This window comes from Leptinotarsa decemlineata, unplaced genomic scaffold (genome assembly GCF_025532065.1).
Source record: "Leptinotarsa decemlineata unplaced genomic scaffold, Ldec_3_MD MMD2_tig00004307_RagTag_RagTag, whole genome shotgun sequence".
Lineage (NCBI taxonomy): Eukaryota > Metazoa > Arthropoda > Insecta > Coleoptera > Chrysomelidae > Leptinotarsa > Leptinotarsa decemlineata.
The window spans coordinates 19,198,512-19,319,655 of NW_027412606.1; the positions used below are offsets into that span (position 1 = coordinate 19,198,512).

At 36.0% G+C, this 121,144-nt stretch overlaps 1 protein-coding gene and 1 long non-coding RNA gene across 3 annotated transcripts; both read left to right on the forward strand.

The window, feature by feature from the left end:
• The first annotated feature begins 13,094 nt into the window (after positions 1 to 13,094).
• Positions 13,095 to 14,375, forward strand: LOC141484012 (uncharacterized). The gene is made up of 2 exons (XM_074179152.1): positions 13,095 to 13,176; positions 14,005 to 14,375. Exons 1-2 carry the CDS (start codon positions 13,095 to 13,097, stop codon positions 14,373 to 14,375), a joined length of 453 nt encoding a protein of 150 aa, XP_074035253.1.
• A 10,576-nt stretch (positions 14,376 to 24,951) lies between these two features.
• LOC111515600 (uncharacterized) lies at positions 24,952 to 102,063 on the forward strand. 2 transcript variants are annotated; one of them, XR_012466395.1, is made up of 5 exons: positions 24,952 to 25,064; positions 96,531 to 96,568; positions 99,236 to 99,301; positions 99,356 to 99,412; positions 99,611 to 102,063. It is a non-coding gene; the product is annotated as an uncharacterized lncRNA (long non-coding RNA). The 2 variants fall into 2 exon arrangements; XR_012466394.1 differs by lacking the exon at positions 24,952 to 25,064 and adding an exon at positions 29,454 to 29,545.
• The last annotated feature ends 19,081 nt before the right edge of the window (positions 102,064 to 121,144 follow it).

Sequence of the window (121,144 nt, forward strand, 5' to 3'; positions counted from 1 at the left end):
GCTATTTGGATATTTACGATTTATTTGAAGGAGATTTCTGCAGGAGAATTGGATATATTCTACTGGGACATTTTAAATGAATTCGTTTGAATGAATTCGGATTTTTCTTGGATGTTGAAATCTCTGGTTCTTTTCAGGACCCGTTAGAGATTTTCAGGAGCATAGAGAATAAGTTTATGGATTTATTTTGGATTGCTCAACCATACCTTAATTTGTGCAGGTTCCTGCTTGGCCAAAATCCTACCAAGGAGAAGTAGGTCCCTTCTAAAGTTGCCCAGTCTCAGGTATCCGCCTAACCTTGCGGTGTTAACTTGCCGAGGTGTACCGAGATTATATTTGGGAGGGTTAAGACATCATTAGATCAGTCAACGAGCTATCGACTCAACGTTACCGTTGGAACCTTTCCAGGACATCGAAACCTTTTATCCATATCCTGCGGACGGCCCTCATCCTAGGGTGCGGTTCACCAGTTAGGTTCCGTGTTCCTAAAATTATTAGCTCAGTTCACTCTGTAGGTCTTGGTTAGGAAATCAATTTCGCGATCCAAGAGTGAACTTAAAGTCTTAGCTCTCCGTGAATCCTCCCCTTTGCCTATCTCCAAGTTAGAGTCATTGTAGGGATTTAAAAAAAATCGAGAATGCAGACTAGGGCAAGACAAGCGCGAGAAAACCTTACAGTTGATACGACAGTGCAAAATCGCGTGGTCAAACGTTTCGACCAACTCAATTCTAAGTCAGACAATTTTAGTCGCCCTTGTGCGTCTTCTACAAAACGACGAGGAATCCCAGTGGAATCTATGTTTCCCGGACACAGTATTTCAAGAACTCCAGCTGAGACATCTAGTTTGAGGATGTCTCATGCTAATCGTATTCTTTTCGACGACGAGGACACTAGTGCCTCTTCCGTGGTCGCAGAGCGACAAAACCCTGGCACTTTCGGCTCAACTGTAAGTCGTTTCATTAATGAAACCGAAATGTCACAAAGGACTTCGTCCTCAAATCGCGTGAAACTTTCGGGTAGTCAGATTGTTCCAAACCGAATTAGGGCATTGAATATTTCTAACACATTGAAGATGGACGACGAAACTTCCGCCAGGGAACATCAGGAGATCTTACCCGATAAGCTTCTCAACAACGGAGCAAACAGCGGAACTCAGAGCGCGCCCCCATTAGGGCCAGCTGGCCTGCCAGACCTGAGCCCAAGGGATTTTAGGACTCAGTTCCTGTCTAGGTACGACGGGAGGTTGGTTTGTAGAGGTTGGCAGATAGCCCTCCTGGGAATTGATATTCATTATGGAGATACTGACCTAGCCATGAGGCCACCCCCAAGCCTCTCTCGGCTTCAGGGTGACCCCCTAGCATTCCACCACCCCCTAGCACTTCCGCTAGGTCGTCAGTAACCGGCTCGAACTGGATGCGAGGCGCTCCTGTGCGCAACGCACCCGTTTCCTCCCAGGGATCACTGAGTGTTCCCCCCTGGGGGCGTCACGACGCCTGGCGTTGGACGACCTTTGCTACATCACTTCCTTGTTGACATTCGCCAGCATCTCCAAAGCCTTCTTTGCTTTAAAAACGCTGTCCTTCACCAAACCTCTCGGAACTTTCCTTGTTCCGAAAGTTCTGTCCGGTTGTTGTTCTTTCGAAACATTCGCTGTTCAGGTAAAATTAATGGTTTCGAAGGGAACATCCTTCCGGTTGTCGCCGTTGGAAAAAATCCTAGATTTTTGCGTTTTGTTCCGATTGGTAAAAAAATGCGAATTTCTTGATTTCTGGGCCGATCTCAGCATAGGAGATTCGTTGACCACGTTTTGCGTCGCGCGGAGCCCTAATTGGGGCGCGCTATGGGTATGATCCCTTTTCGTGACCGCTCTCGGTGTAGTCAATACTGCTCTCATCTCGAGCAGATTGGTCTGGGACTCGCTCCCTGTCCTGGACATTACCTCTTCCGGAAGACGACGTCCATTTTCTAGTAATAACATCTCCTAACGTTCTCTTGCAAATGTTTCTTGATCCATTCGCAACGTATTCGGTGTATTCAAATTCCTAAAGCGGTTCAATAAAATTTCACTATTTGGCGGAGTTTTTTCGCGATTTAAGGACTCTGTCCTTTGTGTCATGTCGAGTTCTCTAGCTACTCGACTTGTTGAAAAACCACCAATGCCCCGGGTTTGTCGCTCTTCGACCACGGGAGAGGTACTGGTGTCCTAATGCGCAAAAGTTCTACGTTGAGTAGGGTGTACCTTCAGACTGGCCGACTCTACCGGAGTTCTCGGAATACTGTTTCCTGTGGAAACAGAGTCCTGGGAGGTTCCGCGTCTGCTTGTAAAAGTCGCACTCAGGCGGCTAAGTGTGTCTGACAAGGAACTTGATTGAACGAAGCTTGTGGTCTCGCGATTTGGCACTGGTGTATTTTCTGCAAGCTGCGCTCGCGCTTGTCTTAACCTAGTCTGCATTTCGATTTCAAAGTTTCCCTAAAATGACTCTGACAAGGAAATAGTCAGAGGGAAGGATTCACGGAAATCTAATATTTTTGAGTTCACCCTTGGATCGCGAAAGCTACTTTCCTATCCAAGACCTACAGGGTGAACTGAGCTAGTGATTTAGGAACAAGGAGCCTAACGGTTGAACAGCACCCTAGGATGAGGGCCGCTCGCAGGATAAGGTAGAAAGGTATCGTAATCATGGAAGGTACCAACGGTTAGGTTGAGTCGTTCGCCCGAAGGACGTAACTAATGATGTGTTGACTCTCCCGAGTTTGATCTCGAAACACCTCGATTGTTTAACACCGCAAGGTGATCGGGTGCAGTGAGACCGGGCAACTTTAGTAGGGACCTGCTCTTCCTTTGCAGGATTTGGGCTGCTATCCTCTGGCGGAGTGCCAAATGGAACCTGAACAAACGTAAGGTATGATTAAACACTTCAGATTTTTGAACAGATTTGAACAGAATAAGTTATCCAACCAGTAATCTGCTCCAGTATAAGCTCTGTTAAATCCCAGAGTTTCCACAATCCTAGGATTCCTCGAATAATTGTCCAGCCACTGATTTGCTCCGATTTAATCTCAATTGGTCTTAGAGATTCCTAATTCCAGTAAAAATTCCTCCAATTCCACTAATTGATGATAACCGCAGATCCCTAAAGACTCCTGTGCTGTGCTTTGTCTCTATTAAGTTCTGAAAAGAACCAGAGACTCGAATTCATTTAATAAATCCCTACCACAGCTTCAAACTTTCGAAAAATCTTCGGATTTTTAAGATGACTGCTACTCACTCGATGTTCAGACTTCGACTAACTATCGTGGCTTGGAAATCCGTATATTTATGCTAAATAAACGGGCTCGCTTCCGCGCCATTTTCAGCCAATCGGCGATCGCAAAAGCCGTGCGATCCTGCCTGACCTAGATTCAATGTGTACACAAAGAAAAAAACTCATTTCGTATGGATTTGCCAGCGTTTACGAACTTTTTTTCTGCAGGCGCTGGACTTTGAAGTAGGAATACCGCTCTGCTACTTTCCATTGACGTCTATATGCCACTGTTTCTGTCTCATTCCTTGCGTGTATCGTTTCGCTTCCTCAATTTGCGTTCTTCGATAAATCAAATCTAACAGTCTTCGGCCTTACTCGGAAATCTTCGGAAAATCGCGAAAATTGTAAATTTTTGTTTTTCTTCGATTTCATATAGAACTCAGCATCGTAAGACAGAAAGTCTTATGCCGCGTCTCGATATTCCCATTCCTTCTTGCAAAAAAATGCATTTGAAAAATGTTATATTTTTCAAAACTCGAATGCCAATAAAAATTGAACCACGAGCACTAGAAATGTGATCGAGGTGTCAAACAAAACCTACTAAGAATCTCTATCGATACTTCTTTGAAGAAAGCACGAGTTCCCTATCAAGATAGCTGAAAAAGCCATTTTCCATGAAAACAGCTCTTTCCCTATTTAAAAATTTGGCGAAAGCTACTAATCTTGCAAAAGATTTTTTTATCGCTTAGGAAATGACATTTCACATCTTAATTTTCAAAAGTAAGCTGAAATATTTTGGGAAAACCGATTTTTTTCCACGTTTTCTCAATGTTCATTCTGATTGGGCGGTCCTTGTACTGGAGCTCGTGAAATTCAAAACTAGTTTTGTTTCCCGACATTATGCGGGAAGAACGGCCAAATTCAACGATTTTAACCGGCGGATAGAACCGGCGGGTCGATTCCCTCTTGACATGACAATTCCACCTAATAGGAATAATTTCCAAGCTGAGGAGATGGCATCCACTGTTGTGGAGACACCTGAGGTTATGATGTACAGGGTGTACAGTCATCCTGTGCCATTGACCAATTTTGACACATCAAAAACATTGTCAATCCCGGAAAAGAGTGCATGCAGAATGGAACATGGACAGAACTTTTGAAACACTGAGTGTTTCGAAAGCAACGAGGGATACATCTTCAGATTGCCGGCGGGCGTTAAACGTAGCTTCTACGTTTAACGCCTGTTCTCAGCGGGCACCTACTCTCAAGCTGGGGTCGCCGGCGGGCGTAAAACGTGGAAACGAAGTAGTAGGAGGCTACTCTGGACAGGACGTCCGACGCCAGGCGTCGCGATGCCCCCCAAGGAGAACCCTTAGCGGTTTTGGGGAGGTGTGGGCCGAGGTGCGCGCCGAAGCGTCTCTCGTCTCGTTCGAGACCGAAACTGGCGTCCTAACGGAAGAGTTAGGGGGTGGTGAAATGCCAAGGGGTTACCTCGAAGTCGATGGAGACTTGAGGGTAGCTCCATGGTGGGGCCAGTGTACCAAAAGAACTCCCGACGTCGCACCTCGACACGAGCTTGTCCTCAGAATCCCTGAGGTTCAGGTCGGGAAGGCCAGGAGGCCGCTGCGACGAACTCGGTATTGTGAGAGCGAGTGCGATGTGCGGAAACACGCACCCCAGAACACCTTACGACGTTGTTCGAAACAGGACTTTAGGAAGTCATCACATTGAAATTCAGTGATGATAGAAATCGTTTGGAGGAAGTGATGAAATATATGAATATAATCAAACTGGTAAGTGAAATGTTTACCGTGATCAGGGTGATTTAGTAATTTTTATTTTCATATATTTCATTTCGTCCTCCAAGTATTTTCTATTATCACTGAATTCCAATGTGATGATTACATAAAATCCTATTCTTTTATAGGAAGCCCAGACTGAATTTTTCTCAATGATATTGATACTTTAAGTTGGTACAACATAAAATGTTATCATTCACAAATCTGATAAGACAACATTGAGATGTTTTGCTGTAACCAATTGAAATATGTAGGATATAAAAGATACAGTTGTGAAGCGTCATCAGTTTGTAACGCTTTATATGAATCCGTTTATATCTCAGTTGTTGAAACTGCAATATTTTCTTTGAGATGCACTTTTTGGAACCTTTGGTGTAGTAATGAATGTTACTGGAACTTTTTCCCAACACTTAACCGTTATTTTAACACCTCGACACGTGTTTCGATCACCAAGTGATCATCTCCAAGAGGAAGATCAAACTAATCATACTCACAGAGCTATCCTTATTTATACCATAGATACCTGTTCTAAGTACTTGGGTCATGAGTGTCTTAAATTAATTTCACAATTTGCTTTATCTAGTTGTCTTAAATCAATTTTACAATGTATCCTAAATAGTCAGGTAAATCTAATAGTTGAAATATTATATGCTATATAAAATTCATTTCACAAATTGCCTCATCTACTAGTCAAAAGGAGAAAAACGAAAGAGACAATACTACAAAAGATAGACTGTCGAATCGTTGAGTTGTGACGATGTGCTGAGACGAAATTACCTCTGTTACATTATTTTCTCACGTATTCAAAAAATACACTTCAATGTGAGATTTCCACTTGGGAGTTCACGAAACCGTCATACGTGTTTTGTTATACCGTAGCATTTTCGGGCGTCACAATATTGCGACGCTTCAAGATACTTGTATATTGTATACTTGTACATGTGTCTGTGAACTTTCGAATATAATTGAAGTATGTTTCTAAATGCGTTATAATGGATTTTCTTTGGAAGATATTTCTTGCTGTTTGTTTTGAATAGGCTGAACAAGAAGGAAAAACCCCTTTCTTGTAAGACAGGTTGAAAAGCAAAATACAGAAAATCGAATGTATAGTGAAACGCAAATTGTTTAGCTCATAGATTTGTTTTTTCTATGAATTCCGGTCATAATTTAGGTTTTAAACAGATTTTAAACAGATCTGAATTATAAAAAAATCGATATATCAGGGATCGAATTGATTCATGACGATAGCAACTTTACCAACTCACAGAAATAACTTCGGGATAACTGAATTGTGAGAAAAAACACAAAACAATATATTGTACTGATCATCCCAAATTATTGGATGAGACAGGCAACCCTGTACAGCGTCTCACATCATTGTTATATTCATATGATAGAAGTTTTATTGGTACACTTTTCTGTATCTGTAATATTTCAAATGGGATTGTTTTGCAGTGACAGTTTGGACGATAGAGTTTAATTATTAGTACAGAGTGGTACATTTCTGACATTGACGAGGCCGTATTGCATGCAATCACTGATCATTGTTTAGGATAAATAAAATTTCTAACCAAAATGTGTGATAAATAAACCATTTCACATGACAATGTTTCAATAAACGAAATAGAACATATTCGGTTCATTTCTGAAAAATTGATTTCATTCGAAAAATTATTCCGAAAAGGATATACTCAAATACTATGAAACAGTACGAAAGTATATTTCTCATATTTAGGATAATATGATTTTTTCAACACTACCTGTAACTTGAAATTACGGAGACCCGTATAGTGACCATATGAAAAACATCAACTTTTGTAAGTAATAACCTACAAAAGAAGGTTCAATAGAACCTTCGTGGATTTCATCCAAACTTGAACTTTGAATTCATCGTTCTCTCTACAAAATGCATTTTCAGTAAACCCGAAGTCAAGATCTGAATAGTTTGAATTCTATTGAAAGAGAAACCGTACACATATCTTGTGATAGTGCTATCTGAGCAACATAATGGTTGACTTCACTAACGAAATCGTTTCGAGGAACACAATACACAAGAGACTGGGTATATATAGGAAATTCGCCAAGAATTACGAAACTACACCCCATAAACTGAATTGGATGCTTATTGAATTACAAGACTCACTCGAAATTGCTCACAGCTTAGCACCATTTTCGCGAAATACTTGGGAGACTTGCGTGAAAAATCTTCAACGATATGACTATGTGATTAGAGGATGATTTCGAAGTGTGTGGAGAGGATTCCCAAAGCAAATATAGGTGGGGAATATGTGAATGAAAGTTCATTGTAACATTTACGACTGGAGAAATTTGTATATCCACTTAAATAAAAATTCATGTTATGAAAATAATAGGGGAGGGGAGGGATATTATTTCACGAATCTAATCAAACGACAAAAAGTTGAAGTTATGTGTTCGCACTATTTGTCACTTGATGATTTTTTTCATCATCATCATCTGCAATTATTGTTTATATACATCTTGAGTCTATATTGACTAATTGATTGTTTTTCCAAAGTCTACTTGTTTCGCCTAAATTAATTATTTATCTAATTGAGTTTTGACATGAAATGTCTCCATTTCACTTGTTTTTCCGGAAAGTTATATTCTATTGCAATTTTCGAAAATCTACCTGTTTTACCAGATCCAATCACTCACCGTGTAGCGAAACGCGTCTTGAAATTGTGAAATTTTTAAAGTGTCATTAATTTACATCAAGTAACGGATCAAAGTAGTCATTATTGATCATGCTCATGAATGATGTGAATGCATATTTCAAATAAATAATTAGTCAAATCATCGCATTGCTGATCACAAGAGCATAATGAAGCAATGAATTAGTCAATGCGAATGCTCACCCCTAATTGCTCCACAATTTCAGTTGTTATGTTTGGTCCACGTTATTGATGTGACATACCTGTTGACAACGTGGACCAATCAGAATCATCCAGCAAATGCTGCCTTTGCTATTTCTGTAATTTGCCAGTTTGACTTGTTAGGTGTTAAACTGATTAGATTCTACTGAAGTAATTGTGTACTTTGATACTATTGTGAGGTTCCCTCAAGTTAACCTTGTAAGAAAGAACTGATCATCCTTATATTGAATTCCACTTAGTAACTATATTACCATAAACCAACTTATAAAGTTTTTTTAATTTGCATTGACAGTTAGAGCTAGACTTTCTGAATTAAAAAGAGTGCTATCGTCAGCAAAGCAATATATTGAATATCGGTTTTTTCCATCAGGTTGTTGGGTATTTATGAAGAGATGAGATATTATGGATCAGTGGGGAATGTCAGCATTGTTGTTGATAGTTTTGGGTACGTTTCCCATTGATTACTACTTGCGAGAATCTGTATTTGAGGAAACTGTAAAACCATGAAAATGAAAGTAATTGTGTGTTATAACATCAAACATTACCCAATGGATTCTCACTCCAGACACTGTCACCGTGGAAATATCAATCGCAACAATTCGATGCAATCATTTTTCTTAATCAACTGCATGTGGGTCCAAGATGCTGAAGCATTCCAAGTATGTGTGAAAGATTTGAATGACTTATTTTTTCATGATAATTGATGTGACTGATTTAGAGTTATTTGAAATATTCTTTCAGATTTTTGAGTATGGGCTGAACCCTGACGGTCATCACAAATGTACGTAGATTATGCCTCTAGTGTTGCCCTGAGATTATAGAAAACTATTGCTCATTGATTTTTGCTGTCAACTTGACAATACTGTTGAAATATCTTGTTGTTTGGATCAGTTCTCATTTCTTTTGTTATTCCGGGTACTATTGTTGTTCCTGTTGTTTCCGCTGTGTTTTTGTACTATTATTTTCTTGTTCCTGTATTTCAGTTTTTCACTGTTCATGAGTTCTTGTTCATATTCCAATAGTTTGAAGTTCCTATTTCAACTGACAAAAGCTCATTTCGATCAACAACCTTCAATATGACACGTCGATCACTTCAGGAAAACGTTGAAATTGTTTAAATTGTTGGTGAGGGCTTCAGGACTTATCTTGAATCGGTCTTCAATAGAAGACAACAGCTACAGGTACACCAAATATATAATCTTTTTGTGAGTATCAGCCAAGTAACTGAAGAGAAAAATTGTAAGAAATATTGTAGGAATTATACCATATTGCCTGCTCATTAAGCTGATACGGGAATCTGTTTGACAAAAAAAAATATCTCGCTTCAACCAAAGTAAAATATGGATATGTTTGGAAGCTCATGTATGCATGCTCTCAAGCCCAAATTTTTAAATACTTTGCACGAAGGAGATGATATCAGCCATATGAAGTATTGTTTATGAATGCATGGAAACTATCTCAATGAAGGACGTTTCCAATGAATATCTAATACAGAACATGAGATTTTGGGCTGAACAAAATCCAAATTTGGTGTTGAATTGTAGAGACGAAATATCACGAAAAGTCAATATGTGGTGTGGTATCAGACCTTCTTTTTTTGAAGGTGATTGACAATGTTTCATGATGAATTTCATCAGTTCGGGCTCCCATTGCCTGATATTATATGAAATGATTTGAAATCCCTGAAGGAACTAATAAAAAGAAAAATTAATAAGAATTGCTGAAAATAACAATTATATCAAGCATCACTTGACCCTTTGATGATGAGGAACACAGTGAAAGATGATAATACATATATTTGCACAGTACCGATCGATAAATGATTCATTGATGAGCAGATATTTGATTTACCGGTTTGGTTTTTCGATGTAAATGTAGGACTATCAGTTTTGCCGATCTTTCCAACGCTGTCAGCTATAGTGCAGACTCCTCTATTAATGATCAATTCTTGTCATTTTGTCTGTGAAATTTTGTGTTTTATTAATCTACGATTTTATTAATTAGATATCGTTTGCGGTGCTGAATTCTGTCTTTCCAATTTTACACAATTTTGGATGATACTCATTCCTTTTCAGATATTTATGAACTTTAATGTCGAAGTACATCTTATAATACCATGCGGTTCATTTTTCTTTACCAGTAAAAAGTGAATGTTCAAAAAATTTCTACTTCATTTTATTATGAAGTTGTTATTGACCAATGTCTCTTGAAAAATATACTTTTTTCAATTTTGTGGGATACAATTTTTCACTAGTACAGAAAAAGGTACCTCATCGTATTTCTGTAATTTTTTTTGGTTATCTCCATATAGAAGTCTGAAAAATACCACTTCCAGTTGGGATTTTCGAAATATATAGGTGAAATGGCAAAAATAATGAAAAGTATTACATCAAAATTAAACATATTGGCCTATCACTGAAGATATATTTCAATGAATAGAAATAACTCTCATCTTCAATTTTGATTGAAAATGAATATTATTTTTTACTTCTCATTTGAAATGATATATCAAAATAATATTATTGATTCATTCATAAGTGTGATTAATATACAATCTGAATACATAGAAAATATTTACAGTTTTCAGTTCAAACTCATTGATTTTGAAATATTCACATTTTTTTTATTCAACAAGATAAACGTGTTGAAATAACAATTAGTAAGTTATAATCAACTCATCGTAAAAATTTTTGATATATACTGGGGAATATATTGATACGAAATCTTTTATTTACAAGTCAGCATCGGAGCTTTCAAAACATTTTATTTTCTTCAATTCAAAATCATATATAAAATTCATTGAGTCAGTCTACTTATGGAAAATTTCGGTAGTTCCATATAATTTTGAGTGCTCGATAGGAATCGTATAAATATATGTTAACGTGTTCCACGATGTTTTTGTTTTGGAAACTGAATATAACTTGATAGATTCACCAACCTACATAATCATCAATTTCATGATTAAAAAGAATTTCGAGAAGTATTCCAGCAGATTCTGTATTTATTTAGCATTGTTCATTTTCAGATTATAGATTATACACCCAAGAGAGTGAAAATTATTTCATATTCTTTTCTAATGGGATGAAACCTATATTCACCTATCTATAAAAAATGTACTAAACACGTAATTCATGAGAGACGATTCTACAATTGGGGTACGCAGCATGCAAAAAAAATACTCCTAGGACATTGATACTAATATTTTGACATTTTTCATTGTCATCATCAGGGAAACTACAAGAGAAAAAATAAGGTATTCACATATTGCTTAAGTTTTGATAAAACTACTCAAATTGTTCACGTGATTTCAAGCAAATGGTGGAAACATTTTCAAATATATGTAAAACAAAACAACATTTTGGTAAAGTGTACAATACAGTCTTTGTAACAGATTGAAATAATATTACTATGAAACACTCTTGAAACTATCAGTCAATATTTAAAATAAGTTAATAATGTTGGAATTTAATACGACGTAGTAGCAGAATAACGAGAATATTCGAATATTTAAGTTCATCTCATAAAAGTGATTGTAGCTTAAGACCAGAAAAATATGTTCTGAGTAATCACGTAAATAAAGAAGGTTATTTTATGAACTTCAATTCTTCAAAACTACAAGCAATCGGACATTACAATGACAAAAGACTCTTTTTAGAGATGGCTCTCACCCCACAATCACCTTTATGCTATAATAAAAAAACTGATATCAATCATTTGAGTGAAACATATGGCTATCTGTGGCACTTGGATCAAGGAAATTTCCAAAATCTATCCAATGATCCTTCAAAATTTTCAACATATATTTGAACGTAAGCGTCAATATTATTCAAATTTCAACTATTTCATATTGTGAAAGTCACCATTTGCATACAACCTTGTGGATAATGTAAGTATTTCATCAAAACATAAGCAATATATGAATACACATATTTTAACTCTTGTAATTTTCCTGATGATGACAGTAAAAAGAGTCGAAATATTGAAATCAATATCCTAAGAGTACATATATTTCATGAGCGATTTTCTGCTACGTTGTCCTCGTACAAACTCTCCCTAACGATTGGGGTGAAAGAGGAAGAGAGAGCGAAGGTAATGAATTTCATCGAATAGACAAATTTCTTGCAGACGGTCGCCTTCGTTGGACCCTTGTTAGCCCACCCATTCGGGATATCCTGAAATTGATGTGCTCTAAATTACTTGTAAAAAGTAATCCTGCTGAGTATTGTCATCGTGAGATGTTACCCTATCTCTGGAGAGTTTCACGGAAAGATAGTTTTCGCTCCACATCAATCGTATAAATTTGGTTGATGGTATTTTGAGTGATATGAATATCAATTGATCAAGTAGTTTCAATATATTTTAGCATATCAAAAATTTGTTATCAATACGAAATAAAAAATTTAAATCTGTGAAACTTGAGTGAAAAAATGTATCAAACTGTTGGAATTGTTTATTATAATATTTCGATGTTAATATTTTCTCTCCCTATATGAATAATTTTGTTTTATGATTTTTTTGGTAACTATTGTATCCAGTTGAGTTCAGTTGTTGAAATAATAATAAAAAGTCATCACGAGAAAAGTCACAACCTATTTTTAAAACGATTAAATAATAAGAATCCATCCCATTTACATTTTGCGACCATGACAGGACACAAAAGATGGATAGTTCAAAGAAAAATAGGCAGCAGTTGAGGAGACTTCAAAAAAATCTGTCGAAACGCTTGATGGAGCTTTGAAGCTGAAATATTCGACTAAAGAGGATTTACTATTTTTACTAAGACAACTGGAGGATGAGAGTTGCAGATTATTCGAGGCAGATGAAGAAGTTAAAGAAAAATTGTCGAATTCCCAATCGAAGTTTACGTAAGGAAACTATTACAACTTGTACTGTAACAAACTTCAAAAGCTAAAACAGGTATGTCTCTTTCCAATCTGTATAATAAACTTGAAACCCAGTTAAGAGCTTTGGAATCCCTAGGAGTTACCAGCGAAAAATATGCGGCTATGCTTTTCCCTCTTGTAGAATCGGCTTTGCCTGCAGAAGTTTCAAGAACTTGGGGAAGACATCGTAATTTTGATCAAAGAAATAAGAAGGTTGATAATGAAAATTATAAAGGTACTAATTATTTGAATATGTTATTAGGTTTTTTGAAAATGGAGGTTGAGTCAGAAGAACGGATAAATTTGGCACAAAAAGGATTTGGAAAAGGACACGAGTACAACAGATATCATGCCAGTAATAATAAATATTTTCCAAAACAGATATGAATTATACACAACAGCTGCTTTGTACACAGCTTATCCCAAAGACTATCCAAAAGATAAGGGAAATAATTGTTTATTCTGCGATTTGAATTCACATGCAAGTAAGGATTGTTTGAAAGCTCAACGTATGTAAAAACGTGGATGTTTTTCTTGTTTATGTCCTGATTTGCATGTGAAGAAAGGAATCACTGATCAAGATGATAAAAATCCAAACAATAAGGTTGGAAATACTTCAACTAACAATTTTTCGAACGAAACTTTATTGCAAACGGTTGTTTTCAAAATTGTCAATACTGACAAACTGAAATTGATTAGAACGTTACTTGATTCAGGATCGCAAATATCATATATTTCACGTCAATATGCAGCTAAATTACGATTGGATAGTGTTCGTCAGGAAAATATTGTACAAGGTGTTTTTGGAGGGTTTCAGTCAGAACCAAAAATACATGATGTGTATAATATTATTATTCAAAATTCAAATAATACGTTTGAAACAGGGGTGAATGTGATGGAACAAGTGAAAATATATAACAACCTACCTCGTTTGACTGATTTATCCGTTATAGATTATTTGAAAAATAAAAATATAATTTTGAGTGATACTAGAAACTTCGATGTTTTAAATGAAATACAATTATTATTAGGAGCCGATGTTTTCGGTCAGCTTTTGACAATTGAAAAATTGATGAATGGCTACGTTGCTCTCGGAACTTATTTAGGTTGGACAATAATGAGTCAGAGAGAGAGAGTACATATTCTACTACATTTGCCGGTTTTACTAAGTTTTCCATTGCAGATCTATGGAATTTGGATGTGATAGGAATAAAAGATGTTGCTCATATCAAAACCAAAGATGAACATGAAGAAAAAGTTTTAAAGAAGTTTATTCAAACGATAGCTTGGAAGGAGAACAGATATGAAGTTCATCTACCATGGATTGAAGGTCATCCGGAAATAATGAGAAATGAAGAAATGCCCAATTCTTGGTTGATGTCTACTACAAAGAAGTTAAGGAATACAGATAAATTACAAGAATACGAAAAAGTGCTTCATGACTGGGAAACACTGGCAATTATTGAGGAAGTAAAACAAGCTGAAAAGAAAAAAGTACACTATTCAACACATCACGCTGGTCAGTATGACCACAAAGGTGAGGCTGGTTTTTGATGCTTCGGCAACTGTTAAGGGAGGTGTATCTTTGAATGGATGCCTAGAAAAAGGTCCAATGGATCGGGATTTTCCAAGATTTCTTTGGTGGCAAGATGATTCATATGAAACAATAAAATATTTTAGGTATCGTCGAGTCGTTTTTGGTTTGAAATGAAGTCCATTTCTTTTAGCTGCAACTATCAACTTCCATTCATCCAGATCACCTCCAGAATTCCAAGACAGTTAATTTGTTGAAGAAATCGTTTTATGTAGATAACTGAGTATGTAGTTTCTATTCTGGAAAAGGAACGAATAAATTTATCATTGAATCCAAAAAATTGATGTCTTTGTGAGGTTTCAATCTTAGAGATTGGACTTTTAATTCCAATTCAGGCATGAAAGATGATGTACCTCAAAATGAAAATGTTTTTTTTTGGTTTTATTTGGAATGTTCATAATGATGAACTTTCGTGTGATTTAAACGCACTCATTCAATTAGAAAACACTTCAAGAACAAAAAGGGGAATACTATCAGCAGCACATAGAGTATTTGATCCGATAGGTTTCACATGTCCAGTAACACTTATTCCAAAAGTATTACTAAAAGAGACTTGGAATCTAAAAGTTGGTTGGGATGAAGTTTTGCCAAGTGATATTGTAAAACCTTTCGATATGTGGTTGAAACAAATACATTTTCTCAGTCTGTGTAAAACTCCAAGATCACTCAGTAGTGGCCAAAGAGTTGATTATGACCATGCAACGATTCATGTGTTTTCGGATGCTAGTAAATCTGCTTATGCTTGCTGCGTATTTCTACTAAGGAACGTTGTGGAAGGAAGAGTGTTTGTTGAACTTGTTGAGGCAAAATCAAGAGTAGCTCCTAAAAATATACCTACCTAGGTTGGAATTGTTAGCCACTGTTATAGGGGTCAGACTTTGGAAAAACGTAAAAAGTGTGAATGAACTGAGTGTTCTGAGAACGTACTTCTGGAGTGATTCAATGGTTGCTCTCACATGGATTAAAACACAAGGTCACTGGAATACTTTCGTAGGTAACAGATTGAAAGAAATAACTTCAGTGAGCAATGTTAATGATTGGCGACATGTACCTGGTCACTTAAATACGGCAGACGTTGCTTCAAGAGGTTGCTCGAGTAAGACGTTGGTTGAGAAACAATGGTGGAAGGGATCAGAGTGGTTGAAGAATGATCCAAAACACTGACCAAATGCAGAGATTTACTGTACGAATGATGAAGTTATAAAGAAAGAAAAAAGAATGTAACTTCTTGTGTCGGTAATCAGAACCAGTGTTTTACACGAATATTCAAATATTTTTCTGTGTTCACGAAAATTACAAGGATGATTGCTTGACTATTCAGATTTTGTTATAATGCGAATAAAGAGAATCATAGAAAATCAGGTCCATTAACTTTCGATTGAATAGAACACGCTGAAATTTGTTTATTCAGAGCAATACAAAATGAAAGTTTTTCTGACAATATGGACGTTCTCCAAAATATCAATTTGTTTCGTTCAGAAGATGGTCTGTTGAGGGTAAAAACTAAAATAATCTCAAGTGATGATTCATTTGATTTCAAATATCCTATTATATTGCCGTATATAGGAGTCCAAACTCTTCTTGGATTATTGAGAGAAAAATTTTGGATACTGAAAGGAAGGTTTATTGAGGATGTTGTGGCAAAATGTTTGATTTGTATGAAACATAAGAAAAACCCAGCAAATACACCGTATGCACCGTTACCTTTGAATAGAATCAAACAGTCTCCACCATTCCAAGTAACAGGTGTGGATTTGGCAGAACCGCTTCTTCTTAAAGGAGGCGAGAAATCTTGGATTGTTATCTTCACGTGTTATCGCACTCAGACGATTTGTGGCGATAACGGTGGGAATTTTGTAGGTACTTGGAATTTGTTGCAGAAAATTTCGTGGGAAGATATCGAAGAATATTCGACAACTATCGATAGCCGTCTTCATTTCTAACAGGCTGAAGCCTTGCTCCCTTACCCTTCGGACTGTTTTTCGTCAGAGGGACGAATGGGTCATGACTGATCTGTGATGGTGGCATGAAAGTCCTCAGACATCATACCGCCCTTCGCGATGTACCCCTACCTGGCTGTGGTGGGATGGATGAAGATATTATTCATCTGTTAACGGAGGACATAGGGGCCTCATTCGACAGAGTGTCGGGGCCTTCTATATCGAAAGTGGTTGTCTACAGCGTAATCTATAGCTTCCCTGACTAACGGAATTCGACAACTAGGAAAATTAAATAGATTTTCTATGCTCCAACCACTCCTTGGTGGGAAGGATGGTGGGAGCGAATAGTCAGAATTATAAAGGAACTGTTGCGTCGTAATTTGGGAAAATCATCGTTAAATAATGAAGAACTTATGACTGTTCCGTGTGACTGTGAAGCAAATATTCATGCTCGACCTCTCACATATATCTCAAGTAGCGAAGACGATCTGATTCCATTAACTCCTTTGCTGTTTATTAGTTCAAACTCAAGCACCGATACTTCCGAGTTGGTTAAGGTTGACAGAGGTCATCTACTGAAAAGGTACAAGTATCTGCAAAAGCTTCGAGAGGGCCTTCGTAGTCGATTTAGGAAGGAATATCTGGCAGAATTAGTCCATACTGGTCAAAAAAGGGTAACTTCACTCAAAATTGGAGATATTGTACTCATTGGAAGTGACAACAAAAAAAAAGTAAACTGACCATTGGGAAAAATTCTACATTTGTTTCCAGGAAGAGATGGAATAAAAAGAGTAGCACGAGTTAGAACAGAACGAGGGGAACTAATTCGTCCTCTGCCGCGATTGTTTCCATTAAAAATTGAGGCAGACTCAGCGAACCAATGAGAAAAGACTAGAGAAGTGGATACTAACGAAATACCAGAAAATCGAGACGAAGAACACAATAGCATTCACAATGAAAATGTAACACAGCGAGGAGGAGATGAAGAAGGAGAAAATAAATATGAAAGAAGACACCAAGATGCGACGGCTTCATCACAAGTAATAACAAGATCTGGAAGATCTGGAAAGGAAAAAAAGATACCGAAGCGTTTTGGGTTGGAATGATTTTGCAATTAGATTACAAAATGGGGAGAGAATGTTGGAATTGTTTTTTATAATATTTCGATGTTAATATTTTCTCTCCCTATATGAATAATTTTGTTTTATGATTTGTTTGGTAACTATTGTATCCAGTTGAGTTTATTTGTTGGAATATTAATGAAAAGTCATCACGAGAAAAGTCAAAACCTATTTTTAAAACGATTAAATAATAAGAATCCATCCCATTTACAACATCAAACAAGTTTAATTTTTTTTTCTGTGGAATTCATGGGAAATTCAAAACATATGTTTGTTCAACAACGATAACATCCAATCGAAGTCACTGAACATATGCGATGTCACTGACATCGCATATGTTCGCATATGACATGTAATGTGTGTCAGAAAAAACCAAGTTCCAATTATTCTCATAGGTACTTCGGCTTGATAGTATTGCTTTTCCGTAATATTTGCTGTACTCGTTTTGTGTTTCGACCTATGTTTTATTATTATCAACAATATCTGCAACGAATTTTCAAAATATATTAAAATTTCTCACCATGTTCTCACACAAACTTCTGAACGGAGTAGCGATGCTTCTATTGTAATAGTTTCAATTAGATCTGGGGTAATTTCATTCAAAGGAGAATACAAAACAAAAATTATAATCAAGATATCAGAGGTATTTTACATATAAAATAATTTCGTATGATTTTCTCATTTGAGTAAACTTTGGAAGTGTGATAACGTGAAAGTAAAACTTTGCAGGATTATCTAATACAAACAATTCTCGACTCGCGTTGTACCTACCAAGTTGTCGTTATGAGAATATGAACTATGTATCATTCAACCGACTTCAGCAACGAGGTAAAGTGAGACTATGGTCAACAGTATATACGACATACTCCATGTAGAATCTAAACCAGGAGTTGAACCGGCTGGAGTCTCTGGAAATAAATAAGAATAAACGTTCTGCTGAACGAATAACAGGAGATTACAGCTCATCACTGTTCAGCAAATAAGTTTAAATTGAAAGAGTTATACTTTTAGGAGTGATTGTGTGTGTAGGAATCCTGTGAGTGATATCTTATTCATTTCCACAACGAGTGTTTGGAATACAAACTGAGTACAGAATTCAGTGTTCTTATAAAAGTAGTTTGCTTTCGTGTAGTTCGATATTTATATGAGAGAAGCTGTTTCTTCCAGTTTGTATCTGGGAGTTACTTATTCTTGTTTTAACTGAGAGTGTAATTATTTTACAAACTCGACCTGGTATTGCTTTCACTATTAACCAATTTAATTAAGTACCTACCATTTCTGAATATCAGAATTATGACTCAGTGTGTAATATTCATTCCTACCGAGGAAGCTACGATATCAGAAAAAATGTTTCTGTTTAAATCTGTTTAAAATCTGTTTTTACGTTAATCAATTTGTTAAAATTGTTCAATCATTATTATGGATAGTCAAACGATGCCATTGAAAACCTTTCAATCTCATATATATCATCAATAGCAAAGGTATGAAACCACAGGAAGGTATTCGGTTCCTTATTGAAATGTTTGATTTTATTCTTCCTGACACCCTGTTCTTTGATCTGTATAAATGAAGACAAACGGTAGAAGTCAAAAATCAAATAAATGTATCACATCCTATGGTACATTTATATGTCCTGACTTGAAACTCATACTGAGTCTTTAGGAGTCGAATTCAGTTAGAGAGCCACCGGTAGAGAGCTGTTTCAGCATATTGAACATCATCTGTACCGGGCAGGCGGTCCTCGATTGAATACAAAATGTGAATAACCAAGAAGAGTACTCGATAAAAATAATAATACTACAAACAAAAAATGCAATGAAAACTGCTCTGAGGGTTAATACAACAAGATCTTTCAACAATATTATCAAGTTGACAGTGAATATCAATGAGCAACTGTTTTCCATGGTGATCTCAGGGCACCACATGATCTTCATTTGTTGAAACTGGTGTAATTCAATGCCTTCAAATGATTTCAGACAACATTCAGCAAGTAGTTGAAATAATCCAAATTCTACCTGTTTACCGGGTGCGATTTTTTCTTTAAAAATTAACGGTTGTTTCGGTATTGCAATGAGTATGAAGATTAATTTTGTTTCAGTTTGCAGAATGTTTTCTCATTGACATTCACAGTGACATTTCCTATAAAAATGTCACCGTGAATTTTGTCGAAATTTTGATATATTGTAGTTATTGGTATGTTGATTGGAAGTGTTTAGCCAAAACTCAGGAATGTAAAGTTTTCGAGATGTGTACCTTTTGAAAATTTTGTTTTCCATTTTTTGCAGTAGAGCTCCCAGAAGTGGGAGCAGAGCTCCCACTTCTAATTGGGATATAATTTGTATGCTCGGCACCACGAATTAGTTTCACAAAAGGTATCCCTCAGTTATATTAGATCCCGCCATCGATAATTTTTCATACACTGCTCCACACTATCTCGATAATCTGAGAAGGTGGTGCTGTGACATTTTCCTCAGAGGGACTCAAAATGAATGATAAAATCTCACAGCCAAACGAATACGTCAAAACATCTGCATTTTTGGTGCCTGATAGTACTCTCCAGATAGAATAGAGGGGTTCTGGTATTGAAAGCGAACCATTTTGCCCCTTAGCATGTTTTACCGTAAAAATGGGTTGTTCCATCGCGAGTGACGGGCAGTGTAGATCTTGGCCAACCCCATTCACAGTAGGTGCATTTTGAGCATTTTCATCAGTCCTCAGAGTTTTATCATTCTACCTCAAGTATTACAGAAGATACGGGGGTGTTTCCATGAGAAGTGAGACAAATTCGGATTTTTCAGGACTGAAATTTTTTCAGAAAAATTTTTATTTGTAGTGAGTTGGTAGTCCTTATATCAATCAGAAGGAATTTTAGCCTATTTTGACCTATAGTATGTTATACCTTAAAAATGGATTGTTCCTTTGCGATTGGCAGGCAGTGTATATCACATTCAGGTGGTAAATTCATTTTGGGTATTTTCATCAGTCCTGGGAGTTTTAGTATTATTCTATCTCGATTACTACGGGGCTATCGCGATGTGCAGTTTATTTAGCTCAGGTTGAAAGCTTCGAACTGCGCTAGGACTGGAGTGTCGAAGATGAGTGGCTGCGGGTGGAGGCTCTTGGAATAAGCCAGAAGGTTTCCCGCGGAACCTAAGTTTTTCCGCGATACTTCAAGCTCACAGTGACTTCTTAGCAGCCACAATCATTCGTATCCTATCAAGGCAGTGTTGTTTGGTGGTCAGCAACACGTCTTGATTCAAAGTGTGATGGATATCTCATAGTTTGGCGGCTATTCGTCACACTGCAGGCGTGAAAGGAATGTTGATCGCAATGTAATCCATCACACATTAGACACGAGACGCGTTTCGTCTCGCCGACGTAATTTTTGTCTCCATCTTGATCAACCGTTCAATCTTCCGGATCGCAAGGCTGGGATTTTGTCCTTTCGATTTGAAAAGCGATTGAACAACGCGGTGAACAGCATGGCGGTGTTTATTTGCCAGTTTTGCCTTTTCTAGAACACTAAGAATCTCCGCATCTAAACAGGGGTCTGATTCTGTAGACCGGCGTGCGAGAGTAGGAATTACGTCGGTTCAGGCAGACAGTGATGTCATCACACCCGTCAGGTTGCCTTTCAGCTCGCCCAGGCAACCAGATTGCACCAAATTGTCAGGTGGTGTTGTGTCACCCAGTTAGCTGGGCGATGAACCAATCAGAGTGTACCAAATTGTCACGTAGCGTCCTTAAACTGTCACCCAGCTCGCCAGCTAATGAGAGTGCACGCTTCTGCATCCCAGAACATCGTGGCGGGAGATTTGAAATAAATAATTCGAACAGAACACCAGTCAACGAGACAGACCACCCAGTCACGTGGGTGGTCTGTCTGTTCTAGATTGAAAAACATGATCGCCATGAATTTAAAAGATAGTATGTTGCAAAATGAAAGAAATTTGAGAAGTGTTGTGGAAAGTAATTATGAGAGTCATTGGATGGGGAATGGTGTAGGTTTTTTTCAGTTGCAGACCCAGAACAGAAATATCAACTGTATTTTAGGTGTGAATTCACGCTATGGAATGGTGTGCGGAGAGATTGGAAAAATCCTACCTCATACATAATTCAATAAAAAATTTATCGGACATTCAAGCGGTGTTTTTGAAATACAATGAATGAGGATAGTGATGATTCAGATGATGACATACATTCGAGTGAAATAGCAGAACGTACTGAGGCGGATGTTGCCGGATTTTTTTAGAATTCAATCGAATGAAGATAGTCATGATTCAGACGACCTCCCTCTGAGTGAGAAACCAAAACGTATTGAATCAGAAAGTCAGAAATCTACGAAATCTCAAAAAAGTGTTATTCCAGAATGGAAAAGAATGAATATACCTACCTACTCAGATTCTCCCCAATACCATTCTATTGATAATTTGAATAACATAAGAGCAGAACATGGCGGCAAGACGCCTTACGAAATTTCTTCACTATTTTTGGATAACGAGGTGACAGAAAAAAATTTGAATTTTTCAAATACCTATGCAACCCAAAAAAACCGACACGATTCTCATATCAACAAATCAGATTTGAAAAAATGTATTGGGATACTGATACTGATGGGAATCCAGAGGACTGGCCTTTGTTCTACAGTCAGTTCGAACGTTCCACCAAACTTTTTGATATATGTGAAGATGAAAATATAATCCGTCTACAAAGATGTTTGAAAGGAAGGGCTAGAGATGCAATACAACCTCTTCTTGTTTCACCAAATAATGTAATGAACATAATAGAAACTTTGGAAGTTACATTTGGACGACCTGAATTTATAATTTCAAATCTAATAAAGTTCGTCGAGCCTTTCCTCCGAGAGAGGGGCGGTTTGAAACATAGCTATACCATTTTCTAATGTTATCGAAAACTCAGTAACTACTATGGAACTGTTTGAAAATACAGGACATATGAAAAATCCATCACTCTTGACTGAAATAGTTACTAAATTACCCCCATTCCTGAGACTCAAATGGGCCCAGGAATCTTCTTTACAAAATGAAATTACTTCGAAAACCTTTTCTGTATGGATGAAAAAAATCGCAATAGCTGCATCAAGTTGTGCTGACTTCAGTAGTTACCACTTCTCCGAAAGAAAAATGAACGAAAATGAGAAATTTCATGCTAATATATGTATATGGTCGAAAATATATAATATATGTATAATATATTTTCGACCAAAAAATATGAGAAAATGTCAAAAAATCAAAATTTCAAAGAACTAAATATCGACGAAAAATGGAAAATTGTGACTTTGAAGAAACTCTGTTTTTACTGTTTGAAACCAGGTCATAATATCTACTCATGTAGATTGAAACAAAAGTGTGGAATTGAAAATTGCCCAAAATTCCATAATAACATGCTACATAATTTTGATTTTTCATAAAAAGAAAACGAAGCCTCAAGTTCTTGTTCAAACCCAAATGAATATGTCAGACCGGAAAGTCAAGTTGAAAAAATACATTTTTTCCAACAAGATAACCCCACAATCCTTCTTCGAATAATTCCGGTGAAACTTCGAGGATCTAACTGTAAGTGGACTCTCACTTCCAAGACAAATCATTGATGTCGAATACCTGAGTAGAATCTATCCATACATCAAAGAAGCACCTGTACTTTATTTTTATGATGCACAACCAACAATTCTTATTGGTCAGGGTCAATGTGCTTTGACTATTGCAAGGAAAATATATCAAAGTTACTGGAATGCACCGTTTGTATCAAAAACTTCACTGGGATGGGTAGTACATGGCAGATATCCTCAGGGAAAAGTTGCTGATGAATCGTCTTTAATATTTCACGTTTGTTGTAATTCTCAAGAACAAATTGATGAAGATATTCACAATCTAGTGAGAGACTCGTTCAAAATTGACAATTTTGGCATAAGAAGCCCGGAAAAAAATGGAAGATCTAAAGAAGATGATAGGGCGTTGAAAAAAAATGGAAAATACCATTATGCTCAAATACATTCCAAGAAAGTTGAAGTTTTAACTTGTTCTATAAAGCACATTTGCAAATTTTCAGGAGAGGAATCCTATTATTTCCCAAAATATGGCTAACCGTCATCGCTCTGTACCATGTACAGGTTAATTTTTCTTGGTAACATGATATAAATTTCCTGTTTTCTGTGAGGATCAAGGGCTCGCGAACGGAAGATAAACAGTGTGTTGAATGTTGAAAGGATTTTTCTTTGTACGGAGTGGGCGACGTCTAGTTTTATAATCCCAAAGACAGAATTAGGGAAACATTGACAATTACCACTAAGAACCGTAGTCACGAACATTCAATAATATTTGTTGCTACAAATTGAAAAGTTAATATTTTTTAGAAGAGATTAGTTTTTTAAAAAAGGGTTCATAGTTGTCAAAAAATTTCTTTCCTGAATACGTTGTTACATCTATTTTTTGGGAAAAAAAGTTTTTGGCTTTCTACTACTCCATCCTGATACAAAAAAAGGATGAGGGAATCTTCCAAAGAAAGGAAGAAAGTAATCAATTTGAAAATAAGAAACTCTATACATGGATGTGTAGATCATGCAAAGAAGTACCTTTCAGACACAAACTGAAAGAAATTCCACCTGAAACAGCTACTTTCATATAAACATTGAATTACACGAAAGAAAAAAAGTCTTTCGAAACAAATACTTCTGTATGAACACTGAATTATACAGAAGAAGTGCGCATTGTGAGAGAAACCATGAGTCGAAATAGATTCAGATCAATAAAACAAAACATCCATTTGTCAGATACCACTTTGTTTTTCATTCGATTATTTCAACCATTTTTGGCTCAAGGTGCGCTTATGCACCCACTTATTTTGAGTATTCCAAACATGTATATATATATACGGAAAATAATACAGAATTGACACGAAAAAACGTTTCAATGAACATAAAAAATATGGCATGATGAACCGTTGATTTTTGCCATGAAAAACGCATGAAAAATTTCACAAAATTTCAATGAGTTCAAACGGCCATAGCATCGAAAAAAACGGTTTTTATCGTTATATATTTTTCAAGCATATACGAAGTGACTCATTGTTTCAAAATACGTTTCAAAAATAGTAATAACGTGTGTAACAGAAAGGAGGTATGCCATATATGATAAGAACCAGAAACGGAATTTCCTTAGGTCAAGGATAAAAATATAAGAAAATTTAAAGTGTAATTGGGTAACGTAAACAATTATGCCGAAAAGCATCAAAGGGCCCTTAGAATAAATAATTTGTGCGACGTGGAGTTAAAGAGCTGTAGGTAAACGTTTGTAGTTTCATACATGTTATGTGGTTCAATTTTTCTAATATAACATACATTATCCTGATGCCTGACCATATATTTATATTTACACCTAAATATTTTCCTAAACCGTATCTGCAATATTTATTACTTTCATTCAATTTGATGAAAATTCCGTAGACTGTCGCGTTATCTCAAGTAACTTCCTATTGCTGAGTGTGAGAATATTGAAATGCAATTTGTTCGCGGTTTTCTTCCGAATGTGTAGTTGTTTGTTCAAAGTGAAAGTATGAAGGATAATTTGAGGTGAGTGAGTTTTTTTTTATTATATATTGTAATTATCTTACCAATATTCATGAGCTGGAAAATATATGGAAATATTTCAGAAAATGTGTTTTTTGACAATTCAAATCGCTTTTAACGTTAGCCAACATGGGAACCAAAACATTTTGAACACAACAAAAAAAAAATTAAATTGATAAACTCTAAAGAGTGATATCATGAATATTCTTTTGTATTTCAGGTGTGGATAGTAGTTAAAAAGTTGTTGAAAAATAACAGAAAATGCGAACAATAATTTCAGTACAAATATTATACAAAGTGGTGTAAAAATTAAGAAGATTTGTAAAAAAGTTATTCAAAATTTCACTAGAAAATAGGAAGTTGAGGAATGTATTTTTCAAAAATATATTTATTTATAGGTGGTTCTTGTGTTACGATAATTTTTTTTTGAATAATGAGGTTATGACTAGCTTTTTGATTTCTCTAGTATGAAATTATATAGAGTGGCGTAGACATCAACTAGACTTGTGAAAAGTTTTTCAAAATTTCACTATAATATGTTTAAAAAATCTATTAAAAAAACACCATTAGATATTAGTTATACATTCTATTGAAAGATGTATGTTATGAGAGGATTTCGAAACGTATTGAAATATTATATTTGAGTAATCAGAAAAAGTGTGGATATATATGTGTGTTTGTTTGTCAATTAAAAATTGTTACCAGTGTATGCCTCAAGAAAAAACATAATTGTGTTTGTATTGACATCACGAACACTAAATTCAGACGTTTCATTTAGTGACACACATATGAGTCTATTCAAATTATTGTTGATTCCAAGGGAAGGTGTGTTTGAAAAAAAGACTGTTCTTGCTCGTTAATTGAAATGTTTTATTTTTTTATAGCCATAGGGTACAGAATCGAAATTTTCAACACGTTTTCGTTCAGTAAAGTTAGTTCGGAAAAACTTTGTTACATCTTTGGTAATTGAAGTGATTAGGATTCCTTAAAATATTTTGTCTTGTTATATATTCGTCGAGGGGTTTCTTCATTAGGAACCATGTCTCTGAGTTTTTCAAAATTCGCTTGCTTATATGTGTTATAATTCAAGGTAATCCCTTTGACTTTGATTATATCAAGGGTATCATTTCGCATCGTGGAGAATGCACGGTATGTGTATAATTTTGGACTACCAGAGCAAAGTCTATAACGTAGCTACCCTCTCCATATTCAGACAATTCATCAGTCATTTCGCCTAAAAAACTACCTATAGTTACTTCATATAGTCCAGGAAGTGAAATACAATCACACTACACTTACAATAGGAAGAGGTTTATAAACTTCATATTTGAAAGTCCAATTAACAATTAGAGTGTTTTCATTCACTGGAAAAATGCTGTTAACTTCAGGAATAGTTTGGATAACATGTCAAAAAATTCAGCAGTCTCAGTCACTATGGAAGTTTTTTGTTGGTTTTCCCTCTGTTCTAATTTTTCCCAGAAACTTATTGTAATGCTTTTGCCAATTTGTCGAGTAAATAGGCTGCAAGAGTTCTGGCTCATTCCTTATGGAGATTAACATGGAAAATGGATAAGATCCATTCTGGCGTTTTTGGTTCCTTTCAAGGTCACGCGTACGGCAGAGAATCGAGCAGCGTTATCGCGGTATGGAAGATAACGATTCGAGCGCGTTTGGAATGAGAACAAATACAGAGTATTGAAGAAAAAAAAACATGGTTGCCAGCGTTAAAGAAAAAAACATGGCGGCAATGTAACAGGCGTTGAGTGGAGTATACAGGGGTGCGTCAATATATATAATTCAAGGAACATGACAGTTTAACGGGACTGTTATACTTCAAAGCACGATCCCTCGATGTGTGTACAGGGTGTCTCAAAATACATCATTCAAGAAAAAAAAACATGGTGGCGGACATTGAGCGGAATATACAGGGTGCGACAAAATACATCATTTAAGAAACATGGCAGTTTAACGGGGCTCTATCGTTTTAACGTATGATTCTTCAATGTATACAGGGTGTCTCATTCGAAAAGTAAACATGCCAGGGGAGCGATCCCAATGAGAAACGTTGGAAAATGGGACAATGGGGGGTATTCTGCAATGACATTTCAAAATACGTCACAAGTGTTTTTTCGTGTTAGTTGGGAAATAGGGGGGGGGGTGAGGGTAAAGAAAACACGCGGGAGGGCAATATTTGTTTACGTAATAGAAAAAAACATGGTTGCCATACAGGATGTCTCATCGTCAAGAAAAAAAAACCTGTACAGGGTGTCTCAAATACCTCAGCGTGGAAAATAACGGTATAATAGTAATGATGAATGGAAAAATTGGATTAAAGAAAAAACATGACCACGGACGTGGAAAAAAAAGACATGGATGCCATCGGAATATGCAGAGTGTCTCAAATTAAGTCATTCAAGAAAGTTTGACGAGGCTCTATTGTTTTAACGCGTGATTCTTCAATATTTACGGGGTTCTATGGTTTTATCGTGAGATTTTTCAATATGTACAGGATGTCTCCTTCAAGAAAAAACATGATAGTTTAACGGGGCTCTATTGTTTTAGCATGCGATTCTTCAATGTATACAGAGTTTCTCAAAATACGTCATTTAAAAAAGTTCAACGGGGCTCTATCGTTTTGACCTGTGATTCTTTAATGTGTACAGGGTGTCTTATTCAAGAAAAAACATGACAGTTCAACGGGGCTCTATTGTTTCAGCATGCGATTCTTCAATGTATACAGGTTGTCTCATTCAAGAAAAAGCATGACAGTTTAACGGGGCTCTATCGTTTCGACGTGTGATTCTTCGAAGTGTATGGGGTGTCTCATTCAAGAAAAAGCATGACAGTTCAACGGAGCTCTATCGTTTTGACGTGCGATTCTCCAATGCATGTACAGGATATCTCATTAAAAAAACATGACAGTTCAACGGGGCCCTATCGTTTTAGCATGCGATTCTTCAATGTGTACAGGGTGTCTCAAATACGTCATTTGAGGAACAGGACAGTTCAATGAGGCTCTATCGTTTTCACGTGTGATGTGTACAGAGTGTCTCAAAATACGCCATTTAATAAAAAAAAACATCGTTTCTGGCTCAAAATCCAATGCTTTTTCTTATGGAGCTTAAGTCATTAGTCATTATCAGACCTCGTAGCGGAATCTTGTGGAATACCCAACTCGAGGTAGATGTGACGTGTGTGAGAGTTATACAGGGTGTCTCAATATGCAATATATATGTTTATATGAGTACAAAGTGTATAAGAAGTCAGCGTGGAGTGGAGAAAAACCAAAGATTACAGTCAAAAGGGCACTAAACCACATTTTCGTTAATAATAGTCGGATCATCACGCATAGCACGCCAAATTAAAGGAGAGGAAATGCAGGATTCATCAACAAAGAAAAAAACAAAGATTGCTGTCAGAAGGGCACTGTGCGACATATTCGTTAATAATAAAGGAGAGGAAATGCAGGATTCATCAACAAAGAAAAACAAAGATTGCTGTCAGAAGGGCACTATGTGACATATTCGTCATGTATAGAGCGTCAAATGGAAGAAGAAGAAATGCAGAATACATCGACAGAGGAAAAACAAAGATTATGGTCAGAAGGGCACTGAGCGACATATTTGTTAATAATAGTAGCATTGTCATGTACAGCGCGTCAAATGGAAGAAGAAGAAATGCAGAATACATCGACAGAGGAAAAACGAAGATTACGGTTAGAAGGACACCAAGCCACATTTTCGTAGAGCAAGAAATTTATGTCAAGTTCATTGTGTGAGGAGGAATATGACAACGGTGCATATGTTTCAGAACACTTCATATCATGTTTTATGAAACAGAGCGTCTTAGATTGAGGACATTTTATATTGATAATTTTAACAGAAGAAACGTATACAAGGCGTATCAAAATACTTTCGTGACAATACCTGATAGTAAGTAAAACAATGCATAATACGCGTATACAGAGTGGCTTAGTGCTGCAAAATACGTCTCAAACAAATAACGCATGACAGAAAGATCCAAAATCCTTTATGATATGGACTAGAACCAATTTTTCTGATGAAATTGAATATAATTTACTTTTTGTTCATAGAAGATCAAAACAATGATATATTTTTTCATCAACACTATGATATTATATTTCAATTTTATATGTTCAAACCATCGATTGATAAACATATCATTTGTAGTGAAATCGTATTTCATCATTCGACGACTTGGAAAATTGAAATATCGAGTAGTACGTCTTCATATGGGTTTCGTCTAAAAATTGATTGAAAATCAGATCGTTATTTAGGCTGTTTCACTTAAACTTGGCAACATGTATTTATGCATACATCTGGGCCTGACTATAACTATTTCCTGTTGACGCGTATTGAGAAACCTTTTTAATTCGAGTGACCTGTGTGTATGTGTGTGGGTGTGTATTAGTGACATATTCAAGAACATATTTGAGGTGACATCCAACGAATAAAATATTAGAAGTGAGTAGATTTATATTTATTCTTATTGATACACTGCAAATACTGTGGTGAAAATTTTATGAGAGAGGAGTAAAATTGTTATCATAATTATGGAGGTGGTTAGAATTTTTCATAGTAATGAGACCAACCTTCTGATTGGATATGAAAAACCACAAAAGTTGTAAGTAGTAACATTTTGAATATTCCAAGTGTAGATAGTAGTTGGAAAGTAACAACAAAAAACTATAGAATTCAACAGAATAGAACTCAACACTATTCAAGAATTCTAATATGAAATTATTTGGTGTAGAAAGACTTGTAAAACGTTTTTTTTTTTTAAATTCCACTATAAAATAGGGAGTTGAGGAATAGTAAAATAAATTTCTGTAGATACTTGTTGAATGTTTTTCAGTAAGAGATCCAATATTCCAGTACAAGATTTATGGTGTAAAAAAAATATGAAAGCTACAACTGATTTTATAAAAAATTCCACAACCAAATTTTTGAAAATTGATGGAAAAAAAATACAAGTTGTAACATTCTCCAACAATTACAATACGAAAATCATGAAAAGTTTTTTCCCAATTCCACTAAAGAATGTTTTGAAAATTGATAGATTCAATTCTCGTCGTGGTAATAGCCGAAAAAGTAGTTGTTTTCTGATGAGTATTTACCATACTAGGCGTATGTAGGTATAGATGAGAATTAGAAATGTTATTATTATTATAAAACAAGGTTCGTTTATTTGGAAAAATCTATGAAAACAAAGTATTATGAACGCTCATGAGCAAAACTGTTTTTCATGATAAAGTTCAGAAACAAACGTATATGTTTTCGTCATCATTGACCGCAAACATTACCCGGTTATAACTGATAGAATGCATGTATTGAATCATATTCGAACTTGAAAATATTATAATCGCACTCAGATGAGATGCATACGCTATATTTAGAATTGTAGCAGTTTAAATATTTTGTCTCAATCACTTGGGCTGTTGTTTGTATACCAATTAAAGTCGTATATCTGAAACATTTTTCGAAGTAATTTTTTATCACATTGAAGGTTATAGCTATGAGTCATTAGTTGGGTACTCATTTAACAACGAATGATTAGACAGTGCAGTGAGTTTTACTGTTCTAATACATCAGAGAAGAAATTTTTATTGAATTTAAGGTACATTTACAACTTTCATAAACAGCAGTTTGAAAAAAATTGTTCATCAAACTTCAGCCTGGCATTGTTGAAAACTGATTTGATAATTGAATAAATATTAGAAAAAATCGTGGCAAAAATTTCTACTGCTTACACAACTCGGCTACAGTCTCCAATATATGCTCAAATGTTATTTGTGTGAACACATATTTTTCCGTCGCAGACAAATGTACGTGATATGTCACGACACTTTGTTAAAGCACACAAGAAAAATATGAGACTTTGTTTATCAACTCCCACAAATTGAAAGCATCAACACTGCATTTCGCAAGAATCGGTTTTATATATATTTTTATAATATAAATCTTGTTATTATGGTAGGTCACAAGGGTCAATTACGTAGGTGGGGGAATTGTGGCGTACCACTTTTTAGAATGTTGCTAGGTTTTAGACGAAAAGAGAAATGAAAATTTATATCTCCTTTACCACTTTCATTTGTAACTAACGTTACTGCAGTTTCGTCCTATATGGACATTTTCACACTTATACAATAAACATTTTTATAGTATAAATTATAGCATTTTGATATGCCTCAAGGTTCAATTACATCGGTGAATTGTGATGTGCCAGTTTTCATAATCTTTTCTATAAATTACAAGTGCGGTATACCCAAAGGTTCAGTTTCATGAATATTTTATAGTATAAATTATTTCATTTTCATATGCAGCAAGAATAAATTACATAGGTGAATTGTGGTGTACCATGAGTAGTAGTTTCGAAAATATTAGGTTATAACTTTTGATGGGGACTGAAAAGGGATAAAAGATATGAAGATCTGATGATGAAGAAATAACAAACATGTTGGAATTGATAAAAACTTTGATAAAGTTTGAAACTGTGTACTCTGATGATTATTAAACCAAAATAATGGGACTGTAACTGAGGAGTGGGAAGTGAAAAAGGTGAAAAGTAAAAGCACAAATATTCATGAAAAATTCAAGAGAGGAAAGAAACATTGAAAATATTTTTCGTGTGTTTATGAAATAATTTTTATCGCTATTCAGTTCCAAAGAGTGTCCGTAACAATTTTTCCAAGAAGCTGTTCATCTTTTTTTCAAGCGATGCAAAGGCAATGAACGCAATATATTCGACGGTTTCAAAATCACATCTTGTGTTATATGCGGTGATCGATGAGAAAATACAGCATCATGACGAGTAATTTCCGTATCTTTTCAAAGATTTTCAATATATTTTTCGTGTAACTTTTGCAATTTGAAAAGTCAGAATTAAGACATTATTACTCTTAGTATCCATGAGACAATTGTTTCATTTTGTCATCAAAAACTTTTATATTCAGCACTTTTACACAGCGGCGACAAAACGTGTTTCACAAATCCATTTGGTAAATTCGAAAACTTCAGGTTTTTTTTGAATGTGTTAGAAGAACCTACCTTTCCCTGATGAATGTCAGGTATAAACAATGGTTTTTATCCACCTTTTCCTGATGAAAGTCAGCTATAAACATTGGTTTTCATCCAGAGAAATTGTTACTTGAAGTTTATCAAAAAACTGCATTTTTTCTAGTTGGTTATATGTATACACATCCTTTTAGCTAACGATTATTCAAGGCAATTTTGAAAACCTCGGAATTTGGGCATGATACTATCCATATGAAGTTGTATTTCAATAAAACATTTTTCATTGTTTAGTTCAAACATTTTTATTGAATTATTATCACTCCAACAAGTCTATATGGGTAATTGCACCAAAGTCGTGTTTCAATGCACCATTTTCTCTCTGCTTCGTTCGAAAATTTCTATTGCTGAATTCCATTCATATAAAGTCGTGTTTCAATAAATTTTTTATCTTTTAGTATGCAAAGAGTTCAATCTTTCAATATGTTTGTTTGTTTAACTAAAAATTGTCTAGGATGTTGCATTGAAGTGAAAAATATATAGCATGACCTTTTGAAAAAGTGTATACAGGATGTTTCATTGACGTTTGTTAAAAGAAAAATTATACAAGGTGTTTCAAAATATAATACAATGAAATGATAATATAAGATGACGAGGATCTCAGTTTTCAACGTGCGATCCCTCAATGTATACATGATGTCTCAAAATACATCATTCCAAAAAAAAAACATGACTACATTAACGTGTTCCAAAAAGCAAGGCGACTGGAATGGGACGGAAGCCTTAATTTTCAACGTGCAATCCCATTGGAAAAAACAACGTATACAGCACGTCTCATTGAGGAGAAAATCATATACAGAACGTTCCAAAAACAAGGCGACTGGAGTGTGATGTTAGTTTTCCGTGTGCAATCCCATTGAAAAAACAATGTATACAGGCCATCTGCAAAAAAACATGCCGACTGGAGGATGACGAGGACCTCAGTTTCGAACGTGTGATCCCTCAATACAAAAATTTTTTCTCAGCTTTATTCAAAATTTTAATTGATGTCCATTCAGATGAGCTCATGTTTTAATATATTTTTCATCTTTAGTAAGCAGAGTTCATTCTTACATCAATTTTTTTTGTTTGTTCACTTCAAAACATTTTTTTTGATATATGTCACTATAAAAACTACAAATATACACAACATATCCTCTGAATGGGAACCTTCAACTATAAGGACTGATTGTACTGAATATTAACTAGCGATTTGGAATAACATTCCCTAATGAGTTTTGAATAATTATGTTAACATACAACGTTGATCAATGATTTTTATATCTGATTGAAAAAAAGGGGGTTAGTGAGTGTGCATTCACAAATGTTGAAAAAAGTAAAACGTTTTCCGCTATGCATCCTCATTAATTGAATAGAGGTTGTTGGTAAAAAACTATGATTGGAATGAAACACATTTTAAATGAGCGATATTTAATATCTATTGAATACAATATGGCCTCTACATAGTCTATGAGTCACGATTATTCCATTTTCTCTTTTGAAATTGCTTGACTTCGAATTACCCTGTTGTTCTACGTCATCAACATAACTGTGAGCTTTTATATTAGTATTCTTTATACGCTGCTTACTGTGGGTTTTGCGTTGAGTATTCCCTTTTCTTCTTGGTGGAAACAATAATGAAATGATATTTCGATACTTCCATGAGCGGTTGGCGTTCACTGGTCCATTGGATTTATATCTTTATTTGTGGGCATTGGTGATTATTAAAATATTTTTGTTTACAATCAAGTCTTCATCTGTATAATGTCGAGGAACACGTTTCAATAATAGTTGAAGTAGTCCTTGCGTAAGATTGAAATGTTCGTTTTTAATAACAAGTTCATCGTTTTCATATTGTACAGGGGTATCTCCAATAACATATCCATTTTCAAAACGGAGCCCATATATATCACATTCGATCGTTCTTTGATGTTCTGAAATCCCCTTTTGTTGGGGAACTGGTTTCTTCGCCGCGCATTTATTGAATGTCGTGTTATCTGACATATTGACTGCAACTAAATTATTTTCATTGAACAAGTCTATATATGCGTAACCGCCACATACTTGACCAACTGCGCTTAGCAAAACTGATACTCAGTACGCCGAACCAAGCCATATTGCGCAAAGCGTAACTTCGCAACACCAAACTATACCGCGCTCGTTTAATCTCGACAAAGTTTGAATATCGTTAGGAGGAAACCACTCCCACCTACGAGCATTGAATTACATCACTATATAAATTCAAGTCAATTATATCTCAATTATATCAATTATATCTCGGAGCCCACTCAAGAGGGAATAACATAAAAAAAAATGCAAAAATATTAATTTTCAATCAAAATTATCATTCTGCAAAGGCATTGGTTCAATGAATCTCCTTATCTACAGATTAATATTCTTAGGGTGTAATTTCATAGGAATGATATTAAAATTTTTGTCAAGTTATTGAAAAAAAACTCTAATATTTTTATATTTTTTATTATGGATATCTAAACATTGGACACATCATTATACCCCAATATATACAACTACATTTTTCAAATAACAATTCAGATTCCTTATTACTGCAAAAAGTTGTAAATTCTTCGTGATTCTTAATGTGAGCGATAAGTTTTGTAGCATATCCGTTTCTGCGGTAATCCTCCAACCTATGAATATAATTGAGAGTTTTCTGGTTAGAATGTTTTTTCAAAGTGTCGAAATCCATGGTTGATAGCAGCACAAATGCTATTGGTTTATTGTTGACGTAAATAATGTAACAGGAGATTGTTTTATCGCAATACCACTGTCGAATCAAATCACTTTCAATATTCAACTGTCTAATCTTCTTCCATCTTCGATAATAGCTGGGTATGAACTGAGTGATGCGGATTTTATTTATGAAATAAACCCTCAATTATCCCATCCCCACCCCCTTTTTATATCAAGCAGTATAATCTGTAGTTTAGCGATATGTATTCAGTAGCTTTGCGCTATTCATTAGTCTTCTTCAGAACGTTGAACGTTCAACACTTAACTTGTTTGTAATTACAGCATGTCAATGTTTGCTGATCTTGTGCGATATATTACCACAATCCTGGGACTCATAACCCCAAATTATGAAGATGACATTGCTCAAGAGGGTCTTCAGGAGTGTATCAAGGGTATGAGAAGGATTCGCAAAGCGATGAAGAATGCAACTTCTGTGGGGGAGAAGCAACATTTAGAAGCGTGTTTGAGGAATATTACGACAATGCGTACTGAATTCAAAGCTATGCAGAAAAAGGGGGCAGGGCAGACTCCACGACCTAAGGGTGCTAGAGAGCGGGTTCATTGGGATGATTCCGAGTCAGCATTCAACTCTAGAATCAGATCAAGTGTTATTTCCAATCTCAAACATAAAGATCCCTCAGCTTTTATGGATGACTGCAAGGCTCTTTTCAAGCGGAAAATTCAGAATGCTCTGAAGAAGGATGAATCTATCAAGGTAAATACCACCTTCTGCGGAGAATTTGAGATAGTGAAGGGAGACAGAGTACTGAAGGAGTACAAGTACTTCACTACTATGAACTCTCCCATATATAGAGACACCGCCCTCAACGATTGGTTCAATGAAAAAGTTACAACACCAATACTCAGAGAGCTAGAGGAGTTTCAAGAAAGGGACAGCGGCTGGGCGTTGTTTTTCATAACTTGAGTGGATATGATGCACACTTCATCGTTGGAGACATCGCTACAAGAATGGCTGGAAAGGTTGATCTACTCCCAATAACCAAAGAAAAGTATATTTCCTTCACAAAACACGTTGATGATACACCAATTCAATTCAGATTCATCGACTCGTTCCGTTTCATGGCTTCTTCATTAGATAAACTAGCATCGTATCTTCCAGAGTTCCCCAATCTAAAGTCGCAGTTTGCCGATGTGCCTATGCAACACTTCAAACTTTTAACGAAGAAAGGAGTTATGCCATATGATTATATAGATTCGTTTAGTCGATTCGATGAACCAGCTTTACCATCTCAGGATAATTTTTATAATAAACTGGAAAATAAGCTCTGCCCCAGACGTTTTCATCAACGAGCTCAGGATATACGGACCACCTTCAACTGCCAGAATCTAGGTGATTTTGTGGACTTATATATGAAGACTGATATTATCCTGCTAGCTGATGTCTTTGAAATGTTCAGAACCTGCATCCTCAACTCACATAAACTCGATCCTGCACATTATTTCACGTTACCCGGCTACACGTGGGATGCTATGCTGAAGTATACAGGGATTGAGTTGGAACTTCTCACCGATGTTGATATGTTCCTCTTTGTTGAGCGTGGAATTCGAGGTGGGCTCAGCCAAGTTTGCTCAAAAAGGGGATCGCATGCAAATGACAAGTACATCAACAATTACGATCCTTCCAAACCAACAACATTCATGATGTACTATGATGTCAACAATCAGTATGGATGGGCAATGAGCCAATATTTTCCATATGGAGGCTTTGAGTGGACAGATTCCAACATAGATATCACTCAAATTCCTGATGATGCCGATAAAGGATACATTCTGGAGATGGACTTGGAATATCCCCAGCATTTGCATGACAAACATAAAGATCTACCATTTTGCCCGGAACATATATGTCCTAAGACGAGAAAACCTCCAGTGAGAGCTAAACAGCTTTCAAAGTTGATGGCTACTTTACAACCGAAGGAGAAATATATTATACATCACAGAGTATTGAAGCAGGCTTTAGCACATGGATTGATATTGAAGAAAATCCATCGAGTGTTGAAATTTAAACAAAGTCCATGGCTGAAGTCCTATATCGATTTGAATACAGAGTTACGCGCAAAGGCATCAAATGAGTTTGAAAAAAATTTATACAAGTTAATGAACAATGCAGTCTTCGGTAAAACTATGGAGAACGTTCGGGAAAGGGTTAACATCAGACTTTTCACAAAATGGAGTGGTAGATATGGAGCAGGAGCCTACATTGCTAAGCCTGAGTTTAAGTCTTGCACCATTATCAATGAAAACTTGGTGGCTGTTGAGATGCCACTATTACATCGCAATCTCCATCAATCTCTAGTGAGTATGATCAAGAAACTACTTCTTCCGAAGCGAGTTGATCTCAAGATAACAAGGACAGACAATTTCAAAATGTAATGCGTAGTGCAAGATTGACCGCTGTGGAAAAAGAGCCTAAAATGATTTTCACTAGTTCGGACTTCCATTGTCTATTATATAAAATGATTTGAAATCCCTGAAACAAGTAAAAAAGAATAATTAAAAAGAATAGTTGAAAATAAAATGACAGTCATCACCAGAAGACGATTGTAGATACCAACAATCGAAACGTCGTGAACTAACGTGACTTGGAATCTCTACACTTTTTATTTTTTATTATTTTCTTTTTCTTTTTGCATTCCTTTAATTTTTATTTATTCAATTATTATATTTTTACTTGTAGGTTATTTTCACTATCATTTCATTTCAGGTTTATTGTTGCTTAATATAATTGTTATTTTCAACTATTCTTTTCAATTATTCTTTTTTACTTGTTTCAGGGATTTCAAATCATTTTATATAATAGACAATGGAAGTCCGAACTAGTGAAATTCATCAGGAAACATTGTCAATCACCTTCAAACAAGCCTAAAATGATGTTAGGACTGCCTAAAGACAGTAATCATTTGATAAAACTACTAAGTGATAATATCCCAGTTTCCACTATTGACATTTCAATAACCTTGAAGAAAATAATGTTGAATGAATCATTTGACATATAGCTAAGTTTTTTCCGAAGCTATACTAGGGAAGCATCTCATCCGATGGCATTCCCATTATGGGGTCGTTTTCCAACTCTTTGTTTAGCTCGTTGTACCTCTTATCGTGCAGCATGCTCATAGGCATTTGCCCTCTGGTCAGTCTACTGATGACTGATGACCTGGCTTCCCCTTGAATATATAGATGTAGTGGCGTTAGGTTCAGCAAGACTTCTAATGCGCCTATTGGGATGGTTCTCATAGCGCCTGTGGCAGCCAAGCAAGCTTGCCTTTGCATGCCACCTAGCCTTTGAATCGCCCCAGCCTGCTGAGTATTTGGCCACCATACCACCGAGCCATATGCTATCATGGGTAAGATAACTCTGGTATATAGCCATTTTTGGTTGTGAACCCCAATTTTTTCCGCACATCCTTCTACACAAGCTGAAGGCTATCGTGCTTTTATGGATTATTTTTGAAGGTGTTGATTCCATGTCAACTTGTGGCCAAAAATGACTCCCAAGTATTTTACCTCTTGTGCAATTGGAATTTCTACCCCGTGCAGTACTGGTGGCTTCAGCCCTCCGAGTACTTTCTTTTTTATAAAGACTACTAGTGTAGTTTTGAGAGGGTTTACTGTTAGTTCCTCCTCCTGGTACCATTTATTTATTATGTTTAGAGCCGTTTGTGTGTGCTCCAAGACAGTTCTTGCAAATTTGCCTCTTGCGATAATCGCGAGGTCATCGGCACATCCTAAACAATACATGCCTTTGGATTTTAGCCTCATTTGTAGTTCGTCCACTAGGTTAGCCCACATTAGGGGCGATAATACCTCTCCTTGTGGACACCCCTTGCCAGCTCTAGCTGTGACTGTGCTTTCGCCTATGGATGATATGATTACCCTTGTTTCCAGACTGGCATTTATCAACTTACACAGGAGGGTTGGAACCCCTTTTCTATCCAGAGCTTTGGTGATGGACTCTGTAGATGCGTTATTAAAGGCATCCTCGATGTCGATGAATGTTGCCATGGCTATCTCCTTATCCTCTAAGGATTTTGTTAGTAGCCTGTTAAGATCATCTGATGCCAGATCTGTTGACTTACCTGGCTGGTACGCATATTGGCGTTCGTTGAGAGGGTTTATTGATAATACCTCATCTATCTATCTATCTATCAGTCTTTCCAGTGTTTTGATCAGGAAAGACACTAGACTAATTGGTCGGTATGACTTGGGTGTCATATCGTTTACCTTCCCTATCTTAGGTATGTAGATGACTCTGCTTTTTTGCCACTCATTCGGTATGTATCTCATGGCTATGCAAGCATTATATATTCTACATTAGTATGGAATCAGTGATTCCTGTCCCTTTTGAAGTAGGATGGGATATATTCCGTCACTCCTGGAGATTTATATGGCTGCAATTTACTTATAGCCCACCTAATTCTATTTGGCATTGTTCTCTCAGTAGCTAGTATCCGGTCCGAGGCATTCGGCCTATTCAGCTTGCTTTGCGGACAGTGCACTGCCACTGGGCCTTTTAGAATTGTTGTGGCCAGAAAGTGTGCCTTGATGAGTATTTCTATGCTTTCCCCAAATGTTGTTGTGTAGGTATCATCGTCCTTCTTTAGGAACCCTACCTGGTTTATAGTACCCTCCTTAGCTAGCACTTTGTGGGTTCTCGAACAAGTGGGGGTATCCATTACCTCTTCACGAAATTTCCTCCACGATTGCCTCTAAGCCTTTCTTTTGTCTTTATCATACTGTGTGAGTGTAGCCTTGTATTCCGCCCAGTCTTGGTTAATTTTAACTTTGTTAAATAGCCTCCGCACTTCTGTTCTGAGGATTTCTGAGTGTTTGTTCCACCAGACTGTTTTGTTAAAGTGTTGCCTTGTTTTCTCCGGACAGTTCGCCTGGTAAGCTGCAATTATTGCCTTGCTTACTTTTTTCACTGCCCTTTCGAAGCTTCCATCGTTCTCTATTTCAATCACCTCCCCTTCGAGTGATAATAAGTATTCTCTCCAGTTTGTCTCTCTAGGGTTTGATAAGTGATTGATGTTCGAGGGGGGTGACTAGGTCAAACCTAATCTGTCTATGGTCGGAGCATGAAGGCTCTAACACATGTCAATTGTCTATATTGTCGCATGCTTTTTCCGAAAAAAGTGTGATATCTAGTACCTCTTTTCTCGCTGCGGTGACAAATGTTGGTTTGTTACCTACGTTGGCTTTTTGTTAGTAGGAAATCTAGTAATGACTCACCTGTTGTGTTGATGTCCGTGCTTCCACATAATATATGGTGTGCATTTGCATCACATTCTATGATTAGTTGGAGGTTTTCCCCGGCCTCGTATGCGATTACTTCGCCTAATTGCGGTGGTGGACAGATCTCCTCGCCTGGAAGATATGCTGAGCTTACTAACCAGTTTCTAGTGCCTTCCTCTGTTGGCGTGGTCAGGATAGTTGTAACAATATCAGCGGTGCAGAACACCGGGATTAGTTTGCAGTTTACCCTATTACTACGTACGATACCAGCATGAGTTTTTTTTGCACCTACTTTGTATAGTACCTTGTTGTACTTGGCCACCGCCTTGGCATGGTGGAGGTTCACCTGCAGAACTCTGGTTCTGGTTATGCTCAGTTTTGTCAACTGAGCTGCTCCTCTGCCTTCTCCGAGGCTTTTCCCATCTCCATGGGAATATCCGTCTCATTTGCCGTCTCATTTGCCTCTTGAAAGGGCTCGTTCCTGATGAGTCTACTGTTTGTTCCTCGTGTATCTCTGCGATCCCCGGGGAAGGGTCTTTGACCTCTTTCCGGCTTGTGCCTTGTTTTGGGCTATGTCTCCCCTCAACACGGAACTTTATTCTTTCTAGGTTATAATAGGAAGACATCTCGACTTTCTGTAGCTCCTCAAAGGATTCACTGTTCATTGAGAACGTCCAAGTTTGGCTATTGTCCGATGGAGTTTTACCCCACACCGTCCACACTGTGTTGAGCCCGTGATTTGCGACTTTTAGCCTTCGCAGAATTTCTCCGCTTACGGTCTTTGTCCTCTATCGTCTGGGATATAGGTGGTGCAGCCGTTTGCTTCTGTAATATCCTTCCCTTCCATTAACTTCAGGATTGCCCCTTCCCAGGGCTTTATGGTGGGTATGGCATCTCTGAGTCAGTCTGCACTTGTGCGATCTGCACACGTCATAACCAGGTAACCCGGTTAATGCGTGCATTTTGCACGCATTTTGCACGACTTCGTCGTGTGCTTCAGAAATTGAGTCCTGAACTTTTGCTAGCCTCTCCGAACTCATTCCATCCTTTGGAAACTCCGCATCTGCCACATCTACCTTAACTGAAGTAAGGGCATCTTTGAAGGAAACTCTCCTTCTTGCCTTGGTTTCTTCCTCAGCTGACTTTGTTGTGGCGGTGTGCTGCTGTTGGAGCGAGGGCGTTTTGTGGATGTGCTTGTTCAAGGCTCTTTCATGCTTTTCTTGGTAGCCGGCCTTGTGGCCTCTTTCGGTTGCTGATTTTTCAGAAAGTTTTCTCTTATAACGAGCCTCTTAGCGACTATGTAGTCGAGTCCACTTTCTAAGTGTTTTTGAGCCTCATTCTCGAAGCTCCGCCTAGATGAGCAGTTATAACTTCTTCATCCGATAGTAGTTCTACCTCCTCTAGGGAGTATACGAGAACTTTGTGTTCAGGTGCTTGCTTTGGGGCCTTAGCACCAAGCCTTTTTTTTGTGTGTGTTTGGGCGTGATCGCCTCTGTATCTTTTTTTACTTTTTTTGAATCCATATGAATCCCACGAGTATCTAGGGAAACTTAGTCCGCCGCGACAGAGCCCCGCATGCCGCGGTAAGGTCTTGATACTCTGAGGTGCGACCTGGTGTCTCAGAGGTACCATTTTCGACAGCTTACCCTGCTGCCATTCAGTCCTCAGCACGGTAACTCACACCTTGACTTGGGGGATTTTGTCAACTTGCCTTGTTCAGATCCGTTGTGTTCGGTTCACAGCCCTTCTCTCTGCCAGAGCATTGAGAGTACATTGCGAGGCAGGGCCACCCCGTGCAGGGTGCTATTCTTCATAGCGTACAACGGTCTTGGGATAAGCATCCTCGAGAGGCAGGTCTGACCTCCTCGGCTATTCTCCTGGTGTCAGTGACCTAGTGCCTGACTCCTCGACCCCTAGAATTCATATATAACGACTCCACTTATAACGACTATCCGTTTACAGCGACGATAATGTTTCATATATAGTTTTTGAGAAATATACCGTTCAGTGCTACTCCGGTTTAAGCGACCAACTCCTTATAGCGACCGTTTTTCTTGATGCTACATCCGGTTAAAACGTCCCGCAAAGTTTTGTTTACACAATCTGCGCACCAATACAACAATCTTGAATAGAATGAACAATTATTCGATGAGGATAGAATGGCCGTCGTCTGAGTAATTGTACAATAATTTGGGAATAATGGGATGTAGGGAGGAGTAGACACTGTCCCAACCACGTAGTGCCCTGTGTATACCAACCAACAGTATGTGCAATCCTAGGATATAATTAGGGATAAGACTACTCTATGAGGATAGGAGATGGCGGTGGACTATCCTCGATGAGGATTAGTGGGTCAGGAATATCTTCATCGTAGGAATCAGAATCATCCGTCTCCCCAGGAAATATATCCCACATCACTGATGACCCGTCATAATCCACCTTGTCGTCGTCATCCCACAGGCCATCATACAGGTCAGCGTCCGAATCAGTATCCGCGTTGGGATTCGGGAACTCGTAGTCGGAGACGTCCGCATCATCGGTGCCGGTAACGTGCATCACCTGCAGTCTGGTATCAGGCCATCCTTCGGGCTGCTCGTAGTTATGATGCTCTGTGGTGGAATGTACCTCAACTTCTCCGACGGTCCAGTTGTCAGGTGACCTTCTGGGCTCCAAAAATGCCTGGGGCTCGGTGGTGGAATCTGCTTGTTGGTGAGTAACTGCCAGCTCAGCAACTGTATGTTTCAGCGGAGACTACCTGCTTCAATACTTTTGAAAGGGAGTGGGGAGCAGTGGGAATAATGTGGAATGAAGTGTTTACAAGATATTTTTTCCAGAATGGAAAGAAGGGAGAGAAGTGGACACTGTCCCAATCACGCAATGCCTTTTGTACACCAACCAACTCACGTGTACTCCATAAAAAAATGGATCCAGGGAAAAGAAATAGATGAAGGATATGTTCCAACGACGTCAACTCTTTCCGTGATCCACTCCTTGGGAGCCTCAACACGCTCGCCCATTTCGTCAACCTCCATGTGGTACCATTTCGTTGAATCTGCCCCAAAACGGTACTTCTCTTCGATTCCATTGATGCTGATTTCCACCTCAGCCATTTTAGCCAACAAACACCATTTCTGTTCGACTAGCTGCGCCTGTCGAACTTCAAATCGTCGCTTACGTGCTGCCGTTTCCGCCAATTTTTCATCGCTGCCACGGATCGTCACCAGCTTTGCCTTCCTCTCTTGGCACATTCTGCCAAGCTCAAGCACGTTCTCGACTGAGCTGAAGCTCCTCTGCGACGACGGTAACTCCACCTCGCTTCCAGAGGGTTGGGCAGAAGTTACCTGCTGAACACTTGGCACAGGCATTGATGGCGGAGGTGCTATAGGGCCGGCTAGTGGTTGATAATATGGCTCGGCCGGGGTCTCCAAAGATGCCGTGGTGGCTGGCTCAATGTTGCACGCAGCAGTTAACATCTGTGGCGCCGTCGCGTCGGTGACTGCTTTTTCGTCTTGACCGCTTTAGCCTTCGAGATAGTAGTATCCGACGTGGAAGGGGCACGCCAGAGGATCGAGGTCATTGGCGGCCGTCGATTTATCCCACATCTTCATATACTTCTGCAGCTCCGACTGCTTTGGCTTCATCGACAACTCCACCTGTTTTGACTTAGCGGCGGGCCTCCTCTTCTTAGCCGGTTCGGGAGCAGCAAACCCATCATCACTACCGCTCGGTGCCGCTCTCTTACCGACACTTTTCGACCCCTTCTTCGCACCTTTGGTGGTGCTCTTCTTTTCAGAAGAAGGGGTGGTCGAAGGAAAATCTTCCTTCCAGCTGCATTCGGGTCTTGGAGCCACCGTCACCAATACAACTTCTTCAGGAAGGCGACTAAGTGGAGGTCCTACTTGGAATTCCGTTGGGAAGTCCACGATATCCTCCGGTAGGTCTGATAGCTGCGCCATTACATCCTGCAGGATGTTGACCCTATGAACTAGCACTATTCGATCAATCAAAGTCACAACTTTATGCCTCACTTCATTGAAGATAGATTTATAGTCTGAATGCAGATTATTGCTTTCGACCTTGTAGCTAACAATCCTATATTTAAATGCGCTGTTGATGATTTTCATACCGTCTTCAAATTCCGTATAGGGATTTGTTCTATGCTCCAATATTTTGAGGTGTGAATTCATCCTATTCACAGGCACCATTCTATTACAATAGTTGCACAATTCCTAAACTGCACTTGTTGGGCAGAATCCACTATGGGTGGTTCTGCTGGAGGAGGTGCATCATTATCCGGCCTGTAGGACTGCATTTGCTGACGACGCATGTAATCTTTACGGCTGAAACTTTCACCACACCTATCACAGTGAAACATATTTGTATATTCAATGCATGCGATATCAAACTGACTCCTGTGAATGAGTGGCACCTCTTTTTATTCATTCAAAAAGTGGGGGAGGAAAGGAGAATACATAAGCGCCCTCAAATTTACATCAGCAAAGTCACATGATATTGCAGAAGGTCACTCAAAGTCAAACTGAAAATACACTCCAAAAGTATCTTCGTCCGTGTGGTTGAAGGCCATTCAAAGTTGAATCTTCGAAATAGCCACGTGGATCAATGAAGGTCGTTCAAGGTCAAACTGGAAACATTACCTCATGTCATTTTGCTTTTGTCGTATGATGTAGGTCAGGGTCGTTCAAAGACAAACTCAAAACAATCGTTCAAAGTCATCAATACCACAAGGAAGCTGCGTAACTGGCTTTGCTTCATTCGAGATCAAAGTCACCTTGTCGAAAATATAGAGAGTTAAGAAGGTTATTCGAGGTTAAACTCAAAACACCACCTCGAAGTCACCTTGCCTGCATCGCCGTGTTACGTAGGTCAAGATCGTTCAAGGTCAAACTTGAAACACCTCCTCAAAGTCACCTTGGCTGCTTCGTGTGACGTATGTAGAGGTCATTTCGAGGTTGAAAGTGATGGGGGAAGGTTCTGAAATCTGCTTAAACCAACTACTCTTAAATTACTTGATAAATAATCATATAGATAATTTGAATTTTACTTTGAAAAGGAATTAAAAGAATGAAATAATATATTAGATAATTTAATTTTGATTAGCTTTTCTCAATATGAGAGATAAAAATTCAAAATAAGAAATTCTAAAAAGATATCATATTCTATGAAAAAACAAACAGGTGGACCCATTAGTCTATACATATCGAAAAAACGTTAAAATTATATATGACCGACAACGTAGGAAGAAAACTGATTAGAATTGGACGTTGTTTATCATTGAAAAAAATTCAAACGATAGAAAGATATCAGAATACACAGGATGGTGGAAACTTCTTTGTACTAAACAGCAATCCGATTTAACAAATTTAAATAAACACTGTTCAGTCCTTCTATGTCTCTTCTATTGTTAACACTTTTTTGTTTAAGAATGTAGATCATCTCACTGAACAGTTGGTAACCTAATAAAAATTGAACATCGAAAATATTAGGGTCAGTCAGAACTGTGATTGTTTTCTCTTGTGTGTTCTATGAAGGCTGTTGGATTGGCAATATTCAAATTTTTTTGTATCTCTTTCATGACTGGTATAGTCGAAGTATCTGGTATAGTGCTGTCGATGAGCTCAAAGGCCGACCAAACCAACACAGAGAAATGAAGCCGCTGCCAACTAGTCCACGTGGACTGAAAAATTGGCGGTTCGTATTGGATAATTTTCACTAAACGAGTTTTATGATTGGCTGAAGAGTCATAAGATTAAATTTGAAGTCATGGTACGGTGACGAATAGAATGCGAGCCGCCGTATTGTCAATGCTCAGTTCAGGAACTGATCGTGATTCGTGTGTTGAAATTCGATATTGGTGCAGTTATAATTACTCGAAATATTTGATATCTATTTAAAATATGGCGTCCTTGGACAGGTACTAATAGTGATAACAAACAACGCAGACTTTTTCTTGTGTAGTGATTCCAATAATAAATTGATTGAAAAAATATACGAATATTACATATGCAATGAGATTCCTACTAGTGAAATCATAAGGAATAAATTGTATACTTTCGGCCATGACGTGAGCTGCTATGTCAAAACTGTTCAGAAATGGATGAAGAAACTAGTATTCAGATTTAAAATGATAAACAAACGTCAAGCAGTAATGGAAAGCAGAAGAAAAGTGAAATGGCGTAAAAAATACTCAACAAATAAATAAATATAGACGAGAACAACGGCAAGTACCGAATAAAAATTCCAGGAGAGATGAAATACAAAAGTATTTCAATGGATAACAATTTGTATTTTGAAGATTACTATACCAAAAATCAACTAGTTGAAGTTTTACAGACGAAAACATTCGAAAAAGTGTATGCCCTAGAGATTATTGCTGAAATATGGACATACCATACTGAGACTTCCCCCAATTTTTTGTGTTTTCAATTCCATAAAGAATTGAAACAAAACATCAGGCGTAAAAATAATTTTGCAAAATTTGATGAGAAGATAATAGATCGATTGTATGTATATGTGAGTGAGTAATATTTAAAAGTATTTCCAATTATCACCCTGTGAATCCCTACTTTCCCACTCACCTATATAAACGAAATATTTATTATAAAATGAAATCAAGAGCACTCACAATTTCGGATACTAAGTTTTATAACATAAACATCAGAGTTATACAAGATTTTCTAATTGAAAATAATTACGCTCCTTCATTAGTGGAAAAAAATTCTAAATGAAAATAGGCAAACTATAGTTGAAACAAAAAATTCAAAATATTTTAAAATTCCTTATGCGTTTAAACTTTCTGGAAAACTTGGATCAGTATAAATAATGAACACATCAAAATAACGTTTACGAGTGCTACCACAGGAAAAAAAAATGTTTTCAAAACAAAAACTGATAGCGCGCTTTGTTTCGAAGATACTAACAATTTTGGTAATTTTAAAATTTTTAACGTAGCAGAAATAAAAGTATAGCCGTACTATACTGGACTTACTCCGTTGGTACCTATCAAACAACATTTCGATTTCTACGAACAACTGCAGACATTCAATTTGCTGGGTGTTACGCAATCAGAAACGAAAATCGAAAATCGATGGGGATTGGATTGGATTTTTGCATTCGAGCGGGAAATAGTCATTTTCAATAGTTCTTGTAGATTGAGAAACATTACATGTGTTTTGGTAACAAATCCTTATTGTCGAAATTCTTTTTCGCTTCGTAACTTCGAAACGAAGCGCCTTATCAAAAATCTTCAGTGAAATATGGAGTTTATATTTCTCCATTTATCCATTTTATCTTTGTTATTGAAAAAGGAATCAGATAAAGTTTCACGTAACCTGAATGCCGGTTCGACATTGTTTTCTCTGAAAAATCCCGCATTTGTCTCTGTTCTTTCACAAAAATATGTTCAACTTGCAAATGCTTGATTTCTGATTGTTTGATCTGAGGTATTTTGATCTGTACTTAATTTGGGGTTTTACTTTCCGACTAACTTCTGAATTGTGTCTGCGTTGAAACCATTATTATGTCCTATCCGCATAATTATTTCAATTTACCTATTAGTGTAATCAACAAGTTCGAAAACATGAAAAATAGAGATGAAGGGAATAAATTGCAATTGTTATTAACAAAATAAGATTTTAAAAAAATGGTATTTAATTTTCCGTTAGTAACTTAAAAAATATTAATATTGAAGCAATTTTGAAAAAAGCTCATTAAAGAGGAAGAAATTTCCGATAAAAAAGTCTCGACTCCAGAAACCTATCTCCATTATTTATAATTTCAATTCGACGTTGAAAATAGGGTTCCGCGCGGCTGTTACGGCATGCGCGCTGCCGCTAAAGAGAGTTTATCAAAAGAAATATTTTTTTTATAACATCAAATGTCATTTTGAAAATTTGAAAAGAATCTAGTAACTTCTTAACACTTGAATGAATCCATTTTTCAAAAAGTTATTCAACAAATTTTTTACCAATCACCGTTGACATAAATAATGGGATAAAAGCTATGAGTAATTGGCCTATGAATTCTAAACTTCGTGGAGCCCTTTTGATATATATACTCTATGCGATCCAGAGGCCTTTTATCCCATTATGTATGCCAACGGAGATTGGGAAAAAAATTGTTAGGTAACAATTGAATAACTTTTTGAAAAATGGTGATAAAACTCTTTTTTCTACGGGACTCGATTCATTCAAGTGTTAAGAAGATACTAAAATTTTTTCAAATTCTCAAAATGACATTTCATATTATAAAAAAATATTTCTTTTGATAAACTTCTTTGGCGGCAGCGCGCGCATACCATAACAGCAGCGCGGAACCCTATTTTTTAAGTCAAATTGAAATTATGAATTATCAAAATGGAGATAGAGTTTTGGTAGTCAGGACTTTGTAATGTTAATATTTTTTGAGTCATTAACGAGAAACTAAATACCATTTTTTTATCTTATTTTGTTAATAACAATTGCAATTTTTTACCTGCATCAAAATCATTCGAAAAAATTTTTCTAGAGGTGATTCCGAATCGAATGGGCTATCGCTCATATTTTTAGGACCTTTATCTCTATTTTTCATGTTTTTGAACTTGTTGATTACACTATATCTTGACTATCAGCAGACAGAGGTAACGAGAATGCTCTGTGTAATATTGAATTGTGCTACTAATTCATGCCTGTCGAGATGGAAATAATCACTTTTGATTGTAATTTAATGTGTTTTCTGAGATGATAATCCTACAAGAATGTAAACTGAAATACTATCTCAGCTTCATTTCAGCCTCATTTTATGTAACCTATTTACTTGAGACCCAACATACCCTCGACATCTTCGTTAACTGTCGAAAGCATTTTCACTTAGCGCCACTGAAGGAACCACTGTGTCTTTTTCCAGTTTTGGTAAAAAGCATATCAAGACCACTTCTCCACCGTAACAAGCCAGTCGCATGCTGACACTATACGCCTGTGTGTACTCGGCTTGAGGATTGATAATTCAATGATCATAAAAACAGACTTCTCAAACTGTGTAGAGAACAGAACCCTAAAATATTGCTAGTGAGGTTTTTCTATATTACACAGCCTGCTGTACAGCAGCAAAGACTAAAAATTATTGGCAAAGCATTCGTATATCCGACGACAGTTATCGGAGATAATAACTCAGGGTGTATAAACCTTTAAAAAAGCTAGCAACTTGCGCCGGCGAAACGTCAGGAAGAAATTCCAAAAATCTACGGCCTTTAAACCCGGAAAACAGTGACACTACTAATTTCTCGTTTGTTTTATGATAGGGAATTATGTGAATGTTCATTTTTCTACTGTGAATGTCAAGATTTTCATGAGATTGTTATCATGTTGGACAGTCAACTTACATGTTGAAAATTCCCTACATATTATTAGAGATTATCATTGGTGGTTCAATAGAATACGTATTTCTGTGAAACAAAGTTGAACTTGAAACATGTATCCACAACTGATCATTCGAACTATTCAAACACATTATTTATTCTCAAGCCAAATTAATCGGATTCCCTCTTCATCGAATAACTGGAATGTTATTAGATTATCATTAATTCCATCACGCTTTTAATTAAAATACTCCCTTGAACGACTGAAAAATTACGGAAAGGAGAATGAAGATAAACAATTCATCAGCAATTCAGAAGCCGTGCTTTCACAACTTCACCCTCCCCTGAAACGAAAAGAATTTGTTTTTAATGATTTTATAGGATGGTTTCATTATTGATATGAGCATAACTCATTTATGGGTGAATTCGCTTCTTGAAAAATTTGATAGTTGGAGTGGTATATCGTGAGTCCAGCGTGTGTTTGAAGTGAAGATGGTGTATTTCCTGCGTTGCGGTAAATGTGATGACACACCACAGGAGTGTTTGAGATCAGTTTGCACTTGTCTCATTTGAACCGCAGGCAGGTACACAAGTCATGAAATATTTTAGACTATTTTTAGAAATGAAAATTTCGATTGTTGCAATCAGTATCACTGTGAGAAATCTGTTATACGAGTGATTGCCATTTGCGAATCAGAACTATTTATATTTTGAAAATTTTGGTTAGTGCTAACGAGTGTCAAATATTCGTGAAATCAAATCCTGATGAAATTATATTCAATCTGTAAATGGGACTCATTTCATCTGGGCATTCCCCCCAACACTCTAGTGTATTACCGATCAGTCGTAAGTGAGAAACCAATTTTCACGTTCTTTTACTACTCATCTGTCTATCACTTCTATCAGAACAGCAGATAACGTCGACAGAGTGCAGGAGTTAGACCCTCACTCAGGTCGACATGTTCAGCAATTCACCTACCTGACTTACTAAATTTTAGTGTTTCGGAGATTCCTGAGTACATGAATCAACAATCCTCTGCAATGACAAATGCAACAACGATACTCGATAAACACAACAATTCAAACATGTTCTACTCCATTCTCCATCAAAATCATTCACCTGAATTTTCGAGAAAAAATCGAGCAGAAATTTTCTGTTTGATCGAAAGTGCCAAATTCCAGAAGGACATTGTAGCCTCAGAGGCTGTCATCAATTCCAAAGACATTCTGTTTGCCTCCAAAATATGGAATAAACTGTTCAACTTAAACCTTTCCAAATGAAAAAATTTGAGAAGATTGATTGCTTCTTCATCTGAAGGCTTGATTCTCTCTGACGTATGCCCAAATATACCCCATTGTCTCGTGTAACAAGCTTTGCAAAATCTCAATTGGAAAAGATTTTCTTTCATTTCTTGAAAATGACGACAGACGTTATTAAAGACAGATCCGTCCTTAGCGTGGAGTGCCACTTCAGACTTCGTGACGCGAGGCCTTATTCGCGCAGCAAAAATAAGTGAACAGTTTCGGTTGAATGAAAATAATATATTAATGTACTGATGGACGTACCTGAAATATATCTCTGATAACTTGAGCAATATATTGAATTATTGATTATTCACGAAAACTACGAAAGCTACTAGTGATTAAACGAATGCAAAACATCGTCTGATAGAAGCGGCGAAGTCCCGCCAAGTCGTAGCCGAGAAAACTGAAAAAATGAAATTAAGTACTGATATTTTGTAATTATATATGCCCATTTATGATTCTATGATTAATTATCCATTACAAAAGCAATAAAAATCAATTTGCAATGGGAACTTATTTGTTTCCTGAAGAACCTGAATAATTATGTTTTTTTTTAATTCTAATTTTTCGTTGATTGTAAAATTGTAGTGGAAGAGTTAGACCTATTCTTCACAATGTCGTGTTCACAAAATGCTCAGAACACACTTTTTTGCACGAGAATTTCCAAATGAATTCGGGTGAGACCAGTCACTGAATGGTATTTGGTCCTTTCAAATCTAATTCTATCATATGTACATTTATGTGAAACTATATGTTGAAGGTTACTTCATATCAAAATGATGAATAATGAGGTGCTCAATATCTGGCATTGTCTAACAAACCTCCTCTGGTCGAACAGAAGTGATAATTTCATAAACTACTACAACTCACGATTTGATCTCCACAAACTTCATTTGAAAAATATATCACGACATGTTTCGCCAAAATAGTAGCATTTTCAACAGTGATTTGAATACAGTGATATTTTTCAAATAAAGTTTGTGGAGATCAAATCATGAGTTGTGGTATATGAAATTACTATGGATTTTCATCAAGTAACGGCCGAATCAGAATAAAAGAAGTGATAATGTCCTCATATTCCCTTGATTTTTTTGAGGTCACGAAAAATTTGTGAGCAGAAGAAATTCAGAGAAATAATGCCTAGCATTTGATAAGAAAATTCCACATCGCACTGAACTTCCTCGAATAATTCGAGTGCGGAAAATCCTATATCGGTGAAACTAAGAGGCCATTGAATGTTCGCATTGCCGAGCAGAAGACATACACCAAGAGAGGGGATACCAGCAAATCAGGAATAGCAGATCATGTTTGGACCCATCAACATAACATCGAATGGTCCCAAGCTGGGATCATACACAAAGAGGAACATTAGGAGGAAATTCAAAGAAGCCGCATACATTTTATCCAAAAATGTAATCAGCCAAGCTAGCGTAGAGATACGTAACATATGGAAACCTCTAATCAAGCAAAAAACGACCAACTTCTGCAAAACGGTCATCTCCCGCCAAAACCAATGAAGCGGAAAGAGGGAACAGGGGATAGATGAAAGCACTCGAATGACCTATAAGTAGTCAGATGTCGGAGGAATAAGTCCAGTTATCACCCGAAGACCATTGTGGATACTAACAATCGAAACGTTGTGACATAACTTGGTCTGAAATCTTTTCATTTTATTTTTTCATTTTTTTGTTAATATTTTTAATTTTTCAATTTTTTCAGCTTTCATCAATATTTCAATTTTTATTTGTTTGGTTGTTGCTTGTATCTTATTTCTTTGTAATTTCAGTTTTTCGTTTAATAAAATTGTTATTTTCGGTTAATTTCTTTGATTTTTTTCAGGGTTATCACATCAATTTATATTATATTGGACAATGGAAGTCCGAACTGATGAAATACACAACTCGATCATTTTTATTCTCCAAATTTTAGATTTTTAGATTCCAACCACATTGAAAAATGGAGGGAGAGCTTGAAAAGATAAAAGAGGAAAACAAAATACTTTAAGAAGCTAACGAGGATATGGAGAAAGACTGCGATCTCCTAAGCGAGAAATACATATTAGAATTCAACAGATGTAGGGAAGTAGTCGAAGAACTGAGAGTCAGGCTTGATAAAGCCGAAATGGACAGCGTGGCCAAAGATATCCAAATAGCTGAACTAACAGCTAAGATTTCAACCTTGCACCAAATTCATGGAGAAATTCCGCCTGGAATTCTACACGTATACATCAAAGAAAGAAGTCTCGCTCCACGTGGTCATCCGTGGGATACCGGAGAACGTGGAAGAAGCTGACGTAGCGGATGACCTGAGAAGACAAGGATACGAGGTTCTGGAATGTCACAGAATGGCATCCAGAAAAACAAGGCTAATACTGTCGCTATTCTTGGTCAAAGTACCAAGAAGCCAAGAAAAAAATTCCGCACTAAGAATGTGCGTCAACTTGATCGTGCGGGCGAAGCCGCAGAGAAGAAACAAATGGATGATAGCACAGTGCCACCGATGTCAATACTTCAGCCACGCATAACATGACACAAGGGAGTGTCAGAAACAAAAAGACGCGCCAGCCAAATACGCAAACTGCCTGGGAGCGCACCCGGCAAGCTATAGGGGGTGCAGGATATTTTTCAAAACCAGATTCACACCAACAGTAGGAAACAGGCCTCGACAAGCGGAGAGTCAGAGGCCCCGTCAGCAGCCAGCGCAAACGAAACCAGCACCGAAGCCGGAGGAAACGAGCTGGTCCAAATTCTAGGAAGCTTAACGACTGAGCAGCAAAAGATCGCGCAAGCGGTGCACTGATACAAACACCCATGAGACAGTAATGCCACCACAAATCCCGGAGCTGCTGAAAATAGGATCGTGGAACCTAAACGGTTTCACCGACAGAAAAATGAGCTCTAGACATAGACGTCATGGCACTACAGGAGACACGGAGAAGAAGTCTCGAGACTGGAACTGCAGGAATGGAAACACGAGAGGCAGATATATAGTCAGAATTCTAGAAGAATTCGCGGACATCGCGGTAGTAGCACCGAACACCCCAACGCACTACCCGCGAGAAGACCAACTCCAAGATATTGCACTAATGCAGAACATCACAACTACGGACATGGAAGCACTAGGAGAAGGTTCGTCAGACCACAACCCCATCCCATTTACGATAGGAAGAGGTGAAGTGGAAACAGACAACCCAACGAAGCGGGTCATTGACTGGATGAGATTCCAGCGAGCCATACACGGTGCGATGGGTGATCGAAACTAAAACGGATCTGCGGAACGCCACACAACAGCTGCAACAGGCGATCATTCAAACGATGGAAAAAAGCGCACGAGAAGTCCCAGTCCTGCGGTTCAACTTCCAAGAGCACCTTCCACCAGAAACGATGGAATTGATAAGAATAAGAAGACGCCTGAGAAGACAATACGAAAGGACACGTGCACCTATGGACATAAAGTGCATGTAGAGAGCCAACAGGATACTGAAAGGAGAATTGAAAGCTATCCGAGAAAGACACTGGATTACCCGTCTGGAAGAACTGAACACTGAAGACCAGTCTGCATGAAGAATCCGGAAAGTACTCAGGAATGGACCTCGACAGCCCTGCCCGCCAATACACGGCGAGCAAGGAATCGTCTTCACTGACCAGGAGAGGGCGGAAGCATTTGCGGACAACTTCGAAAGGCAGTGCAGAGAGAACGATGTTCCGTTCACGGATGAGGTAGATGAAATCGAGAGACAGGTGGAAAGAACGGTACGAAGATTGAGACAAAGAGCGGACAACACGCAACCCCTGGCCCCGACATCTCCCGAGGAAGTGAAAGACATCCTAAGACGTCTATCCACTCGGAAAGTACCAGGCCTGGACAACATAACAAACCGGACACAACATCATAAACGCTATACTCAGACTGCAGCACTTCCCGTACCCATTCGAAGAGGCAATGATAATCCACATCCCAAAGCCCAAGAAGAACCACCTGTTCCCAGACAATCACAGGCCGATTAGCTTACTTCCTTTCATAAGCAAAGTGGTGGAGCGTGACATCTTGAAGAGACTCGAAGACCAAACCAGAGCGATAGGAATCCTCCCGGATGAGCAATTCGGTTTCAGATCAGAACACTCGATAGAGCTACAAGTCCTGAAGGCTTCAACCTCGGCAAAGGACATAACACCGGAGTTATCTTCTCAGACGTCTCCAAGGCGTTCGACAGAGTTTGGCATGACGGACTACTGGCTAAGATGAGCGATTTCCGGTATTCAAAACCAATGGTGAGATCAATTCAGTCTTTTCTAGCTGTCAGGCGATGTTGTTGCAGAGTAGGAGACGAACTGTCAACAATTCGACTACTGGAAGCAGGGGTCCCACAAGGAGCAGTCGTTTCTCCGTATGCACAACGGACGTGCCCAAGCCAGAGAACAACTTCAACAAGTTGGCGCTCTACGCGGACGACACGGCCCTGCTGGCGTGATCCACGAGCCAAGCGCATGTCACGAGGTACTTGCAGCAACAGGCAGACACATGAGAAGAGTGGGCCAACCTGTGGAAGATCAGTATAAACCCTGATAAGAGTCAGGCGATACTGTTCACTCACAGGTTTGTACAACCGGAAGGTAACGTCACCTTTAACGGACAAGAGATTTCGCGGACCAACAAAGCGATATACTTGGAGGTCATCTCAGACATTTCAGTCTCATGTACGGCAGAGAATCGGTCGGCGGATAGTCGGCTAGACACGCCAGACAACGCCTGGTACCTATCATAGGACACAGAAGCAACATGGGGTTGAAAATAAACTTGCTGATGATCAAAATCGTACTCATGTCCATAATACTGTATGCCTGCACTGCCTGGGGCCAGTGCGCACAGACATACAGGAAGAAGTACAGTCGTTCATGAACGCGAGCGTAAGGGCCGCCGTAAACGCACCGTACTACATCCCCAATAGATTTATGTACAGAGACCTAGACCTGGACACGCAATATGTGGACGTGTATATGAGAGAACAGGCAGAAAGCGTGTTCGATAGAATCAGATCGCGATCTACACGATTCGTTAAATATGGATGACCCCAGATTCCGAAAAAGGGACAAACACCCAAGACCGACTAAATAAAATCAACGACAACCCCCGCGAGTCGCCGTCAGGTGGCTCAGGTAAGCATAAACTAACCAGATAAACTCTCTTCCAGGTAGATTCAACGCGAAACAATTCGACCGCGATTCACTTTTCCTCAGATTCACTGAGGAATGTTCGACGCTTGAAACAATAGCCGCCGATTAGCTTTTGGGGGCCCCCATGCAAAAATTCAGTAATGACAAAACAACTTAACCGATCCCGAAAGAATAGCACCTAAAGGCTGACTTTCCACGAAAAGAGGTCAGTCATCAATCTTGCTGAAGTGCCCATTAGTAAGTTGAGGACTGCTCGGAGAGCGGGGGTGGATTGAGTGGGGTATTAGGTTCTCCTCGCTAACTAGCTGGGGGGGGGGAAGCTTCTACTTCAGGGCACTCAACCCGGAAGGGGGCATGGGGGAAGGGAATCGGTCCAGTCATCACCCGAAGACGATTGTGGATACTAACAATCAAAACGTCGTGAACTAACTTGGCTTGGAATCTCTTTCCTTTTTAATTCTATTTTATTCAATAATTGTTCAGTTTGTTTAATTTTCCCTGCATTTTATTTCACTATTATTTTTTTTTCTCATCTATTCAATTCTTTTCTTTTTCTTCAATTTTTAATTCTTCTTTTTTAGTTATTTCAGGGATTTGAAATCATTTTATTAAATATCAGACAATGAAAGTCTGAACTGATGAAATTCGCTATTGAAATATTAGAAGAAAGTTGAGAATAAATTAATGAATTTGACCATTGAGTTCTACTTCAATCATATAAAATAAAGTAATAATAGGAACCATATTTCGTTAAAAAATCTTTCCGAGAATTTATGTCAAACAGTACGGTCGTGAAAGTTACCTCCCTTTTCCATTTTTGAAATGGAAAAGATACGTCTCCAGTGCAATCATGACAGGTTCGTTATTGTCGGTTGTGAAATAAATCGCTGTTTATGGGGCGATGTAGCATTTGAAGCCTTGCCAGTTTCGAAATTGATCATGAAGGGTCAATACGACTCGATAAAATGAACTTGCTGAGACAAATCCTTGTGGAAGTTTCATTTTATTGAATAACTGAAAAATTTCAAAAGAATCTTTTATATAATACACCTCTGTTACGCCAGCGATGCAAAGTACGGAAATAGCATTTAGAAAATGCCACAATTAGGTACTTTTTAGGTGCTTTTTAAGTACCGAAGTCAAAAATTAGGTGGTCTGTAACTTACACTGCAACTCAATACTCAAAGTTGAGTTGCTAGCATTATGTAATGACATTTTCGAAAAGACATGAAAAAATAATTGTAACAGACAATATTCCCACGAAGAGAGAACTATTGAAAGTGGTAATGTCAGTTTATGATCCAATTGGCCTGTTAGCAGCTTTCACTATACAAGCCAGAATTTTGATGCAGGAAGTATGGTCACATAAAATTGCTTGGGATGATAAAATCACCCCTGATCTATTTAGAAAATGGAAATCTTGGCTATCTGCAGTGTATAAAATAAAAAAATTGAGAATTCCTCGATGGTATGGATTCAGCAGTCAAATTGTTGAAATTCAACTACATACTTTCACGGATGGCAGTGAAAAAGGATATGCTGCTGTGTCATATTTTCGAATGAAAGACTCCAGTGATCAGATTGAAACGTCTTTGGTAATGGCTAGGTCAAGAGTCACTTCTTTGAAACCCATGACAGTACCTAGAATTGTACTTCAAGCAGCTCTTCTTGGATCAAGATTGGCTAAAACTATCGAAAATGGCCACAGCATAAAAATAGATAAAAAATTCTTTTGGATTGATTCTAAAATACTTTTAAGTTGGATTAAGTCGCACCCAAGGAGTTATAATACTTTTGTTGCCAACAGAATTGGAGAAATTTCTAATAATACAAATCCTGATGAATGGCATTGGCTACCGACAAAGTTCAATGTAGCAGTTGAAGCGACCAGGGGTGTCTGGAACATTGATAACTTTCAGAATTGGTTTGAAGGTCCTCAGTTCTTGACTTCGGAAGAGATTAAATGGCCTCATGCTGAAGAAAAGATAGAATATGGTACAGAAGTAGAAAAAAAGAAGAATTTTGTTTTTGTAATCAACAAGAGATGTGAAGAAATTATCAATTTTTCAAGATTTTCGAATTATTTACGACTTGTCAGATCAGTCGCTTGGGTGATAAGATTCATTCATCTCATGAAGAAGAAAATTGGTCTACCAACTCCTCAGATTTTCACAGAGCTAACGGTTGAAGAATTTGAAAAGGCTGAACTTGAAATTATTAGGCAATCACAAATGAGTTGTTTCTTCGAAGATATTGAGAGACTCAATCGTATGAAGAATCCTAGAAAACAAAGTCGTCTTCGAAATTTGAATGTATGTATCGGCCAAGACAATATTTTGAGACTCAGCGGACGATTAGATGAAGCACAACACCTAGATATCAATATGAGACAGCCAATTGTTCTGGATTCAAGAAACTGGATGACCAAGTTGTTGATAAGACATTATTATAAACTGAATCATCATCAGGGAAGAGAACAAACCATAAACCATTTGAGGGAAAGATTTTGGATAATCAACGTTAGATCAGCAGTTAAAGCTTGTATATCTTCCTGCATTATATGTAAGAAGAAAAACGCCAGGGTTGAAACTCAGCAGATGGGACTAATTCCCGACTTTAGGACAGTACAACAATGCAGGCCATTCATGATTACAGGCATGGATTATTTTGGCCCAATGACAGTAACAATTGGTAGAAGGAAGGAAAAGAGGTACGGGGTTATCTTCACCTGTATGTCAACGAGGGCAATTCATTTAGAACTGGCTTCTTCCCTTACTACGGATTCTGCCATCATGTCAATTCGTAGATTCATTTGTAGAAAAGGTAATCCATCAGAAATACACTCTGATAATGGATCAAACCTCTGCGGAGCTGAAAAAGAAATGGAACAAGATATCAAAGAACTAGATTCAAACCGAATTCAACAGTTTTGCTGCATTCGTCATATAAAATGGTTCAAGAATCCACCGGCAGCAAGTCATATGGGAGGAATATGGGAAAGAATGATTAAATCTGTTAAAAGTAATTCTTACCCAACAGAGCTCAGAAGAAGAGATTTTGCATACTCTTATAGTTGAAATTGAGTATACAGTGAACAGCCATCCCTTAACTTATGTGTCTTCTGATCATCAAGATGTGGAAGCTTTGACACCCAATCACTTCCTTATTGGAAAGTCCAATGAAGTGAATTCACTAGGTATTTCTGCTGATACAAATTCACATCTTAGAAAACAATGGCGAGTGGCACAAAGATATGCGGACCTTTTCTGGAAACGATGGATACGAGAATATGTACCCTCGCTGATAAAGAGAAGCAAGTGGCAGTTCAATAGTAGCGATGTTGCAGAAGGAGACATCGTCATTATTGCGGATGATAGTTTTCCCAGAAACTCATGGCCAAGAGGAAAAGTTACGCGAATTTTTCCTGGTCCCGATGGCAAAGTACGGGTAGTCGATGTGACTACAGCAACAGGAGTTTATCGTCGTCCTATCACAAAAATCATTTTGTTGAAGCCAAAGCAGTAATTTGCGAGCCCCGGAGGATGTTGTGAATTAATTTCACATCTAGTATTGAAGTTGAGATTATTTATTGTTTTATATAGTTACCATTATTGTTATCAGTTTTTGTTCTTGATTAAAAAGCAGAAAAGTCAAATAGAATCTTATTTTGCCGAAAATAAGTAGTTTGCCCAAACAGTAATTTATATTTTTACATTTACTCACCTGTTACTGAAGAGTATACTCACTTCAATTATCATGCATTGATATATCTGTATAGATTTTCACCGTTGTATTTATGTATTTTCAAGCCTTGGATCGTCTATTTGCGCTGGTGGTGAACTTAAATATTTTCATCTATCATCAGAAAATAAACAATCTGATGTCGGCCTCTAACTTTCAATTAGCTGAAGGATATTTTTTTTCATGTTCCGAAAGCAGACCGGTTAATGTGTGCTGTTCTCATCATCCTTCCACACTCGGTGCGTTCGTTGTTTATTCAACACTACGAAACGTGAATCCCTAGACATGCCATCTGGCGGGTCGAACCAACTACTCTTTTCTTCTAGTAGTCCTTTTGAAATTGGTAGACTTTCTTGGCATTGCGGTTTTCGTCATTTAAAAACATCCATATATATGTATACATATATATACAGATAGATATTCTATCGAGTGTGTATGATACAAATCAAGAATGAAATAATTCGTGGACACAACACTCAAAAAAAAGGGGGACAAACCGCGGACACGTGTTTCTGGGTATTGGCCTCATCAGCGCGATGCAGCCAAGTGTAAAGATGGGCAACACTTATTTGCCGAAATCAGGAAACAACACATATGCACGGAACTAACTGGAACCACAAATGTGCGGTTGGCTTCTGTTGTTGACTCCGTGCATATGTGTTGTTTCCTGATTTCGGCAAACAAGTGTTGCCCATCTTTACACTTGGCTGCACCGCGCTGATGAGGCCAATAGCCAGAAACACGTGTCCGCGGTTTGTCCCCCTTTTTTTTTGAGTGTTGTGTCCACGAATTATTTCATTCTTGATTCATATATTTATATATATATATATATATATATATATATATATATATATATATATATATATATATATATATATATACAGTATGTTCAGTATCTTTTGGTCATGATTGAAAGTTAATCAGAGTGTCAAATGTGAATAATCCTTTCTGATTGTCAATTGATACCAAGTCACATTATTTTCAGATCCTTTCAACTTTTCGTTTTTTTTAATTTTTCGAATTTACAATTTTTGGTGAAAAAATTAAGAAAAAATGAAAATCTCAAAAAACCGATTAACCGACGAAAAATTTAAAAAGCAATAAAATTTATGAAACCGATACAAAGCTGAAAAATGTTGGATTTACATTCTTCATTTATTTTTCGAATTTTCGTCGACATTTCCAATTTTTTGTTGATTTTTCGATTTTTTTCGAATTTTGGTCATGTTGGTGTTTTTTTCTATTTTACAATTTTTCATTCATTTTTCGATTTTTCATTTTATTGTTATTCAACGTCATTTTTGAAATTATTCAAATCCTATTCTTAAGAACGACTAGGCTCATGTACTGCCAGATTGACGCAATCCATAGAGTGCTTTTCGAATAATGCAAACTTTATTACCTTTCTTGATTTCTCCTAGTCATTTTTGTTATTTTTTTATAACTATCAGGTATTTCCATAAAAATTTCTTCTTCTAACTGGCCGGTTAGATAAGCAGTCACAATATTCATTTGATGGATTACTAATCCATATTCCACCGATAATGCCAAAAATAATCTAATTGCACTTGCTCGAACGAATGAGGCAAATGTTTCATGGAAATCTGAACCATACTGTTATGCATATACTTCTGCAACTAATCTGGCCTTTCTTCGGTTCAGAATTCCATTTGCATCAAATTTATTATTTGAGATTATTCGGCTTCCAATGACTTTTCGGTTTTCTGGGCGATCTCCGATGTCCCATGTTTGATTCTTTATTTGAGCTAAATATTCACTTTTCACTGCTTTTCTCCATTCTTCAGCTTCAGGACTCATGAAGGGCATCTTCAATTTCGAGCGAATTCAGAGTCTGTGTAGCACCAGAAAATTCTGGAGATTCTGGTTGTGATTTTACGCAAAACTCTTCTCTTGGTCTATCTCTTTGTTCTGTTCTTGTTATTATTGGCCTTCTTCTGTTACGTTTCGATAATTCTGATGTAATTTCTGATTCAGAGTCATTTTCTATCTCTACCTGGATTAATTCATTTCGATCATTTTCATTTATTCCATTAGATATGGAAGTGTTACTTGGTAAAAGTAAATTTTCCCCGATTTCTACAGTTCTTACAGAATTTGTATCTCCTATCATTTCATTCGACGTGAATTCTTCATAATTTACTTCAGATACCATTTCTTTCAAAAACTTGACATCTCTGCTCACTAAAACTGTCGTGAATTTGGATCACACAGTCGAAATATTTTGGAATCATCTGAATATCCAGGAAAAATGGATTCGAAGCATCGATTATTGAATTTTGCCGCTATTTGGATTCTTATTCAGAACAAAAGCTTTGCATTCAAAAATATTGAAGTGACTTGCAGTAGGTCAACGTCTTGTCCACCTGAAGTAAGGTATTTCTCCTGCTGAAGATTTTGAAGGACTTTGGTTCCTAATATAATTTGATGTTGCGATACTTCTGCCCAAAACGAAGAAGGAAGATTCGCTTGAATTAGGTTGCATCTCGCCATTTCGCCAGTTCATATTTTCATTTGAAAAATCAGGAAACAGATGAGTTTTGATGGACTTGTTATGAAAAATATCTGTTAGGTAAGGCCATTGTAGATAACACTGCGTAAAACTCATCGGACATTGATAAAGTGGTTGCTTCTCGTTCATTGATAAGGTACTCATAATTTCTCATGGATGAGATATTTCTCAGATAAAGCATTGTGAAAGAAAAATATCAACACACTGGGAACTTCAGCGTAGAGTATAACTATATGTTTCAATTGATAAATTTATTTAGTAAGCATAAACTCCTACGGAATTATTTACCATTCAGTCGATCTCTCGTATTGGAAATGCCAATTCGCCTTATTGGATAGACATACATGTGTAATTATATACAATGAGCAGTGAATATCTATCCTAGATTATAATTGATGACCAGAGAGCTGGGGTGTTGTCAATATTGGCATTCATGAACACGTCGTGTTAACTGATCAATGCATTCAAAGATAATAATAGCTTGTTATTCACATTAATGACGTTGCCATTACTCAACGTGTACTATTCTGATGATAAAGGAATAATACTGGTTACTGACAGCAGTATGCGGTAACTACCCAAACAAGATGTATTTATGATTTTAGAGAGAATCAGTGGAGTTTCAACTGATATACGGTTTCTTAGTATATAATTAGATTTAGATATTACAGAAATTATTCAATAGAGATTCTATACGATTAAAATATTGTTTTCAACGAATTTTCATGAAAAGTTTGGTGGAAAGCGAGTTCACAACAGATGAAGGCTTCTCATAGTTTCAAATATATATTTTTTCAATGATTTAGGTATTTGAATTACAAATCATCGTACTGGCTTTGATTGAACATGTAAACTGTCATACGATGTGTACACTTCATCTACGCTATAACTCAAACATATTCAGAGGAATATGAGTAAAGAATGGAAATATAATCTGTCACCTCGAATTTTTGATTCGTGGAGGAAAATTTCGATCTTAATATAACTGATTGATCTATTAGAACACTTTTTTCACAACAACATGAAATACTGTCTATCTGATGAAGTTTCTTGATAAATAAATTCTACCGTTATCTTGTTTTATCCCGTTCATCGATATTTTGATAGAATAAGTTTAGCTTCGAAATGAATCACTATTTGTTCTGTTATTTGAGAGGCATCTGTCTTGGTCATAATTTTCAAAATTCCGAAGAGTACTGCAACAACACAACAATTGAACATGTGAACTGTCATACGATGTGTACACTTTATCTACGCTATAACTCAAACATATTCACAGGAATACGAGTAAAGAATAAGTCTCAGCCATAATTTTCAAAATTTCGAAGAATAATCCCACTGCCTGTGAAGTACTTTTGTCAGTTGTTCATATATCCATCAGAACATAATTTAAAATGTTCATGAATTATTTCTGTGATTCAGAAACTCAAATTGGTATAAAAAATGACTAGCTCTTCCTCTCTCTTTGTTGAATTGCCTCTAGCAAAAGTTGTGTTCTTCAAGTGAAGAGTCCAGTGAATATTTTGAGCTGATTCATGCTGCACAGAAAGAAGCATTTCGTCAGGTTTTTGCCCTTCATGAAAGTTTCACCCTTACGCTTTCAGGTGTATTCTTCCAGAACTCTCTCGTTCCTTATTTGCATTTTCTTCAATCTACTCCCACCTGAACATTTTGATACCCCTTCAGCTCGTTTACGGCCAATGAATAGAACTAATGGTTTCTAGCATACCCACCAGAATTTCCCCTCTACAGTTTGTGCACTTGAGTCCTTTCATTTTCTTTCTAATTCCCATCTGAATATTTCTATGATGAATCTTATGTTCCATTACTTGTAATCTATTTGAGTATTGTACAGACTCAAGACTAGATAAAAGAGAGATTGGTAATTGATGCAACAAATAAACACTTTTCCCACGAACTAAACATATAGGCCCAGTAAATAATCACATCCGATGAAGGATGTGAAGCGATGTAAAGTGATTGAATTTCAATATTAGACCTTGAGATTCAACTGAATCAGTTGTGAAACATGAATATTTCAAAATTTCATAATTTATTTATTTATTGACAAAATACATCCAACAGGCCATGAGACCCAATTACAGGAGTACCTACCTAATACAAAATGAAAAGTTTTTCATCGACCTTTTTTTGGGTAATTGTTACCTTCCATAATCTGAAAAAATATAAAAATTATAATGGAGAACTATATACAAGTGTAGAAGGGCAAACATTATAATTTTTATATTTTTTCAGATTGTGGAAGGTAACAATTACCCAAATAAAGGTCGATAAAAAACTGATTTTTTCCTCCACAATAAATGACTTTCGTTGAATAAAATGAAAAGCTTATATTAGTCCTGAAAAACAAAAATTGAACATAAAACGAAATCTTAATAAAAGTTAAGTCGTTAATTTGGCGGCGTTTTTTAAGCGAACTCTCTCAAGAGTAAATCATAGCTATGCTCTATTATGAGGTAAGAATAATGCTTTTGCAAGTAAAGCAATTTCAGAAAACGTATATATATATATATATATATATATATATATATATATATATATATATATATATATATATATATATTCCTTGACAAGGATTCCATATGGAGCTAAAATATTTCAATTTGTTTGAAGGTGATTGACAATGTTTCATGATGAATTTCACTAGTTCGGACTTCCATTGTCTGCTATATAAAATGATTTGAAATCCCTGAAACAACTAAAAAAGAAGAATTAAAAATGAGATAACTAAAAATAATAATTATATTAACCAAAATGAACCTGAAATGAAATAATAGTGAAATAAAATACAAGCAAAAATTGAACAATTGAATAAATAAAAATAAAGATATGAGAAAAGAAAGAAAATAAAAAGTGAAGAGATTCCAAGTCACGTTAGTTCACGACGTTTCGATTATTAGTATCTACAATCGTCGTCGGGTCGTCATCACCCGGTTTATTTTGGTTAATATAATTATTATTTTCAGCTATCTCATTTTTAATTCTTCTTTTTTAGTTGTTTCAGGGATTTCAAATAATTTTATATAGTAGACAATGGAAGTCCGAACTAGTGAAATTCATATTCCAATTTGCTTATGACCAATGAATGATATATGAAGCTGATTGTCTCTAGTGATGAGAACTCTTTGTTATTACGCATAACAAATCCTAGCATTTTCATGGCACGGAATGTTATTTGTTAGATTTGTGACGGAAACTTTAGTTTTTCATCAAAGATAATACCCAGATCTCTCGATTCGGTAATTCTTGTCAATGTTATATTATCCAATTTGTAGTTATATATTTATACTGAGGATTTCCTCGCAAAAGTCATAGTTTTACATTTGCCTATGTTCAATGATAGTTTCTTTTCTGACACCAATCATGTAACCAAGTGATATCGTTTTGTAATGATCTCCCTAGAAATCTTCATATCAACAGCAAAAAGTAGTTTTTTGAAGTTTTTTAGAGTTGATACTATCAGAAATGTTATCAAAAAAGAGGAGGAATAATTGTGGACCCAAGTTTGAACCTTGAGGAACCTCGAAAGTGGCATTAAATATAAACGATTCAATTCCTTCGTATTCCACAAATAATTTTCTATCACTGAGATATGATTTCAGCAGATATTGGAGGCTCCTCGAAATGCCAAAGCTTGATAATTTCATGAGCAACTGATGATGTGAAACCCGATCAAATACTTTGCTGAAGTCCCTATACACCACATCAACTTGTTTACGTTGGTCCAGTTTGTCAGAAACATATTGTGTAAAAATACATAGATCTTATGCAGTGCCGCATTCCATTCATGTTGGAATTCGGAAATTGTGTTTCTTACGTGCTTATAATGAGGTCCGATGGAATTAATTCAACTAATTTCGAGTACACTGATATTATGGTAATCGGTCTATATTTTACTATTTCCGAATTCTTGCCGGTTTTAAAGATAGGGTATACCCTCGACAGCTTCCATATATTCGGAAAGTAACAATTTTTCAGCATACAGAAAGGCTTCGCAAAAAGAGCAATATGATTCTTAACAAGTTTGACTGAAATGCTATCTGGTCCAACTGTCAATTTATTTTTCATTTTATTGAAAACCGATCTGATGATGACATTTTCCGAGATTTCACAGACGTGTAAGTAATCACTCCGTTACTCAAGTTTGAATTTTTTAGATTTTTATTAGAAATATATACGCTTTGAAAGTTCGTTGCGAATGCATTAACTATAGCGTTAGATGATGACAATATTTGATCATTGTAATACATATGTCTGGGAAAAATAAGTGAAACTTGTACGTTATCATTTTTTTCTGAACTAAAATCATCTACCAACATTTGCAACAGCTTACCCCCCGGCATCACAAAAGATGTGAAGTTGAACTATTGATTTCAACAACAATAATATTTTTATAATTCGTGTTTTTTTTACAATAATCCATTCCATCCATCTACAGATATCTTGGGGTAGGTAAAATAACCTTCAGAATCAAGTACAATTAATATTGAAATCTAGTACATACAATTTGTAAATAAATAAATCCCACTGGAAAGGTGAGAAAAATTTTTTTTGTGCCTTCATAATTAACTTTGTGATTATTTGCAGAAGCCACTGCTGTACGTCACTTCTAGATGCTTGTGCTTGACATTCATTCACAAGAAGTCATATCTGCTAATGCACCTAAATACAACCTGCCAGAAAACACGGTATTTGAAAGATCGCATCATAGGAAGTTTTCAGGAAATATGTAATGAACTTTGTACAATATTATTGAATAAACACGTCTCATAGACAAAAAGAGGTTGTTATAGCTGTCTATCATATGATTCAAAAACCTCTGCCCTTACTTTTTCACTGATATTTAACCCTTGGAGAATAGAAATGCATCACTGTTAGCTGGTATATGAAGTATCATAGGCGTACGGTCAAGATTATTTTAGGAGTCAAAATACCCCTACATTGAAGGGACCATTTCAATACGATCATTCACGCAGTAATTATAGGTTCCTGAAGATTATTTCATTTTGCGTGATGCTGAAATACTAAACCACACTCTTCGCTTCAACGATCCTAAAGTGCTGCCTAAGCTGCTGAAGGTTCTGAGATATTTGATTCTCCGAAATATGTCTCGGGACATAATCAAGAACTTCAATCAAATTTTGTTTTCTATAATTTATTTTTTCTGTACTTTTATTTTTAGTAGAAAATTTTCGTTTTCAACTACCAAACTCCACACAGTCTTTGACCTGTACTTCTGATTTCTTAAGAAATAGAATAGATGAATTAACCATGCATTTTCACGTAGTTTTTCCAAGCAACATTTTTTTTCATCACATTCTATGGACTATATGATTATGACTATATGATTATTCCGCTTCTTATCTGCATACTACTAATCCTTGATTGCGCGAAGGATCAGCAATTGTTGATTCATGAAACTTTCCATCTTTATTACGGTCGAAGGATTAGCAAATGCGCCTTTATAAAGTTAAAATCTCTTGTTCATAAATTTGGTCTAAAGATCAGCAATATTTTTGATTATTCTTCAGGGTTTGTTCTTTAGTAAATTATATTGACATATTTCGTACTGGAGAACCTCTAGCGTAAAATGAATCTATTGAAAACACTTTTTTAAGAGTTGGGTAAATCTACTCTCTCCGCAAAGTGAGTCTCAATGTATTTTCTTCTCAGTCGTAATGTTGAAACAGATCAATATATTGGGATATATATAGAAATTCCAAAGTTATCACATCGTTCGGGGAAAAAAATTCCACTCTAAGATATCTGAAGATGGAACGGATGAATGAATTGTATGAAAAAATATGAAAAATAAAGATATTATAGGGTGAGCAATAATTATTCTCCTGAAAGGAACAAACCTGAAAATAAAGTTGATGACATCTCCCCATACGTCATCTATAGGATCGACAAAATTTCGAACTTATAGGTGTCCCCTTTGTAGGGAGAGATATCATCGTCCAGTTAGATTTAACATGTATTTGGGTTTGTTGTATACTATAGAAAGATTATGTTCGTCATAATCTCAGTGAATGATGATTCACAGGTATATTTTAGTAACCAGTAAAAAAAAATAATTTCGCAGTACCTATTCGCAATCGCTGTATATATGAGAGTAATTCACCTCTCACTCAGCTATTTGTCAACAGAAATTTCTGAAAATGAAAATGTGTTTCATTCTGCTCACCTGTAAATATTGTTTAAGGTTCAATACATTTAAAATCCTGAAATATTCATTCGATTTTTCATTTTCCACAGTAATTCATCATCAGGAAAGCATCAAAACAAATTATACAATGCAATTATCCATTATAAGAGATAATAATGGAGAAAAACTGGATGTCAGCAATTACCGGTTCTTATCTGTTATTCATTGTTGAAGATTAGGTTCGAGAAAAAATAAATGTCAGCAATTGCCGATTCTTATCCTCTGATGTATCCTGGATAAACAAAGAAGTTCAGGGTTGGCTTGAAGAATACGTCAATCCTCCCGACTAAAAGGAAAGCCTAGGGTTGGCTAGGCTGGCTGGTCACACGAAGTCGTCTGCTGGAGTCAGGCTTCTCCTTTGTCACAGGTACGTGATGAAGGAGTATGGAATTGTGTGCCATGGGTTCCCTTGCTGTGAGATGTTTCAGTGTAACCGGTTTGTTAAATAGGTGAGAAATGTTCAATGATGGAAGTTGAATGACTTTCATCGGAGCAAGATTATCATTACCATGGGTAAATTTTTCATTGACAATGAAAAAAAATTATTCATCTGGGATTGTAATAAGGTAGCTTCCAGGTTCTATTTCATAATGTTTTTCCACGGAGCAGCTTACGGTGATGAGCACATTGCGTGATGTGGAAAATAAAATGTTCCATGGTGTAACTTGGTTACTAGGGGCTTTTCTGAATGGACATTCACTGCAGTATTGTGGCTTTGTTCTTTGACATGACCATGACGATCCAGTCTTCTTCTGATTGTAGGTGATTTTGGCAGTAGCATGCGTCTTCTATTCCTGCACAAAGTTCGTCCTGGTATAGGTATAGTTCTGATCCCTCATCCAGGGTAAGGAAAGGTTTTTGGGGTGAAATAATTTTATTCTGAATTGGAATGAGATATACGAAATATGTTTGAAATATAATGGGCATCAATACGGGAAAACGTGTATAAGAAAAATCATTCTCTCGTCAGTAATTAGGTGAGGTAAGTGCACCCCCATTTTCGATAAATTGAAGTTTTTGGTTATCTCCAAAATTAGTAAAAATTAACATCAAATTCTCACTATGATTTTATAAGTACCTGATATCTTTGCAAATATATCAGAGTATTTGGGAAGCAAAATATTTCAATTTGGTTGAAATATTCGAGTTTTTTTAAAACAATGTGTAGGTATGCTCTTACCCCATTGAATTGGGACAAGTGCATACTTTTGTGCGATTAATGACTGCATTTTTATTATAGGATTTTGTGGGTAAGTGCTTTCTATTCCATTTTCACGAACATTTTTATATAAGGAAGATTGAATTTGGATAATTTTTAAGAAAGTTACAAGCTTTTTTTAATGAGATGTCGGTAAAGTGAAAAGTCAGAAGATGTTAAATTTTATGCCAGACATTTTTATTTGGCTTTAAACAACTTAAAACTTGAACAAATCAACACGAATGATCTTCCTGAACTAACATAAAAAAATATTAACCTCTAATGAGAAATTGCACTTTTTGGCACGCAGTCACATCATTTTTTTGATTCCACTGAACTTTATTGAAAAAATAAGTCTTCCACGTCGATCAGTTGTGGGTTGAGGCAGAATTCTAACGATGTTCTCCTCTGCGATTGTATCAATGTCTTCTCCTTGAGGCCATATAAATGCCCCCTTGTATGACCTGAGAAATTTTATCGTCCATTCTTCCCCAGCTTTGTCCAATATAATGTCTTTGTGTTTTTTCAGTATTATATTGTACTAGCACCCATTTACCTATTGTTAAGAAACAGTCTCGCTCCTCGTCAGAAACATCAGAAAAGACTTCCGCATCCAGATCGTCCTCGGAGTCAATATAATCTATGGAGGCGTCATCAGATTCGCTTGTTTCAGGTGCCACCTTGGTTTTCTTTTTTAAGAAACAGTCTCGCTCCTCGTCAGAAACATCAGAAAAGACTTCCGCATCCAGATCGTCCTCGGAGTCAATATAATCTATGGAGGCGTCATCAGATTCGCTTGTTTCAGGTGCCACCTTGGTTTTCTTTTTACATGACTTCTTTGCCACCTCTTCCATTTTTGTTTTAGCCTGTTTGGAGGTAATGATTTCTGAACCAGGGGCGATACGCTTACGTTTAGTGATCGGGTCTTTTTTGGATTGTTTGATAGTTTCCAACAAAAGCTGCTCAAATGAAACGTTTGGTGGTTGATGAACTTTACCGTTTGGAAGATTTGGCTCTGCAGAAGTACTCGCTACAGGCTCAATATTTTCTACTTGAGGAGGGGTTTCTTGAGTTGTTTCTTGTTGCGTTTCTTGAGGTGTTTCCTCCTGCGTTTCTTGAGGTGTTTCCTCCTGCGTTTCTTGAGGTGTTTCCTCCTGCGTCCTCTTTCAACGTTTGAGGCTTTCGGGATCAAACACGTTTTCAGATATCACGTTCGGATTGTACGGGAAATACCTGCCTTTTTAAAACCATTTGAGATTGTTTCCGTAAGGAGTTCTAGCCATGAGCTTTGGACCATGGTGGAAAATGTAGCCTTTGATACCTTAACATCTATATTGTGTCTCCGCCATGTAACTAATTTTGCGTCCCATTTATCTTTCAAAGGTTTAAACACTGATAGATCTAGCGGTTGTAATGAATGGGACGTATGGGGAGGCAATTTAAGGATTGTAATATTTTCTTGAATGGCAAGTTCGATCACTTTCTCAGTCACATGTGTGCTGTGGCCATCGTATATCAGTAGTTGAGGTCTTTCCGCGCCTATTGTTGGAATTAGTGTTTTTTCTAAATAATCGTAAAAAACATCAGCTTCCATCCATCCGTTTTTGGTAGCGCCATGAGTGGTACCGGGAAAAATTTCATTTTCGGGAATCCAAGAATTCCAAAGATTTTTTGCTTTAAATAATATCAATGGCGGTGCTTTTTTTCCTGCAGCATTTACAGCTGCCAATATGGTTGTATTCTCCCTTCCAGGACTGCTTACAGTTCTTGAAGCAGTTTTTCCAATTTCACCCACTACTTTAGTTTTGCTGGGATCAAGACATAAACTTGACTCGTCCAGATTCCAGATTTTATCTGGCTGATTCAATAACTCGAGATCTTGAAGCGTTTGTTCAAGCAAGTTGAAGTAGGGATATATAATAAAAGGATCTGTCATATTTTTCCGTGCATATTCGATACTCTGAGGTTTTTTTATCGATAGTGAATGCCGCTTTTTGAAGTTGATAAACCAGTCTTCTCCAGGCTTGTTGAATTTAAATGGTGTTTTTAGATTATTTTTGTCAACATATTGTTTTACAATATCAAGCAACTCCAACCGGCTCAAGCCAAATCCCCACGTCTCCATTTGTTTTAAACAATTTGCCAATTTTCGTTCATGTTCTTCTGGAAGTGCAGGCGGTCTACCAAATGATGAGCTTTTAGTTCGACGTCTTCCTTTTAGGTGATCTCGAATGGTTGATAATGGAATTCTGTATAACGCTGCAGCTCGTTTTGGTCTTATTACACCATTACGAATTTCTTCCACGGCACGTCTCAAGGTTTCTTGGGTGTACGATTGTCCTCGCTGTGAAGTTCTCACGTAAACTCGTGGCATTTTGTAAAAAAACTACAAAATGAAATGAAGAAAATGTAATGGAGTAAGAGCACACTTCATGTGCACTTTCCCCTTACGACAAATGCGCACTTTCCCCAATATCAAATTTTGCCGGGAGAAGTGCACACCTAAGCGAATTTCTGTTCTTAGCTTAACCTCTAAAAAACCAACATGCCCCCATTGAATTATACCAAAAGCGAACACTATTACATATACACACTTTTACACTTACCCAACGACAACATAGAAATCAATTATCAGAACGAAATAATCCAATTGACACAAGGATATTAAAATTCACGTTGGCGTTTCAACAGGTTTTGCCGAAGTGACACGCACTGTTTCCGCGTTTTATCGATTCCTAACGATGAGGTATGAACGTTTCAATTGAAATCCATAGATGGCGCACCCTAAACTTTAGAAATTAATTTTTCAGGGTCGTTGGATGCCCCAAAATCGCACTTACCCCACCTGACCTTAATTGTATTTCCATAAATGCATAATAACTATTTTGATTTTTCCAATCAGCTATTTGTTTTATAGAATATAATTTACTCATTCTTTTTATAATAGAATTCAAATTATTTTATGAGAGGAGTGTCGTGTGTACCCTGTGGGAGTTTGCAAATGTTATTACATCAACAAATTGATTCAATTGACTTTGAAGAATAATGATTGAGTCAATAATTAAGTGCATGACATTTATTTCATTGATTTTCTTTTTAAATTTTTCAATTAAATTCAAAGTTTGAAGTATACTTATGATGTACTGTTTGGAACCTTTGGTGTAGTAATGAATATTACTGGAGTTTTTTCCCAACACCGAATCTTTATTTTAACACCTCGACACGTGTTTCGATCACCAAGTGATCATCTTCAAGAGGAAGATAAAACTTCTTCAAGAGGAAGATAAAACTTCTTCAAGAGGAAGATAAAACTTCCTCTTGAAGATGATCACTTGGTGATCGAAACACGTATCGAGGTGTTAAAATAACGATTTGGTGTTGGGAAAAAACTCCAGTAATATTCGTTAAAAGTATATTTGATTTTATCTGGAACTGAGTACGATTTGTGTGTGTCATAAATTCTTTTGCTACTGATATTTCATTATTTATTGCATCTTTTAGTATTTTGTTGTTGTCACTTATATGATTTAAAATCATAGTGATTCTTTGACCGTCTTCATTGTCAAGTATTCCAAATAACCATTTGCATATTTTTCCAACTACATTTATAAGTCCACGTTCAGATAAAATGTTTGGATGTATTGTTTGTAGTAAATGATCAATATGAGTGAAAAAAATATTTTTTTGTCGCAATAGTAAGTCAGATTGATAGCTTAATTTTTGTTTCTCAGTAATGAAACTCAGTTGAATATCTAAATGATACTTCATGTCAAAAAGTTCTAGTTGTTTCTGTTGAAGTAGAGAAAATATCTCAAGTAAACTCTTGAATGAATGTAACTAATTCAGATAACTCAACTCATACTTTCATTATGTCAAAATTAATCTCTCAACTACTCATGAACATATACAATGTGAATGAAAATAAATTAAGAAATTATGAGAATGGGGTGGTTTTTCAACACCTTTTCTCATCGATTCAATCCCATTGTTTGTCGTAAAATATTCAATCTTGGCTTGAACAGCGATTTGGTAAGTGCATCTACTACTTGGTATTCTGATGCTATTTTTTGAATTGAAATAGCACCATTTAATAATTGTTCCCTTACAATGAAATGTCTTATATGAATATGTTTGGTACGTCTGTGACATTACGGATTTTGGGCCAAGCGTATTGCAGCTTTGTTATCGACCATCAATTCTGGATTACATTCCATATCCAAAAATTCTTCATATAGCTGTTTCAACCACAGCTGTTCACGGGAAGCTTCACTTGCAGCTACTATCTCAGCTTCCGTTAGTAAGAGATTTGAGCCGGTTCTAAGCATCCCCCCACAACTATGACGTCACGTGGGGTGGATCACCTAGACTGACTCATGTGACCTTGAAAAATATGTCTGGTGCATGCGACCTTGAAAAATATGTATGGTGCATATGACCTTGAAAAAAATGTCTGGTGCATAGGTGGTATGTGTACATCACAGATTACAGCCTTTTCTGGGCATCCCCCCACCACTATGACGTATTAATTGCTTTTTTTGTTGTTGTTTAGTAACATCAAGGCGATGTGATCTTGAAGGGTCTGGTGCATGAATCGTTCAGAGTTTTTTTCATATGAGATTTTGTGTGTGTGTGTGTGTGTGACATAGTGACGTAATTACATTTGATTGGTGTGTGTGTGTGTGTGAGAATGCACGGTACAGGGTTTCATCATGTGCTTGTCTATGTAAAAACATACGTCTGCATACTTCGAAGATCATTCCAGTAATAAATGTTCCATCGGTGTGAGCCCACCAAGTTAGTAGTGGTGTGACGTCACAGCAGCAACCGTTCAACGGCAAGAGAGCAAGATGTTCACTCCACGACGTGAGGCTGAGTAATGCGTATTCATCGGTGTGCCCTCACCTCTCTCGATGCAATGAAGGTTGTGACGTAACGCATCGATGGTGACACGCAGGCGGCCGTAAGTCCTGTGCTAACGTCTGCCCTCTCCGAGAGCGCATCGACCACTGCCTGTTCGTATCGACATCTGTTATCGCATCCAGTTGGGAGGTGGGATTGGCTGTGACGTCAGTGGGTAGCACAGTAGGGTGAACTGGAGAGAGTTAAATAACATTTGTAACGTGTATTGTAGAATCTCGTGAAGTATTATTCTGAAAATTATCAACTTGAGCTGTGTCAAGGTATGGTTAGGGCAAATTGGTTGAATATAACAATTGACAGAAATTCTCCCTATTATAGCAAAATTTGACCCCACATTTTCGCTTTGAAACCTCATTGAACTGAATTGAGGCCCGCGTCGGACTGCAAAGTTGAAGGTTATGAAATAATTAGAGATAAGTAATGAGAAAAGTTCATTGCATGTATTCAAATGATTCAACATGAAACAAACCAATAAAGCACAAGTGATAAGAAATGAGAGTTCAGAGAATGAATTCAAGATCTGAATCTTGTGCAATGTTATATTCATGATGACGAATAAAAAACAGTTATTATTTAGGTCTATTTTATGAACTGAAACACTGAAGAGAATGGAATTGAATTGAAGAATAAATTTTCGGAAAAGAAATTGGGTTGAGGTTGAGTGTAAGAACAACTCAGTAGCAATTGTGCTACGTTAAACTTCGACTTTTGTTATGTCAGCAACTAGCTCTCTAATTTACTTAAATATTTGTATGTAACCACAGCTGGGTAACAATAAAGACGATTATTATTATAATTATTATTATTATTATTATATATTAGGATTTGGAAAAAACTTCAGGTTTGGTTGGAATTTAGAAATTGTTTAAATAGACAACTGCTTTGATGAGCCGATTTTCTATAGTTTGTGCCTATATTTCTTGGTACCGTATGACAGAAACATGTCGATTTTGATATTGCACGTAGCTTTTGCATTCCGTTTCGACCTTCACAGCAAAATCTGATGGTGAAGTTTGGTTAAACCTTAAAACTAAATACTAGGATTTTCTCTAGGGTCGAGTTTTCATGTATGCCGATGACACAACATTGTGACGTCCCCAGATCTAAATGAAATTGAAAATAAAACGGAACTAGTAATCAATTAATTCGAATGTTGGTGTAGAAACAATCATTTAATAAATAATGAAAATAAAACATTATTTATCCAGTTTTCAAGTAAGTATCAGCGCCCTCTCCACATAAATCTAGGTTTCGAAACAATAGAATATTCAAAATTCCTTGGAACACAACTAGACAATGAATTGTATTTCAATAATCACATCGAATACTTGTGCACTTCTCTGAAAAACGTATTTTGCCTTCCTAACAATGAAATTAATTTTTTCGAGACATAATATCTTGGATATATACTATGGTCTAGTGTAATCTAAGCTCAATATAAATATTACCATTTGGGGACACTCATCAGAAATAAATAGAATCTTTATAAGGCAAAAACGCTTCATTAGATTAATTTTTGATCTCAAATACAGAGAATCTTGTAGGAACACATTCCAAAACAAAAAAAATTTCACATAACCATGCATTTATCTTTACGTAATACTAAGCTACGTTCATGTACATTCCCATTTGCTAACAAGAAATGAGGAAATTCACTGACATTGAACGAGATGGAGAAACGAATTTCATCAGGATAAAATGAAACATAATGAGTACAAAGGTTCGCCACTTTATGCCGGGGCAAAATGTAATGACTTATTATCACACAGCATAAGAGATGAAACAAATTTTCTCAAATTCAAAAAAATAGTCAAAGACTTTTTGGTAACAAGTTGTTTTTACTTCCTGATAGAGTATGAAAATAATATTTTTGTGTAACATGTGCTGTTACTGATATTGATAAATATATTCTCGACATGAACTCTTACATGTCGCAATATACATGTTTCAATTCGAAATGTATTACTATCTTGTTCTCAAAACCCAATATTATCCAAGATTCATGCCAATATACTATATGACGTGAGCGTGTATTCAACTGAAAAGGAGGTGTTTCCGCACTTCAACCTGAAAACTGATTCCTCCCCTCCACCATTTCATGATCTGACCTTGGAGTTGAGTTTGATCTACAACTTGACTACGTGGTCATTTTCTGTCGATGTCCTGCTATACTGGTTTGTGAGTCCCCAAATATTATATAATGCACACATTTTTCGTACATACACACGCATGCTTCACACCATGCATGCTCATGCTTATGTTGTAGTATTTTTCTCGGGAGAATTTATCTGGTTGAAGTTGCGATGATTCTGCAACCGTGTTAGGAATCACACGTTAAAAGGTAAGATCTCGTTAGTCCTTAGCTCGCACAAGTTTCTCAACTTCTGAGAGTTGTCGTTCGTATGGGGGCGACAGCTGATTAACGGAAAAACAGATTTTAAACAGAAACAGAACAGTATAATGTATCCATCAGAATTGCAATACTAGGAGTTTGATACAAATTGGCATTCTATTCCAATACATGAGTTGGATCTGACCAAATATCTATACTTACGATCAGTGTAGGCTAAAGAAGGCGAAGAAAAGTATCTCAAAGAATTTTTCAGTTCAATTTATTCAATATGAAGTTTTCGCATATTGGTTTCTCTATTCTTTCAATCAGTATAACATTAACTTGCTGCATGATAAAGATACAGTAATGCAACTTGTCGCTAACGAATTGGGTACTGTAATTGCGCGATGAATATTTTTGTCAACATTTTTACTGTTGTTCCTGTAAAAATAGTGTTTCAGACTAATATATCATCAAAGAAATTCATTTTCCTGATATACTATGATTCCATAAGACATGTGTCTCAATAGCAGATTTTATTCAAATTCATATTTAGTCACATTACTTCTGACGCAAAGTTTTCCCCGCTAGGTAGTGCTGTTTCTAATTTACTGTTCGAGGAATATTTTCTGGCGCTCCATTTCGGTCAATCAGTTATTGTTGAACCTGCTTCTGCAATTTTGAAAAATGTTTGTTGATGTGATGAAATATATCGCATATATCTTGAGCCTCATGAATGATGAATACAAGGAGAAAACAGTGAAGGATGGACTTGAATAGTGTTAAAAGGCTTCTAAACGAATAAAAAAAGATCTGAAAAATACTACTACTATGGGTGAGAAAATAAAATCTACTAGCATTCTTGGTCAATATCACAACACTACGTAATCGAATGAAATTTGGGATGAAGAAAGGAGCAGGCGTTATTAGCCGGAAAGAGACAGCCTCTAATAGAGTACATTACAACGATTCAGAATCGTCTTCCAATTCGAGTATCCGGACTGAAGTGATTAGTAATCTGAAGCATAAGAACCCTACCTCATTTTTGATCGACTATAAGACCTTTTTTGTGAGACAAATTCAAAATGCATTGAAAAAGGATGAATTTTTAAAGGTTAATATGACATTCGGTGCAGAATTTGAGGTTGTCAAAGGCGATCTATTCTTCAACGAATATAAATATTTCACAATATCTAACGCATCCATCCATAATAACACTTATATGAATATGTGGTTTGAGGAACATGTTATGGAGCCAATCATGATAAAGTTGGAAGAGTTTCAGGAACGTGACAGAGGTTAGACGTTGAAAGCAGTAGTGAATTTGGGGGGTAACGAAAACAAATTTGTGCCGCAGAGAGGTTCATCATACATTGAACTGCCTTCTCAAATCAAACAAGAAATCATGATAATGCTTGCTTCGCTTGCGTCATTGTTTCGGCGTTGTATCCAGTTTTCCATGGACAACATTCAGATCACATCCTATCTTATCCTGACTATTCAAAAGTTCTGAAGTTGTATGGTATTTACTTTCCGATGACAATCATTCAGATAAATAGTTTCGAAGAGCAGAATGATCTTTCAGTCAATGTTTACACGTTGAAACTTTTTAAATCCAAGTATACTGTAATACCGCTAAGATTGAGCATTGCAAAAAATAAAAGCAAACATGTGAATCTACTCATGATTCAAGACATGTATTACGATGGAAGATATGAGGATTCAATAAATGTCTATGATGTTACGTCACCTACCAGAAAACACTTTGTTTGGATAACAGATCTATCTAGTTTGGTGAGTAATCAACTCGACAACCATAATGGAAAAAATATTTTTGCCATAGGTGTTTTCACTGTTTTTTCACGCAAGCTATGTTAGATAAACACTTGAAAGACTGCTCGAAGACAAAGGAATGCCTACCAAAATTACCTATGGAGGGAAAACATATTTTGAGGTTCAAAAATTTCAAAAAATAAAATTACATCGCCTTCCGTCATATATGTGGAGTGTATTGGTATCTGCACGAGATGGCAATAAATATCAACGACACATTCCGGCATCTATTGGATATTATGTGAAACTCTCTTATGATGATACACTATCATTTTATCGATCATTTCGTGGTGAAAATTGTATGAAATGGTTTGCCGACGAGATAGGCCAGTTTGCTGAAGATGTTGCAACTGTGTTCCAGTGTCCATTTGATGTAGATATATCAGCCAGCTAGGAAACATTTTTTCAGGCAGCAACTCATTGTCATATATGTGATAAACCATTCAATATATCAGAAAAAATAGTATGCGACCATAATCGTGTAATACCTAAAAATAATTAATCGCGGACCATCACACAATGAGTGCATTATAAACTATCAAGATGATCAAACAATTCCCATCGTGTTTCGTAACTTATCAGGGTGTGATGCATATTTTGTTATAGAAAATATTGCATTTGATCTCAATGGAAGTGTCGCCGTTTGGCCGATAACAAAGGAAAAGTATATCTCCTTCACTAAAAATATTTCTGGTAGCAAGATCCACTTCAGATTTTTTAACACATTCGGATTCCTGCGTTTTTCGCTGGATACGTAAGTATCATATTCATCAGATTTTCCAAATATCATATCACAGTTCTCCAACCTCTCGAATGATGAAGATTCTTTTAAAAAATTCAATGAAGATTGTTCACCCCCTATCGAAACCTTTTACAACAAATTGGAGGAAAAACCGTGTCCTAGGAGATCTTACTTACGTGCCAAGCTGATATGGGCTACTTTTAATATAAACACATTGAGAAAATCTACGGATCTGTATTTGAAGACGGATGTTATGCTTCTGGCTATGTCTCCGAGCAGTTCCGCTCGAATTGTCATAAAACTTACGGTTTGGATCCTGCCCATTATTTCACTCTGACAGGCTATACATGGGATGCTATGTTATTCAAAACGAAACAGCAACTTGAACTTCTCACCAATGTAGATCAGTTGATGTTTTTCGAAAAGGGAACAAGAGGTGGACTGAGTCAAGTTTGCTCCAAGCGAAGAGTCACAGCTAATAACAAATACATAGGTGACAATTATGATAAAGCCAAAGCTGACTCATACCTAATGTATTTCGATGTTAATAATCAATATGGTTGGGCAATGTCTCAATATCCACCATACGGCTGGTTTGATTGGAAGGTCACCAACATTGATATCACAACTGTGCCTGATGATGCCTCGGAAGGTTATATACTAAAAGTTAATATGGAGTATCCAAACAACCTTCACGATATGCATAAGGATTTACCGTGTTGCCCCGATCATGTGTATCCTAAGACAAAAAAATCTCTAACCGAAAGTACATCGGATGTGAAACAATTTGAATTGATGGCTACTCAACAGTCGAAGGAAAAGTTTGTGAACCATTACAGAAATCTCAAGCAGGCCTTAGAACATGGTCTCATTTTGAACAAAATTCATCGTGTTCTGAAGTTCAAGCAGTCCACATGGTTTTTGAAGCCCTACATAGACTTAAACACACGTTTGCGACCTGCTGCTCCGAATGATTTCAAAAAAAAACCTATTCGAACTAATTAATAATGCCGTATTTGATATGTACTGCCATCTTCAGAACTCAATTTTTGTCCCATATATATATATATATATATATATATATATATATATATATATATATATATATATATATATATATATATATATATATATATATATATATATATACCATATATCCCACCAAGTGCGTATTTGAAATATATTGGTACAGATTTGAGAAAATTGTTTTCAATGTGTAGCCATAAAGATATCGATGTTATGTATTTAGATCAAAAATACAGACGAATAGCAAAACAATTGATTCGCTACAATTGTAGCGTTCCATTCGAACAGTATGGTCGCAATCTCCATCATACCAATTTTCGATTGAGTAGCTCCATATTTGACTTTTGATGAAATTGAAGATATTTGTCTAAAATAGTGAAAGGATAGATGTGGTTGATTGGTAATCATGAAAGATTTTAATCTCGATAAGGACTAATATTGAAAAGGGTATATGCTAATAATAACATGTTTGTTCGACTTGGCATTTTCTATAATATCAAGAATAATAATCAATGGAGTGCTTTGCTATGAAATAAACTGCAATTTGGTCAAAACTGAATTTTTATGTGTGATTTCGTATATTTATATCAGCAACATGTATTCAAAAGAAATTAACAGATATTTTTGAATTGATCTTAAACTGAAATAGATCAAAATCAGTTTCAGTTACACATTTTTCCAAACAGCTTTCATACAACATCATTTAATGGCTATTTCTTCGGTTATTTTGGTTATGTTTCTGGTAATGTCAATCTGTCGTCGTGAAGTCAACATGGATTTCTCCTCTGTGTTATGGTTTGATTCTACAAGATGATGGATGTCATAGAAAAAGTATGTTTCTATTGAAAATAATATTTTTAACGTCAATAAAAACACACTCAAGTTAACTAATGATTCAAAACAACTTCTTACAAAATGTAAACCGGAAAGATATAATGAACAAGATCTTACACAATATATAAATATTTTTTTTTTGTTGTCTGTTTACAAAAGATACGATGGAAGAGTTGAATTTGATATCTTCAGGAAATATATCGACTCAATAGATACTTATGAGCTCTTCGAAGGACCAAGAAATGTTACCCTAAAAAATGAGGACAAGGGGTTGATATCATCAGGTTGTGAGTTCATCGTTGAAACAGTTTTATTTGCTTTTTTCCACACCACGCTGGAGTTAGAGCTGCCGGGGCGTTTGATTTTCAGATTGTTGTGGAAAAAAAAAACATCGCCAATAGCCCTATATATAATCTCTCTAGAAAGAAAATAGGTGTGTGGTTCAATTTGAAATAAATGACAGTAGGGTTCATTTTTACAATAGATCGGCTTTGACTCACAAAAATACACCTGTATATCAGCAACAAGATAACATGTTAACAAATACTTTTAATGTGATATGTGATTTCCACTCGTACATAGAATCGTTCATGTGAGACGAGAATAATTTGTAGTTGATATTGTTATTAATCAATATACATAGATTTTGAATTGAGTAATGTCCCCATAGAAGAGTATGGTAGGTTTTGGGAATTAGATGGCGTTTATCATCGTTAGGATTCAGAGCAATCTTCGTTTGTTCTGTTGAATATATTCCATGCTTATAGGATTTCATTATTGTGATTGCTTTTCCGGTACAATTTCCCAAACAGGTCACGTAATATTCGAAAGCCATTTTTGTTTTGACAACACTATGTTCAACGTCCTTCGCTTTCTTGGATACTGCGAAATTGGCCACAATTTGTTTGATTTCATCATTTTCATAATTCTCCTGCTCCAATTTTTTTTTTCAGATCAGTGATTTGATCTTCTGACGTTGCAGTTTTAGTTGAGTATAATTTAGATCTGAGTCCAATGAAGTCGATCATAAACTGTCCGTTGTTCTCATCCTCCATCAATCCAATCACTTTCTTATTCGCTCGGGGAATGTTGTAAATGATATCTGATTGATAATCGCTAGTATTGAAATACTGATGACAATCATTTTTCATCATCTCATATGCGCAAAAATTTCCTCTACACCTAGGAGCCATGTACTCATAATGGAAATTATGTGTGGTCAACTTTGCCAAATCCAGTACTACCATTCCAACAAATATAGGTTTGTTGAAGAATATTTCGGATTTCACCAATTCAATAGCAGTCAAGTTTTCATCGAAGACAGTCAAACTCTTGCACCGAGGATTGGAGATTCTGGCTACGGCACCATATCGCCCGTCCCAACTCGTTACAAGGCGAACATCAGAGTGCTTTCTCAGATTTTCCATAGTTTTTCCTGAAACCAATATTTATATATATATGGGACAAAAATTGAGTTTTGAAGATAGCAGTACATATCAAATACGGCATTATTGATTAGTTTGAATAGGTTCTTTCCAAAATCATTTGGAGCAGCAGTTCGCAAACGTGTGTTCGAGTCTATGTAGGGCTTCAACCATGTGGACTGCTTGAACTTTAGAACAGGGTGAATCTTCTTCAAAATGAGACCATGTTCTAAGGCCTGCTTGTGATTTCTGTAATGATTCACATACTTTTTCTTCGACTGTAGAGTAGCCATCAATTTGAATTCTTTCACATTCGATGTACTTTCGGTTCGAGATTTGTTTATATCAGGATGCACATGATCGGAGCAGAACGGTAAATCCTTATGCATATCGTGAAGGTTGTTTGGATACTCCATATCAACTTCCAGTATATAACCTGCCGAGGCATCATCAGGCACAGTTGTGATATCAATGTTGGTGTCAATCCACTCAAACCAGCCGTATGGTAGATATTGAGACATTGCCCAACCATATTGATTATTAACATCGAAATACATTGGGTATTAGTCAGCTTTGGCTTTATCATAATTGTCACCCATGAATTTGTTATTAGCTGTGACTCTTCGCTTGGAGCAAACTTGACTCAGTCCACCTCTTGTTCCCTTTTCGAAAAACATCAACTGATCTACATCGGTGAGAAGTTCAAGTTGCTGTTTCGTTTTGAATAACATAGCATTCCATGTATAGCCAGGCAGAGTGGAATAATGGGTAGGATCCAAACCGTAAGTTTTATGACAACGTGGGCGGAACTGCTCGAAGACATAGCCAGAAGCATAACATCCGTCTTCAAATACAGATCCGTAGATTTTCCCAATGTGTTTATATTGAAAGTAGCCCATATCAGCTTGGCACGTAGGTAAGATCTCCTAGGAGACGGTTTTTCCTCCAATTTGTTGTGGAAGGTTTCGACAGGGGGTAAACAATCTTCATTGAATTTTTTGTAAGAATCGATATAGTCATACGGCATTACACCCTTTTTTGTCAAAATCTACTCTTCATCATTCGAGAGGTTGGAGAACTGTGATATGATATTTGGAAAATCTGATGAATATGATACTTACGTATCCAGCGAAAAATTCATGAATCTGAATGAGTTGAAAAATCTGAAGTGGATCTTGCCACCAGAAATATTTTTAGTGAAGTAGATATACTTTTCCTTTGTTATCGGCCAAACGGCGACACTTCCTTTGAGATCCAATGCAATATTTTCTATAACAGAATGTGCATCATACCCTGATAAGTTATGAACTACGATGGGAATTGTTTTATCATCTTGATAGTTTATAATGCACCCATTGTGTGATGGTTCTGCGATTAATTATTTTTAGGTATTAGACGATTATGGTCGCATACTATTTTGTCTGATATATTGAATGGTTTATCACATATATGACAATGAGTTGCTGCCTGAAAAAATGTTTCCTGGCTGGCTGATATATCTACATCAAATGGACACTGGAACACAGTTGCAACATCTTCAGCAAACTGGCCTATCTCGTCGGCAAACCATTTCATACAATTTCCACCACGAAATGATTGATAAAATGATAGTGTATCATCATAAGAGCGTTTCACATAATATCCAATAGATGCCGGAATGTGTCGTTTATATTTATTGCCATCTTGTGCAGATACCAATACACTCGGCATATATGAAGAAAGGCGATGTAATTTTTTTTTGAAATTTTTGAACCTCAAAATATGTTTTCCCTCCATAGGTAATTTTGGTAGGCATCCCTTTGTCTTCGAGCAGTCTTCAAGGTGTTTATCTAACATAGCTTGCGTGGAAAAACAGTGAAAACACCTATGGCAAAAATATTTTCTTCCATCGTAATACATGTCTTGAATCATGAGTAGATTCACATAATTGCTTTTATTTTTTGCTATGGTCAATCTTAGCGGTATTACAGTATACTTGGATTTAAAAAGTTTCAACGTGTAAACATTGACTAAGAGATCAATCTGCTCTTCGAAACTATTTATCTGAATAATTGTCATCGAAAAGTAAATACCATACAATTTCAGAACTTTTGAATAGTCAGGATGAGATAGGATGTGATTTGAATATTTTCCATGGGAAACTGGATACAACGCTGAAACAATGGCCCAAGCGAAGTAGGCATCATCATGATTTTTCGTTAGATTTGAGAAGACAGTTCAATGTATGATGAACCTCTCTGAGGCACAAATTTGTTCACGTTCACCCCCAAATTCACTACTGCTTTCAACGTCTAACCTCTGTCACGTTCCTGAAACTCTTCCAACTTCATCATGATTGGCTCCATAACATGTTTCTCAAATCACATATTCATATCAGTGTTACTATGGATGGATACGTTAGATATTTTGAAATACTCATATTCGTTGAAGATAAGATCGCCTTTGACAACCTCAAATTCTCCACCGAATATCATATTAATCTTTAAAAATGCATCCTTTTCCAATGCATTTTGAATTCGTCTCACAAAAAAAGTCTTACAGTCGATCGAAAATGAGGTAGTGTTCTTATGCTTGAGATTACTAATCACTTCAGTTCGGATACGCGAATCAAAAGCCAATTCTGAATCATCCCAATGTACTCGATTGGAGGCTGTCTCTTTCCGGCTAATCAGGCCTGCTCCTTTCTCCATCTCAAATTTCATCTGATTACATAGTGTTGTAATATTGACCAAGAATGCTAGTGGATTTCATTTTCCCACCCATAGTAGTAATATTTTTCAGATCTTTTTTCATTCGTTTAGAAGCCTAATAACACTCTTCAAGTCCATCCTTCACTGTTTTCTCCTTATATTCATCTTTGATGAAGCTCAAGATATATGCGATATATTTCATCACATCAGCAAACATTTTTCAAAATTGCAGAAGCAGGTTCAACAATAACTGACTGACCGAAATGGAACGCCAGAAAATACTCCTCGAACAGTAAATTAGAAACAGCACTACCTAGCGGGGAAAACATTGCGTTAGAAGTAATGTGACCAAATATGAATATGAATAAAATCTGCTATTAAGACACATGTCTTATGGAATCATAGTATATCAGAAAAATGAATTTTTATGATGATATATTAGTCTGAAACACCATATTTACAGGAACAACATTAAAAATGTTGACAAAAATGCTTGTCGCGCTTTTACAGTACCCAAGTCGATAGCGACAAATTGCATTACTGTATCTTTATCATGCAGCAAGTAAATGTTATACCGATTGGAAGAATAGAGAAACCAATATGCGGAAACTTCATATTGAATAAATTGAACTGAAAAATTGTTTGAGTTACTTGTTTTCGCCTTCTTTAGCCTACACTGATCGTAAGTATCGATATAAGGTAGCAGGACATCGACAGAAAATGACCACGTAGTCAAGTTGAAGATCAAACTCAACTTCAAGGTCAGATCATGAAATGGTGGAGGGGATAAATCAGTTTTCAGGTTGAAGTGTGGAAATAACTCCTCTTCAGTTGAATACACGCTCACGTCATATGGTATATTGGCATGAATCTTGGATGAAATTGGGTTTTAAGGACGAAATAGTAATACATTTCGAATTGATACATGTGTATTGCGACATGTAAAAGTTTATGTCGAGAATATATTTAGGTGTGGAAAATATGTCTTTTCTGCTGTAGAATGGTGTGTTGTGACTGTATGAATCGTTTTGGAGAACTTCCAAACCCCGTTTAGCATGATGTTCGCAAAGAATGAACATTTTCACAGACAAACCACACTCCACCATCAGATATTGCAATATAGTGTTGCATTTCAAATGATTAGATTATATTGCAATACGTGAAATTTCTTGTTAGGCGAGCATATGCATGTGTCATAAATATCAATTTATTCTACTGTCAAATGGCATGACCCTACGCATCTCTTTTGGAAACTCCGCTAATCTTCGTCTAGCATAACCTGGGCAGTGAATAAACTTACGTTCAGTTTCAAGCTCAAAACAAACTGCTCTGTCAGATCTTGACATGGTGGGGGAGAAACAGACCAAAGTGAGAACAAACCTGCTTTTCAGTTGGAATCATATCAATATCATCTTAATATATGCCTTCAGATTTGTAATGAATTATGTTTCGAAAAGAAAAACTTAGTGTGACATTTTAAATTATTACATCATTTTTAAGCATGCGGAAGCTCATGTTGGGTATGCATATGTGTGAGAAATATCAGTCTGTTCTCCTGTTAAATGTCAAGTGTTGACACTACATGTCTACAAATCTCCGTCTAGCATTCTAGCATGACATTGACGGAGAAATAAAAGTCAAATTTTAGTCATCATTTTTGATACATGAATGTATACTTTTTGGGAAAGAAAGTTTTTGGCTTTCTACTACTCCATCTGATACAAAAAAAGGGATGAGAGAATTGTACGTTATACCGTTGTGCCTTTGAGGTATCGAAGTATTCGTTTCACTTGGATAAAATTATGGTTGCTGGTATCCTATAACGACCTTGAAACAACACTGATTGCATAAGAAATGTCTGGTCTTGTACCTGTCATTAGATACATAAGAGCCCCAATCGCCACTCTCTATGGAAGAGTTGTATTCAAAGCCATTTCGGATTCGTTCACTGATTACATACAATCTTTTACAATCGATGTTAAAACGGATTTACATTCTTGCATGCCAAAGCGTTCTAATACTTTTCTTGTTTAAGCTGCTTGATTCAACTGAATGTAACCATCGTTCCTAGTTTTGATTTCTGATCCTAGGAAATAGGAAGCAGGTTTCACTATCATGTTGAAATCATTCTGCAAGCTTTGCAAGAGATTATTCTTCAATGTATCATTAGTTGTTCCAAGCAATCCAGCATCAACGTATATGACCAAGATTAACATATCCTTTTCATGTTTCTTTATGTATAAACATGGATCTGCATTACTTTGCTGGAAATCAAGTTTTGTCACATCATGGAATCGCTTATTCCAACATTTTGGTGCTTGCTTGAGTCCATATAAACTTTTGTTAAGCCGACATACTCGATTAGTACCATCCTCATATCCTTCACGTTGCTTTATATAAACTTCTTGGTCAAGCTCGCCATAGAGAAATGCAGAAGTAATATCAAACTGGGTGAGAGTAATTTTTCTACTAGAAGCAATACTCAGAACAGCTCTTATCGTAATACATTTTGCTACAGGGCTGAAGGTTTCATCGTAGTTTTCACCCTTCCTTTGTGAATAACCTTCAATAACCAATCCGGCCTTGAATTTATCTAGACAACCAGCTACATTCAGCTTCCTTTTGTAAACCCATTTACATGGATTTGCTTTCCCAGAACAGAATACAATGATCTTTCTCAGGGCAGGAGATGAACTATTTGTGAGTGAGTGGCTCTTGAGGTTCGGTTATTTCACTAGCAACAATCATGGCATAATCATCGAAACGGAATGGCTTTCCGATTTCATTTCTATCTCTCAGCTGCCTTTTTATTACAATCTCCTCGTCTTCTGGAAATGGATCTTCTATCTCTTCAGTTTTAGAGCTGGATATATCCAGTGTAGTTTTAGCATCTGTATCTACTGGTATGTATTCTTCTGACGTCTCATTTTTATCAGTAGATGGTACTCTTGCCATAACAGAATTTAATGGTCCATCTTCGTGAATAATTACATCACGAGATCGTATTAGCCTTTAAGTTTCTTCACACCTGATACGATATCCATGATCATTCTCATATCCAATAAGTATTTCTTTTATAGCCTATCTATCCATTTTATTCCGACATCTTTTTGGTATATGTGCATAGCAATAACTATCTATTACTTCAAGATACCTCAAATTTTGCTTCTTTTCAAATCATATTTCGAAGGGGGATTTGTCTTTAATACCAGATGTACCGTATCTGTTTGAATATGAATAGCTGTATTGATCATTTCAGCCCACAAGCTTTGACTTATTCGTCCTTCTCTATCATGCATCAAAGCTCGGGCATTTTCAACTACTGTTAGATTATCGCGATCTGCGCAACCATTCTGCTGAGGAGTGTAGGGCATGATAATTCTTTGTCGTATTCCATAGTTATTGAGAACTTTAGTTATTTTCCTATTTGAGAATTATCCACCTCCATCTGACAAGAATTCCTGAACGTTGTAGTCCATAGCTTCAATCTCTGCGAGTAAAATCTTCAGCTTTTCTACGACTTCAAATTTTTCTTTAATGAAGAAGACATAACGGAACTTACTGAAATCATCTCTGAACTGGACATAATACCGGTATCCTGACTTGGATGGACTAAAAGGTTCACATACATCTGGAACATCAGCTCTGTCTCTGGTACCCAACTTCATTATATGAGCTTTTCCGTAAACGCATCCTTCACAAAATTCACTGTCCAAATTGACTTGTATAACAAGTTCACGTTCGAGTAGCGAATTCACATGTTTCTCATTTTGGTGTCCGTGTTAGGAATCACACGTTGAAAGGTAAGACCTCGTTAGTCCTTAGCTCGCACAAGTTTCTCAACTCCTGAGAGTTGTCGTTCATTTGGGGGCGACAGCTGGTTGATGGAAAAACAGATTTTAAACAGAAGTCTCTCGTGATATAACTGTAATACATTTTCATTGCCAACTGCATTCACATTAACAGCAACTTTGGGTTTGAAGAATTTCAAATTCAGTTTATACAATCCTCCATATATGTTTCTTGTTCCAACTAAAATAGTTTCTCCGGAGAGTTTCATTTGACATTTTTCAGCACTTGAAATAAATAGGCTATCCATGTTTTTATCTTGCACGCATGAAACAGAAAAAATATTTTTGTTCATTTCTGGAACATACCATACGTTTGTTCGTCATGGTGAAAATCTGTTTTCTTTCGTTTACATAAGCTTTTACTCTCAGAGTACCTTGACCTAGAGCGGATTGAATCTCCATTAGCTATTGTGACCCTGTGATTTCCATCAAATGGTGTGTATTCTTGAAACACATCACTTCGATTGGTGATATAATTCGTAGCACCATTATCAACATACCAAATGTCTTTATCACACGTAAAATACAACACGGAGTTTGTTTCTGCTACGAGAGTCTCATTGGTATCACTAGTTTCATGTTTTTCATTTCCTGGTTTTGAAGGTTTTCCATCTGCTTCCCATTTGAAACACCGTTTTATTTTATGCCCTTTTCGTTTACAATATTCACAAAACAGGTTCATATTGTGAATTTTTCTTCATTTTCCAAGAACATCACTTCCTCTTTGACCAAGGATTGGGATGATAACGCTTTTTGGTATACACAAAGTTGGTTAGTTGAACTGTCAATTGTTCTTTCGTTCTTCGATATTAACATCCAACTTGACTTGAACGAAAAATACTCTGGAGGAAGAGTCTCCAAAATCTTGCAAATCAGCAACGATTCTGGTAGATCGCATTTACAGGTGTTTCCATTTACTACTTTATCCTTGGTGATTTCATTTCGCAAAATATTCCAAAGATTTTTGAGTTTAGAAATATGAAATGGAATGTCATCTTCTGCGTGTCGTCTGTAGCTGGGTGATGACCAGCCATCACCCGAAGACGATTGTAGATACTAACAATCGAAACGTCGTGAACTAACGTGACTTGGAATCTCTCCACTTTCTATTTTCATTTTCTTTTTTCATTTCTTTATTTTCATTTATTGAATTTTTCTATTTTTACTTGTATTTTGTTTCACTGTTATTTCATTTCAGGTTTATTTTGGTTAATACAATTATTATTTTTCAGCTATTCATTTTCAATTCTTCTTTTTCAGTTGTTTCAGGGATTTCAAATCATTTTATATAGTAGGCAATGGAAGTCCGAACTAGTGAAATTCAAAATTTCAGCAGATTATTATAATTTGCAAATATTTCTTACACTCCGGAACCTCATGCTAACCAACCACGCTCTGCTACCATGTTGAAGTAGAGGAAATATCTCAAGTAAACTCTTGAATGAATGTATTTATTTTAGACAACTCAACTCACACTTTTATCATGTCAAAATTAATCGCTTAACTACTTATGAATATATACAATGTCAACATTTGGTTCAGTTTTAGTGTATTTTGGTGCAAGTTTGTCTCTAGTCTCCTCTTTCATGAATATTTGAACATTTCCAGAAATTGTCATTGGTTCCTTTCGATTAACATTGATTTTTTTCAGTTGTCCATTTTCTCATCTATAATTTTTTCATTCAGTGTGTTATATACTTTATTTAAATTTTTTTTGATATCTAGGACGTATTGTGATACGTCTTTTTCGATGATATCAAAAAGGTCTTTCGGTTTGAAATGTCCGGAGACAATTTCAAATAGAGTATATTCAGTAGATGAAGGAACTGAATTATTGTAATGTAATATAGAATACTTCATCAAATTGTTAAAGGATTCTTTAGGATGTTGGCGTGTTTTTATTCTTACTTTTTCAAAAATTGTAGAATGAAATCGTTCACTATAGCTGTTGGAGTTGGGATTTTTTGGTGTTGTGACATGTATGTTCATTTTATGTAGTTTGCAAAAATTTTGAGAATTTTGATTATTCAATTCGCTACCTCCATCACAAACGATGGTATGGGGTATTCCATAATGTGATAAAAGAATTAATAGACCATCTAAAACATTTATAGAGGTGATTCCTATTACTGGGTAGACTTGGGCGAATTTGGAAAATGTATCAATGATGGTAAGATATTTTTATTTTGATTTTGACAAGGTATCGATATGAATTCTTTCAAATGGCCTTGTGCCTGTTGTTATTGGTTGGATTTGGAATTCATTTGGTTGTCATTCGTTATTAGATTTTTGACATATATTAGTTAATAAAACAGTTTGTTATGCCTTTGACCATGTTTGGCCAATAATAGTTTTTCTTAATTGATTCAGTAGTTGTATTAATTTCTCTAAGACCTGTTTTGTAGACATGGTGATACTTCATTTTATCTTGCATTTCTTTTTCTAGAATGATGATTTATTTTGAGTGTGTGCTAATAATTTTTCTTCGATTGATTTCAAGAAATATTTTTCTTTTTCTTCGTCAGGAAAGTATAAATGATAAGTTATATAATTTTTGAGGTTGGCTACAAATTCTAAAAAGTCTTGGTCAATATGTTTCCGCCTAAGATTGAAATAATATCTGTTATTATAGAAAACTTTTTCTTTGATACATAATGGTACTGGAGAAGATTCTGATATTTTTATTATCATTTGGTGTTTGTAATAATTTATTGGTTTTTCAGAATAAGGAAAAGTGAGCAAAGGCGTTTCATTAGCTGAATGTGCTGTTGAAGTATGGTTTTCATTTAGGTCATTCAAGAATTTTTCAATAGTTTCATCAATATCTCCTATCTCATTTACGACAGAAATTTCGTCTTGTGGATTTCTGGATAAAGAATCAGCAACTACATTATTCTCACCTTCATTGTATTCAATTTCATAGTCATATTCGGATAATAATAATACCCATCTCACTAATTTTGAATGTAGTTCTTGAAAACTATCAAACCATTTTGAAGGTTTGTGAACTGATCTAATTTTAAAATGTCGTCCGACTAAACAAGGTCGGAAATACTTCGCAGACCGAACGATTGCTAGTAATTCTCTTTCAACTACAGAGTGATTGATTTCATTTCGATTGAATGTGCGACTTGCATAACAAATGGGTTTTCCGTTCTGACAAAGTACTGACCCTATTGCAAATTTACTCGCATCTCTATTCTATGATTGTTGTAAGAAATTATAATCATAAGATGGATTGGGTTCTGTCACATTATATAATTCTTCCGAATAGAAGTTGGGCTTAGACTGTGAAAGGAATGTTGTTTTGTAGGTAAATATCTGGTGGAAGTGAACATTGGTATCGGTTTATTATCTATAGGTTGATTTCTTGGTTTCCAAACATTCGCGTTTGAAGGTCTTCCAAAAACTTATTGATTAGTTGGAAACCTTTGAGGGACTTGACGAAGTGTTTGTATTGGTTGACTGGGAAATTGTTTCCTTTGAGTGTTAACAAATCGTTGTGGGGTTGTATGACGAAATTGGGGTGCTTGAAAATTATTTAGCACATTAAAATGTAGCTGATTAGTTTGTTTCTGGAAATGAGTCTATTGTGATTAATTTGACATTTCTCTATAAGCCACCTATGTGGCTCAAAAGTTGGTGTTGGTGAACCTTGAGAAGAATTTCTCTTGCCTTCAGTCACTTTGGTGGTATCTTGCTAATAAACAATTATGAATATTCACTGACTATAATCAATTAGAGTAAGTACCATTAACAATTTGTCTTCTGATCTTCAAAATATATTTTACGTAGTTTATAACAATATTATACGCAATAGCAGCACGTCGACAGAACACGTCTACTCCTTAAGCCACACAACAGCTAGGGTCTATTTACACTTACATATTGGAAAAGTAATAATAGAGAAACTTATTTACTTTTTCATTAGGGTGAAATGGAAGTCAATCAAATACCCCAAATTGTTGATTAGGCCATTTGAACTTTGGAAACTAACACTGATATTTCAACATGATATGAATTTCATTCTGCAATGTGAATCTCGCAATTAACAAAAAAATTGAGTTTTCACTATGCAAATTATTGTAATATTAACAGAGTCAAAATCTACATATACATTCAAAATATTCAACATACAATACAGTTTTAATATGGGCCTTGAGCCGTGAAACGTATATAATTCAGAAACCTAATTTGTATTGCGATAAGGCAATCTGATCAATCTACTAAATTACACGATAAATTGCAGTGGTTTGGTGGTCATGGGGGCTTCGTATCTCCATGACGTTTACTACGGCGACAGTATACGTTAAATCTCCCCTACGTGATAGCCGAAAACGTGATCAATTCCATGTTATCAACACTGACTTATCGGATATCATATCATTCCATTCTTTACACGAAAAAACCTTTTTGTGGCACTTTCATTCAATGTATATCAAAACTTTCTTAGAGGCGGCCTAGATAGAAACTGAATGGCTATTGTGGGCATGTCCTGACTGAGAACGTGAAATTATCTTTTCCTTATACAATGGCATTGTTAAGGAAAATTGAGATGCTGATCATGATGTGGAGTTAGTCAAAATTCTTACCATCGTATCTAGTCACGAACTGAAATACGATTGGTTAACAATACTGAAAAAAGGAAAATAGTCAGAAAATCCGTATATAAAACCGTGTCTGAAGACTGTATCGTGGAGAGACATACGAACTAGAAAATTATTATTTCAAAATAAAAATTTGGAAAAATGCATGTCTCCCAACTACCTACACTGTAGTTTCTGGTAAACGCTTGCCGGTAAACGGCCACTTCCTCGTCTCAAACTATGGATACTGAAGTATATCAGGCAAAAATCTAAGCAAGATACCTCACAGAAGTTAGTCTCGCAGATGTTTCTTGTTAAAACAGTGACAGGACCATGCTGAAATTATTCGAGACTAGTTTCAAGGTAATACGTCTCATCAGTGCAGGAGAGATCCGACCCAAATAAGAAAGTGCCTGGGATTCGAAAAATTTCAACGCGACCCAACTGCATGTATGAAACCTTCGTCTAAGAGAGATATTGTTATTTCACATACCACACCGGAAACGATTTGAGCTTCAAAAACTCAATTTTCAAAAATATCACGACTTGTTTGGCTAGCACAGTAGCTTTTTCGTAGTAAATAATATACTAAAAACGAATTATTCTCTGTAGCTTTCATATAACTCACATAATCATCAGTGAGAACTACGTGTACATGTACATCATAATTATAATTACCTACGGGATGAATTTCTCCTATATCAATGATAATGTGTCTACAAAGACCAAGATAACATCGTTTTCTGAGAAAAATAGTTCAGTAATAGTGATCTATTTAAATTCAGTTGGTCATTCAGCAAAATTTTTTGGGTTTTCAAGTTCAATAATTTTCAATGTTTCTAAATGATTCGGCTGTGTGATTCTGTGAAAAAAAAGGTTGTACCTCAGTGCAAGTTCCGAAATTTGATCTAATTACCTTGATTTTATATACTACTACATTTTCTGAATTAGGGAAATTTTGGAATACTGAAACGTGTACTACAAAGTCGTAGGTCTGCATGATAGGTCTGCAATATATATATATATATATATATATATATATATATATATATATATATATATATATATATATATATATATATATATATATATATATATATATATACTTAACATGGGGATCTCGTAAACGATAAGAGATTGAGTGTCGGTTGAATTGTGGCAAAGTTACGTATTTCAGAGACCTATCCAATAATGTGAAAAAATCGAATATAGCTATTTTGGTTCTGGAGATATACAGGAAAAACCAAAAAATCCCAAATTATTTTTTTGTCTATATCTTCTTTATTCGCAGATATATTGAAAATCTGGCCACATTTTCCTAACGGCACTTGATGTGGGCTATCAGAATATATCCATGAATCTTTTATATAGGGTGTCATCTGACTTGGGCCACCCCCATCTTTGGATTTTTAAATATGGACCTGTATTTTTTGTTGTAGTTTTTGGATCGTAGACGTTCACTTCATAATGGAAAATTGAATTTGATTTCATATTTGGGGATGTATCAGTAATATATTCAATACTAAATATATATATAGTTTATGGAGTACCTGAAATCAAAGTACCTGAATTTTAAGTAGCTGATATTTTATCTGAGTTTCTAACGAATTAGAAACTCAGGTAAACTCAGTAAACTCAGTTAGAAACTCAGGTAAAATATCAGCTACTTAAAATTCAGGTATTTCGTTTACAAGTACTTTGATTTCAGGTACTCCATAAACTATATATATATTTAGTATTGAATGTGTAGAATTAGTTGAAAGACACGCCAGATGAAGCCATTGTATGGCGAAACACGAGTTGCGTTTTTGTAAAACAATTTAGTGAAAATCTCACGATAAAGTGTTTTTGGAATACGTTAGTTATGGATTTTCATCAAGTATCGGCCGATTCCATCATATATATGTAGTATTATATTCTATTAAATTCTCAAAGTTAGCACCTATTTTGAATGAAATAGCTAAATTTCACTCAAAATAATTTCCATACTATCAAATTTTCACATATATACATGACATGTGTTTCGCTACAATATACTATACTATGCAGAAGTTATAATGAAAATCTTACAATATTAATAAGTTCAAAATATGGATTTTCATCAAGATCGGCTAGTTCTATTCAATTAATGATTATTAATACAATTTTCTCAAATCATAAAATTTATATAAAAAAAAATAAATGATTGAAGGCAATCGAGAATTTTTAATAATCGACTGAACAAATTACAGAAACTTCGATATTCGAATGAAAAGTTTATTTTTACCCCAAATATTACGATGACTTATGATGCGATACGAAAAGAGTCATGGAACCCAAAAAGCATATTGTTGTATTCGAATGTTAAAATGCGTTAAAAAAGTATTTTACTGTTTACGATAACGATAACCGACGAACGATAACCCTCAGAAGTAGCAAGCTATAGATTAACAGGGTCTTACCTTTTAACGTGCGATTCCTGGCATGGAAAAATGAAATGAAAATATGACGAAGTTACAAATGGTCTCCCATTTCATTAAGAAATCAGCGGGGCCCTGCGCTTTTTTAAAATGTTGACACATTTCTTATTGAAGGATCCTTTATGTTTTTTTTGGCTAATCTGTATTTAAAATTTTGGTATTGTTTCAGATGAAAAAAATTCTGTAGGACCACAAAGATATGGAAAAGTAAGTACAATATTCAGTTCATAGAGTAACTTAACCCTGCGTAGGTCGCGCTCGATCTCTCAGATGTATGACGCATGTGTTTTCAAATTATATCTGTAATTCGCCGAATTTAAACTGTGCTTCTTGCTATCTTGCTATATGTGTTTCTTCTATGCACTCATGTGGCTAACGTTAGTAGGTATTTGCAGTGTGACTTGTAAACAGCTGATTCCTAACCTCTTGTTGTATTTGCATCTGACAGATACTGCGCGACCATAAACAATGAAATTCTGGACGAAAGTGATTGTGATGAAGATGATATAATTGAAACTGAAATTCTTCATTCGGACATTGAAAGTGGTAGTGAAGTTGAGTTCAATGAAGACTGCTATGCAGGATACTATTCAAGGAAACACGTACCCACGAAAGACAAAAAAAGAATGCCGCATAATATCCTTACAAAAATACCTGGAGTAATTGGGTCCGCCAAAGGTATAAAAACTGTTCTCGATTCCTGGAAGTGCTTTTTTTCTGACGAAATGATAGATCTCATAGTGAATTCTACTAATCTGAGTATACAGACCATACAACCGAATTATAGTCGTGAAAGAGATATAAAATTGACTGATTCAATTGAAATGAAAGCTTTCTTTGGTCTCTTGTACCTAGCAGGTATTTTGAGAAGTGGCAGACAGTCTTTAGAAGATTTATGGTCAACAGACGGCATGGGTGTTGAGTTGTCCAGAACAACTATGTCTCTTAGAAGGTTCAAACTTTTGTTTGCAAAAAAAATTGACAAGTTGGCTCCCATTCGAGATTTGTTCGACCTTCTTGTGAACAACTGCAAAGCATGTTATTCTGTCGGCCAAAATGTTACGATAGATGAAAAACTTGAGGGTTTTAGAGGAAGATGTTCTTTCAGACAGTACATTCCCTCAAAACTCAATAAGTATGGAATAAAAATATTTGCCCTAGTATATTCCAAATTATTTTATACCGTCAACCTAGAAGTGTATGTCGGCAAGCAACCTGAGGGACCCTTTGGAGTTAGTAATACACCTACTGACTTGGTACTGCGCCTTGATGAACCTATCTATGACACTGGAAGATATATCACCGGAGACAATTGGTTTACCAACCTAGAGCTCGTAGAAAAACTAAAGAATAAAAAGCTTTTATATGTTGGCACAATGAGAAAAAACAAAAGGCAGATTCCACCAATATTTTTAAACGTCAAAGAAAGGGTACTACATTCGTCTATGTTTGGATTCAGTAAAACAGCCACTTTGGTATCGTATGTGCCAAAAAAAGGCAAAAATGTATTACTCTTATCATCGTTGCATTTTGACGATAATATTGATGAAGGCACAGGGGATCAACATAAACCTGAAATAATCACATATTATAATGCCACAAAATCAGGAGTTGATACTGTAGATCAGCTATGTGCCACATATAACTGTGCACGAAATACAAGAAGATGGCCAATGGTAATCTTCTTTTCTATGATGAATATTGCAGCCATCAACGGAATGATAGTTTTTGCTGATAATAAAAATGCCTTTGCAAATAGGAGGGAATATGTAAAGATGCTAGTTCACAGTTCAGTTGCAGAACATCTTGGACGTAGGGGACAAATGAAAAGTCTTCCAACACATCTACAACAGGCACTCAACAAGTATAATCCTGTTTCAGAAAAAAAGCATTCTCCACAAAAAGTAGATAACATCAGAAAAACCTGCAGACCGTGCTATTCGAAAAGTAAAACAAGAAAACTGACAAAGTACAGATGCCGCAAAAGTGAAGATTATTTTTGTTTAGAACATGCCACAATGCTCTGTCAAAAATGTTTCGATGAGGACACTAATCAAAGTTCAAATTCTGACTGAAACGATTATTTCTGATTTTTGTTATGTTTTTCTATTCAAGCATTATTCATCACATGTTATATTAAACGTATATGGTGTTCTACCTCAAATCATGTTTTTATTTTATTATAAGGTTGAGGTTTGCTTTTATGTTTATATAAGAATTTATTAATTTATGTTGACTTTTTCTAATTCAATAAAAGTACCTCATATTTGTTTTTGTTTTCATTAATACGACAGTAGTTCGATAGAATATAATTTTTAAGTTCATACATCTGTGAGATACCCCGCGACCCCCTATAATCCACAACAACACGCGACCTATGCAGGGTTAATTAATTTCATTGTCTTTCATATAGGTACCATCCGAGTTCAGGGCCGAGAAAAAACACACCAATTGGTTTGTTAATAAATCGTTGTCTCCAATATTAAATCGTATGGATGATGAAGAAGAACAAAAAAAATATGCATTTTGGAAAACATTTTAATTGTACCAAAAAGTCTAGAGTTGAAAAAAGATAAAGATGAGAATGAAACAAATGTTCTTATATTTAATATCCATTAATTAAATAAGAAAATATTTTTATCAATTATTCACATCGTTGTTATCAACAACTAAGTTCTGAAGTCTTAAAAAAATTTCACATCAATTGATTCACTTCACATTTGATATCTGGTGAATTTTTTGATAATAGATAACAAATATTTCTGTTTTAAGAAACATCCAAAATTCTGTATATAAATATCTGTATCTCACTTGTTTTTATTAACTACTAACTGTTTTCTCAGGCACTTATAATAAAGCGGTTTATTATTCCAGGTTGGTGTTTGTAGTCAATTGAAAGTGTTACAAAACAGTTCTGAATCTATCAATAAAAGAAGCTGGGTGTGTTGAAGGAATTATAAAAATATTTCAAGTTTAATGTCGTTTGTTTTTTAGGTGTCAGATGAAATTTTCTATTCTGGTGACTCTTCATATGTACCATCCAGCTCATAGGTAAGTGTTAAAGTACACCACATTCAACACACATCTCACAATGCGTTTCCAAACACTACTGTTTAGTAGTAACTATATTTAAAACAAAATCCGCCTTCATTTCATAATTTTAAAAAAATATTGAAAACATATATGGCGTATGTGATGAAAAGTTTAATGCCTATTACAAACCAATCATTTGCAATTATTTATTTTTAGGTATCTTCTTCAATCAGAATATATTATTCATCTGATTTGAACTCAACGTCCACTCAACCAACACCTGAAAAAGATTGCAATAATTCCGAAATAATTAGAAAAGTAGATCAAAACTCAAACGTGACAAATGGTACAAAAACTCAACGTCCACTCAACCAACACCTGAAAAAGATTGCAATAATTCCGAAATAATTAGAAAAGTAGATCAAAACTCAAACGTGACAAATGGTACAAAAACCACCGATAACCTAATTTGTCTATTAGATATCGACAAAAATGATGAAACTGAATACAACCAAGTAAATCAAACGAATGCGGAACCAGTAATGAAAAAGATTATGTTTGTCTTGATAATATTACAGATGTTGAGACAACATCAACAAAATGAAAAACAAAATTAAAGAACTTTTGTTATTACTGTAAAACCGATGTAACCAATTTTGCCAGGCATGTGATTAATAACCATTCCACGGAAATGGATGTGATAAAATCAATGTCCATGCCTCCAAACAATTTGGAAAGGAGACGATTGCTGGCTAAGCTGAGAAATAAAGGAAATTTTTTAAAAACAGCAAATAATTGCCCCAGGAGAATTCGACGAGGGCAGATTCCAGAAACATCTGTTCTACCATGTGATAATTGTCTCGGTTTCTTTTCTTCAAAACTATTATATAGACATAGGAAAAAGTGTAGTAGCAAGAGCGGAAGGGCACAAAGTAGCGGCCAAACTGCTTTATTATTCTATCATCGCAGAGTAGATGACAGACTCAAAAAAGAAGTATTTCGACGAATGCGAGCGGACAAAATATCTCTTGAGGCTAAAGCAGATGAATTGATTTGTTCGTTTGGAGCTCGTTATCTGAGATTACATAGGGATAAGCATTTTGCCACCGTAACCTCCCGAAAGATGAGAGAACTTTCAAAAATCATGATTGAGATAAAAAAATGAAACCGGAAATAAAATCATTTTTTCAAGCACTTCAACCAAAATATTTTGATCTTTTCATCCAAGCTACACAAAAGGTAGCGAGATATGATTCAGCCACAAATGCATATGGAGTACCTTCATTTGCAATGAATATCGTGAATTCATTCAAACAGTGTTGTAATATTGCCATTGATTTTGTTCTTGAGGGCGGTGAAACGGTATCTCCTGCTGAGGACGTTTCTCAGTTGAGAACTATGATCATTTATTTACAGTCAACTGGAAATACGAAGTTTCAAGTCAAGCCGCTAATAGTCTCCATTTGAATGAGTGGAATAAAATAACGATCGTACCACTCGCTAGTGACTTAAAAGTCCTCAAACAGTATCTTATTGATTCGGCCAAAAGAGTAACCGAGAAACTCAACACTAATAACTTAGATACCATAGCTTATAATTTATTGGTTGAAACCATTTATTGCCGCGTTTTACTTCTGAATAGAAGACGACCTGGTGAACTTCAGAGAATGCTTCTGCAGACCTATTTGACTTGCGGTAATGAGAAGGGGCATTATGAAGAATTCGAGAGTATAATCACTGTGTTAGAACGCCTGTTATTGAAGAAATTGAAGCGTGTAGTCATAAAGGGAAAAAGAGGTAGAGGAGTCCCTGTACTTTTCAGTGATGATGTACAAAAAGATATTCAGTTGATGGTTGAAATTCGACCCACTATGGTTCCACAAGAAAATTTATTTCTGCCTGCTAAGGCAAACATCAAAACTGAAATCAGCGGTTATAAAGTCATGAAGAAAACATGCCCGATCAAGGGGAGAAAAAAATCCGGATTCAATAACTGCGACACGTCTCAGAAAACATTTGGCCACACTAATGCAGATCTTCAACATGACAGATGGTGATATTGAACAGTTAGCTACATTCATGGGACACACATCTGGAATTCACAGGGGCTCATATAGGCTTCCTGATGACATCTTTCAAACAGCAAAACTTTCTAAACTTCTTTTGTTGATGGAGAAAGGTGAGAGCAAAAAATTATAAAGACGAGATCGACTTTGATATGGAAGAAAATGTAATTGATGAAAATGATGACAGCGAAATGGTGTCTGAAGGAGAGATTGGCAATGATGATTTTCAAGAAGGTTTTGAGAAAGATCAAGTTGTAAAGGACAGTAATAGTTCAAAGAGAGTATCAGAGAAAAAAACAGTAACAAATAGAAAAAAAAGAATCCTAATTCCTTGGACTGAAACACAGAGGACATTGGCAAAAAAAATTTTGAAAACCATATCGACAATTCAAAACCTCCAAAGCGATATGAGTGTGAGGAACTAATTTAAAAACATCCCAAAACTTTTGAAGACAAAACTTGGGTAAAAATAGAAGTATTTATTCAAAATGAATATATGAAGAAGAAACGATGTTGAAAATTGAAATATCTTGCATCTTTTTGTTTTTGAATGAAATAATTTCATTTTGTACCTTTTCTATGAGTGATTTCATTTTGTACCTTCTCTATAAATAAATGAGTTTGAATAATTACAAGTGTATCTTATCTTCTGAGAATACCCTCATTATATGTCCTCTCTAGATTACTGATTGGAAACTTCTTCGGCTAATGAGTACTAAAAATTGTTTTTGAGATTTACTTATTCCGAATCATAATTCGAAATCATTACTGTACTTCAGCTCAGCAGAATCATTGCTACTCATTGAATAATAACTTCAGTGAGAGGTAAAATTATGGAATAAATGCATTTTTTAAAAAAACAGGTGAATTTGGAGACAAACCCCGAAACAGGTCGATTTTTAGTTTCAAATGATTTCCTTAATAAGAATGAGGGTGGTATAACAGCTCATGTGAAAAGTTATATAATTCTCTATTCAGTGGCATAAACATCAACAGAGAGGAAAAAATTATTTAATTTTTGAATTAAATTAATTTACACAAGAAGTAAATATGAAGAATTAGTTAAATGCATGAAATAAATAAATAATGGATCCATTACCTGAAACACAAAGAATCGAAATATTAGTTATGGTTAGTAGACAAGGAACAATAGAGTCACCCGAAAGGTTTCCAGATCTTAGACCACTCTCTTTTTCCTATGAATTTACTTGAGATCAAAAGTTTTCATCGACTGCCCACATAATTTACAAGATTTAAAAATATAATTACAATAAAACTCAAATATTCAAGATTATTATCGTTGTCGATTCAATTACCTACTGCCAAAAGGCAGGTGAGTGACAATTTGAATATTCAATTTAGACGCAAAGCAATTTTTATTTGTCAAATAAACTTTTTTTTGTTTTCTCACAGTAGTAATATGTATTTTATATTAAATAGATCACATACATACATTGTGTAAATTAATTGAATTCAGAAAACAAATTAGTTTCGGCCTACTTAAATATGTAACTATGTATCACTGAATCGAGAATTGAATGACCTTCCATTTGAGCTATCACACGAACTCCTTTCTTATTTAAAATAAATCGTCATCACGCCACGGTGGATAACTAGTATGATTGTATGCCAAAAAATCATGATTTCAAACTAAAAATCGACGTTTTCCGAGATTTGTTCCCAAAGTCGAATATTCCTGAAATTAAAATCCCACAAATCTCAGATTTCACTCTTGGTTATCTAATGATTTTATTACCATAAAAAAATTTGACACCTGTACTATAAGAAAAACAAGAGAAAAATAGGAGTTGGATCCAATGTTATGAAGATAAGGTGTTCAAAATGAGTTTTTCTGAGGAAAATTTCTAAGTTATTCTCAAAAACATTGCAAGGTATTGTGGATAGAAATTCTTTTATTTAATTTTTTTTTCAATATTTGAAACATAATTTTATCAAATGTTATTATTTTCATTTCAGTTACTGATGAACAAACCTCTAGATAGAACAGACTAGTTTCATGAACATCTAATGTAGAAAGAACAAACCTAGATAAAAATCAATTCAAATGCACACTATAACAATTACTCGTGCTGAATCCAGTGAATAAATATTCTGCAACGTTGCCAATTCATTGAGCCGTTAATGTGCTCAAAATGAATAAAATATACACTCCATGTATATGATAGGTACGCCACAAGCGGCAGAATGCTAATCTAAAATATATACATTTGGTTAGGAAACTAATATTATGGACTCAGTTAGAGTTCTCTTCTTTGCTCATTTACTAGTATAAAAGATGAAATCTTGCAGTTTTCTGTACTTGTATATCATCAGAACTCACTAGAGGAGAGAAAGGTCGGGTATGACTTCGAATAGTCAAGGTGTTTCGAGAAAATATGAAACATTACATTATGGCTTTAGTATAATGAGGCCTTAATTCGCCTGGGACCGCAATGTATGGTGGATGCATGTTAGGTGAGGTGTTAAAGGTAGTAGTATATATATATATATATATATATATATATATATATATATATATATATATATATATATATATATATATATATATATATATATATATATATATATATGATGTGCTGTTTTTCCGGGTGTTCATCCGTTGTGTACTATTCGATAGTCGACGTTTCGCCATCATCTCAGATGGCATTATCAAGACGAGTTACTGCTTCGCTTCGAGAGGTGTAACTGATGTCAGGTTCTTCTTGTCAGGAATATTGAGAACTACAATTTGAACTTATTCTTGGCACTTCATGAATTGAAAGTTAATTTCCAAATAGTTTTCTCCAGGATTTTATAAAAATGACGAATGTATTCAGAATAAAAAAAAAATATACAGTGAGATCTAATTGATTATCAAAACATTATTAAGTAGTATAAAATTCAATTTAATTCCTGATTTGTTAACAAAAAAATAAGGACAAGCCTAACTTGAGGTATATCAAAATCAAAGCTCTCTCAATTATACACCAATATACATGAATTCATCAATAGGCTACATATTACATATACTATACAATCTTCTATAAATTGTAAAGTTGAAAAGAATGTCATTTTTTCCAGCTGAACATGAATTCTTTTTATTTCTAGTAGGTCTAATAACTCATCTGAAAAGGATTACCATGTCGATTTTATGACGTTATTGAACCAAGAGGTATTTTTTAGCAGACAATGATGTTCATAAACTTAGATAGAGAAAGTCCTAGGTACTACCTGTATTCAATAATAATACAAATTATGTCGTGTTCATCATGCTTGATAAAAGGAAGTAATTTGCTTTCATAGTATATAGAGCATTTCCCTTTAATTTTTGTAATTTGAATTTTTTTAAATTATCCTCTTTAAGGTGAAAGTTCCAGTATGGATTCGCAGCCAACAGTCTCCAATAATACACTGTGTCCGTAAAGTATGGAACAAATTCATTTTTAGCTAAACAGGTCATTTTAAGAAATAATCCTGAAACACGTCGATTTTTGATGTTAATTTACCGTATTTTGAAATAATAATCTAATATACAGGGTGAATTACGTTCGAGTAATGACGTCACCGTCATTTTTTTTATATGGAACGCCCCCATTTTGTCCCAATTTTCGGATTACTCTAGCTGAGCTGATTCCAAAAATGTATCACATGTTGATTCCAATTGGTACAGGGTGGACAAAAATACAGTAGTTGTGTGTGTGCTAATAAAGTAACGCGTAACATTCTTTATTAGGTAAATTAACAATATTATCAAAAATACTTATTGTCTAGCGGCAATTGGTTTGAATGTAACACCCCGTAGTTTGCTACATGTTTAGAGTAATAAAAATGAGCTGTTTCCAAACATGTTTGGAACTTGTGGTCTAGCAGACAGATTATGAAAGAAATTATTTCTTATCTACATTCATAAAAAACATAGTCGTCTAGTTTTTTGTGAAATATCATTATTTGTTTAGTAATTTATTGATGTTCAGTGACAGTTTAGTACTACAATATTTTTGGTATTCGTGAATATTCGAATGATTGCTTAGATTTAATTGGAAGTAGAAATGGAGTTAAGTGTAAAACAAAGAATTGAAATACTTATGATGATTGGGTATGGAGACAGATCGCGAACTCAGATGGAAGTGTGCAATTTGTTTAATGATAAATATCCAGAAAGACCTATAACGCGTTCAACAGTCAGTAAGCTGGAAACGAAATTTCGAGAAACTGGTACGGTTGCAAATGTACGCAAATCAGGTCGTCCCCCTGCAAATGCTGATACAGCATTAGATGTTTTACTGAGTTTTGAAGAAGATGCGCACACTTCTGTTCGTAAAGTTAGTCGAGAAATCGGTGTTGGCAAAACAACGGTACACAAACTATTGAAGCTTGAAAAATGGCATCCTTATAAAATCAAACTTGTGCAAGAATTAAACGAAGATGATCCGGATAGACGACTCCAATTTTGCGAAAATATGATGGATAAATGTCACCGAGATGCTCTCTTGATAGAAAACATTATTTCTTCTGATGAGTCCACTTTCACGTTAAATGGTGAGGTTAACCGTCAGAATTGTAGATACTGGGCAAAAGAAAACCCCCACTGGATGCGTGAGCATCATACACAATACCCTCAAAAAGGAATGTATGGGCTGGAATTGTACGAAATCGAATCATTGGACCCTACTTTATCGAAGGTAATTTAAACGGGGCAAAGTACCTTGAGTTTCTAAGGGGGTATCTCGTACCTACTTTTCGTAATTTATTTCCCAGCAGACGTAATCCTGGAGGTTTTGATGGAAGTTTATGGTTTCAACAGGATGGTGCACCTCCACATCATGCTGTAGGTGTTAGAAGGTACGTAGATGAAATTTTTCCGAACAGGTGGATTGGTAGACGTGGACCCACTGAATGGCCAGCGAGGTCACCAGTTTTAAATCCTTTGGATTATTTTCTGTGGGGCCATCTGAAGAATGTTATTTATAAAACGAAACCAGCAAATATTGAAGATGTACAAGTGAAAATTCGAACAGAAATAAACAATATCACGCAAGAAACCATACATAAGGTTCAACTGTCGAATACAGCAAGGGCTGCAGTTCGAACATTTAATATAAAGTCATGATTCCAGCATATTCTGTCCGCTAGACGATAAGTATTTTTGATAATATTGGTAATTTACCTAATAAAGAATGTTACGCGTTACTTTATTAGCACACACACAACTACTGTATTTTTCTCCACCCTGTACCAATTGGAATCAATATGTGATAAATTTTTGGAATCAGCTCAGCTGAAGTAATCCGAAAATTGAGACGAAATGGGGGTGTTCCATTTAAAAAAATGACGGTGACGTCATTACTCGAACGTAATTCACCCTGTATATTAGATTATTATTTTAAAATACGGTAAATTAACATAAAAAAATCGACGTGTTTCAGGTTTTTTTTTTAAATGACCTGTTTAGCTAAAAATGAATTTGTTCCATACTTTACGGACACAGTGTATACAACTCAAGGTAAATTTTCATTAGTCTTTTTTTACAGTTTTTTCATTAGTAAATGATCTTGTAATGTGTATATCAACACAATCTTCTTTATTAGAGTACAGATGATACTGGTTCTTGTGTATCAGGTTAGTGGTGTAAAATTGGATATATACTTGAATATTAAATATCAGTTTACCACGCTTATGCTGTAAGGTCCAGTTTACTGTAGCATTGGCAGATTTCATTTCTATCAAATAATTTTTGCCACTGAGAGAAAAGAAACATGAATGGAATGACTTAGTAACTAACACATTATTGTTATTAATATGTTCATGTGTTCAAGAAGTGTCCATGTTTGACCTAAGTTATTCTGTGAGTAACAAATTCAAAATATTATCGCGAATACAAAATAGGTATTCTTGCGTGGCAGAACGACGTAACAAAAAAAATGCCAAAATGAGTTATCAGCACTAAAGTTACTCTCAATTACATCAAAAACTCATTTGTGTCATAACAACGTATCAGTATTAGAAATTAGAATGAATTTAGAAACTAATACAAGGCATCACCATCATCAGTAAACCTCAATTATGTATATTTTTCATTATATTTTTGGTGCTCCTGAACATTTAAGAAATTTCTGTCATGTCATTGTGGTTCTTAACCCTCGATAAATCGTACATTTTAGGTTTGAAGAAGTCAAAAACCACATGTCGGCAACAATTCATCTGATGGAAATATTTTTTTTAATTGAGAACCTTCACAAAGAAGCATGTAAATTTTGTGGTGCTAGATGATCTTAGTGTGAGTAGTTTTTTTTGTTAGAAAAAACAGTTACATAAAAAATGAACCTGATTGCAGTCAATCAGCTTTTTTTTTGATAAGTTGACATTGGATAAGTCACAGTGTTGTCAAATCATATCTCACCATAGTATTTGATAAAGTACTCAATTTCACAAGTAATTGCTATCAAGTGATAAAAATAATTTCAAAAGCCTAAATATCCTTGAGGCTTTGATATTTTTCAGTAGTTACAAAAACAAGTTCATTAATCTTTTTATGTTTACATATTCTATTAGTTTGTAAAGAGTAATTCCTCATGAAATGAAGAATTCATATATTAAAAATGTAGTAGTAGTTGTAGCAGTAAATGTGAGTGGCATTAATGTAACATAACTATTTTATGTATTTATTTATATTTTATTTTTTGTGGGTCATTCACCTACTCCACAGATGACCAAGTGATAAAAATAGATGAAAAACTTGACTCCATATGTAATTTCCTGGCAACCTCAAAATTGGACATTCAGGAAATAAAGAAAAAACTTGACGACTCAATGAATCCTCGAAAATTTGAAATGGAAAAATTTCCATTTCAACCTCCATACAAATCCCTTACGGAGATTGAAAAACTCGAAGAATACCTGTCAAATGAGGAACAGAGGAAATGTTATGTAGGACTTATTTTATTGGTTCAAAATACTCTCCAAGCAATTTTGACAACTGGTTATGTTCTTTATAATTCCATGTTTTTTATTTCAAGGTCCAATTTCTGAAAAATATTGGAGGAAATGATCATAAAGATTTCATCACTAGGATTTGCAAAACATTACTTACTGATACTGTGGCTGAGTTTTGCTCCTGGTTGGGGAGAAAAAATAATTTTGCTGTAGGTCACCTACAATTCACTAATATAGCATATGGTCAGTCTGTTACTATACATATACACTGTAGGAAGAATGACAAAAGAAAAAAAGCTTTATTTTCAAACTGAAAAGTTATTCACTGAAAAATTATTTTAATTCAAATCTGACCCCAAAAACCCCCATGTATACCATGCTAATATAGAATCAAATCATTTTGGAACGATCTTGTTTTTTATACAAAAATGTCATGCACTTCTGATACACATTTATGAATATTAAGATGTTTATGATCCTGTTTGATTCATGATAAAAACTTTGTGAATACCATTACATGTTAACTATGTCAATAAAGTCAATGAAACAGTTACAAAATTGCATTTTTCAAGGATAATAATATTGTCATGGACACAAATCTCATTTCCATTTTGGTCCCTAGGGATTCAAAACATTCAAACCCTAATGAGAAAAGTGACACTTCACTGAAAAAAAAAAAGATGACTAAAATAGCTCTTTTGTCTCAGAAGTGCAAAAGTATTGTTATATCATTTACAATCTTCGTGTTTTCGTTGTAGGTGTCGTACATCATAAAACCAGATGTACGAGACAGGAATTCGAAATCGTCTTCTCAGAATGGCTGCGACATGCGAACCAGAGAAGGCTGAGGGAGAAGAAATATTTTTTTTTTCATTTCATTCATAGAAAATAAATTTGACTAATTCAAGGAAGAGTCTTTCATTTTTTATTCAAGTGTTTTTTACGTCAAAACTCATCAAATTATTTGTAAATATTTCATGCTAAGAAATTGTAAAGGATTAGTCAAATATTCTGTCATGAGTTGAGTTCAACTGGTATTTATTGAAGAAATACTGTTTTAATCTTTTTTGACCATTTTTTTGATTTGACAATTTTGTTCATGAATCAAATTTTCAATATCTTCCAAAATGAGTCAAGTGTATAATGGCATTGCGAAAAAGTGCTCCAATTCTATCTTTTTTAAAATTCAGTTGAAATTGGAAATTCGAAAAATTGTTTTGTAAAGCTACAATAATTGTGTGTTTAATATAAACTATGATGTTTCCTCCTAAAGAATACACTTTTGGGTTCAATTTCAACTATTTCTGTTTGGGTACTTTTTGGGAACACCCTGTATATATGAGCAAAGCTTGAACATTTATGCGCTTCTGGAAAGATGAATGCTATGTTTGAAGGTGGTTGACAATGTTTCGTGATGCATTTCATTAGTTCGGACTTTCAGTGTCTAATATGATATAAATTGATTTGAATCCCTGAAAGAATCTTTTTAATTTTTTACACATTCTTTCACGGATTTCAAATCAATTTATATCATATAAGACAATGGAAGTCCGAATTAATGAGATTAATGCTATGTTAGGCGATGATATTGAAATAACTTCTAGCATCTACAGCAGGGTGACATCACATTTTTACGTAACCTGTATGTAGTAAGCAGATCTAAATAATTTCTTTTCAATGTCGAGAAATGATATATCAATTATATCTGTAAGTTATGTAGGACAGAAGTTCTTCTGGGTATGTAACGTGTACGTCGCAGTATGACATACCTACGATAATATCATGAAAACATCCATTTGGAAGCATTCCTAAACATCTTACTGACATACTTTTAAATGCTCTTGTTGCAGAAATTCGGAGGTTATATACATGTCTATGTGATATCAAAAGTACATCGCATGGGAGGTTTATTTAATGTCCTCAATGTTATGTTTCGAAACGTATATGAGATGTTTTCGTGCTTGCTGGGAGATAACTTACCTGTAGCTCCTAAGTGTGAATTAGGTTGGTGACTACACGGTACAAGTCCCGTCAACAGAAGCTGTTGACGGGACAATTTTATTGGAAAAAAAAAAATTACAAAGATCTGACCTGTGATGGATACTGATATCTACGAACAGAAGATCGAAGAGGTGCTTCAGAAAGAAAGGAAGTTGTACCAGACTTTGAAAAAACACCAAGTCTATTGTTCGGAAAAAGAGAGATCATCGCTGACATCGCACCACAGTTAGCCTCCTCACTTGTATGGACTACCCAGAGAAGCTCCAGAGATTCAGTCACTCAAAACTCATATAGGTTTTCACTACCAATATTTAAATCACTGCAAGGTGAAACATCATCTTTTGTGGAAAATTCAAGGTATTTCTTTGAACTACTAGGGCGAATCGAAGTCAAAGAGCAAGATCAACTGATCAGTTTCGACGTGGAAACCTCTACACTAACGTTCCTGTTGAAGAAGCACTTCAAATCATACAGAAGAAGCTATTCAAAGATAAAACAAACTTACCGATACAAGTAATCATGGAATTACTAGGATGCTGTGTACGGAACTGCTACTTTCAACTGATGGACGAATTCGTTACGCAAGATGAGGGACTGCTAATAATATCGCCACTTTCACCGGTTACAGCTAATATATATTATTGGAGTGGTTTGAAACTCTGGCGATTGAAAAAGCCCACAAGAAGCCCCGAGTCTGGTTGAGATACGTAGACGATACCTTCATAATATGGAACCATGAGAATGCAGAACTAGACAATTTCCTGAAGCACATCAACAACTCAAGTCCTTCCATCACTTTCACAATGGAGAAGGAAGTCCACAACGGATTCCCTTTCTTAGATGTATTGGTGAAGAGGGCCGACACTAAATGGAAAACATCTGCATATCGAAAACTCAATCACACAGGACAGTATCTGAACCAGAAATCCAACCACCATCAATCAAGAGAGGAATCATCAAGACTCTACCAGATCGTTCCTTCAGGTTCTGTAATACGAAAGAAGGTAATATAAGTCCACTTAACACCCGAAGATGATTGTGGATACTAACAATCGAAACGTCGTGATGTAACTTGGTTTGGAATCTTTCAATTTTTATTTTTTGTTGATATTTTTTAATTTTCAGCTTTCATTAATATATCAATTTTTTTTTTGGCTGTTGGCTTGTATATATTTCTTTGTAATTTCAGTTTTTCCCCTCTTTTAATAGCTTCATCTATATGAATTGAAGTGCGTCTTCGACAGGAACGTTGGTGTAAAGGCTTTCCACGTCAAAACTGATCAGTTGATCCTGCTATTTGTCTTCAATATCTCCTAGTAGTTCAACGAAATGCCTCGAATTTTCCACAAAAGATGATGTTTCACCTTGCAGTGGTTTATCCTTTTTGTGGATTTTGGGTAGTCCATACAAGTGAGGGGGCTTACTGTGGTGCGGTGTTAGCGATGATCTCTCTTTTTCCGAACAATAGACTTGGTGTTTTTCCAAAGTCTAGTACAACTTCCTTTCAATTGATGTAGTAGGGTCTCTTACGATCTTCGTGTATTTTCCTTTCTGAAGCACCTTTTCGATCTTCTGTTCGTAGATATCAGTATCCATCACAACAGTAACGTTTTCCTTATATGCAGGTGAGATCTTTGTAATTAAAGTTTTTTTTGTTTAATAAAATTGTTATTTTCGGTTAATCTTTTATTTTTTTTGTCAGGGATTTCAAATCAATTCATATTATATTAGACAATGGAAGTCCGAACTGATGAGAGACTATAATGGATACTACTATTTGTTATACAGGAGAAAAATATGAGAGAGGTTTGTTGTGGAAAAATGATAATCACATTATACCAGAAAGCAACTATATGGCCCTACAACGACTGAAATGTATGGAAAAGAAATACAGTCTCGACAAAAACTTCGCCGAAGCCTACGGCCAGAAAATCAATAGCTACGTAGGAAAGGGATATGTTAAAAAGCTGAAACAAGAAGAAATTCTGACAGACAATCCACGTCTATGGTACTTACCACACTTTACCACACTTCGGATTATTATCCGAATAAGCCCAGTAGAATACGCCTGGAATTCGATGCAGCCGCCACGTCAGGAGGAGTAAGCTTGAATAGTAAACTTTTACCTGGACCAGATCTATTGAAGTCGTTGATTACTATCTTATGGAAATTTCGCCAACGACGATATGGATTTTGTGGTGACGTCAGAGAAATGTTTCATCAGATTCAAATTCGTGAACGAGATCGAAAGTCCCAGATATTCTCCTATGGCGAGAAAGATCCAGATGAATATGAAATGACGGTGATGATGTTTGATGCAACTTGCTCTCCCGGATGTGCCCAGTTTGTGAGAAACTTTAATGCTGAAAAATTTTGTTCTGATCCCGAAGTCCTGAACTCAATCATCAACAAATTTTATGTAGACGACTACTTGGATTCTAAGGATATGGAGCGGGAAGCACTTCATACTATCTCAGGAGTCTGCAAAGTACAGAAGAAAGGAGGCTTCGAAATAGTCAGTTGGATGACAAACTCTCAGGTTATACAAGAGAGACTTAAATCTGAAGCTATATTTTCACATCCAAAGATTGTTGGTGAAACTTCATTCCATTGTGTTTTGGGACTTTGGTGAAATACCGATGACTATTTTCCTTTCAAATTGGATATCGGACATGTTCATGATAGAAAACCAACCAAAAAAATGTTTTCAAGTGCATTATGTCCGTGTTCGATCCACTCGGCTTAATATCAACACTTACTATACGAGGTAAAATATTGATGCAGAAGATGTGGAGTTCTGAAATCTCAGGGGATAGTTTTTTACCGAAAAATTGATCAAGCCGTGGCAAAGATGGTTGAAAGATCTGAGGAAAGTAGCGAACGACAAAATACCAAGATGTTACAGTTTTCTGATCTCCGGAGCAAATAGAATTGAACTCCACACGTTTGTGATAGCAGCGAGGAGGCATTTGCCACAGTATGTAATCTTCAAGTATTGAAATAATACGAAATAGATACTTCCATAACTGCTGTGGAAACGAGAGTTGCACCTCTGAACCTGCAAACCGCAGTTATGGGAAGCAGACTGGCAAAATCAATTGAATTCGAACTGGAAAGATTATGCTACCAGATCATCCAGAGGAACCATTAAATGTGATTATTGGCTATGTGGTCCCACATTTTTTAAACAACCTGAAGTTTTTTGGCCTACTGAAAATTCAAAAATGACAAAATATAAAGATGAAAATCTCATGAAACAGATGAAATCTGTTAGCAGATGCTCAGTCATACAAACGTACGAAAATATTTTTCCTGACATAAATATATTTCCGAAATGGCTAAGATTTATTCGAGCAACAGCTTCGTGTTTAAGATTCATCAATATCTTGAAGAAAACTTCAATATCAGGAGTACTAACAACTAACGAATTAGAAGAAACGAAGAAAATTTGCGCAAAGAATTCTCAAAGAGATTGTTTTCCTAGAGATATTGATCAATCTGGAATCTGGAAAATCCATCGATAGACAAAGTGATTTGGATTGTCTCTCTTCTACTATGAAAAATGGTTTTTCAATTCTTGGTGGAAGGACTAATTTAGGAACTTGTATGCAAGAATCCACGAGGCATCCAGTGATCTTGAGTCCAAAACATTCATACACTAGCTTACTGATTCAACATTTTCATGAAAAGCTCAATCACACTGGAGTGAAAACCGTAGTGAATGAACTCCGGCAGAAATTTTGGATTATTAACGAAAGATCCGCAGTGAAATCGATTTTTAGTAGGAGTCTCAAATGTAAAATGAATAAAAGTAAACCAGAACCGTCATTAATAGGTCAACTTCCTGAAGTAAGGGGATTCAGAATTGGAGAACGTTGGCATGGACTATTTCGGTGCCTTCTCCATCAAAATTGGTAGAAGACAGGAAAAACGGTAGGGTGTATTCACCTGCCTAGCGGTGAGGGCAATTCATCTTGAAGTAGCACATACATTGATAAGTGATTCCACCGTAACGTCTGCAAGAAGAGGATGTCATCGAACAATCTATTGCGACAATAGAACGAATTTGAGAGGTGCATCCAGGAAAATAAAAGAAGCCATGCGAATCATTGACATGCCTTCAATAAAAATTCAATGTCTTTGAAAGGCATCGACTTCAAATTCCTACCACCGGCTTTTCCACATATGGCAGGAGTATGGGAAAGGTTAATTGGAAGTGTAAAAAGAGTTATAGAACAGACTCTTCATGATCAATCACTGAGAGAGAAAACAATACGAACACTTTTTTTGGAAGCAGAGTCCATAGTAAATTGTAAGCCGCTGACTAAATTGTTCTGCGATCCGTCAGATTCAGAAGCTCTTACTACCATGCATTCTTTTTTGGGATATTCTAACACTACGCATGAGCCTACATTACTTCCAATTAACCCTGATGCTAATGGATTGAGGCGCGAATGGACAAAATCTCGTAGACGTCAAGACAGCGTATTCAGAATGTCGACGGCCAGTAGTTTAGATCTATAAACTGGAACTGAAAGACTGAGTTGATTCTTCTAGCGGGAGAGAAATGTTGATTATTTGATTAGTTTTGAGTTATTGATTTATTTTCTTGATCTTATTACCGTTGAATTATTGTTGTCATGGTGTTGTTGAAAAGTAAGAGTTTTTTAATGTAAATTCAACATTGTTAATGACATAATTTTCCTGACGAAAAATGGACATTTTTTTGGCACGAAAGTTTGATACGAAATACCATTAGTAGTAGATCAGTAGTAATAGATTCCACTTGTTTCATTGATGATGATTGGCAACAGTGATCAGTAAGCAGCCAAGACAGAAGGTCTCTAACTGAGTATAACAAAGTCCTGAGGAAATTCAAGAGAGATACGTGAAGAAGGCAATGTGAGGAGGTCGAACAGACCCAAGCATGTGCCAGACTACAAAATACTCTCGAAGGAACCTCAGGTCTCAATAAATAATCTGAAAATAAATACGGAGGAGTATACAACAATTGGGCAGGAGAATATTAGAGAGCTTTTCCGGGTACACTTTTTTGGGTCAGAAATTACAAATCTAACACCGGAGTGCTAGGCGAATTCAGAACTGGAGACCAAGAAGGGTATCCAGGGAGGACTGGCAAATGACAGAGAAGATGATAGATCTGGAGAAAATCAAATGGGCTGTAAACTTATTCCAACCCTTATAAGTCGCCGGGACCTGATGGCATATACCCAGTAATACTTCAAAAGGGACCGAAAATTCTTTGAAAAAATTTTGTATACTTCTCAGGGCAAGTTAAGCACTGGGACACATACCAAAAATTTGGAGACTGGTCAGGGCCATTTTCATTCCGAAACCTAAGAAAATCGGACAGGACTCGACGAAGGCCTTGAGACCAATCAGTCTCATGTCATTCGCGTTGAAAAAGAAAAATCACTTGACAGGCATATCAGGGACGTACCATTACATCGGGACCAATATGCATACAGGTCAGGTATGTCAACAGAAATGGTTCTGTGTCGGGTAACAGAAAAAGAAAAACATACTTACAGAAACAAAAAAGTATTTTTAGTTGCTTTCTTGGACATTGAGGGTGCATTTGAAAATACGTCGTTAAAATCAATCATCCAGGCGTCGAGAAGAATAGGGATCGACAAGACAAGCTGTAGGTGGATAGACTGCATGCTTAGGGGAAGATTGGTATATACAACCATAATGAGAAAAATAGTCGTTGCACGGGTAGCAAAGGGGCTGTCCTCAGGGGGGTTTTATCTCCTCTCTTATGGAACCTTGTAATGGACTAGCTATTATGTCTCCTGGACTACAATGGATATGCAGACGACTTAGTCATCTTGGTACAGGGTAAATACAATAATGTAGTGAAGGGATGCATGCAGCAGGCCCTGAATATTATAACAAGATGTACCGAAGAAGAAGGACTTAACATAAGCCCATCCTGATCGACCATAGAAGCATTCACTGAAAGGACTGAAACGGAGGGTCTCGGACCTCTAAACCTTCGAGGGGAAGAAATACAAGTGTCGGGGGAGGTTAAATATCTGAGAGTAATTCTAGATTCCAAACTGAGTTGGAACCAACACTTGCCCAAACAGCACCAGATATTCATGGAATATTCCCTCTATATCATGTAAAGAACGTATATATTCCAAATATTCATAGAATATTCTTGGAATATATACATTCCTTTAGAATATTCATAGAATATGCTTGAATGAATATGATAGGATTATTCCTGAAAGAATGTGCATAGAATGTCTATAAATGGATTATTCTCCCGTGAATATTCTAAGAATATTGTCAATCGAAAATACCATATGATATATTCTTGGTATGGAATATTCAGTTGGAGTCGTAAACTCGACATCCATCTTCTCTGTTGACTCGCTCCTCAACTAAATTTACAGGGAGGCCCGTTGGAGTTGTAAACTCGACGTCCATTTCCTCTGGAGACTCGCTCCTGAATTGAATTTACAGGGAGGTCAGTAGACCTCGCTCTTTAACTAAATTTACAGGGAGGTCAGTTGGAGTCGTAAAGTCGACATCCATCTCCTCTGTAGACTCGCTCCTGAACCAAATTTACAGGAAGGTCCGTTGGAGCCGTAAACTCGACATCCATCTCCTCTGGAGACTCGCTCCTGAATTGAATTTATAGGGAGGTCTGTTGAAGTCGTAAACTCGACACATACATCTCCTCTGTAGACTCGTTTCTGATATCTAAGTTTACAGGAAGGTCAGTTGGAGTCGTGAGCTCGACATCCATCTCCTCTATTGACTTAGCGTCAGGGATTTTTTTTAAAGTTTACTCTGTCAATAAAGGTCCCACGAGTAGCTAGGGAAAGAAGGTCAATCACGGCAGAGCCCCGCATTACCGTGACATTGCGATGCTACGACGAGAGGGAGCCCGGTATCTCGAAGGTTCCGTAGAGACAGCTGAAAGGCTCAGTTTCATTCATCCTTTCGGCACGGATACACGCATTTTAGGATTAAGTTATCGTTGGAATGCCATTCAGTAAAAAGATAACAGAACCACAAGTGATTCTGTCATTCCCGTATCCAGCGGGGCTACGTGGAAGCAGGCATCCGATGGCCGGTTTGCTCAACCCCCACATCCCAAGCCAGTGCACTCGCCGAAAACAGCATGTACAGTGGTTCAGGCAGTGAAAGATGAACAAGGACAGCCAACAAACCTTTGATATAGAGGCTACCACATAAGAAAGAGATATATGTTATAGCGGGATTTAATTTCGAACCCTTCGAAATGAACAATCTCACGATACATTATCTGCATATAACTGCAACGGTGTTGGATGCGCTCTTAGGGAGCAAGAATTTTTCCGACTTACTTAATACTTATATATGATCAAAATTACACAAAACTTCTGTAATTTGTAGCCTATATTCTTTCCGATATATAAGATGTATTTATGTAAAGTATCATTCTAATTAGTTCAGTCGTTTGGGCGCAAAAGAGCCACAAACATACATAATACATACATCCAACCTCACATTTCTATAGGTATAGATTTATATAGATATAATCAACTCAATATAGGTTAGTCCAGTCTTTACCGTTGAAGTTATATGCAGATAATGTAGCGTAAGGTTGTTCATCATGAATAGTTCGGAATATGCGATAGCATATATTTACCTACCTCTTATGTGGTAGCCACTATATGCAAAATACTGAACCATCAATACAAATAAATTGGATGCTTTTTTAACAAAGCACATCTTGGAATATCTGTCAAATCCATATAAAAATTGATACCATCGTCGTTATAAGTACTTGATATAGATAATTGATATAGTAATTCAGACGAATCGTTCAAAAGTTATCACGAAAAGTTCAACTTGACGCAAGGCAATAAGTCATTATGTGTCTGTAAGACGACGATGGACGATGCGCAAGGGTGGACGGGCCCGTCTAAGCTATGAAGCACCATCGCCGAAAACGCGACCCAAAAGAAGGCAGAGGCGTGAGGGCAGATGTCGTAGAAGTTTGTGTTAGTTTTTTGAAATTCTTTATGGGTAACATAATTAAATTCTCGTAGCTCTTAATTATTACTCAGTATAGTTGAAACATTATTCTAGTAACTGTGTTTTCAAAGTAAAAATATAAATTGCTAGCTGTTGCCCGCTCTTATATCAATGAACAGCCGAAGATAACGAACCGATAATCTTGAAATATGCAGGTCGGTTCTTTGTATAATAAATTAGGAAATTCCACCTCTAAGAAGGAAAAATAAGTGTTCAAAAATTGTATTGAATTTCGTCAATTTTGTAGTTGGAAACCTGAAGTTTTGGGTTAATGAAACAGTATTATTGTATGAGACGTTTTTCATGTTCAATCTGTATATTCAGATTTGACAAGTTGTCATTTTAAGTACTTTAAGAAGTTAGAAGTTGTCTGTTGACCTTCAACAATTTTGATCATTCTGATCGTAATCCGTAACTAGTTTGCAGCAATAAAAGTTTCTAGACGATTTTCGTCTAGATTTTTGAAACACGGTTTCGTCTAGATTTTCGAAACACGGTTTATACTCTCGCCTATTCCGAACTATTCAAGAACAACCTTATGCTACATTATCTGCATATAACTTCAACGGTAAAGACCGGACAAACCTATGTTGAGTTGATTATATCTATATCTATCTATACCTATTATAATGTGAGTGTTGAGTTGATTGAGTTGTGTTGAGTTGATTATATCTATATCTATCTATACCTATTATAATGTGAGGTTGAATGTATGTATTATGTATGTTTGTGGCTCTTTTGCGCCCAAACGACTGAACTAATTTGAATGATACTTTACATAAATACATTTTATATATCGGAAAGAATATAGGCTACAATTTACAACGGTTCTGTGTAATTTTGGTCACCATACGAGTTAACGACTCCAACTGACCTCCCTGTGAATTTAGTTGAGGAGCGAGTCTACAGAGGAGATGGATGTCGAGTTTACGACTCCAACGGACCTCACTGTAAATTTAGTTCAGGAACGAGTCTACAGATGAGAGGGATGTCGAGTTCACGACTCTAATTGACCTCCCTGTGAATTTAGTTCAGGAGCGAGAGCTGCGACGTACGCAGAATATGTCTCAGGTGGGGGAACTTACCCCCCCATGAGCAGGTTAGCAAAACCAGAGGCGAAAAGTCCTGCACGACTGAATCTAAGGCATCGTAAGGTGTATCTGACGTGCAAAAACCCTCATATGGGAAGGTTGTCGTGGGTATCAAGGTGGGAATCTTGCAACTTGACTATCCGACTACCTCATTAACAGAGCATATACATTGTGCCTGCCCCGCTGGGGACCAAATCAGGTCTTTAGAGTTCGGCAGAGCCGTACTCTTACCATCTGACTTGAAAGACCACTCATCATATAAACTAATCGGCTCCGTTAAGAAGCTGGGTTTGTATGCCGAGTGAGAATAGGTGTGAGCCACAATAAACCCTTGCGGGTTTATATGCAAAATTCTGAGTCATAAATACAATCATATTGGATAATTTTTCACAATGCACATTTCAGAATATCTGTCGAATTCTCATTGATATAATGGTCGTTTCAAGTATATAATATAGATCAACTTTTACACTAGGTAACTTGGACGAATCGTTTGAAAGTTATCATGATAAGATTAACTCGACACAACGCAGTAAACTATCAAGCGTCGCGTCTACCATAAGACGACGGGGGACGATGCGCGGGGGTAGGCTATGCGGTCTAGGCATTGAAGCGCCATCGCCGAAAACGTGACCCGAACGCAGGTAGACGCGTGAGAGCAGACGTCGTAAATGGTTGTGTTGGTTTTGCGAATTTCTTCAAAGGTAACATAATTCGATTCTCGAAGCTATTCATTACTTAGGGCAGTTGGAAAATTTTTTAGTTGCTGTATTTTTAAAGTAAAAATATGAATCATTAGCTGTTGCCCGCTCTTATATTAACGTACAGCCGAAGTCACTGAACCTAGAATCTTGAAATATGCAGGTAGGTTCTTTGAATAGCGTGAGTTAGCATCAAGAAGTGGAATCAGGAATTTCCACCCACAAGGGGGAAAAATAGGGGTTCAAAGATTGTATTAAACTTTTTCAGTTTTGAATTTGGAAACCTGACGTTTTTGGTCGGTAAAAAATATAGCAACTATTTATTTAAAATGGTCTGCCACGAAACTCAATGTGATAAACTCAATTCTACACGAGAGAAGCCGTAGGCAATAAGTAGTTCACATATATATTTGACTGGATTGAATATCTTTCTTCAGTTAGTCTCTATGTAATTATTTAATATTGGGTTTTTTGTTCTAGTGTAAACGAAATTCTAATTCTGAGTTGTTTTTCCATCTTGCTTCAATTGTTACAATTGTAAAGTATGGTCATCAGGATCAACTCGATATTTTGCATAATCAAACTCTCACATTTTCTCTTCAATTAGAGTCGGATCTTGAAAAACTGTCGCGTAGAAATAATGAGAGAAATCTCTGATTTTCGGTCAAAATGATCGAACATCTTTGGATTTCGAAATCCATAAGACATAGAATATATTCCACAAAATGGATGTCAAAGGATTACCTGGTCGATTTTGTGTAGTTCATTTTTTCCATAAATGTTCATTATATCAGGGTTTGCATGGCAGATGACTCATATATCAACTCTTGTTATTTTCAACGACTGACTTGATATCTTTCTAACAAAGGAAGGTTTTTGCTTTCTACTACTCCATCTTGA

Coding starts and splice junctions, on each gene's coding strand:
- LOC141484012 (XM_074179152.1), top strand. CDS start 13,095: ATGGAGGTTGAGTCAGAAGAACGGATAAATTTGGCACAAAAAGGATTT. Junction 13,177..14,004: donor GTACAACAGATATCATGCCA/GTAATAATAAAT, acceptor TTTCCATTGCAG/ATCTATGGAATTTGGATGTG.